Source organism: Neofelis nebulosa, chromosome 15, assembly GCF_028018385.1.
Source record: "Neofelis nebulosa isolate mNeoNeb1 chromosome 15, mNeoNeb1.pri, whole genome shotgun sequence".
Lineage (NCBI taxonomy): Eukaryota > Metazoa > Chordata > Mammalia > Carnivora > Felidae > Neofelis > Neofelis nebulosa.
Genome location: NC_080796.1, coordinates 2,702,398 through 2,846,576, shown reverse-complemented (window position 1 = coordinate 2,846,576; position 144,179 = coordinate 2,702,398). Strand labels below are relative to the sequence as shown.

General features: G+C 41.0%; 2 protein-coding genes and 2 long non-coding RNA genes across 4 annotated transcripts; 1 reads left to right on the top strand and 3 right to left on the bottom strand.

Annotated features, from left to right (window-relative positions):
* Positions 1 to 33,513: 33,513 nt before the first annotated feature.
* Positions 33,514 to 50,057, bottom strand: LOC131495894 (ankyrin repeat domain-containing protein 26-like). The gene is made up of 5 exons (XM_058701067.1): positions 49,598 to 50,057; positions 44,764 to 44,878; positions 44,429 to 44,602; positions 37,848 to 37,954; positions 33,514 to 33,892 (listed from the first exon to the last, which is right to left on the bottom strand). The coding sequence occupies exons 1-5, from the start codon at positions 49,846 to 49,848 to the stop codon at positions 33,781 to 33,783; spliced, it is 759 nt and encodes a 252-aa protein (XP_058557050.1). The 5' UTR covers positions 49,849 to 50,057; the 3' UTR covers positions 33,514 to 33,780.
* A 26,635-nt stretch (positions 50,058 to 76,692) lies between these two features.
* LOC131495951 (uncharacterized) lies at positions 76,693 to 84,482 on the bottom strand. Its single transcript, XR_009254197.1, has 3 exons — positions 84,263 to 84,482; positions 78,163 to 78,207; positions 76,693 to 76,785 (listed from the first exon to the last, which is right to left on the bottom strand). It is a non-coding gene; the product is annotated as an uncharacterized LOC131495951 (long non-coding RNA).
* A 1,219-nt stretch (positions 84,483 to 85,701) lies between these two features.
* LOC131496454 (coiled-coil domain-containing protein 144A-like) lies at positions 85,702 to 138,615 on the bottom strand. Its single transcript, XM_058702011.1, has 17 exons — positions 138,590 to 138,615; positions 137,281 to 137,451; positions 135,035 to 135,068; positions 134,320 to 134,455; positions 124,382 to 124,595; positions 122,366 to 122,564; positions 121,995 to 122,132; positions 119,711 to 119,833; positions 115,710 to 115,780; positions 115,286 to 115,379; positions 110,941 to 111,105; positions 110,740 to 110,795; positions 110,611 to 110,683; positions 106,453 to 106,505; positions 106,015 to 106,108; positions 86,486 to 86,776; positions 85,702 to 85,946 (listed from the first exon to the last, which is right to left on the bottom strand). Exons 1-17 carry the CDS (start codon positions 138,613 to 138,615, stop codon positions 85,725 to 85,727), a joined length of 2,160 nt encoding a protein of 719 aa, XP_058557994.1. The 3' UTR covers positions 85,702 to 85,724.
* Positions 97,838 to 98,070, top strand: LOC131495997 (uncharacterized). Its single transcript, XR_009254252.1, has 2 exons — positions 97,838 to 97,905; positions 98,004 to 98,070. It is a non-coding gene; the product is annotated as an uncharacterized LOC131495997 (long non-coding RNA).
* Positions 138,616 to 144,179: the final 5,564 nt, after the last annotated feature.

Here is a 144,179-nt window from a genome sequence, read left to right as displayed (position 1 = left end):
AGAAGGTTTTTTTGGAACAACTTATAGCTGAGAGCTTCCCTCATCTGGGGAAGGAAACGGGCATCCAAGTCCTGGCGGCACAGAGAATTCCTTTCCAAATCAACAAACCCAGGTCAACACCACGACATGCCATAGCGAAACTGGAAAACTACAAAGATAAGGAGAGGATTCTGAAAGCAGCTAGGGACAAACGGGTCTTAATCGACAAGGGAAGACACGTAAGGCTAGCAGCAGGCCTGTCCAAAGAAACTTGGCAGGGCAGAAGGGAGGGGTAGGAAACGGTCAATGTGCTGAATGGGAACATCTGCGGCGAAGAATCCCTTCCCAGGCAAGGCTGACATTTAGAATAGAAAGAGAGAGAAAGGCTTTCCCAGACAAACAACACCTCATGGAGTTCATGACCACTAAACCAGCCCTGCGGGAGATCCTAACGGGCGACTCTGTGAGTGGAAAGCAGCAGAGACTACAAAGGACCAGAGGCCTCACCAAAAGCATGAAACCTTCAGATAACACAATGACACTAAATCCATATCTTTAACTAATCACTCTGAATGTGAATGGACTCAATGCCCCAGTCAAAAGACAAAGGGAATCAGAATGGGTAAAACACAAAACAAAACCAAACAACAAGATCCATCTATATGTTGTCAACAAGAAACTGATTTTAGACCCCAGGACACCTCCAGGTTCAAAGTGAAGGTATGGGGAACCACCTATCATGCTACTAGAAGTCAAAAGAAAGCTGGAGTCGCCACACCTCCACCAGACAGACTAGATTTTAAACCAGAGACTGTAGTAACAGATTCAGAAGGGCATTGGGTCGTAATTAAGGGGTCTATCCATCAAGAGGAGCTAACAACTGCAAATGTTTATGGCCCCAAAGTGAAACGCCCACACGTATGAATCGATTACTCACAAACATGATTAAATGTATACATACAAATACCATGATTGTAGACGACTTTAAGACTCCACTCATGGCAAAAGGTGGATCGTCAAGGCAGAAAATCAGTAAGGAAACACTGATCCAATGTGTCACTGGACCAGATGTATTCAGATATACATAGATATATATTGGCCTCATATATATACATTTATATACACGGGTATCAACACCGATATATTAAGATCTTTTCACCCAACAGCAGTAGAACGCACATTCTTCTTAAGTGCATATAGAACATTCTCCAATGTCTCCAAGTGACATCCTGGGTCACAAAACAGCCCTCCACAAATATAAAAGGACTGAGATCATACCTTGCATATTGTCAGATCACAACAACGAGCACTTGCTCATTCTTTCTCTCTCTCCCTCCCTTTCCAAGAGAAATGCAAACATTTCAAAAACATTTAGCTCAGCCCCTTCCAAGAAAGAGAAAAACAAGAATAATAAACCTTGTGGGGCAACGAGTCCTGGATGGAAACCACACACAGACAGTAGAATTCCATAACCAATATGTTGACAATGGAGTTGACAGAAAGTGATGTACTAAAAGAACAGACACTAAAGAAATCGTTTCTGCAAGGACAAATTAGGGTAGGGGTAAACCATTAAAAACGAGCCTGGTGCGGGGAACACATATGTGGCACAGTGAGTTCAGCATCCACCTTCAGCTCATGAGTCATGATCTCACGGTTTGTGGTTATCAGCCCCACTTTGAGCTCTGTGTTGACAGCTCGGAGCCTGCAGCCTGCTTTGGATTCTGTGTCTCTCTCTGTCTCTGCCCCTACCCCGCTTGCACTCTGTGTCTCTCTCTGTCTCAAAAATAAATAAACTTTGAAAAAATTTTGAAAATACCGTAAAAAGCACGGGGTGAGAAGAGGGAAAAAGGAAACAAAAACAAAAACAAAAACAAATGACCAATCAATCAAGCATGAGCTTAAGACAAAAAAGAAAAGGAAAAATGTGAGCCAAAGAAGGCAAGTGGAAACAACATACATTTTTCAACAGGTACATAAGTAGGATTGGGAATATACTATGAAAAATAGTCCCTTTTAAACCTTTTAAAAATATATGTCTTTATATATGTGTGATATGTATATATACATATATATATATATATATATATATATATATATATATATATGTGTGTGTGTACGTTTAGGTGAACATAAATATGTATACATATAAGTGTGTATTTATATATGTGTAAATATATATGTGTATATATGTGTATATTATATATATCTCTACCTATAACTATCTATCTATATCTATCTATCTATCTATCTATATCCATATCCATCTACCTATGTATCTGTCTATATAATATTTATGTAAAAGAGAGGCTTTGACTCACAGTATATCCCTAATAATACTGACTCTTATCACTCTACAGTTATCTGGTTATAAATACTGTAATAAAGAATTTAATTTTTTTCACTATAAATACATTGTTCAATTCCTGGCATCTTTCGCTTCCGAAAAGCTAGAAATTATTACTAGACTAACAAAAGAACAGAAAAAGAGAGGTTCCTAACACGTCAACATTCACTATGGAGAAAGAATTGGGAATGAGAATTCTAGGAAGAAATGGGAACCTTCAAAGGATGTAGGTAATGGGACACAGATGGGGTTAAACAAACAAAGGCTGAGGACTTTTTCTCTGCAATTCTAAGCTCACAATGGGAGGATACTAAAAATAGACTGTAACCTTCTTTCTTATGTAACTCCTGATTTCCTCAATAGAATTCATTTGCGTGTATACATGTTAAACACTAAAACGGAATATAAACTGAAGCCTGACTTTTTAACTTCACATATTTAATTGTGATATATCATGCGTATTTGGTTACTTTTCAAACTCCATTCTACGGAATTCCATTTCCCTACTCATTTGTTCACATTCAAAAACCATGACATTGCTTCTTCCAAGCAAGACTTTATTTTAGGAGCTCCAGGAGTCAAACCAGTGCGTTCCCTAACCTCCAGGAGCTTATCATGATTTAGGGGCTTTGAAATGAATACTGAAACAAATATCAGATGTCTGAAACTTTAAATTTTAGAATCTGACACAAGGACTAGGAGGAGATAGTGTTCAAAGCTAGAATGGGCAAGATTTCTGAAATTAGAAATTTGACACCTTGGCTATGAAGAGCCTCTGCCCATAGAGCTACTCTTTTCAGCAAAATACGTATTCTTCGGGGAGATGCACAATTTTAACTTACCCCTCATGGAGTTATTTCAAAACTACAGGAGAACACCTTTGTAAGGTAAATGTTGAGAAATAATGTAAACATCTAAATTTCTACATTTTCTAATATGATTTTATTCTAAATGGAGAACAAAGGATAGAGCCAAAGGAAAATGCTGTATCTCACCAAAATAAAACGTGCCCGGGGCGGGGGGCAACCTACAATAGATACTTGGACCCAATCAGGTTTCATTTAGGCATGAGTATTATCAGTCATGTTATGATCACAGTAAGAATCCTTATCCTTAAGCAAACGTCATATTGCCTCCATTGTGGGAAAGCTTTTCCCAATATAATTTGACGGTCATTATATATTTTCCAGCCCATTCATTTATCAGCCTCCACCTGTAGGATTTACCAAAGTACAACAAAACAAAACAAAACATTCAACGCGTCATGTATCTGTAGAGTGGTTTGTCCTTGCTAACTTTCCATGACACACATAAAATGATGATACACAGGCTCCTCTTAAATTTTCAGAGTGAATAAGGGAGAAAACTCAATTCAGAGCAGGAAAGTGAGTTTCACGGGAGGGTACTTTACCTTGGTACCAAAATCTAAGTCTTCGCTAGATGAGGTAGACCATGAATCGTCAGGACCAGGTTTGTCAGAAAGCCTTTAGAGCAAAAAAATACAACAAAAACATGTTCATTCATTTAAAAACAAAATTTAAAAAAGTTAAGGGAAAGGTCACCTATCTGTTTATTCCACGAAGTTTCTTGGTATAATGAAAAGTTGGCCTCTGGTTTTGTCATTAAGTTTTATTTTAATTCCAGTAATAGAAACATCCAGAGTTATAGTAGTTTAAGTTGTACAATATAGTGATTCACCAACTCCATACTCACCCCGTGCTCATCATGACAAGGGCACTCCTTCATCCCCATCATCTCTTTCACCTTTCCCACCACTCACCTGCTCTCCACAACCATCCGTTTCTTCTCTGCAGTTAAGAGCCTATTTCTTGGTTTGTCTCCCCTTTTGTTTCCTCCCTTTGCTCGTTTGTTGTTTCTTAAGTGCTACATGAGTAAAATCATATGGTATTTGTCTTTCCCTGACTTTGCTTACCATACTACCCTCAGGCTCCATCCAGGTGATTGCAAATGGCAAGATTTCATTGTTTTATGATTGAGTAATATTACAGTGTGTGTGTGTGCATGTGTGTGTGCGTGTGTGCGTGTGTGTGTATGGATATACATATACACACACACATACATTCATGTAGGGCTTCTTCTTCGTTCACTCAGCTGTCAATGGACGCTTGCGCTGGCCGTTGGAAATAATGCCGCAATAAACACAGGAGTGCGTGTGTCCCGTGGAATTCATGTTTTTGTATTCTCTTGGGTAGTATCCAGTAGTGCAATTACTGGATCATAGGAGAGTTCTGTTTTTAATTTTTTGAGGAACCTGCATACTGTTTTCCACAGGGGCCGCACCCATTTGCATTTCCACCAACGGTGCAAGAGGTTTCCTTTGTCTCCACATCCTCGCGAACACTAGCTTCTTGTGTCTTGGAGTGTAGCCATTCTGACAGGTGTGACGTGGTATCTCGTTGTAGTTTGGGGGAGCATCTTTTCATGTGTCTGTTGACCATCTGTATGTTGTCGTTGGAAAAGGGTCTGGTTATGTGTACTGCTCATTTGTAAACTGGGCTTTTTTGGAGGGGGGTGATGTTGACATGTGTCAAGTTTTTAGACATTGTGGATACTAACCCTTTACTGGATTTGCCAAATATTTCCAAATTTGTTCTCCCATTCCAGAGGTTGCCTTTCAGGTTTGACTGTTTCCTTCACTGTGCAAAAGCTTCGTAGGTTGATATAGTCCCCAAACTTTATTCTTGCTATATTTCCCTTGGCTCAAGAGACATAACTAGTAAAATGTGGCTACAGCCAAAGTTTGAGAAATGACGGCCTGTGTTCTCGTCAAGGATTTTTTTTTTTTTTATGGTTTCAAGTCTCACACTTAGGTCTTTAATTCATTTTGAGTTTATTTGTGGATATGGTAGAGAAATTGGTCCAGGTTCATTCTTTGGCATGTGGCTTGTCCAGTTGTCCCCACACCATTTGGTGAAGAGACTGCCTTTTCCCCACTGGATAGTCTTTCCTGTTTGTGGAAGATGAACTGACCATACAGTGGTGGATTTATGTCTGGGTTTGCGGTCCTATTCCACTGAGCGATGAGGCTATTTTGTACGCCAGTACCCACCATACTGTTTGGAATACTACAGCTTTGGAATAGAACTTGAAAGCTGAGATTGCGATACCTCCAGGTTTCTTCGTTTTCAATGTTGCTTTGGCCATTCAACGTCTTTTGTGGTTCTATACAACGTTTAGGATTGTTTGTGTAGCTCTGTGACAAATGCTGTTGGTATGTTGACAGGGATTGCATGACATCTGTCGATGGCTTTGGGTAGTGTAGACACTTTAAAAATATGTATTCTTCCCATCTGTGAGCATCGGATGTCTTTCTCTTTCTTTCCGTCACCTTCAATTTCCTTCATCAGTGTTTTACGGTTTCCAGAGTACAGGTCTTTCACAATTTGGACCCTGTTTTAAAAAAAGCTTTCTGTTCTCTATTTGGCCTCGACCTCTCCTAACCTGTGAAATCTCCAGGAAAGACCCAGTCTCAGTTTCCATAACCAAATATGACAGGCAGGGAATGCTCTGAAATGGTTGAAAATTAAATGTGTAAACCTTACCACAATGACTTCTCACCTCACATCTGTCAGAATGGCTCAGTTTCCACACACAGGAAACAACAAGGGTAGCTCAGGGTGTGGAGAAAAAACAACCCTTGTGCACCGGTCATGGGATGTAAATTGGTATCGCCGCAGTGAAAGCCAGTATGGAGGGGCCTCAACAAATTAAAAACACAAATACCATAGGATCCAGTGATTCCACTACTGGGTATTTATTTACCCAAGGGAAATGGAAATACTAATTTGAAAAGATATACACACCCCTATCTTTATTATAGCATTATTTACAATAGACAAGATATGGAAGCAACCCAAGTGTCCACCAATACATGAAGAGACCACACACACACACACACACACACACACACACACACACAATGAAATATTATGCAGCTCTAAATGAGAATGAGATCCTGCCATCTGCAACATCATGGATGTACCTAGATGGCATGAGGGTAAGTGAAATAAGTCAGACAGAGAAACACAAATCCTGTATGATTTCACTTCTGTGCAGAATGTAAAAAGGGGAATAAATGAACAAACAGAGCAAAAGCAGAAACAGAACCATAAATGCAGAGATTTGACTCTTGCCAGAAGGGAGGGGGATGGACAAAATGGGGGAAGGGGAGAGGGAAGTTCAGGGTTCCAGTTATAGAATGAATAAATCACAAGGCTCAAAGGTACAGCATAGGGAATCTAGTCAGTGGTATCCTAATAGCCTCATACATTGACAGATGGGAGCTATGCTTATGGCGATCACGGTGAAACATCCAGAGTTGTTGCATCACATATTACATTGTGTGTCACGTAGACCTCCGTTTAAGTAAACGTATCAAAGTTTAGGTTTCTACGTTATGAGTGGTAGTACTAACTAGAGATTGACAGACTCAAAGTTCCCAAGGCCAACTTTGTTCCCACACTGGTCTTGCCTTATTTAGGTCCATAATAACTAGCAAGACACTCCAAGCCTTCAGGGGCATTCAGCTACCCAAGGAGGGAGATTGTGATCAAAATGGTCCCGGTAGTTGTGCCTCTATTTCTCTATACGCTGCCTGAATATTTTCTTCCCTATGAGCTCCCACTCCTACATCACTCTTTGGCACGGTTCTGTGGCATTCCCCAACCTTTCAATCTTTAGCCTATGAAGCCATACACTCCTACAACAAGGATGGGCTCCAATGACCGAGGGTAGGAACCATGTCCTGCTCCTGGAGAACAAGCGAATTGGGAGTCTCACTCATCCACACAGTCACCTCAACATAGGCATGTTATCACCGATCCAGATGAAGCTCCCTTACTGATTTGACAAGTCAGACCTACCCCTGCCCAGCCCTACAAGTACATGGGAAGGGCATCACAGATTGAGGAAAAGAGGTGGAGTGAGGAGACAGCTTGCCTTGGGCCATACATCTCTGATGTTCGGAATCTCCACCCCCACCCCCAATTCCTTGAGAGGATCTAAGCTATCCTCCCTCAGTTGGGGTGGAAGTAGGGGATATCATATTTCTATCTGCTGTAAACAGACTCTGCCCAGAAGCTCAAATGATTTTTAATCTCTCTCATCAGAAAATCTGAGGTATGCTCGCACCTTCAATGAAACCAACACACACAAAAGCAGAAACCTGGTCACGACCCTCTAGAACTCTCTATTTGAATATGTCTTTCTAAACAACTCCCCTAATCCTGGGTCCTTCATTCCTGTCATTCACCTTTATCTCACTTGGCCTAACCCCCCCATATTCTGACATCTTTTCTCAAACTCGTATTCCTAACCAACTCAGTGTTGTTCTCCTTGAAACCTGGTCTCCTCTGCTAATTCGATTCTTACCCTCCTTCATTGTATTCATTAGACCCACTCCCCAGGCTTCTATTATTAAAACAGTTGCCTGCAAGATCAAGACAAAAAAAGAAGGAAGAAAGGAAAGAAAGAAAGAAAGAAAGAAAGAAAGAAAGAAAGAAAGAAAACCAGAATTTAAGTCGCATTTCTGTCACTTATCATATCCCAATAGGTCACTTCAATCTCTTTTGAGTTTCAAATTCTCCAGGGAAACAACCATTGGGCAAGGAGGTTAAACATAGGTTGACACACCAGAGGGTGTTTTGAAGAATTAATCTCTGAGGATCCCTACATCTGGAGACTCTAAGTGCTTTTGATTTGGCCTCTGGAAAAATGGAGAGTCCTTAGCTGGAAGAAGTGGGGAAATTATTGGAAAAAAAAAAAGAAGAAGAAATACCAAGGAAAAAAGAGAAGAAAGTCAAAAGGCAAAAACACAGTACAAAAAGTCATTGGAAAAAAAAAACAACTCCAAAAAAACCAAAAAGCTTCTTAGAACTAGACAAGGATACTAGCCCAAAGGGAAACCAGCCTGGGAACTTAGGCAACAGAGAATCATATAGCAATATCCTCGAAATAGAGAGTGAGTTTAATTAATGTAACATGGTCTACAACTAGATATCCTTCCCTTACAGAAAACTCATTTGTCTCAAGAAGAGGGGATATCACTACATCTAAGGAGTTGCCTGACGACATCTTGCTTTTTATGTAAAAGCCTTGACACCATGGCCATAGCTGACATCCACCCTAAAATCTCGGATGGTAAAAACAAGGGACTAGTTACCACTGCACTAATGACTTTTGTTGGCACTGGTGGTCAAATATATGAGGCCAAATGCTTGGACTAACCTGGGTTCTTAAGCAAACCCTAAATTAGTGTTCCGACATCATTACCTTTGACATTCTGAGTTGATCTGCCCTAGGATCTGTATCTTCATCTCAGTGCTGCTGAGGAACCAGGGAATGGATGTGGAAGCTTCACGGGCTGATGGGCAAAGCCCCTCAGCAACCCGTGAACTATGGAATCATGGTCGAGTCATCAACCTCCCTGAACCACAGTTGACAAAGTAATAAAATGTAGGCTACAATAGCACAGCTACTTGGCAAAGCTATACAATGACTATATAACGGAACAGATGTTACCCATAGGATATAGTGTCTGGTCCAGTGTAGAACACGCAACAACTGCTTTTGTTCTCTGCGTTCCCTTAGGAGACACATAATTTTCAGTTCATTCATTCCCTTTCCTTTCCTTTCATTATCCGTTTCATTTCATTTCATTCCTTTATACTTTGAGAGTGAGTGCCCACAGAAATCGGGAAAGATATCCCAAGGAGGCTGTCAGCGCAAAACCCGACGTGGGGCTTGAACTCACAAACCTCAGTTGAAATCAAGAGTCACACCCTTAACCGACTGAGCCACCCGGGTGCCCCAGCAAATGTCATTTTTACAAATCCATAAAAATCCTACCTGGCTCTAGAATCTTCCTCAGCATTCTTATCTGCTCCTAAAGAAGAAAGCAAAATACATGTTAAATCGACAATCGATAAATAGAGGAAAATTACAAGTGTACGGCTTATGATTTGTCAAAAAGTATTGCTTTCGGACCACACCTGGAAACCACACTACACTGAATGGTAATTATACCATTCGTAGGCTTAAAGCACTAAGAAATCTTACTTTCTCCTCTATATTGACCAAAACCAAGAATGGGTTTTATAAGAATTTGACACCTGCAGGGGAACTGATGTTTACAATGGCCATCGCTGACCGACACTGTGACACTGGAGGAAACGGGTATCGTTCGGAGAATGATTATCATGAGCTGACAATGTCAGACTGAAGCTAGCATGATTTTTCTGGACTTCCACTACTAGAGGAATTGAAAGAGAATATCTTTATTTTGCTGTAACACGGCAGAACTTCCCCAGCTCTTCAGCAGACACTCTTCAGTTTTAGGAGGAAACACCCCCTCACAACGTGTGCTCTATAGCTATTGTACTTGGCAGCGTGGCCAAACAATAGCAAACAGACTCTCCCTGGCCTTATTTCCAATGGTAAGGTAAGAAGGAAAGATTTGGCATTCCACTTTGATATAGTTCTAACCTCTTGAGGCTGTCTCCTTCCATTGCTAGAGAGTCTATCTAGACCCACCGCACATCACAGAGGAGGATGATCCGATTGTGAGTGCTCTGTAGTGGTTCATGAGGTCATTTTTCTCAACCCTCCCCATTAGGTGACACACAGCTAGAGAAATCATACTTTTTGTCATGGAAGGCAGAGGTCATCAGATCCTCTACTGATGAGCAACTAAACAAAACAAAGGGCAAAGAATATCTTGAATGCCTACATTCAATTACCAGGATATTTTCACTTTCTAAACATTCAAAGACATCCACTCTATGATTCTAACTATATGACACCTGGAAAGAGCAAGGCTATGGAGCTAAGGGTTGGGGTGAATGTAGGGAGAAACGGGCACAGCACAGAGGACTTTTAAGGCAGTGGAACTCTTTCACACGATACCACAAAGGTGGATTCACATCATTACACATTTGTTAAGACTCATAGAACGTATGACACCAAGGCTGAACACTAATGCAAATTAGAGACTTGGCCTCCAAATGAAGAGTTCGTGTCCATAGAAAATGCACCACTGTTGTCAGGACGCCTGGGTGGCTCAGTCGGTTCAGCGTCCAACTCTGGATCTGAGCTCAGGTCATGATCTCACAGTTCATGGGATCAAGTCCTGCATCAGGCTCTGGGCTGACAGCACAGGATTCTTTCCCCCCTCTCCCTCTGCCCCTTGGCTGCTCACACGCATGCATGCTCTCTCACTCAAAACTAAACCAAGGAACTGAAAAAAAAATTCCTACTAAAAATGGACCAGTGTCGTGCAAGATGTTAACAACAGGGGAGGCTAGGCGTGTACGGGAGCATGGTATGGTATATGCAGACTCTCTGTACTTCCTATTATATTTTGCTGTGAACTTAAAACTGATGTAAAACATCAGGCTTATTAAATGTATGAAACAACAAAAACAACAAAATATGGTTTCCATTGAAGCTACTCTTAGCATATACCAACTCATGCTACAGTCACCTTGAACATTAAAATAGAGATCAAAGTAACACAATAGGGGTACTGTCTCCCATTTGGAAGTGTATGAAAATGCATACACAAAACACAAAAATACAACGGTTATTTGTATACTTAGGCAAGAAAACAATTGATGAATATGATCCAAAATCTTATACCTATAAACAGGGGTTCAGCACCATAGGAATCAAACCTGGGTTTTCCATATAATTACGAGATTTTCATTCTAATTTTAAATCAAAAATCATTATGTTGATCATACGTAAGAATCATAATGAAAGCTTAATCACATAAAAAAAAGATTATAATGACCTCATATTGCCCTAGTAATTTTTATACAAATACCTACTTCATATGGATGATGAAACTGAAACCAGTACCATGGTAGCCATCATGTTCCATGCTAGCAAAACAAAATTTGAAGACACCACCAAAAATGACGTCAGGGCTATAATTCCTATGCAGAACAGATTTCATCCAGCAGGCCAAAGATGGCTACCCTCAGAACATCCTACTTGAATGACTGGCCCTTGGTGGTTCCCTGGGATCTTGGATTTCAGGAGGGTTCCCACCATTCCCTAGCTGGTTAAGAGTGGTTCACTGTGCCTAAGTGCTGGTACAAGCAATGTCCTTAAGGCTGTACACTTGATTTCCTTGGTGGAAACCTGGAATTTGGGGACATGCTAAGGAGAAGATGCCTATGTGATTAGCATTTGATGAAAACCTCGGGCACTGAGTATCCATAAGCCTCGTACTGGCAGACAACATTTCACTTGTGCTGTCCTAATTTCATGCTGGAGGAATTTAGCACATCCTGCTAACTCCATAGAGAAAGGATTCCTGGAAGCCTGCGCTTGCTTTCCTCTGGCCTTCACCCCATACACCATTGCTCGGTGCTCATTGGCCTTTCTAGCCTGTCCCCATACCAAGCCACACGCATGACTACAACTATATGCTGAGTCCTGTGAGCTCTTCTAGTGAATAATCAAATCTGGGTGTCATTGGGATGCCTCTAACACAACTGCATTATATGAAATTTTATTATTTCGGTTGATGTCTTTCACGTGGTAACAGTCAGAAGGTTATGGCACAGAATACCTTTCCTGGAATCTCTTTTCTTGGTATTTGCCTTGAAAATTCCTACATCCCTATTTATCCATTTGAAGAAAGGTTTAAAAGGAATAGATGAAATCATGATGTCAGCAAGTGTGTAACAAGCAACAATCTTATTTTACTCTGAAAAAAAAAACACAGAGAGAGAGAAAATCCTGGTGATTGCCCCTATGTTCTACCATATAAAAGTTCTCTGAAATATGAAAAATCAGTTAATTTTCTCCAACTACCTAGGACTTAGTTCATTTTTCTGGCAGGTAGGAATCAAAGAAGTAACAGGGATCATTCTACAACAATCAGAACTGTCAGACAGAATATGAAAACATACTACTGATTATAGTGTTCTTTTGTTTCTTTCCCTTATGTTCCTAGAACATTAAAAATATAGTTCACCTATTAAAGGCAGTTATTGCCAAAATAATCAAAAGCCACAAATACGGCATCCAAAATGTCAGATGAGTTATCTTGATGTCTCCCTATCTGACCCTCCTTCCAATTCTCTTATTTTGCCCTAAATGATACTACCGTACGAAGTACCCCCATTTTATAAGGCATTAACGTATATACATTTATCATTGACTACAAATGCTTATGTTCACCCATGGTAGTTAGGACATAACTCTGCATCATCAGCTAGGTCAGTCCTTAATGTCTTGCCAACAGTGAGGATCACAGTAAGAGTGGGAACATTTGGGGATACTACTCTGGCAAATTCTGGTACGAGAAGCTCACCTGATAGTGTTGCTGCATTTTAAATAGTCTGCTCTTCCCTTTAAAGAACTAGTGTATTTTACCACCTTCCAGTAGAAACACAATACACACCGGCTTACTTTCCTTCATTTACTCCCTGTAGTCTCCGCCATTCACATCATTCCCTGTTTGGCTCGTCTCTTCTTTCCTGAGGTTCCTTAGGCCTTCCAGTGTCTTGAAAGGGAACTAGTCATTTAGCTCCTTTGGTGGCACTCTCAATTTAATCTGTTGCTGACACCACATACGATATGCAACTTATCTCCTTTTCACATCTCTTTCTCTTTCCTATGCACTTAACAGGCCGTTTTCTTTAGATATTAGAATATATCAGTATTCCTGTTTTCAATCAACATTCTGTCAAATGACCTTTGAATAAAATACAGTGCTTACCTTCTACTTGTCCATTTAATATACTTTGCCCTTTCTGATCCACAGCTCCAGAGACATGAGGAACATATTTGTTGGGCTTCTCAGACATACTCTGTTAAAAGTAGCATCAGTAATGAGTTGCGTGAAGACTTCCTAATCCTTTTCCAAGAAAATATCTGAATTTATGACTTTAATAACAATCAGACTTACAAATAAGAAAACCGTATTGAACACCAAAACATTTAAATACAAAACCTCATATATGCTCTCTTGATTCAGCGCCCCTTTGAATCTTCATTTGGCTATTGACTCTCTAAACGGATCATGGAAGGCCAGAATAAATACTTTCAAAGGCAGAAGCCTGGCTTGTATGCAGATTTCAAAAAGGAACTAACAAAAGCCTTTCCTTTGCATTCCTGACCAAAATGAAAGGACATTTGAAATAAGTTTTGAAACAGAATCTTTAAAAGTGTACTTGCTATAAAGGAAAACTGCTTCTAATAAAATGGCAGACATTTGTTTCAGTGTCAATTCATACCTCACATGATCAGAAACTTTGGAGTATATCATGTTGTGTATCAACAAAACACTGTCGAAGCTACTGCTTCGTTTAGGTAAACACAGGCTTGACCTTTTTCTTGACGAAAGAAGGGTTGGATCGAACGGCAAGGTTGGAAGAGAAACTTTTCTTAAAATTGTGATGAACTAGTAGCAGAAACAATGTAGATATAGGTATGGAACTCTTCAGAATGTGTAGTAAGCATTCAAACGGCAAGTATAAGAACATGTATGTCTCAGTCACCTAAAATGTGCCAAGCACTCATTTCACTATGCACATTTTCTTTTTTACACACAACAATAATAATAATGATTATGATGATGGAGTTAGCCTTCCTACAGCTTGGTCACTCTAAGGCGTTGGAGTAAAATGATGATCCGTGGTCCTCTCTGTCCAGAATGTCCCTCGCCACGGTCTACACGACTGGGCCTTCTCATCTTTCACTTGGCACCTTTTGCCACTCTCAGATCTTTTCTGACTACCAAAATTCCCACTCCCACTCTCATCCTCATCCTCACTACAAACGCCCCCAATATTCTCTCAACTAACATTGTCCATTTCCTATCGATGAAGCCTTTATTGTGACTTCTAACAGACTGCTGTTGACTTACTTTTCTGCTCCAACCACAACAACCTAAACCCTCCACTTGTACACTCAGCAGCTAACTGCTTGGTACGTACTCAGTATACAAGGACCAATTAATTAAGGTCAAAACATTTACACTAATCTCACTGAGAAGATCTCAAAAGTACCCAATCACTATACCGTTGGCCCTTGAACAAAGCAAGGGTTACGGGCTCTGATGGCCATGCCCTCGACAATCCACAAATATCTTTTGAAACCTCAAAACCAAATCAAAAAAACAAAAATTCCTACTGAATTTCCTACTTTAAAAGCAATCACACTTAAAAATCAAAACGTATATATGTATTGAAAACCAGAACGTTAAAGCAGAATCGCTTGTATATGCTCTCTAGGTCTAATCTACCTTTTCGGCCTAATTTGGCCATTGACTCTGTAAACTGAGCGTGGGAGGTCAGGGTTAGGATAACGGAATGCTGAGCTTACCAACAATATACACAGTCGATTAATGCATGTTTTCCCTGTTATATGTATTACATACTGTATTTTTACACTATAAACTGAAGGAAAGGTTACTAAGAAAATCGTAAGGAAGGGGTGCTGGGTGGCACTGTCGGTTCAGGGTCAGGCTCTTGACTTTGGCTCAAGTCATGATCTATACTCCCTGAGTTGATCGCTGACAGTGTGGAGCCTGATGAAAATTCGCTCTCTGTCCCCACTTCCCTACTCACGTGCTCTGTCCTCTCTCACTCTCCCAAAATGAATAATTAAAAAAAAAACAAGATGAAAAAGAAAATCATAAGGAAGAGAAAATATGTTTACAGGATGGTACTGTATTTATTGAAAAAAATCTGTATGTATGTGGACTCCCACATTCCAAACGCATCTTGTTCAAGGGTCAAATGTATACCTTTATGATGTCATCGCTAAGAGCTTACGGGAACTTATTATAGCCCCAAATGAGAACATCAAAAACCCATTCTAACTTTCCATTCTTTTCTGGACACAAGGGCCATTTTATTGGCCTTTGAACATCTTCCCATCGAAAACAAGTATTCTTTGGGGGGCCTGGGTGACTTAGTCGATTAGGCAGCCAACTTTGAAATTGCGAAAAGCAAAGCAAAAGGTGGAGGGGGGAGTTAAGATGGCAGGGGAGGGGATCAGAATTCCCCTTGTCCCTCAAACACAGCAGTATTGAGGTCACAACACTTGGAATACCAGGAATACAGGCTGCAGAGGGACAGAAAAATCTCCACAGGTGCAGAGTGACAGCTTGGCGGGACAGAAGGGTGTGTATGAGAATTGGGAGAAATAAAATGGGCAGCACAGGCATGGAGTGGGGGAAGGCCTTTGGTGGAGAAACGAAAGGAAGGCAGAGACAGAGAGAGGCTGTGGGACGTGCATTTGGATATGAGAAAGCCTGTCCGGACCACAGACCAAGGAGAGGTCCAGAGAGCCAGTTTCTACTTTGGAAAACAGCCTTAGAGGGTAAAAAACAGAATTTTCAAGGCGGCCACACTTTCTCTCGACCAGAGCTACCACCTCCCATGCCTGGTGGGGAGGGAGCCGCCCCTAGGCTTGGTAGCAATCTCAGGGCTACACTGGGAGAGAACACCTTGAGTATGGTGGAAAGGGGAGGTATTGCCCCGCCCAAGGGAAAAAGACCATGCAGGCACGAGCCAGAGGCCCTCTGTCCACTGGGCAGAGTGGCGCAACTCCACTACCAGGTCCGAGCAAAGCGGGATCCTACAGGATTTTGAATCCCAGCTCAGTGCTCGGGTGGCACATGGGACTGTGCAGCAAGGCAAGCCGGCTCCCCAGGCTATTCCGTGAGGATAGCCTAAACAGTGAGTTTTGAGACACCTCGTGTGGGCAGGATAGATGGGGTGTCGCCATGTCTCTCCCCATGACCAACATCGTGGGGCTTCAGGGAATGGACAGTGAGCCTCAGTGAAGGCAGGCCCATTACACCAAACCCTGACACTCTGTGCCTCGTAACTGCTTCTCTATAGGAGTGAGACTGACACTGATGGGACCAGACAGCCCCTGCTCTAGACCAGCACAGCCACCGGTCCCAGGCACCAATAGACAACTCTCCTCCGGTTTTCTATCTTAGTTTGTTTGTTTGTTTTCATTTGAGTTATTATTCTTTTGTCTTTCCTTTTCTTTTTTAATGTTTATTTCTTTATTTTGAGAGAGAGAGAGAGTGAGTGATCAAGCAGAAGAGATGCAGAGAGAGGGAGAGAGAGAGAATCCGAGCAGGATCCATGCTCTCACTGCAGAACCTGTTGGGGGTTCCGAACCCACCCACAGTGACAACATGACGTGAGCCAAATTCAAGAGTCAGACGCTTCACCTACTGAGCCACCCAGGCGCCCATCTTTTCTTTCCTTTGCTTTCCCTTTCTTCTCTTTTCCCTTTTTTCTCTTTCTACTCTCCTCTTTCCCCTTCTCCCTTTGGAAACAGCCTAGTAGTGTCGAGTTGACGTGGGTCAAGGCTAATTATATATCTACATTTACCTATATATCTTAATATATACCTATATATCTATACATAGATATATAGAGATATATCTATATATTTTTTTCCTTTGTTCCTCTGTTCTGGTTCTTTGTTTGTTTGATTGTACATTTTCTCTATACTTTTCTAGATCTCCTTCTTCATTTTCCTCCCTCTCTTTCTGGATTAAGCCCTATAGCTCCTTTGAGTCACTTCCTGGTCTTTTTTTCAACTCCAGTCATTTCTCTTTTTGTTTGGGCTAAGGATTCTTCCCCACCTTCTTCCCCTTTTTTCCAGGATTACTTCAACAAACAAATCAAAGCACACCTGGTGGAAGGCCCAAACCGCCACTCCAAGTAGCGAGGACAGCAGCCAAAGACGCACCCAAAGAGTGCACACAACACACTCAAAAAAAATTTGTTCAACTGCCAGGCCCTGGACAGTGTAGGGGCTCTTTTTATTACAGTAGTACTCGCAGGTGTGGGACACAGAACAAGCGATTAACACACATAAAGGGCAGGAATCTAGCCAAAACGACGAAATCGGAGAATTCCCCTCAAAAAAAATTCCGGGAAGAAAGGACAGCCAGAGAAGGGCGCAAAAGAGACAGAAACCATATAGGTGAGCACATTTTTGGAATGACACTCATAAGACGCATAGTTGCGCTTGAAACCACGCATAGAAGACAGCAGACAATCTCCTGCTTCAGAGATCAAGGACCTAAGGAATCGTCACGATGAACGCTGAACATGAAATGGTGTAAAGGAGATACAAAGTAAACTAGATGCAGTGACAGCAAGGACGGGAGAAGCAGCAGACAGAATCGGTGAAACAGAAGATACAATTGTGGACAAAGATGAAGCAGGGAAAGGAAAGGAAGGAAATGACTAGATCACGAGGCAGGTACTAGAGACCTACGTGATTCAGTGAGATGAAATATTAGCCACATCCTAGGAGTCCCAGAAGAAGAAGAGTGAGAGAAAGGGGCAGAAGGTTTTTTTGGAACAACTTATAGCTGAGAGCTTCCCTCATCTGGGGAAGGAAACGGGCATCCAAGTCCTGGCGGCACAGAGAATTCCTTTCCAAATCAACAAACCCAGGTCAACACCACGACATGCCATAGCGAAACTGGAAAACTACAAAGATAAGGAGAGGATTCTGAAAGCAGCTAGGGACAAACGGGTCTTAATCGACAAGGGAAGACACGTAAGGCTAGCAGCAGGCCTGTCCAAAGAAACTTGGCAGGGCAGAAGGGAGGGGTAGGAAACGGTCAATGTGCTGAATGGGAACATCTGCGGCGAAGAATCCCTTCCCAGGCAAGGCTGACATTTAGAATAGAAAGAGAGAGAAAGGCTTTCCCAGACAAACAACACCTCATGGAGTTCATGACCACTAAACCAGCCCTGCGGGAGATCCTAACGGGCGACTCTGTGAGTGGAAAGCAGCAGAGACTACAAAGGACCAGAGGCCTCACCAAAAGCATGAAACCTTCAGATAACACAATGACACTAAATCCATATCTTTAATCACTCTGAATGTGAATGGACTCAATGCCCCAATCAAAAGACACAGGGAATCAGAATGGGTAAAACACAAAACAAAACCAAACAACAAGATCCATCTATATGTTGTCAACAAGAAACTGATTTTAGGCCCCAGGACACCTCCAGGTTCAAGGTGAAGGCATGGGGAACCACCTATCATGCTACTAGAAGTCAAAAGAAAGCTGGAGTCGCCACACTTCCACCAGACAGACTAGATTTTAAACCAGAGACTGTAGTAACAGATTCAGAAGGGCATTGGGTCGTAATTAAGGGGTCTACCCATCAAGAGGAGCTAACAATTGCAAATGTTTATGGCCCCAAAGTGAAACGCCCACACATATGAATCGATTACTCACAAACATGATTAAATGTATACATACAAATACCATGATTGTAGACGACTTTAAGACTCCACTCATGGCAAAAGGCGGATCGTCAAGGCAGAAAATCAGTAAGGAAACACAGATCCAATGTGTCACTGGACCAGATGTATTCAGATATACATAGATCTATATTGGCCTCATATATATACATTTATATACATGGGTATCAACACCGATATATTAAGATCTTTTCACCCAACAGCAGTAGAACGCACATTCTTCTTAAGTGCACATAGAACATTCTCCAATGTCTCCAAGTGACATCCTGGGTCACAAAACAGCCCTCCACAAATATAAAAGGACTGAGATCATACCTTGCATATTGTCAGATCACAACAACGAGCACTTGCTCATTCTTTCTCTCTCTCCCTCCCTTTCCAAGAGAAATGCAAACATTTCAAAAACATTTAGCTCAGCCCCTTCCAAGAAAGAGAAAAACAAGAATAATAAACCTTGTGGGGCAACGAGTCCTGGATGGAAACCACACACAGACAGTAGAATTCCATAACCAATATGTTGACAATGGAGTTGACAGAAAGTGATGTACTAAAAGAACAGACACTAAAGAAATCGTTTCTGCAAGGACAAATTAGGGTAGGGGTAAACCATTAAAAACGAGCCTGGTGCGGGGAACACATATGTGGCACAGTGAGTTCAGCATCCACCTTCAGCTCATGAGTCATGATCCCACGGTTTGTGGTTATCAGCCCCACAGCTCTGTGTTGACAGCCCACAGCTCTGTGTTGAGCTCTGTGTTGACAGCTCGGAGCCAGCAGCCTGCTTTGGATTCTGTGTCTCTCTCTGTCTCTGCCCCTACCCCGCTTGCACTCTGTGTCTGTCTCTGTCTCAAAAATAAATAAACTTTGAAAAAATTTTGAAAATACCGTAAAAAGCACGGGGTGAGAAGAGGGAAAAAGGAAACAAAAACAAAAACAAAAACAAATGACCAATCAATCAAGCATGAGCTTAAGACAAAAAAGAAAAGGAAAAATGTGAGCCAAAGAAGGCAAGTGGAAACAACATACATTTTTCAACAGGTACATAAGTAGGATTGGGAATATACTATGAAAAATAGTCCCTTTTAAACCTTTTAAAAATATATGTCTTTATATATGTGTGATATATACATATATATATATATATATATATATATATATATATATATATGTGTGTGTGTGTGTGTGTACGTTTAGGTGTACATAAATATGTATACATATAAGTGTGTATTTATATATGTGTAAATATATATGTGTATATATGTGTATATTATATATATCTCTACCTATATCTATCTATCTATATCTATCTATCTATATATATATATATATCTATATCCATATGCATCTACCTATGTATCTGTGTATATAATATTTATGTAAAAGAGAGGCTTTGACTCACAGTATATCCCTAATAATACTGACTCTTATCACTCTACAGTTATCTGGTTATAAATACTGTAATAAAGAATTTAATTTTTTTCACTATAAATACATTGTTCAATTCCTGGCACCTTTGGCTTCCGAAAAGCTAGAAATTATTACTAGACTAACAAAAGAACAGAAAAAGAGAGGTTCCTAACACGTCAACATCCACTATGGAGAAAGAATTGGGAATGAGAATTCTAGGAAGAAATGGGAACCTTTAAAGGATGTAGGTAATGGGACACAGATGGGGTTAAACAAACAAAGGCTGAGGACTTTTTCTCTGCAATTCTAAGCTCACAATGGGAGGATACTAAAAATAGACTGTAACCTTCTTTCTTATGTAACTCCTGATTTCCTCAATAGAATTCATTTGCGTGTATACATGTTAAACACTAAAACGGAATATAAACTGAAGCCTGACTTTTTAAATTCACATATTTAATTGTGATACATCATGCGTATTTGGTTACTTTTCAAACTCCATTCTACGGAATTCCATTTCCCTACTCATTTGTTCACATTCAAAAACCATGACATTGCTTCTTCCAAGCAAGACTTTATTTTAGGAGCTCCAGGAGTCAAACCAGTGCGTTCCCTAACCTCCAGGAGCTTATCATGATTTAGGGGCTTTGAAATGAATACTGAAACAAATATCAGATGTCTGAAACTTTAAATTTTAGAATCTGACACAAGGACTAGGAGGAGATAGTGTTCAAAGCTAGAATGGGCAAGATTTCTGAAATTAGAAATTTGACACCTTGGCTATGAAGAGCCTCTGCCCATAGAGCTACTCTTTTCAGCAAAATACGTATTCTTCGGGGAGATGCACAATTTTAACTTACTCTTCATGGAGTTATTTCACAACTACAGGGGAACACCTTTGTAAGGTAAATGTTGAGAAATAATGTAAACATCTAAATTTCTACATTTTCTAATATGATTTTATTCTAAATGGAGAACAAAGGATAGAGCCAAAGGAAAATGCTGTATCTCACTAAAATTAAACGTGCCCGGGGCGGGGGGCAACCTACAATAGATACTTGGACCCAATCAGGTTTCATTTAGGCATGAGTATTATCAGTCATGTTATGATCACAGTAAGAATCCTTATCCTTAAGCAAACGTCATATTGCCTCCATTGTGGGAAAGCTTTTCCCAATATAATTTGACGGTCATTATATATTTTCCAGCCCATTCATTTATCAGCCTCCACCTGTAGGATTTACCAAAGTACAACACAACAAAACAAAACATTCAACGTGTCATGTATCTGTAAAATGGTTTGTCCTTGCTAACTTTCCATGACACACATAAAATGATGATAAACAGGCTCCTCTTAAATTTTCAGAGTGAATAAGGGAGAAAACTCAATTCAGAGCAGGAAAGTGAGTTTCACGGGAGGGTACTTTACCTTGGTACCAAAATCTAAGTCTTCGCTAGATGAGGTAGACCATGAATCGTCAGGACCAGGTTTGTCAGAAAGCCTTTAGAGCAAAAAAATACAACAAAAACATGTTCATTCATTTAAAAACAAAATTTAAAAAAGTTAAGGGAAAGGTCACCTATCTGTTTATTCCACGAAGTTTCTTGGTATAATGAAAAGTTGGCCTCTGGTTTTGTCATTAAGTTTTATTTTAATTCCAGTAATAGAAACATCCAGAGTTATAGTAGTTTAAGTTGTACAATATAGTGATTCACCAACTCCATACTCACCCCGTGCTCATCATGACAAGGGCACTCCTTCATCCCCATCATCTCTTTCACCTTTCCCACCACTCACCTGCTCTCCACAACCATCCGTTTCTTCTCTGCAGTTAAGAGCCTATTTCTTGGTTTGTCTCCCCTTTTGTTTCCTCCCTTTGCTCGTTTGTTGTTTCTTAAGTGCTACATGAGTAAAATCATATGGTATTTGTCTTTCCCTGACTTTGCTTACCATACTACCCTCAGGCTCCATCCAGGTGATTGCAAATGGCAAGATTTCATTGTTTTATGATTGAGTAATATTACAGTGTGTGTGTGTGCATGTGTGTGTGCGTGTGTGTGCGTGTGTGTGTGTGTATGGATATACATATACACACACACATACATTCATATAGGGCTTCTTCTTCGTTCACTCAGCTGTCAATGGACGCTTGCGCTGGCTGTTGGAAATAATGCCGCAATAAACACAGGAGTGCGTGTGTCCCGTGGAATTCATGTTTTTGTATTCTCTTGGGTAGTATCCAGTAGGCAATTACTGGATCATAGGAGAGTTCTGTTTTAATTTTTTGAGGAACCTGCATACTGTTTTCCACAGGGGCCGCACCCATTTGCATTTCCACCAACGGTGCAAGAGGTTTCCTTTGTCTCCACATCCTCGCGAACACTAGCTTCTTGTGTCTTGGAGTGTAGCCATTCTGACAGGTGTGACGTGGTATCTCGTTGTAGTTTGGGGGAGCATCTTTTCATGTGTCTGTTGACCATCTGTATGTTGTCGTTGGAAAAGGGTCTGGTTATGTGTACTGCTCATTGGTAAACTGGGCTTTTTTGGAGGGGGGTGATGTTGACATGTGTCAAGTTTTTAGACATTGTGGATACTAACCCTTTACTGGATTTGCCAAATATTTCCAAATTTCTTCTCCCATTCCAGAGGTTGCCTTTCAGGTTTGACTGTTTCCTTCACTGTGCAAAAGCTTCGTAGGTTGATATAGTCCCCAAACTTTATTCTTGCTTTATTTCCCTTGGCTCAAGAGACATAACTAGTAAAATGTGGCTACAGCCAAAGTTTGAGAAATGACGGCCTGTGTTCTCGTCAAGGATTTTTTTTTTTTTTTATGGTTTCAAGTCTCACACTTAGGTCTTTAATTCATTTTGAGTTTATTTGTGGATATGGTAGAGAAATTGGTCCAGGTTCATTCTTTGGCATGTGGCTTGTCCAGTTGTCCCCACACCATTTGGTGAAGAGACTGCCTTTTCCCCACTGGATAGTCTTTCCTGTTTGTGGAAGATGAACTGACCATACAGTGGTGGATTTATGTCTGGGTTTGCGGTCCTATTCCACTGAGCGATGAGGCTATTTTGTACGCCAGTACCCACCATACTGTTTGGAATACTACAGCTTTGGAATAGAACTTGAAAGCTGAGATTGCGATACCTCCAGGTTTCTTCGTTTTCAATGTTGCTTTGGCCATTCAACGTCTTTTGTGGTTCTATACAACGTTTAGGATTGTTTGTGTAGCTCTGTGACAAATGCTGTTGGTATGTTGACAGGGATTGCATGACATCTGTCGATGGCTTTGGGTAGTGTAGACACTTTAAAAATATGTATTCTTCCCATCTGTGAGCATCGGATGTCTTTCTCTTTCTTTCCGTCACCTTCAATTTCCTTCATCAGTGTTTTACGGTTTCCAGAGTACAGGTCTTTCACAATTTGGACCCTGTTTTAAAAAAAGCTTTCTGTTCTCTATTTGGCCTCGACCTCTCCTAACCTGTGAAATCTCCAGGAAAGACCCAGTCTCAGTTTCCATAACCAAATATGACAGGCAGGGAATGCTCTGAAATGGTTGAAAATTAAATGTGTAAACGTTACCACAATGACTTCTCACCTCACATCTGTCAGAATGGCTCAGTTTCCACACACAGGAAACAACAAGGGTGGCTCAGGGTGTGGAGAAAAAACAACCCTTGTGCACCGGTCATGGGATGTAAATTGGTATCGCCGCAGTGAAAGCCAGTATGGAGGGGCCTCAACAAATTAAAAACACAAATACCATAGGATCCAGTGATTCCACTACTGGCTATTTATTTACCCAAGGGAAATGGAAATACTAATTTGAAAAGATATACGCACCCCTATCTTTATTATAGCATTATTTACAATAGACAAGATATGGAAGCAACCCAAGTGTCCACCAATACATGAAGAGACCACACACACACACACACACACACACACACATACACACACACACAATGAAATATTATGCAGCTCTAAATGGGAATGAGATCCTGCCATCTGCAACATCATGGATGTACCTAGATGGCATGAGGGTAAGTGAAATAAGTCAGACAGAGAAACACAAATTCTATATGATTTCACTTCTGTGCAGAATGTAAAAAGGGGAATAAATGAACAAACAGAGCAAAAGCAGAAACAGACCCATAAATGCAGAGATTTGACTCTTGCCAGAAGGGAGGGGAGGTGGGGGGATGGACAAAATGGGGGAAGGGGAGAGGGAAGTTCAGGGTTCCAGTTATAGAATGAATAAATCACAAGGCTCAAAGGTACAGCATAGGGAATCTAGTCAGTGGTATCCTAATAGCCTCATACATTGACAGATGGGAGCTACGCTTATGGCGATCACGGTGAAACATCCAGAGTTGTTGCATCACATATTACATTGTGTGTCACGTAGACCTCCGTTTTAGTAAACGTATCAAAGTTTAGGTTTCTATGTTATGAGTGGTAGTACTAACTAGAGATTGACAGACTCAAAGTTCCCAAGGCCAACTTTGTTCCCACACTGGTCTTGCCTTATTTAGGTCCATAATAACTAGCAAGACACTCCAAGCCTTCAGGGGCATTCAGCTACCCAAGGAGGGAGATTGTGATCAAAATGGTCCTGGTAGTTGTGCCTCTATTTCTCTATACGCTGCCTGAATATTTTCTTCCCTATGAGCTCCCACTCCTACATCACTCTTCGGCACGGTTCTGTGGCATTCCCCAACCTTTCAATCTTTAGCCTATGAAGCCATACACTCCTACAACAAGGATGGGCTCCAATGACCGAGGGTAGGAACCATGTCCTGCTCCTGGAGAACAAGCGAATTGGGAGTCTCACTCATCCACACAGTCACCTCAACATAGGCATGTTATCACCGATCCAGATGAAGCTCCCTTACTGATTTGACAAGTCAGACCTACCCCTGCCCAGCCCTACAAGTACATGGGAAGGGCATCACAGATTGAGGAAAAGAGGTGGAGTGAGGAGACAGCTTGCCTTGGGCCATACATCTCTGATGTTCGGAATCTCCACCCCCACCCCCAATTCCTTGAGAGGATCTAAGCTATCCTCCCTCAGTTGGGGTGGAAGTAGGGGATATCATATTTCTATCTGCTATAAACAGACTCTGCCCAGAAGCTCAAATGATTTTTAATCTCTCTCATCAGAAAATCTGAGGTATGCTCGCACCTTCAATGAAACCAACACACACAAAAGCAGAAACCTGGTCACGACCCTCTTGAACTCTCTATTTGAATATGTCTTTCTAAACAACTCCCCTAATCCTGGGTCCTTCATTCCTGTCATTCACCTTTATCTCACTTGGCATAACCCCCCCATATTCTGACATCTTTTCTCAAACTCGTATTCCTAACCAACTCAGTGTTGTTCTCCTTGAAACCTGGTCTCCTCTGCTAATTCGATTCTTACCCTCCTTCATTGTATTCATTAGGCCCACTCCCCAGGCTTCTATTATTAAAACAGTTGCCTGCAAGATCAAGACAAAAAAAGAAGGAAGAAAGGAAAGAAAGAAAGAAAGAAAGAAAGAAAGAAAGAAAGAAAGAAAGAAAGAAAGAAAGAAAGAAAACCAGAATTTAAGTCGCATTTCTGTCACTTATCATATCCCAATAGGTCACTTCAATCTCTTTTGAGTTTCAAATTCTCCAGGGAAACAACCATTGGGCAAGGAGGTTAAACATAGGTTGACACACCAGAGGGTGTTTTGAAGAATTAATCTCTGAGGTTCCCTAAATCTGGAGACTCTAAGTGCTTTTGATTTGGCCTCTGGAAAAATGGAGAGTCTTTAGTTGGAAGAAGTGGGGAAATTATTGGAAAAAAAAAGAAGAAGAAATACCAAGGAAAAAAGAGAAGAAAGTCAAAAGGCAAAAACACAGTACAAAAAGTCATTGGAAAAAAAAAAAAAAACAACTCCAAAAAACCAAAAAGCTTCCTAGAACTAGACAAGGATACTAGCCCAAAGGGAAACCAGCCTGGGAACTTAGGCAACAGAGAATCATAATGCAATATCCTCGAAATAGAGAGTGAGTTTAATTAATGTAACATGGTCTACAACTAGATATCCTTCCCTTACAGAAAACTCATTTGTCTCAAGAAGAGGGGATATCACTGCATCTAAGGAGTTGCCTGACGACATCTTGCTTTTTATGTAAAAGCCTTGACACCATGGCCATAGCTGACATCCACCCTAAAATCTCGGATGGTAAAAACAAGGGACTAGTTACCACTGCACTAATGACTTTTGTTGGCACTAGTGGTCAAATATATGAGGCCAAATGCTTGGACTAACCTGGGTTCTTAAGCAAACCCTAAATTAGTGTTCCGACATCATTACCTTTGACATTCTGAGTTGATCTGCCCTAGGATCTGTATCTTCATCTCGGTGCTGCTGAGGAACCAGGGCATGGATGTGGAAGCTTCACGGGCTGATGGGCAAAGCCCCTCAGCAACCCGTGAACTATGGAATCATGGTCGAGTCATCAACCTCCATGAACCACAGTTGACAAAGTAATAAAACGTAGGCTACAATAGCACAGCTACTTGGCAAAGCTATGCAATGACTATATAACGGAACAGATGTTACCCATAGGATATAGTGTCTGGTCCAGTGTAGAACACGCAACAACTGCTTTTGTTCTCTGCGTTCCCTTAGGAGACACATAATTTTCAGTTCATTCATTCCCTTTCCTTTCCTTTCATTATCCGTTTCATTTCATTTCATTCCTTTATACTTTGAGAGTGAGTGCCCACAGAAATCGGGAAAGATATCCCAAGGAGGCTGTCAGCGCAAAACCCGACGTGGGGCTTGAACTCGCAAACCTCAGTTGAAATCAAGAGTTACACCCTTAACCGACTGAGCCACCCGGGTGCCCCAGCAAATGTCATTTTTACAAATCCATAAAAATCCTACCTGGTTATAGAGTCTTCCTCAGCATTCTTATCTGCTCCTAAAGAAGAAAGCAAAATACATGTTAAATCAACAATCGAAAAATAGAGGAAAATTACAAGTGTACGGCTTATGATTTGTCAAAAATATTGCTTTCGGACCACACCTGGAAACCACACTACACTGAATGGTAATTATACCATTCGTAGGCTTAAAGCACTAAGAAATCTTACTTTCTCCTCTATGTTGACCAAAAGCAAGAATGGGTTTTATCAAAATTTGACACCTACAGGTGAACTTATGTTTACAATGGCCATCGCTGACTGACTCTGTGACACTAGTGGAAAATGGTGTCGTTAGGAGAATGATTATCACAAGCTGACAATGTCAAACTGAAACTAGCATGATTTTTCTGGACTTCCACTGCTATAGAAGTTAAAGGAGAGTTTTGTTTTTTTGTTTTTTTTGTTTGTTTGTTTTTTGCTGTAACACAGCAGAACTTCCCCAGCCGTTTAGTAGAGACTGTTCAGTTTTAGGATGAAACAACACCTCACAAATGTGCTCCATAGCTATTGTACTTTGAATCATGGCCAAACCATAGCAAACAGACTCTCCCTGGCCTTATTTCCAATGACAAGGTAAGTAGGAAGGATGTGGCATTCCAATTTGATAAAGTTCTAACTTCTCGAGACTGTCTCCTTCCATTGCTAGAGATCTAGACCCAATGAACATCACAGAGGATGATCCCAATGTCAGTGCTATGTAGCGGCTCATGATGTCATTTTTCTCAACCCTCCCCATTAGGTGACACACATCTAGAAAAATCATGCTTTTTTTCATGGAAGGCATATGTCATCAGATCCTCTACTGATGAGCAACAAAACAAAACAAAGTGCAAAGAATATCTTGAATGCCTACATTCAATTAGTGGGGAATTTTAATGTTCTAAACATTCAACGATATCCACTGTATGGTTGTTACTATATGACACTCTTTAAAGAGCAAGACTATGGAGGTAAGGGTTGGGGTGAATGTAGGGAAAAAGGGGCACACCCCCGAGGACTATTTTTTTAAATTTTTTTAACGTTTATTTATTTTAGAGACAGAACATGAATGGGGGGAGGGTCAGAGAGAGAGGGAGACACATAATCGGAAGCAGGCTCCAGGTTCCGATCTGTCATTCCAGAGCCTGACACGGGGCTCGAACTCGGGAACCACGAGATCATGACTTGAGCCAAAGTCGGACACTTAACCAACTGAGCCACCCAGGCGCCCAAGCACAGAGGACTTTTAAGGCAGTGAAACTCTTTCACACGATACCACAAAGGTGGATTCACATCATTACACATTTGTTAAAACTCTTAGAATGTATAACACCAAGGCTGAACACTAATGCAAATTAGAGACTTTGCCTGAAAATTATGAGTTAGTGTCCATATAAAATGCACCACTCTTGTCAGGGTGCCTCGGTGGCCCAATTGTTTCAGCGTCCATGTCTGGATCTGAGATCAGGTCATGATCTCACAGTTCATGGGATCAAGTCCTGCATCAGGCTCTGTGCTGACAGCACAGGATTCTTTCTCCCTTCTCCCTCTGCCCCTTGGCTGCTCACACGCATGCATGCTCTCTCACTCAAAACTAAACAAAGGAACTGAAAAATAATTCCTACTAAAAATGGACCACTGTCGTGCAAGATGTTAACAACAGGGGAGGCTAGGCATGTACGGGTGCATGGTATGGTATATGGAGACTCTCTGTACTTTCTATTATATTTTTCTGTTTACTTAAAACTGCTGAAAAAATAAGGCTCATTAAATGTAAAAAACAATCAAACAAAGTACAACAACCAAACATGGTATCCATTGAAGCTACTCTTAGCATATATTAACCATGATACAGTCACCTTGAACTGTATACATAGAGATCAAAGTAACATAATAGGGGTACTGTCTCCCATATGGAAGTATATGAAAATACATAAAGCAAAATACAAAAATACAAGTTATTTGTATATTTAGGCAAGAAAACAATTGATGAATATGACCAAATATAACTATAAACAGGGATTCAGCACTATATGAATCAAACCTGGGTTTTCCATATAATTGAGATTTTATTCTAATTTTAAATCAAAAATCATTATGCTGATCGTATCTAAGAATCATAATGAAAGCTTAATCACATAAAAAAAGATTATAATGACCTCATATTGCCCTAGTCTTTTTTGTACAAATACCTACTACATATGGATAATGAAACTGAAACCAGTACCATGTTAACCATCATTTTACTTGCTATTAAAATAAAAATTTAAGACACCACCAAAAATGAATTGAGCGCTGTAATCTCTATGCAGAAAAGGTTTCATCCAGCAGGCCGAAGATGGCTACCCTCAGAATATCCTACTTGAATGACTGGCCCTTGGTTGTTCCCTGGGATCTTGGATTTAAGGAAGGTTTCCACCATTCCCTAGCTCGGTAATAGAAGCTCACTGTGCCTAAGTGTTTGTAAAATCAGTGTGATTAACGCCGTACACTTGATTTCTTTTTGGAAACCTGGAATTTTGGGACATGCTAAGGAGAAGATGCCTATGTGATTAGCATTTGATGAAAACCTCGGGCACTGAGTATCCATAAGCCTCGTACTGGCAGACTACATTTCACTTGTGCTGTCCTAATTTGATGCTGGAGGAGTTAAGCACATCCTGATAACTCCATAAAGATAGGATTCCTGGAAGCCTGTGCTTGGTCTACTCTGGACTTCACCCCATGCACCTTTTGTCTGTGCTGATTGGCCTTTCTAGCCTGTCCCCATAACAAACCATAGGCAACAACTATATGCTGAGTTCTGTGAGATCTTCCAGTGAATAATCAAATCTGGGTGTCGTTGGGGTGCCTCTATCACAACTGCATTATATGAAATTTTATTATTTGGGTTGATGTCATACACGTGGTTACAGTCAGAAAGTTATGTCACAGAATACCTTTCCTGGAATCTCTTTTTCTTGGTATTTGCCCGGAAAATTCCTACATTCCTATATATCCATTTGAAGAAAGGTTTAAAAGGAATAGATGAAATCATGATGTCACAAAGTGTGAAACAAGCAACAATCCTATTTTACTCGGAAAAAAAAAAAAGAGAGAGAATCCTGGTGGTTGCCACTATGTTCTACCATACACAAGTTCCTCTCAAATATGAAAAATCAGTTAATTTTTCCAACTAACTAGGACTTAGTTCATTTTTCTGGCAGATAGGAATGAAAAGAAGTAACAGGGATTGTTCTAGAAAAAACAGAACTATCAGACCCAGTATAAAAACATACTACTGATTATAGTTTTTTGTTTCTTTCCTTTCCTTAATTCTTAGAAAATTAAAAATATACTTCACCTATTAAAGGCAGTCATTGCCAAAATAATCAAAAAGTCATAATTACTGTGTCCTCATTCCTGCTGCTCTCCTCTGTTCATCTGATAAAGTCCTACACATTTTTCATGTCCAATTTACATGCTGGCACACAACCTGGAAACTTCTGAATCTTCTGAGAGTTCTCTCTCACCCCCTAACTTTTCATATTCAGGAATCACAGATTCGTATTAACTATACAGTTTCGGTCTCTGCTTTATCTTTTCCCTGCCATTGCCCTAGTCAAACATGAATTTTTAACTGATAATTTTCGCAGGGAAAAAAAAAGCCACAAAATATTATTGTTATTTCTTAAATGAATAAAAAAAATAAGCAAAACAAATGAGAAAGACACAAGGCCCTGAAAAAAAAATTAATGGAATAAATTGAACCCCCTGACGTTTTCAAACTACACAGCTGAAAGTTTCACAATGGACTAATACCAGGCTAAGAAAACAAGAGCTTCCTTTGCCTCCCAGTCTCTTTATGTGGTTTCCTATAACCTATCCTTCATATGAGGGTTCAGCAAGCTACGGCCACTGGTCAAATCCAACCTGCCATCTGGTTCTGTAAATAATATTTTATTGGGGCATAGCCCCATGTCTTCACTTACATATTGCTATGGCTGCTTTCACAAGGGCAGAGCTGAGAAACCACATCACCTAAATTATTCACTGGCTCTTTAGGAAAAAGGCTTGGTGATCTGTATTTTATGCCATAACCAGAGTGTCCTAACTCAAATCTAATCTTACTGGTCTTCTGCTTCAAATTCTCCAAAATCCCTGCATCAAATACTGCTGGTTCCCTCCCTAAGAGCCATTCCATATTCTTCATTCTTGCTAGAGAATCATAACTTTATTTGGATATTTATTGTCTCCATACACAGGGAAGGTGGCCTCACCCTGGCTTCAAAAAGAGAAAGGATTATTCTAAGCTAATCACAGTACCTGATTTACCAGGGACCAGTTTAGGAATGAGTATGTGACATAACCTAGTCTTTAAAATGTTAGAGGAAGTCTACTGCAAGCCTCTTCCTAGTGAAAAGAAACACCTAAAGAAAAGCAGTCCTTCCCACCCACTGGATGTTGCCATGTGAGAATATGATACCTGGAGCTGTTGCTAATTAGCCACCCCGGAAAGGAGAAATAAAAATACAAGCAACTCCAAAACTGGACAAGAGATGACTGGGATCCTGATGACATCACTGAACCATCAAAACATTTCTGGTTCCTACTGTTTTAGTCACTGTTAGAAGTCACCTATTATTTGCCGCTAAAAGCATTCTACAGAAGAAATTTCCCAAGGCCTATCGGGTAAGATCTACTCCTTTCTATAGCACTAACAAACTTCCATAAGCTTGTCTTACCTAGGTATTCACCTCATTTCCAACCATTCCCATAGCACACGTTTTCTACCAGCAAAACCCAACTGCTCCTAAATCCTGCTAAGTTCACTCGTACACCTTCGCCTCTGCACTGCTGTGTACTCCGCCAAACACGTAATCGTGATAGTTTACAAACATTGTCAAACATACAAATGTTGGTCCTTCTGCCTCTCTACCTGGCAAACTGAACTCTTCACTCTGCATGCTTACCATAGATTCTACCCAGTTCTTGAAAACTCGGATTCCTCACCGGGAACTTACGGTAACTGGAACAAATGCCAATACAAAATAACAATGATAATTATAAGCACTATGAGACTCTGGCACCCAGTAAGCACTAAATAGAGTAAATAATACAAATGGCAGTGGTAACAACAAAGTCCTGGGGTGCAGAGACTGGTTTTTGAATGTTTGTATTCTACAACAACAGGATAACACTTAGTAGCTAACAGGCACTTAAGAGTTACTTGTGAAGTGAACAAATGGACATGAATAAAAATGATTCCTTTGAAAATTATTTTTAAAAACCACAGAAACTTTTCTGTTTCAAAAACCGCAGGGACAGCTCTATTCTGTTATGAGCACCTTAATGATCCAAACACTGTCTGCTCGATCTCTGTCTTTCCTGTAACTTCCAAAACTAACCTACAGAAGTCCTTTGGTAACAGTCTACCAAGTTAAAGCTTTCTTCCTACTTTTCAGATTGTACAGTGCACTGGGTCCCACAACTAGGGAGCAACAGTAGCATTTTGTGTGTGTGTGTGTGTGATTGTGAAACATCTTTGTGCTGTTATTATAATTTCTGGAGCCCAAGTTGCCCTATTTGAATACTTGTGAAGATAAAATTTTGACTAATGGCAACAGAGTATCTTATTCTAACAAAATTACAGTGTCATGACAATTCTCCAACAAACAGAAGAAAACATTGTTCTAATGAAGTCAACATATCTCATTCTGGATTTGTTGTTGTTGTTGTTGTTTTTAAATGTTTATTTTTTTTGAGAGATACAGAGCATGCATGTACAGGGGAGGGGCAGAGAGAGAAGGAAAAGGGAAAATGCCACACAGGCTCTGAGCTGTCAGCAAAGAGCCCGACAGAGAAGTCTGACACAGGACTCCAACTCACCAACTGTGAGATGATGATGACCTGAGCTGAAATCAAGAGTTGGACACTTAACTGACGCAGCCACCCAAGCGCCCCTCTCATTCTGTCTTGATTTATGAGGAGTGAAGTTGATAATGATGAGACCTTGTTGAGACAATATGTGAAATAACCTATGCCTCTCAACAAGGCAGTGCTTTTCTTCGGTACTCCTGGAAGCTATCTATAAAAAAACAATCTCCTTGGGAGTGCTGCACACTAGCTAAGATTTTCAGTTCTTATTATTCGCCATTTGTTTATGGTACCAGGAAAGTACTGTAGAATTCCCAGTTTTAGGGCTGTTTTCATTTTTTAATGAGACAAATCGCTAGGTAACAATATTTTCTAAATATAATCCATTTGTAAACATTTTATAAAAGATCCATTTTTATAACAAGTGCAATTTGTTATAATATGTTTATGGAGGAAACATAAAACATGCTAACTTAAAAATCTTTTTTTCCTCTGGGCACCTGCATGGCTCAGTTGGTGAAGCATCTGACCTTGGCTCAGGTCGTGATCTCGCAGCTCACGAGTTCGAGCCCCACATTGGGCTCTCTGCTGTCAGCGGTGGAGCCTGCTTTGGATCCTCTGTCTACCTTCCTCTGTCCCTCTCCTGCTCGCTCTCTCTCTCTCTCTGTCTCTCTCTCAAAATTAAATAAACAGTTAACAAAGCATTTTCGTATTTATTACACAAAGATGTCACATGGTATTTTAGGGGTCATGACTAAAATAATGAATTTCTTTTCAGATAATACTGCCTCTTATTTTCAATTACCTACAGTTAACTTCTTAAATAATTCTGAACATTAGACTATAAAGAAAGAAATTAAGAAAGAAAAAATATACATGCAATTTACACATTGGTGTTCTTTTCTTCATTGTTCTTTCATTATCAAAACACCCTTACTCTGACTTTACTTATGTTAGGACGACCAAGAGCAATTCACTATGTAAAGTCTTACCAGGATTGCTGTTTTGCAAAGAATTTTTAAGCATGATTTCTTCTTTATGTCGACAAATTATTTCGTAACTGCAATGTATAAAAAAGGGTGATAAATAATATTACTATTTTAACGCTGATATGAAAAACATTTACCAAATACATCAAATTCTTAGAGTATTTCAAATAATAACAGAGCAAATATGAAAACTTGAATTACCCCATATACTTCAAGTTTGTACGTTCTAGAAGCTTTTCATTAAGTCTGTACTTAAAGAAGAAAAAAACAGGAAGATGAACCAGTCATGAATTGAGGGCATTGTAGCTTAGTAAATTAGAACTAGCTTGCCAGGGGCACCTGGGTAGTTAAGCGTCCAACTTTAGCTCAGGTCATGATCTCACGGTTTATGGCTTTGAGCTCCACGTCGGGCTCTGTGCTGATAGCACAGAGCCTGGAGCCTGCTTCGGATTCTGTGTCTCCCTCTCTCTCTGCAACCACCCCCCACCCCAGCTCGTACTCCGTCTCTCTCTATCAAAAGTAAATACACATCAAATAGAAATGAGAATAATTAGAATTCGCTTGCCAGAATGGAAAGTGTTTGGAACTCAGAAGTTCTAGCTCTATAACCTATAGCTATTTGTTCTTGGAGAAGCCACTTCTCTTTGGCTCAAAATCTCCCTATATAAAAGAAGGGAAATTACTGCCTTATTTTACAAGGTTGATAAGAGGATTTAATGAGATATTATACCCAAAAGATGGCCTCTCAGGCCGCCTCTTAGGTGATGCTCATTACTCTGGGAAGGGCAAGATGAGACCTTCCCTGACTTCAGAAAAGATGCTCCACAGGATTTAAAGCAGTGGTCCAGGGGCACCTGGGTGGCTCAGTCCATTGGGCATCCAACTCTTGATCTCAGCTTGGGTCTTGATCTCAGGCTCGTGAGTTCAAGCCCCATGATGGAATCCATGCTGGGCATGGAGCCTACTTAAAAAAAGGCAGGGGTACAGATATGCTAACAAAGGGGAAAGAGAAGTCCGATCTCTTCCTGCAGCATCATTTGAACCTCTCTGACAGCTTAGAATGGTCCCAACTAACATCTTCTGGCAAAAAAAAAAAAAAAAAGACCAACAAGATCCTCAAAGGGTAACTCATAAGGAAAGTCTAGGCTAAGATATGGGTTCCACATAAGGTCTTTGAGTGCGGAGGGACAGGGGTGTATGGCAAAAGCCAGGAGGCCCAGCTGCCCAAACAGGGTGCTGGTGCTTTGGGATAGCTGCTGAGCATATGTGCATGTGCAGTGAACAAAGAAACTTTGTAGCTTTGAAATCTAAGTGTGGAACACCATGAAGACTGTAAACTCTGGATCAGCAAGGGAATCCTGGGAGTAAAGGTCAATCACGACCTGACTGCAGCACCAGCTTCAACAGCAATGCCGCAACAACAGAATCAAAGGAAACTGTAGAATGATCAGGATGTCCTTTTTTCCCCCTCCAAATGACTTGTGAAAGAGGACTCTTTGGTCTTAGGGTGCTCCTTAGGTTCTTGGAAAATTCAAGGGACAGAGTACAGGAGATAGCCCTCAAAGGAAAGTAGAGGGTCTTCTACAAAACTGAACATTTCAAGACCCAAGTTACTAGTTAGAAAACACAGATGTAACATTATTTGTGTCCCATGCAGAGGGGTTATACTTGAAATGAAATGGATAAGGTTAGGCTCCTGGAGGATAAAGGTCTCAAAAGTCCTGAGATAAAGAATCCTGCACACATTCCTACTTCCAACTAGCCTAGTCCTTTGCTTGATTTCTGGCTAATGTTGTGGACTAACCGACTGCCATTCCAAAACTGCCTGACCAAACTACGAAATCCCATCTGTTACATACGAAGTTAACAGTTAAATTATTTTAAACCTCAGTTTAGTAATAACTAGCATTTTAGTACAAACACTTACAGATTAAAACCCCTAATATAAGCATATTCATCTGCAGCCCATCCATATACATCTTGAGGAAAGGGGTCAATACCTTGCTGAAGAACAAGCCTGACTACATTTGTTGAGTCATAATTTACAGCAAGCATGAAGGCTGTTCTAAAATAACAGAGATGACTTCATTCTTAGGAATTTAGAGTTATTTCAACAGCTAATTTGATATACTTTATCAGGTTAATATCTTGCCTATCTGTTCAGAATCGACCATTTACATGTTTCAGTGTTCATCTATGTAAATGATCTCCAAGACTAAAATGAAGGGACAAAAAGGAAGCTTCTTGTCCCACCTGGGTAATGTATTATAGAGTTGTTAATTTAAAGTCTTTTGATAAACAAAAAACTATGCTAGGTCACTTATCTGAATAGATAAAGATTTAAAAAAAATAATTCCCCACGTTTTCCTTAATCTGATACAGTGCACTTCAAAGCCATCTAGAGGTCGAGTAAGTATAAAAACTATCTGCAGGCTTGAAATGATAATATTTTAATGCAAATGCTAACAAAACAGGCATAATTATAGTTAACGATGCTGATAAGCATATGGTAGGCACTAAATTAAATGCTATATATATAAAATATGATTTACGCACAACCACCCTTGAAGGATATATTATTATCCTCCTTTTCATATCAGGAAACATATTTAGTGATGATACATAACACTCCCAAGGTCACAACACCTAGCCAGTAGGAAAGCTATGAATCAACCTAGTCTTGTGTGAATCTAAAGCACAGCTCTTCCTTCTTTATCACCCACCTATAACTTATCCTCATTAAAGGAAAAATCTATACGGTTAAAGTTATTTTTCATCTTTCTACTCCTACCAATTGAAAATAAAATCAAAAATACATATACTGTACATGAAAAAGGATAAAACCTGATGAGACTTGGTAATAGTAATCATCATTTAGAGATCACCTAACGACATCAGTATTACTCAAAAAAAAAAAGCAATTTAAAGAAAAGTGTCATCCAAAAGACACAACAACTCCTATTTATGTTTAATATGCATCTTTTTTTAACATTTATTTGCTTTTGAGAGACAGAGCTCAAACAAGGAGAGGGAGAGAGAGCGGGATACACAGAATCCAAAGCAACTCCAGGCTCTGAGCTGTCAGCACAGAGCCCGGCGTGGGGCTCGAACCCACGAACCATGACATCATGTCCACAGCCAAAGTCATAGACTTAACCAACTGAGACACCTAGGCACCCCAATAAACATCTTTGAAGGAAAAATGTATATGAAGTAGAAATTCTTTTTTTTTTAAGTTTATTTACGATTTATTTTGAGAAAGAGAGAGAGTGCACACCAGACTGTGGGCAAGGGGCAGAGACACCGAGAGAGAGAGAGAGAGAGAGAGAGAGAGAGAGAGAGAGGGAGAGAGAGAGAGAGAGATTGAGAATCCGAAGCAGGCTCTGCACTGTCAGCACAGAGCCTGATGTGGGGTTTAACCCATGAACCATGAGATGATCACCTGAGCCAAAGTTGGATGCTTAACCAACTGAGCCACCCAGGTCCCTCTATGAAGTAGAAGTTTAAAAAATACCATAAAAGGGTTAAGAAGGCCAATATTGTGCCATTAAGTAAATTAAGAGCTGAGAGTCCACCCTTTATAAAACTAAAATGAAATCCCTTTAGTTAACACAAAATCATGTGGCAGAAAACAAACAAACAAACAAACAAACAAACAAAAAACATTGCAGGAGCAACTGGGTGACTCAGTTGTTTAAGCATCAGACTCTTGACCTCAGCTCAGGTCTTGATCTCAGAGTCATGAGTTCAGGCCCAGCATTGGACTCTACGCCGAACATGGAACCTACTTAAAAATAAACACTGCAAATGACATGAGTCAACATCATCAAGGAATATGAATTCTGCTATACCCTGTTCTTCATGTTGCCCAGTCAGAATAATTGCTTTCTACCTAACTGGTGATGTGTTGACATTTTTCACTATATAATTATAAATTAATCTTCTTCTTCTGAAGTTAATCTTCCTGACTTGAATAATTATTACCGCTGTAGAACCATACTAAGGTTGAAAAGAAAACTACTGCACCTTTTTAATTTATCCTCTGCATGTATATTTGCTGCCTTTTCTACCAGAACTTCCACTATTTGCTGTTTGTTTTCATTTACGGCAACTAGAAGTGGTGTGATGTTATCCTGTAAAAGAGCAAAAACAATTTAGAATTTACAAAATTACACCTTTCCATACGGAATTTTAAAACATACAAAAGATCCTCTAAACTGAAACATATAATACAAAAAGTAAATAAAAAATGGCCTCTTCCTTCCCACCACTGTGCTTTCACCTGCTGCTGCTTCTCTTTAAAATAGCCCTCCTCCACTGGGGCACCTGGGTGGCTCAGTTGGTTAAGTGACCAACTGCAGCTCAGGTCATGAGCTCAGGGTTTGTGAGTTCGATCCCTGCATTGTGCTCTATGCTGGCAGCGCACAGCCTGGAGCCTGTTCCAGATTCTGTCTCTCTCTCTCTCTCTCTCTCTCTCTCAAAAAGAAATACACATTAGGGGCGCCTGGGTGGCGCAGTCAGTTAAGCGTCCGACTTCAGCCAGGTCACGATCTCGCGGTCCGTGAGTTCGAGCCCCGCGTCAGGCTCTGGGCTGATGGCTCGGAGCCTGGAGCCTGTTTCCGATTCTGTGTCTCCCTCTCTCTCTGCCCCTCCCCGTTCATGCTCTGTCTCTCTGTGTCCCAAAAATAAATAAAAAATGTTGAAAAAAAAAAAGAAATACACATTAAAAATTGTTTTTAATAAAATAGCCCTTCTCCACCTTCTTCAACAGATCATATGAAGTCATTCTCTTAAACTCACTTCAAACACTCACTGGTTCCAAGACTGTTGCTTCTATCACAGTACTTATCATGGTATACTGTATTATTCCCTATCTAAACCAAGAGCTTCTTGAGAGCAGGGGCTATTTCTTATCTCTGTATCTCCAAACTCCAAAACACAGCAGTATATGATTTAAGTACTTTTACTGAATTAATAACCTAAATGATCATCTCTGGAGTAGTGTTTCTTAAATTATCTTCCAAAGAATACCTACTTTGCCAGAAGGTAAGTACTATGTCCCAATGGAAATATTTCATGATCATCTATGTTTGAGAAATATTATAAAACTGCATTATATGTCTGGCATTACAGAAATCCATGTAAATCTGCTCAGTCCCCATTTGACAATCCTTTTTGTGGCAAACATTCACATTTGAGGAATCAGAGTTTCAGGGATATAGTTTGGAGAGATTTCCGATAAAGGTGAAGCTTTTCCCCAAGTTATACAAACTTGCTTGTCTTCTGTCAGTGGTATCAGGATCCACTGACATCCGAGATGTCAACATAAGGCATCACTGCTCCAAATGGGTCACTAAGGAGATGGGCTCAGAACTCCAAGAGTTAAGCCTCAAATGAACTTTGATTACTTAATATTAAATAGCCCATGGTCTTTCTCCTATTATAAAATGCTAAATTTTTATCTTAACTGTTAGGAAGCTCCATATGAAATTTTATTGTCAATTATAATAATCCTGGGACCCTAATATGTATCTACTTCTAAAAAAATTGTTTGTATTCTAGTTGTATTCCAGTTTCCACTGGAATAGCTACTTACTTTATATTTTAGGCAAAATATAAATTAGAAATAAAAATGTAATGGCTTATCAATAAAAATTCAAACACTGATTTATACAGATCATTTTTAGCATAATGAAAGTGACTACATTATTTGCATTTTTAGGGAACAATGCTGAGGAGAAAGAGAATATTGTCTGCAATAGGCATAACCTATTCAACTGTAACCATGATTAATCTAATACAGTTTGCAAATATTCCAATAGGAATATGATTATTCAAATTTTGTTTCTTTTAATGCTTATTTATTTTTGACAGAGAGAGACAGAGCATGAGCTGGCGAGGGGCAGAGAGAGAGGGAGACACAGAATCCGAAGCAGGCTACAGTCTCTGAGCTGTCAGCACAGAGCCCCACACGGGGCTCAAACTCGCAGACAGCGAGATCATGACCTGAGCCGAAGTCGGACGCTCAACCGACTGAGCCACCCAGGCGCCCCAGGAATACGATTATTTATAGTATACAGAAGGAAAAAGTGTCTTGTTTTCAAACTAACTTATGGGGCACCTGGGTGGCTCAGTCAGTTAAAAGGCCGACTTCGGTTCAGGTCATGATGTCATGGTTTGTGAGTTCAAGCCCTGCATTGGGCTCTATGCTGACAGCTCAGCCTGGAGCCTGCTTGGGATTCTGTGTCTCCCTTTCTCTCTGCCCCTCCCCCACTCATGCACGTGCTCTCTCTCTTTGAAAAATCAATAAACATTAAAAAAAATGAATAGAATACAAAAACAACTTAGAAAGTCTAACCTGGAAAATTCAATCCTATTCCGAAGACACTAACATAAAATACAAAATATATATTATAAATTAATATGGATTGCCTTGAAACCCTTGAAATCTTTATCAAAATAGACCATAAAACAGAGGCGACTGGGTAGCTCAGTCAGTTAAGCATCTGACTCCTGACTTTGGCTCAAGACATGGTCTCATGATTCATGAGTTCAAACCCAGTGCCTCCTAGGGATTGTCTCTCTCTTTCTCAAAATTAACTTTAAAAAAAATTACCAAGATTTCTTTGTGTCCAAAAGAGATCTGATTAGCACAGTCTAATATATATATATATATATATATATATATATATATATATATATAAATAAATATATGTGTGTATGTTTTTGTGTATATCACAGAAATATATGATATATATATGTGTATATATATGTATATATATATATATATATATATATATATATATATATATATATACATATATATAATAAAACAGTAATTGTAAACGCATTGCTTATGGAGGCAAAGTAGGTGACTTGAGTAAGTGAAGAACCTAAGTGGGGACAGTAGCAAACTGTAGACACACATACCTCATATAAAAAGGTCAGCCGCTGAAATGCATACCAAACAGTAGTATGGGCTCAAAGTACCAGGTATGATTCTATAAGAAGTGTCTGATCCAGATTTCTGCATGAGTGTCATAATTTTAAATGTTGACTCAATTTATGGAGGAAACGAAACACATCCAGGGGACAAATTTAGTCAATAGCCCACGGGTATTTTGGTTGTGCATAAAGCAAATATTTGTATGTAAATCTTTCCTGAAGTATCAGTATCACATTTTAGCAAAAACTTAGGCCCCGACATGTAATAAAAATTGCTATTAAGACTCATAAGAGGGTAGGGGAGCCTGGGTGGTTCAGTCGGTTGAGCGTCCGACTTCGGCTCAGGTCACGATCTCACAGTCCATGAGTTCGAGCCCCGCGTCAGGCTCTGGGATGATGGCTCAGAGCCTGGAGCCTGCTTCCAATTCTGTGTCTCCCTCTCTCTCTGCCCCTCCCCCATTCATGCTCTGTCCCTCTCTGTCTCAAAAATAAATAAATGTTAAAAAAATATTTTAAAAAACAAGAAAAAAAAAGACTCATAAGAGGGGAGCCTGGGTGGCTTAGTCACTTGAGCATCTGACGCTTGACTTCAGCTCAGGTCATGATCCCAGAGTTGTGGGACTGAGTTCTGCATCAAGCTTGGCACTGAGCTTGGAGCCTGCTTGAGGTTCTCCCTCTCTCCCTCTGCCCTTCTCCCCCACTCACACTCTCTCTGTCTAAAAGAATCACAACAAAAAGACTCGTAACACCCACTTTAAGAATTTTTCCAACGCTTCTTAAAACCGCAATCTATCTGTGTTTAATTCTCCCAGACTGTTAATCAAATAGACAAATTAGTTCACAACTATGCCAAAACTAAATTATGAAAACAATTCCCAACTGCATTGTCACTAACTACATTTCCATGTTTAAAACTACCATTTGGATTATACCAGGGCGATATGAATTTAACAGACATCATAAGACAGTCGGTCACATAGCTTCAACTAATAAAGAAGATTGAAGATTTTATCCTATTGCAATCAGGAAAACACTGCTTGTAATAACCAAATGGCTATGAATATGAGAGAGAGAGAGAGAGAGAGAGAGAGAGAGAGAGCAAGCATGAGCGAGTGGGGGAGGGGCAGGGAGAGAGATTCTCATGTGTCTCTGCACCATCAGTGCAGAGCCCAATGTGGGGCTCAAACTCACAAACCATGAGATCACAACCTGAGTGGAAGTCGGTCACTTAATCAACCGAAAAACCTGTGTACCCCTGCATTCAATAGTTAGCTTTTTTTAATTTTTTTTAAATGTGCACTTTTTGTGGAAGAGAGAGAAAGAGCACGAGCAGGGGAGGGGCAAAAAGAGAGGGAGACTACAGAATATGAAGCAGGCTCCACGCTTTGTCTAAGCTGTCAGCACAGAGCCCAACACGGGGCTAGAACTTGTGAACTGTGAGATGATGCCTGAGCCTGAAGTCAGACACTTAACCGACTGAGCCACCCACACACCCCAGTAGTTCTTAACCAAGAGTTGTAGCACAGTCTCAAAAAAAATATTTCTAAATATCCATGTCTATGTATACATGTTACTAGATTTACTCAAACTCTTCAGGGGAGAGTTTAGGCTTGTTAAAAAAAAAATTGAAACTTCCCCAGGGCACGGGGATTCACCACCACAATTCTAGCTGAGAGGTGGTGCAGCAGACAATCACATCAGTCTCATCTATGTGGCCAACTCCCTCTATCATTTAAATATTTAGCCAAAAAAATGACTTATCAAAACTGCATTTAATTTCCCTGAGCAGAGGTAGAACAGGGACTAAATGTAAAGTCCAAATGCAACTTGATTGCATTACTTTTAAACTTCTTACTTCCAATCAAGATATTCTAGATTTCAGAGCAGAGTTTAGACTCTTACCTAAGTGGCTGTTTCTGCCAGAATAGGATTATATGACAGTTAATTATTTGTTCTTTTTTCTCCTTGACCACTTAATCAACCACCTGTTCACTGCCAATCTGATTTCCTCTGAGTCCTCCTACACTTGGTCTCTAGGCAGGTTTGCAACTCACTCTTTCCCTAAGTAACAATTATTCCCCTCAAACATTGAAGACTCCTTGACTAAACGTATAAACTGAAGGGGAAAAAAAAACAATAAAACAAACAACCTCTTCTTGATATTTTCTCTCACTTGTCAAATTTCCAAATTGGCCCACTTAGTTCTGACTGCTCCCTCCTTTCCCCTTTTTTCTCTTAAGCCTTGGCCAATAAAAGATAAATCCCATTTTTATAAATCACTTTTTTATCAAATAGGAACTTGTCAACAGCAGCAATATTTTTTATTGTAAAATGCATTTCTTTTCTTTGAGTTTTAAGACAAAGCCTAGGGCAAATTTTGCTTTCCTGTGTTGTTTTTCACTAATAAAAAAAATTGGATGGGAAAAATATTTGAAAAAAAATAAGTTTTACCTTTAACAAATATATTGTTTTCATAAATATTTGCCATAAATACATAAAACAAAGCAGTATTCTCTGTTTCTTTAGAAGTATCCTTATTTAAAATGAAATCGTAGGGGTGCCTAGGTGGCTCAGTTGGTAGAGCATCCAACTTTGGCTCAGGTCTTAATCTCATGGCTCATGAGTTCATGCCCTGCATTGGGCTCTGTGCTGACAGCTGGGAGTCTGGAGCCTGCTTCAGATTCTGTGTCTCCCTCTCTCTCTCTGCCCCTCTCCCCCTCTTGTTCTGTCTCTGTCTCTCTCTCTCTCTCTCTCAAAAATAAATAAAAAATAATAGAAAGAAAGAAAGAAAGAAAGAAAGAAAGAAAGAAAGAAATCTTAGATAAATAAGTTACTGCCAAATATTTTCATTCAGGGAATCCTTGAACTTCCGAATACGTAAAATTGACCCTGCCCATGTCAACCAAGGGTGTTCCTCTAGGGGCTTCAGCAGTGAGAGGTAATGCATGTCAAAGAAAAGGAAGGTGGGCCAGCAAGTGTGGCCATCATCTACTCCCCATGTACAGCTACAACCCTGCTGAGGAGCTACACAAGGTTGAGCAGGAGCTACTCTCTGAAGTGGGACACCCCAACATGGTACATGGCTGGCCGAGTGGCTACCAACACAAGTAGATGCCTTTGCTGGATGTCCAGACATGACCTGACCCCAATGCCCTCATCTTCAGAGCACCGGGGCCTGCAGTGCCCAGCACCTACAACCTGTTGCTTTCTCCTCCCGCTTGCACACATCCAAGCTCTCCCTGCTGGGTCTGGGTCTCCATTCCTCCTCCCACCTATCCCCAGCAGCACCCCTTGCCTAAGCCTCTGCATAGCACCCAGCCTCCATCGTCGCCTCACTCCCCTCTAGACCTTTAGTCCTTTATGGGCTCTGAGACTACCATCCACTTGTAGGCACTAATGGAAACATTTTCTTTCTGGGGTGGAAGGGTGGCTGGGAGATACAACTTTGCCCTTTCTGTGGGCACTACTTTTTTCTAGCCCTCCCTGACTTGGCATTGGAGTTATTTCCATGATGAAAGGGCCTGATATATAGAATTCAGTGAGTGAGTATGTGTGTGCATGCGTGCATGCGTGTGTGTGTGTGTGTGAAATAAAACATTTTGTGGCTAAAATATTCACGTGTATATATAAATTTTCAAATAATGTATAAATTAGTTCTTTACCTTATTTCTTGCTTCAGTATTCGCATTGTATAGCAGCAGCTTCTCTATTATGGATATATTATCACCAAAGGCCGCATAGTGGAGAGCAGTGTTGCCACTCACATCCCTAATATTTGGATCGGCACCATTTTCCAATAGTATGTTTACACATTTCTCTTCCTGGCACTGTACGGCCTGTCAGTGATATGCCAAGAAACAGAGTGTAAATTCTGAGAATTTAAAGTAAGCATGCCACAGGTTTCACCAATTCGTTTTGTTTCAAGGCAATAATTTCATTTTCATTCTAAGTAATGACATCAAATCTATCTCAGGCAGACATAGCTGGTACTACATACCTTCATGAGAGCTGTCCTGTTTTCATGATCACAGAGGTTAAGATGACATTTCCTCTCTACTAGGAGGCTCACCACTTCTGGATGGCCATTGGCACAGGCCAAATGGAGAGCAGTCCTAAAAAAGTGAGAGGACTTTTTAGGAAATGATAGTGCACTCTCTCAAAACTTGCAGTTAATTCAGGAAATTGTAAACATTAAGTAGCATGTTATTCCTATGCCTCCAAAACAAAGATTCAGTTTTCCTCTGGAGAAAGTACAATATTTAGTAGTGATTACTCATCACACTAATAAAAGAGTGGCCTGTTTGAAGAGAAAGAGCATGACCTGGGGATTCAGCTCCACTTGGGTTTGAATCCTAGTTTAACTCTGTCACTCACTAGTTATTGCTTAGACTTATCCTCAATGTCCTCAACAAAAGGGGATAAAAATAGTAGTTGTCTCGTGTCATCTGGCTAGCTCAGTCTGAAAAGCATGTAACTCTTGATCTCAGGGTCGTGAGTTTGAAGCCCCACGTAGGTGCAGAGATTAGTAAAAAAAAAAAAAAAGATAAATGAATGAAATGAAATGAAATGAAATGAAATGAAATGAAATGAAATGAAATACTGAGTAGTTATCTCACAAGACCTCGTTGTGATGCTTAAATGAGGATCTATGCAAGTATTTAGAACATTTCCTAGCACAAATAACATCTCAATAGTTGTTGGATAATATAATTAAATAACATCTCAATAGTTGTTGGATAATATAATTTTTACCATTACTACTGCTTTACATAAACAACACTTCAATTAGGTACCTTGATACAATTACACCTACTTTGCAGATATGTTTTAAGGATTAGCAAGAATACTGCGTTTCAATGATTCTAAGATGCTCATTTTGTCACATTTTAATATCTCTGATATTGGAATGCAATTTCTAACTCAAAATGTCTTACAACTGTAAATGGCAGGACTTTAAAAAAATAATTGGCATATAAAATAGTGGGACACCATAGAATCTTGGTGCCTTCCATTATGTGAAATGATGGTATATACAATAGGTCTATTGCAGTTCTAGTCATATGATTGGCACTTAAATAAATTTTAGTTCTGAAAAGCATTATAGGAAAAGAGGACTAAATTAACAAAAGGAAAACATTTTTTAAGGACTCCTTACTTTGCTTCTCAAGAAAGTTTAAGCCACAGGAAACTCAGGATTCCAATGACTAGGAACAGCTCATTTTATTAAGTATTGAGGTCTACAGATTGTACGAAAATCAAGTATTTCCAGTGATCAATATTAGTACCTACTACTATCGTAAATTTCAGAAGGGCAGGTAAAGGTTATCTTTTACAATTTCCTATCTTCAGAAACTTTGACAGGAAAGAGGAAAACTTCCCATTGAGAGTAAATCCTAATACTTCAATGTAAAATTTCTCATCTTAGGGGTGCCTTGCCGGCTCAGTCAGTAGAGCATAGGACCTTGATCTCAGGGTTGTAAATTTGAGCCCCACGATGGGTATAGAGATTACTTAAAAATAAAATCTGGTGCAGAGCCTGCTTTAGATGCTCTGTCCCTCCTCTCCTTTTCCCCCTCCCCCTGCTCATGCTTTCACCCTCAACAATAAATAACACTTAAAACATAAAGTAAACAAGATAAAAGCTGGGGCACCTGGGTGGCTCAGTCTGTTAAGCGTGCAGCTCTTGATCGGGCTCAAGTCACGATCTCATGTTCACTGGCTCAAGCCCCATGCTGGGACTCTTGGAAAAGTGTATTGGAAAAGTTCCTGCTTTCAGCACGGGGCCTGCTTGGGATTCTCTCTCTGTCCTTCCATTGTCCCCATCCCCACCCCCACCCCATCCTTCTCAAAAAATAAATAAATAAACTTAAAAAAATAAAATCTTTAGAAAATAAATAAATAAAATTCCTCATCTTGCTCATACTGTGCAAAATGAAGTCTTTGTGAACAAAAGGATCTTGGGTAGAGTATGTCCGCTAAATAATATATGTGCAGGTTCTAGGTGATAAATAAATGGATGGAAAGAGTGGATAAATACATTTGGAGAGTTCAATATTTTTAAAGAAAAGGTATATAAAGGAAAGCATACTTCTGAAACAGTAAATAATCACTTATATCTGCTGTCTTATTTTTTTCATAAGCACACAACTAATATATTTTATTTTCATGATTAATATAAACCATTTACCTATTACTCGTAATAAAGCTACCTATAACAGAAAACATATGTATATGCTTAATATATGCATAATAAAATCTACAAGTGCAAATAAAAATACTCCCTTTACTTCTGAAGAGGCCAAAAGTTGTCCAAATATGCCAATCCTCAAAAATCATTTTAATTAACTCACTTTTCTTATTTTACATCCAAAAATATTTTTTAACACAAAGTGAGAAATTATTTTTATGTATATAAGATCAATATTCTTGCTCTTCTCCAGGATTACTTCAACGACAATAAACCCTTTCTGTTGATAATAAACTTTTAATAGGACCTTTATACACCTTTTCCTGTAGAAAGCACAGATTTTCTTTGAAGGCAAAGAAAAATGCATGTAAATACAAAGGCTCAGAAATAACAAATGTCATCCCATTTTGTGCATATTTGGGCTTAACATAAAACCGTAGTCTGCTTGTGTGTACCTATGATCACACTGATTTTTGTTCTCACTTAATGATCAACTAAAGCACAGCTCTGCATCTCTGTGTATATCTATTATCTATGCCACTTTCAATGATCACATATCCATCTTATGGATGTAATGACATTTACTTATAAAAGCCATTATACGAGTTCTTCTTAATACATTGCTATTTTAAATAGTGCTGAGAAAAGCAAAATGTATGTCATTTATCTCTAGTGATTTCCTAAAGATATTTTAGTAGAAATAAAATTGATGGGTAAAAGGAATACATATTTTTTAAATGTGGTACTTACACGAAATTGTCTATTGGAAAGTTGAAAACAACTTAAACTTTAGCGGCAGTATAAGCACCATCACTCTATTTTCACAAAGGTTGTAGATGGAAAACTGTATTTCAGTCGCTTTTTCACTTAAATTTCTTTTTTCCCAGGGACACTATATTTCCCTATGTCCACTGGTCCCTTGTAGATATGCAAAGAAATACTTTGCACGATTTCAAATTACAGGTTTTTGTTCATTTTGATTTCAAAGACTTCTCTGTAAAACGAAGATAGATTCTGTTGTCTGATACAAATATGTTGTAAATATTTGCAAGTGCATTGTCTTTTATTTTAATAATATTATTTTCTGATAGAGGCTTTTAGTTTTTTATGTTGCTAAATCAATCTCCAGAATTCTTGATATAAAAAAATATTTTTTAATATTTATGTATTTTTGGGAGACAGAGACACAGCGTGCAAGCAAGGGAGGGGCAGAGAGAGAGGGAGACACAGAATCTGAGCTGTCAGCACAGAGCCTGAAGCGGGGCTCGAACCCACAAAGCACGGGATCATGACTCCCAAAGTCAGACCACTTAACTGACTGAGCCACCCAGGGGCCCCATTTTTTTTTTTTTGAGAGAGAGAGAGAGAGAGAGAGAGAGAGAGAGAGAGAGAGAGGCAACACAGAATCCCAAGCATGCTCCACATTGACAGCAGGGAGCCCGTCGAAGGACTTGAACACACGAACACCTGAGATTATGACCTGAGCCGAAATCAAGAGTCAGAGGCTTAACTGACTGAGCCACCCAGGCACCCCCCAAAAGTCTTGCTTTTCAAGTCATTCTTAGGATGGGTAAATAGGCATTTGTAGGATTTTTTTCTGTTACTTTTCTTATTTTGCCAATTAAAATTTTTAAATTGACATCCCATCTGGAACTTAATTTAGGGAGATAAAATTCTAACAAGTTTTCTCCAAATCGGCTGTTTCTCCACTACTTACGAATAGTTCACCTTTTCCTACTAATATGAAATGTCACCAGTATGAAATTCTAAAGTCTTATGTATATTTGAGCGTTGGTCATGTTCTACACTGCACCACTCCTTTATCTGTCTTTTCAGCTGTGTGTAAATGAATAATTTGAGGAAATTTCAGGTATATTTTGATATCTGGAAGGGCAAATCTACCTCCTATATAAAAACATAAGTTCTTAGGTTAATTCCAGTTTGTTAACATACAGTGTTCTATAAATTTCAGATGTACAAGATAGTGAGTCCAAAACTTTCCTTAATGACATCACAAGAAGAGCATGTGTAGCTCAAAATTCTTAAAACCAGGATGCTTTCATTTGCTTTACCTAACACTGACAAATACAGGAAGGGCACACATTTTGAGAAAAAGGAGTCCTCCTATTCAGAGCCATCTTCCACTTCAAAATGTCCTTCCAAGGTCCCTCAGGAAATAGCACACATACCAAGTGTACACAGACATAAACTGGATACTGGATTTTGTCCCAAGAATTTCTAGCCCAGAAGTTGATTACAGGAATTATTTCTCCCATTATGCACTTTTCTGTGACGTTATGGTATGAAAATGAGTCCATTACAAACAACATGTTGTCGACACTTAATTTCGTGTGTATTACTATTGAAATTTGGGTAAATCATGTCAAATTTGAGAGTCAAGTGGTCTATTCAGGAATTACGGGGTACGTGCCAGGGCAGCTGAAGACTGTTTTTGCCGCTCACGCTGTTGGCCTGGTGCTAGACCACATAGGGTTCCCACGACCGAGGGGCAGCGGGACCTCAGGAGGGAAGAGAACCCAGCTCCCCGAGGGAGGGCTCGGATGCACAGGTAGAGCTAGGCCAGGTGTGCTCTTCTCCCAGGTCCGTCCCGCCTCCTCCCTGCCAGCCTCCAAGCCCCTATTACCTGTTCATTTTGTCTCTATCATCCACGCCATTTTCCGCGAAGAACAGAATCTGCTGCACTTGCGCTGCGTTGCCCACACAGGCAGCCTTGTGGATCTTTCTGAGATCTCTGTCTTGGACATGGTAACCCAGCAGCAAGTTGTCAATTCCATTGTTCTTCTGCCCAACGCCCCTGCCCTGCCTCTGCAAGCCAGAAGCGGAGCCCAAGGGCGACATGCCCTTCTCCCTCCCGAACCCCCAATTCCTCTTCATTGTGAAGCCTGCGGGCTCCACAGAGACTTCACCCCGCCCTCCCTTTCCACTACCTCCCGAGCCCAACACTAGCGCCGGAGACAGGCCAAACCCGCCTGGCCACAACACCCCAGCAGTGAGGATCCGCCTTTTGGTAGCTGCCACTTCTCAGTAACCGGCAACAAGCAATACCGCCAGACACAAGCGCGCTTGCGCACTTCAGAAGAGGCATCCACTGCGCATGCGCACAGAGGCCTAACTGTCAACGGTAACCAAAGCTCCGATGCCCCCCACCCCCCCCCAGGCCCAGCGCCGCGCAGCGAACAGAGAGGAGGGGGCTCCGGTGGGGGGTGGGGCGGGGTCCAAAGCCGCGGAACCCAGCGGGAGCCAGCACCTCTGCTCGCCACGCTCGGGTCTCGCCTCGGCACCCTTCTCGCCCCACGCGCGCCTCCCGAGGGGCCCCTTCCCCGCGCCGCAGCCCAGGGTGCAGCCAGGCGGCCGTGCCTGCACCGCGGGAAGGGGTGGAGGTGGGGCGTGAGGCGGGGATAGGGGCCGGGCCGGGGCCGCGACGCCCGCGAAGCCTGGAGCCCGCTGCAGCCGCCACCGGATCCCGGGATGGGACGAGAGACTGCGGCGGAAGCCAGCATCTCCCAGCCTGGGGCTCCGGGGGCCGCGGAGCCAACGCCGCCGCCACCGCCGCCGCCACCGCCGCTGTTGCCTCCGCTGCTGAGACCAGGCTGGAGATGGGTGAGTTGACACTGGCGTCACGGGGGACCCGCGCCACAGCCCCTCCATCCACGCACTCCTAGCCCTCCGCCTTGAACTCCGCGCTGACGGCACAATCCCCCCCCCCACGCTTTCAGGGCTCCCACAGCCCCCTCCCTCCCTGAGCATGACCCTAGGGGCGGGAGCGGGAACCCCGGGCCCGGGGGTTGGGGGCTTCGATACAGGGAGGTGGGGGTCGGATGCCAGGGAGACTATTGGGCTCCCACTCCCACGCCCAGGCCCAGCGTGGCACTGTGAACGGAGGGGGGGGGGGGCTCCGGTGGGTGGTGGGGCAGGGTCCGGAGCTGCCAAGCCAGGCGGGAGCTGGCACCTCTGCTCGCCGCGCTGAGGCCTGCCTTTGGCACCCCTCTCGCCACATACGCCCATCCCAGGTGGCCCCTTCCCCGCGCCGCGTCCCAGGGTGCAGCCTGTCCGACGTGCCTGGACTGCGGGAAGGGGTGGAGGTGGGGCCGGGACGCGGGGCTATGGGCCGGGCGCGGGGCCGCGATGCCCGCGATGCCGGGCGCATGCCTCAGCCTCCGCCCGAGCCCGGGATGGGGTCAGAGGCTGCAGCAGACGCCAGCATCTCCCCGCGGGGGCCTCGAGGTCCGCGCAGCCATCGCCGCCGCCGCCGCCGCCGCCGCTGTTGCCTGCGCTGCTGAGACCAGGCTGGAGATGGGTGAGTTGACCCTGGCATCCCAGGGAACCCGCTCCGCAGCCCCTCCATCCATGCCCTCCTCCTGGCCCTCAGCCTCCATCTCCGCGCTCCCGGCACAACCACCCTCCCACAGCGTCAGGGCTCCCACAGCCCACTCCCTCCCTGAGCGTGACCCTTGGGGCAGGAGTGGGAGCCCCGGGCCCGGGGGTTGCGGGCGTGGAGACAGAAAGGTGAGGGTCGGATGCCAGGGAGACTATTGGATGCCAGGGAGACTATAGGGCCCCGGGCCTACAGGGGAACTGCGAACAAAAGGCAGGGGGCTCCGGTGGGCTAATGGGGTGGGGTCCGGAGCCGGGGAGCCTGGCAGGAGCTGGCACCTCTTCTCGCCTAGCTCCGGCCTCCCTTTGGCACCCCTCTCGCCCCACACACCCTTCCCGGGGGGGGCCCCTCCCCCGCGCCGCGTCCCAGGGTGCAGCCTGGCGGCAGTGCCTGGAAGGCGGAAGTGGTGGAGGTGGGGGCGTGAGGCGGGGATGTGGGCCGGGCGCGGGGCCTCAAGGCCCACGATGCCCTGCGCTCGCCCCAGACTCTGCAGGAGCTCGAGATGGGGTGAGAGGCTGTAGCAGACGCCAGTATCTCCCCGCTGGGGCCTCGAGTGCCGCGCAGCCATCGCCGACGCTGCTGCTGTTGCCTCCGCTGCCGAGACCAGGCTGGAGATGGGTGAGTTGACCCTGGCGTCCAGGGTAACCCTAGCCGCAGTCCCTCCATCCCCGCACTCCTGGCCTTCCGCCTCCATCTCTGGGCTCCCGGCCCAACCCCCACCCCGCCAAGCCCTCAGGGCTCACACAGCCCACTCCCTCCCTGAGCGTCACCCTATGGGAGGGAATGGGATCCCCAGAAACAGGGATTGGGGGCATAGAGACAAAGATGTGGGGGCGGGATTCCAGGGAGACTACTGGGCTCTGATGCCCCCTCACCCAACCAGGCTGGCCCTAGGACCTTTCCCAGGCCCTGGAGGGCAAAGCCTCATGCCTTAGATCCCCTCCCTAGGCCTGGGCAGGGGCGTCCCCTAGGCGCTGGGCTCAAAAGGCTCTTTGTGAGCTGTGCCCCCCACTCCCCAAGCCTCCAGCTTGGGGGTCGTGGAACAGGGCGAGGCGGAGGCTGGGACTGTGGCTGCTCGTCTGTACCAGGCAGAGGGGCGTGGGGAGAGCACCCTTAGTCCTTTCGTTGGGGTTGGGGGGGCGTGGCGAGGCTCAGTTGCTTTTCACTGCACTGCAAAGGGTGGGGAAGGGAACCTGGCCGGAGGAGGGCTCTATCAATATCTGCAAATAGTGAGTTCTGGAAGCTGAGTTGGGGAGGGAAGCTTGGATGTAAGTCAGAATGATGACACCTGAGCTGGAGTGCCATGAGAAGCAGAGGTGAGTCTCAGCCAGCCCTAGTAGCTGGAGGTCACGTGACTCTCCTGGCTCTGGAAGACTCCCTAGAAGGCCTGTGGGCAGGAATACTACCCCAGAGAGACCCCTCCATGGCCCCCCAGAACTGGCACTGCCCCATCCCCATAGCACTCCTTGCCACTCCTGGGACACCAGTCCTGACCTGCCTTGATGAGGAGCTGTGGATACTGGCGGGTCACCTCCCCGGGCAGGGCAGGTACTGAAGATCCAGGCCTCCAGGTGCTGAGGAGATAGGCACAGGGTCTTGGGAAAGTTTGGAAGAGGTTCTGCCAGCCCAGGGAGGAGAGAGAAGTTGCTGGAAGAGTTGGCTTGCTCAGAACTAAAGGGAAGGGCACTCTAGGTAGAGGGAATGGCTGGAACAGAGGCTGTGAGATGTGAGCGCCTGGTCGGGGTGGAGTTGTGGAAGGGGGGGCTAGTCAGGTATGGGAGTGACCCATGTGAACGAAGGGAAGGAGGGCCAAGTGGAGGTGAGGTGTCAGGCCATCCCAGCGATCTGGCACAAGCAAGCTCCCAAGGACAGCGAGGAACTGATGGGGCGGCAGTGCTGCCATCTGGCTCAGCAGCCCCTCTGGAGTCTGCCCAGGGTCCCTGCTGTAGTCAGGGCTGCTTGGCCCACATCTGCTGGTGGCTGGACCACCCCAAGCAAGTCTGCTTTCTGAGTCTCAGTGTCCACATCTGCCAAACGGGGAGACTCCTCCACAGGGTTGTGGGGAGATCTGCATGAGGTGATGAGTGTAGGGAGCCCAGCCCCTGAGAAGGCCTCGGGAAATCCTTGGCCGCTGTGCCAGTATGTTTACCTGGAAAATGGGGGCATTGATGTCAGCTGGTGGGCCAGTCTCAATTTACCCTGTGGCGATGAGGATCCTGTGAGGGCTGGATGTGATCCAGGGAAGCCAGGGCTGGGGGCACTGTAAGTCCGTGTGCTCATGCTATTCTGGAAGAAGAGAGAAGCAGTGGGCGGCGACCGGGGTGGGGTGGCCCTCCTTGTGCCCCTATAGGCACCTTAGCCATGGCATTCAATGGACCCTGCTGTGTTCCCCAAGGCCAAAGCCTCTTTTTTCTCCATGCTGCACGATGCACCCCTTCCTCCTAGTCAGCCCTAGGCCTGCACATGGGGGACCAGAGCTCCCTTCCAGAAGGATCTTCAGACACTGAGACCAACAAACACAATATCTTCCTGCGAGGGGCACTGTCATGGGCAGCCGGGTGGAGAGGACACAGACCTTAGCCCCAGGAGAATGGAATCTATTTGGGCAGCAAAACCAGTCGGGCCTCCATGGTCTTGCGTGGCCCTGTGCTGGCTGCTTAGGGGTGTGTGTGGGGGGCCGGGATTGGGGGGATGGGGGACTGGGCGTTGCAATAATTGCACCATGGGACAGTCAAGGGCAGAAGTTAAAAGCAAGGACTCCAGATCCAGTGGCCCAGGTTCAAATCTCAACTCTGCTACTTCTTACTGTGTGAATGTGGACTGGTGACTCTGCCTCTCAGTGCCTCTATTTCCTTGCCTGTAAAATGGGAACAAGGCACACTAGTGCTATTTGAACAGCTTGGTTCTGTTTCTAGTGGGCATTTATGCCCCCTCTTCCAGAATGGGTCTCCCAGTTCACCCCTGCGTCCAGGAAGATTACACAGCCTGCTCCAGTAGGCTATCATCTCCCTCTTGTGTGTGAGTCCCTATAGGCGGGGGCCTGCCTTTCTGTGTCCGTTGCTTGGGCAGGGGGCAATGGTGTGCTGGCAACAGGCCCTCTGGGAGAAAAAGGTACCTGATAAACAGCGTTGGCAGGTTTCCATGGTGTAAATCTTCCAGCAAGGCCTATTTGAGGTTACCAACAGCTTAACCATCTCGCAGTGGGAGCTGGTCCATGCCAGCTTTAGCACCCAGGCATTCAGTAGGTGCTTAATAAATGATGGTTGAATAAGGAGAGAAGGCTCCAGAGACTTGGAGAGCTGCCAGGCCATACTGTAGCTGAGAGAGGGAGGCATCCGACAGGCTGAGGCCAGGAAAAGAGACCACTCTGAATAAGTAACCCATGGTGAGATGGAGGGCAGAGGGGAAGGAGGACTGGTGGCCTCCCTTCCTGGGAACCTCTGCACCTCTGACCCTGCGTCACTTCTGTGCTGGATCCTCTTGACCTTAGCCTGGTTTGGGCTGTCTGCACAGCATGACCTAACTGGATCCCAAACATTAACCTGACAGAGCTCTGAGAAAGGGTCCAGACGGGTCTCAAATGTCAGATTCTATTCCCTTGCTTATGCTGTTCCCTCTGCCTGAATGTCTGTTCCACCCACTTCTTCCTATGTGCCCTGAAACTCTGTCACCCTTCAAAAGCCTCCACCCCAAATCCCACAGACCCTCCTCCCCTTCTGCTGTTTCTCTGGCCTTACAGCCCCTCTCTTGTGCACCCTGCCTGCCCATAAAAATATTAGTAGCTAACATTGCATCTGGACAACAACCTGTGATAGAGGTACTGTGATAATCCCTTTTGCAGATGGGGCAATGGAGGCTCTGTCTTGTCTGAAAGTATGCATGGTATAATTTCAATTCTTGTAAACTTATGAAGGGCTGTTTTGTGACCCAGTATATGATCTATCTTGGAGAATGTTCCATGTGCACTCGAGAAGAAAGTATATTCTGTTGCTTTGGGATGCAGAGTTCTAAATATATCTGTCAAGTCCATCTGATCCAATGTATCATTCAGGGCCCTTGTTTCTTTATTGACTGTGTGTCTAGATGATCTATCCATTTCTGTAAGTGGTGTGTTAAAGTCCCCTGCAATGACCACATTCTTATCAATAAGGTTGCTTATGTTTATGAGTAACTGTTTTATATATCTGGGGGCTCCGGTATTTGGCGCATAGACATTTATAATTGTTAGCTCTTCCTGATGGATAGACCCTGTAATTATTATATAATGCCCTTCTTCATCTCTTGTTACAGCCTTTAATTTAAAGTCTAGTTTGTCTGATATAAGTATGGCTACTCCAGCTTTCTTTTGGCTTCCAGTAGCATGATAAATAGTTCTCCATCCCCTCACTCTCAATCTAAAGGTGTCCTCAGATCTCAAATGAGTCTCTTGTAGACAGCAAATAGATGGGTCTTGTTTTTTTATCCATTCTGATACCCTATGTCTTTTGGTTGGCGCATTTAATCCATTTACATTCAGTGTTATTATAGAAAGATACGGGTTTAGAGTCATTGTGATGTCTGTATGTTTTATGCTTGTAGTGATGTCTCTGGTACTTTGTCTCACAGGATCCCCCTTAGGATCTCTTGTAGGGCTGGTTTCGTGGTGACAAATTCCTTCAGTTTTTGTTTGTTTGGGAAGATCTTTATCTCTCCTTCTATTCTAAATGACAGACTTGCTGGATAAAGGATTCTCGGCTGCATATTTTTTCTGTTTAGCACACTGAAGATATCGTGCCAAGCCTTTCTGGCCTGCCAAGTTTCAAAGGAGAGATCAGTCACGAGTCTTATAGGTCTCCCTTTATATGTGAGGGCACGTTTATCCCTTGCTGCTTTCAGAATTTTCTCTTTATCCTTGTATTTTGCCAGTTTCACTATGATATGTCGTGCAGAAGATCGATTCAAGTTACGTCTGAAGGGAGTTCTCTGTGCCTCTTGGATTTCAATGCCTTTTTCCTTCCCCAGTTCAGGGAAGTTCTCAGCTATAATTTCTTCAAGTACCCCTTCAGCACCTTTCCCTCTGTCTTCCTCCTCTGGGATACCAATTATGCGTATATTATTTCTTTTTAGTGTATCACTTAGTTCTCTAATTTTCCCCTCATACTCCTGGATTTTTTTATCTCTCTTTCTTTCAGCTTCCTCTTTCTCCATAACTTTATCTTCTAGTTCACCTATTCTCTCCTCTGCCTCTTCAATCCGAGCCGTGGTGGTTTCCATTTTGTTTTGCATTTCGTTTAAAGCGTTTTTCAGCTCCTCATGACTGTTCCTTAGTCCCTTGATCTCTGTAGCAAGAGATTCTCTGCTGTCCTGTATACTGTTTTCAAGCCCAGCGATTAATTTTATGACTATTATTCTAAATTCACTTTCTGTTATATTATTTAAATCCTTTTTTGATCAGTTCATTAGCTGTTGTTATTTCCTGGAGATTCTTCTGAGGGGAATTCTTCCGTTTGGTCATTTTGGACAGTCCCTGGAGTGGTGAGGACCCGTAGGGCACTTCCCCCGTGCTGTGGTGTATAACTGGAGTTGGTGGGCGGGGCCGCAGTCCGACCTGATGTCTGCCCCCAGCCCACCGCTGGGGCCACAGTCAGACTGGTGTGTGCCTTCTCTTCCCCTCTCCTAGGGGCGGGATTCACTGTGGGGTGGTGTGGCCCGTCTGGTCTACTTGCACACTGCCAGGCTTGTGGTGCTGGGGAGCTGGCGTATTAGCTGGGGTGGGTAGGCAAGGTGCACGGGGGCGGGAGGGGCAGGCTTAGCTCGCTTCTCTTTAGGTGATCCACTTCAGGAGGGGCCCTGTGGCAGCGGGAGGGAGTCAGATCCGCTGCCGGAGGTTTGGCTCCGCAGAAGCACAGAGTTGGGTGTTTGCGCGGAGCGAGCAAGTTCCCTGGCAGGAACTGGTTCTCTTTGGGATTTTGGCTGGGGGATGGGCGGGGGAGATGGCGCTGGCGAGCGCCTTTGTTCCCCGCCAAGCTGAGCTCTGCCGTCCGGGGGCTCAGCAGCTCTCCCTCCCTTTGTCCTCCAGCCTTCCCGCTTTCTGAGCAGAGCTGTTAACTTCTGACCTCCCAGACGCTAAGTCGCGCTTGCTGTCGGAACACAGTCCGTCCGGCCCCTCCGCTTTTGCCAGCCCGACTCGGGGGCTCTGCTTGGCCGGCGAGCCGCCCCTCCGCCCCGGCTCCCTCCCGCCAGTCCGTGGAGCGCGCACCGCCTCGCCGCCCTTCCTACCCTCTTCCGTGGGCCTCTCGTCTGCGCTTGGCTCCGGAGACTCCGTTCTGCTAATCCTCTGGCGGTTTTCTGGGTTCTTTAGGCAGGTGTAGGTGGAATCTAAGTGATCAGCAGGACGCGCGGTGAGCCCAGCGTCCTCCTACGCCGCCATCTTCCGGAACTCTCCGAGGCTCTGTCTTGTTATCGACCACCCATCCTTTGCCTCTCGGCTTGAGCATCCATTCGTTGTGCAGAGAGGCTCCTTGCTGTGGGCTGGGCAGAGCACCACTTCTCTTTCTTCAGTGTGTTTGCTGTGGCGTGTTCCACTAGACCGTGAGTTCCCTATCCTATAGGAGCTTGAATGAATGAAAGAATGAATGAATGAGTGAATGACTTTCAGCCCCAGGGAGCATCCCTGTTCTTTTACCCATTCCTCCTCCCTTTCCATCCCTGTGGGAGGAGACTGACCCTCCAGAGGGCATCCTGACACCATGGAGGGATGGTCACAGGGACCCTGCTTAGCCACACCTGCCAGAAGGGAAGGGGAAGTGAGGCTTTGGGCGGGGCTGAAAGCAGGCATGGTAGAAGGGTAGTGGACCACCCTCCTGTGGTCTCGAGTGGGGCTGACATGGGCCCACAGCACTGCCTGTAACCCAGGAAGTTAACGGGGTCCCAAAATACTTTTTCTTGCACCGCCCCATGTGGAAATTCCCCTGTTGGCCCACTTATTTTTGTTTTATCTAGAAAAATAAAGTTGGAAACAATCATTCACACACCCTAATTACTCCATTGCTTTACGAATTTAGAGCCTGTTTGGCTCTAGACTTTGGCTCCTGCTGAAGGAGGAATCCCCTGGGAGGGGCAGGGTGAGGGCCAAGGCAGGAGACCAGAGCTTGCTCTGACGCTGGGGCCTCCTCGGGGTCTGCCCTCCAGTTGCCCTCTCCTAGCAGGCTGGGAACTTCCCAGAAGCAGCAGCCCAGATGGGGGTCTGAGCAAGGGAGGGTGGCCAGAGGCAGACTCCAGGATTCTGGTTGACTGGGGCCCATAAAGGATGACTTCCCAGGCTCAACCTCTGAGTCATAATAATTTGCTGCTATTTATCGAGCACTTACTATGTGCTCGGCGCTGGGCCAAGCACTTTGTCGGCATCATTTCAGCTATGCCTGCTAACTTCCCTTGAAGCAGGTACTATTATTCTCCCCTTTTGGCAGTTTGAGTGTGCCTGGGGCCCGGGGCACAGGGCCGGGAAGTGGTGGGGCTGGGATTGTATCCAGCCTAAAGGACCCCCATAGCCCGATGGGGCCCCTTGGATAGGCGCCTCAGTCACTCAAAAGGGAACGGTCTCTGAAGCCTGGACGCCCAAGACAACCACGTCACTGGTGTCCTGGCCTCCAGGCCACCCTCCTTGTGGCCCTGATTGCCACTCCTTTCTTCCCCATAGTCCTGGGCTCTGTCTATGGAAGCCCCATGTGGCCTCACCTGGGTGGCCTGGGGGAAAATACAGACTTCCTAGGCCCTGCCACACCCCGCTGAGTCAGAGTCCCACTACGGGAGAGGGGGCTGGAAACCCAGATTTTAAAATGTTGTCCTGGGGATACAGAGGCTTGCAGACTCCCAGAACCACTGCCCGGCCCAGTGGAGTTCAGGCTGCTTTAAGAGACTCCCTTGCCCTTAACCCAGATCCGTATGACCCTGCCCCCGCTTGTGTTCTCAGCCTCTGCCCCCTGCTACCCTAACCCAGCTCTGCACACACCACACCACACTGACCCCCCACGCCCCAATTTGCCTTTATCCAGGCACCTGCTGCTGTTCCCTTCTGGAAACAGGTCGCAGCTGGCCACAGACCCCACAGAGCTTGTTTAATACTCTGGGCAGGTCGGGGGCGCCTGGGTGGCGCAGTCGGTTAAGCGTCCGACTTCAGCCAGGTCACGATCTCACGGTCCGTGGGTTCGAGCCCCGCGTCAGGCTCTGGGCCGATGGCTCGGAGCCTGGAGCCTGTTTCCGATTCTGTGTCTCCCTCTCTCTCTGCCCCTCCCCCGTTCATGCTCTGTCTCTCTCTGTCCCAAAAATAAATAAAAAATGTTGAAAAAAAAAAAATTAAAAAAAAAAAAATACTCTGGGCAGGTCGATCGTGGCCCCACTCTTGCTAACCCGGGCCTGGCACACAGCATGGGGGAATCATGGTGGGTGAGCGATGGTGGCCGGGGAAGGCGGAACAAGGGAGGGCTGCCCATGACACGTGGGGCTTCTAGGCTGGGCACACAGGCACTCTCTGGGGGCCGGCACGTTGCCTAACATGCAAAAGGCATTTGATGACTGTTTCTTAACTGCTTAATGAATGGTGCTGGGTCGTGTGACAGGTGAGGGCCACTTCCAGAAGCAGTGCAGATTGGCCGGTTTAGGCAAAAGATGGAGAAGGTGCCTTCCGGGCCATCTCTGAGGACCGTGAATATTAATGGTCCGAACTCATTTATGGCTTGGATGGGAGTGAGGGGCTGGTGCTTTCTTGCTTGATTTCATTTCAGTATCTCAGGAGCCCTGGGAGGGGGTGCTGATGTAATCCTTATTTCGTTCAATGGAAACTGAGCCCTAGACAGGTGACTTAGTAGGGTCACACAGCTGGGAGGGGTCCTGCAGAACGGAGCCTTGCCCATTGTGTGAAAAAAAAAAATAAATGAGTCTGCACTCTACAGTTTCTGAAGCAGTAACACATTATCTCAGTTGGTTCTAGCTGTGGCTTGGAGGTGTGGCTCTACATTTTCACCTATGCCCACATCCCAGGGTCAGAAAACCTGCATCCAGGGGCCTTCTGTGTCTGTGGTGGTGGGAAGAGATCCTGCCTCCGGGCTGGCAGGAGAGAGAAACAAAGAGGCAGTGTTGAGGGCTCTGGCACATAGTAGGTGTTTGGGAACCCCTGTGGTCAGTTCAGGCAGAGCCAGCTCTGGTCCCATCTGGACCTTGGAACAGCCCAGATCAGTCTCCAGTCTTTGAGCCAAGGCCCACAGGGTGTGGATGACGGGTCCAAGGTTATACCTGCCATAAGGACTAGAGCAGAGGGTGTGAGGCTCCTCCACCAAGGCGGAGAGGTCCAGGGAATGGGGCAGGGGCATTCTGTGTGTGCGGGATGACCTCTGTCAGAGCCATTAAACCACAGAGCCTGGCCCCAAAGGGCCCCCAGGCAAACCCCCTCTCAGGGGTGTCCAGGACTGCTGTGGGGCCTGGCATATTATTGCTGTCACGGAAGTTCAGGGCCATACCTGAGTAGGGGCAGTGGTCCTACAGCCACCAGTGGGGGATGTAACAGACTCTGTGGTCTGCCTCCAGGCACTGGCATGTGGGGAGGGTGAAATGCACCAGCACCCCATCCAGACTAGAATCCAGGTGCTGGCTTCCCCCACACACACCTCCGCCACCCCCGCCCCGCCCCGCCCCGCCCTGCCGCTGGGCTTTTGCAGTTGCTATCCCTCTGTCTGCAGTGGCCTTCCCCTCCTCTCCTGGCAGGTGCTGGATCATCCTTTAAGACCCCACCAGGAAGCCCTGCCTGACTCCAACCCCAAGGGCCAGGCTGACCCACCCTGACAGGATTTCCATCTGGCTGCTCCACAAGATGCTGAGAACCTTGAGGGCCTGGTCTGAGATGCCAGTGGAGTGGACAGGGAAAACAGCTGTAAGGCGCAGCCCAGTTCAGGCAACTGTCCCTGCAGCCCAGAGAGGAGACCACGCTGGGGAGCTAGCCAAACACGTCCATTTCACAGAGGAAACATTGAAGGCCCGAGGTGCTTGGGACTGACCCAGAGCACCCTGGGGAGTGGTTGGTAGTCCCTTTGTGGCTTGTAAGAGGAGAGCCCAGGGCTATGTGGCCGTACCCCTCCCCCACTCCGGTCCCCGGCTGGAACATTTGTCTGCAGGATCCAGGTCAGGTCTGAGGGGGATGGGAAGAAGCCCAGGAGAGCAAAGTCCCCAGGGCTCAGGTCTGCACTAGGTCTTCCCATGTGGAGGACAAAGCTCCTTAGAGAAAAGGCTTGCTGTCCAAAAGCTGGCAGGAAATCCACATCGATAGCTCATTCTAGCAAGAAGGTGCACGGGAAAAAAAGCCTGTGAGAACTTAGGCCCAAATGTTAGGCCAGGGATGGTGGGTGATATTACCCTTCTTTCGCTGTGATTTTCACATTTCCTAGGTTGTAGGTGAAACCTTTATAGCCAGAAAAATGAAGTTACCATGTAAAGGAGAGAGGTCTAAGAAAAGGTGCCCTGAGAGCAGCCAGCTCCCCATTCATGAGACTCTGGGGTCACCAAGTGTCAGTGGCTTCCAGAGGGACCCTGGCCCCGGGCCCATCCCCCAGAACAGGCGTGCCTGGGGCAGACAGCTTAGCCTATGTGTCTCTCTTTCTCGGGATTGGGGTCAGAGAGAGTCCAGACCTGGGACTACTGGGATGTAGCACACCCAGAATTCCATTCAAACCTCTGCTGTCCTTTCTGTCGTGTGGGTTAGGCCTCAGGGCCCTCGCCTTCCCACCTCCACCTGGAAAGCCACCCCACCCCAGGCTGCCCTCTGCCCCTCCCAGCCAGAGGTGGCCCTAAGGCTATTTGCTTCACCTCCATCTGGGTGCCCAGGTGGGTGTGTAGCACTGTTGACTGCCTTCCTTACTGACTCCGGCCCCGAAGTGCCTTTCCAGGGGGTCTTCCTACAATGTAGTCAAGTTCGACCTCGTGGAAATGGTCTTTGGAATCACAGCTGAGCCTTGATCCTGGGTGAGGATTCGATCTCCATCTCCCCCATATACCTAGTACAGAGCACCCATTCATTCGATCAGCTATTATTCAGCCAAGTGCCAGGGCCCAGGCTAGGTGCCAGGGGCACAGATCTGCTAACTTGAGGATGTGACGTGTCTGTGTTTTTGAGCACGTGTTTTGTGCACATCACCTGCACGCACACACAGCGTGAGCATCTCTGTCATATGTGAACTCTTGTCTTTGAGGCTGTGACAGTGTGTAATCCTGCTGGGACTCTGGGCACACCTGGTTAATTCATTCTGCAAGTGTTTAACAGACACCCACTAAGGAAGTACCAGGCTCTGACCCCAAAGAAAAATGACCCAAGGTCTCTGTCCTCGGGAAGTGCCATCTTGGGGGCTGTCGCCGTGCGGACTCGTGGGGGCAGAAGCCAGCAGGGCTGGGGGTGGTCAGAAACGTGGTCCTGGAGACACAGGGAAGAGTGGGGAAGAGTGTTCCTGCCCAGCTGTGAGTATGATCTCCAGTATCCCCTTCAGCCCAGTGACCTGGGGCCTGGGACAGGCCTCCCCAGCTATTTTCATGCCCTAAAGCAGCCCTGAAGGCCGACGGAACTGGAGCTTCAGGTGGTGACCTGTGGGCCCCGACTGCTGGGGGCTGGGAGAGAATACAGGGAATGAAAATGAAGCATGTGGGCTGGAGAAACTGCCTGGGCTGCAGACCTTTCTGAGAGGCGAACTTGGGGACCAGGCACCAGAACACAGCACCTGGAAAGTAGAACCCCATGATCCAGACCAGAGAAGCGGGATCACGGAACTCAGAGGAGGAAGATGGAGCAGCAGACCTAGAATGTGGGCCTTCTAGAACCTGGAACACTCAAGTCAGCCAGAAGCTGGAAGATCCAGTCTGTGCCCCTGATGGTCAGTGGGGGAAACTGAGGTCTGGCAAGAACGGGGAGGTCTTGAGCATTGGTGAGCTGCAGTGGCATGCACGTGGTCTCTGCTGAGCCAGGACCTCTCCACAGCTCGCTGCTGCCTGACCTGGTGCGAGTCCTGTCCCCTCTGAAAACCTCAGTTTCCCCCTCTGTGAAATGGTCACGTGATGGTGAGACAAGATGGAGCACTTCACCTGGTGCTCAGGCTCTCCCGGCAAGCTTAGTGGCATTGCTAAGGCCTGGACCCTGGCCACTTGACTCCTGAATGACTCTGTCCCCTTGTGGTGATGGTCTGGTCACTGCTGTTCCTTTCTCTTCTTTCTCACACTCAGTGGGACATTTGGGCACTTGCGGCCCTTTTCTGGAATGCTCTCGGGATCTAGCAGAGGGAAAAGACTAATCAGAGGAGCAAGAACAGACTGACGGCTCCATATGAAGGAGCAGGGGCCCGGTGCCTACAGCCCTGCATGGTGCCCTGTGCCATTTGGTGAGGGCTTCTTGAGTGTCCCCCGGTGGAGACAGTCGGGTCCTGAGCCGAGGGCACCACGGACCCTCGAAGGCAGGGGTGGGCAGAGGTGCATTGGGAAGGGAAAAGAGAAAGGGCTCATTGTTCCAGCTACACGGAGGCTCCCCAGGCGCACCTGCTCCAGGCCACCTCTCCTGAAGGAGGTGGAATACCTTGATCGGGCTCCCAGAGAGCCGGAGCTGTAGGATCTGGGCCAGGAGCAGCCTGGTCACTTCCCCAGATCCCCGTGAGGCGGCATTACCAGCCCCCGCTTTTCTGCCTCCAAGAGAGTAGGATTCCAGAGTTGGGGGCGGGGGGCAGAGCAAGGGTCCCAGCCCATCCTTTGAGCCAGCAGCAGCCGGGCATGGTGCCAGGCACTGATGGGGTGAACCAGGGGTGAACTGAGCACCCAGAGGTGAACTGAGATCCCTTCCTGTTTCCCCTCCTTCCTTGCCGGTCTCCTCCGGACCATCAGCCGTCCTGCTCAGAGCGCTTTGAAGGCTGGAGCCCTTCCCCATGTCTCCGCTCTCCACCACTTCCCTCCCATTGTGGGGGACCTGTCGAGTTCCTGTACATGAGCCACCTCATCGGGGTGTGCCTTGCCCAGGCAGGACTAGACTTTTTACAACCCCCGACCAGTTGTGAGAGCCCAGCAGCACTGACTGCAGGTGCAGGTATGTGGATTTGGGGGCGGAGGGGGGGCTGTCGTCAGCACCTCCTTTGTATCAGGGTCTGTCCTGGGGCCCCAGGAGAGTTGGTCAGCACTGTACAGTTTAGGGTGAGGAGCCCTGATGTGCAGGCCAGGGGTGAGGGAGCTCAGTCCTTCGTCAGTCGGGGAATTGCAGTTCAGCTGAGCCTACCTGGGCAGGGAGTGAAAGATTACACAGAAACTTGGAGCCTCCTAGAGGATTTGGACTTTATCCTGGGAGCAGGTGTTCCAAGCTGAGAGGGACAACATCAGATGTGGCTTTTGCTTGGCTCCTGGGGCTGAAGCCAGGAGCCCCTTCCCTGGCAAGGCTCCTGCTGTTGTCCAGGTGAGCGGGGATGGTGGCGCAGGCAGCATGGGACAGTGGCACAGGGGGCCGGGTGGGATGACAAGTACCTGGGCATCGAAGAGATGTGCCTGGCGATGGGGAGCTCGAGGTCAACGAGAAGCCAGATTCAGGATGACTGCCGGGCTCCTGGCCTGGGAGACTGGGTGGATGGTCACATCTCGGGTTATCAGCTCAGGTTTTGGGAAACAGTATTTGAGCGAGTTCTTTGTGCCTGGTTTTGCGGCGGAGGGTCCCAGGCAGGATGGGAGCCGACTCTGAGCCCAGGCCTCTGCCCTCCAGCTTGGCCCAGACCCCGCCTGGTCTGCTCCTCTCTCTCCCTTCACCCTACAGGCACTTTAGCCTCTTGAGTGCATGGCTGCACTTCACAACTGTGCCCTGTACACATGGGCGAGCGCCACTCCACTCCTGCTGCCTGGGTACACAGGGACTGTCCTCTGCCCCAGCACGCTGACCCTGTGCATTGATGTGTCTCATCCACTCGCTGTGCAAGGGCATCTCCCCCAGGCCGCAAGGCTCAGCTCCTGGAACAAAGCCTCTCCGCACTACAGCTTGAATCTGTCACCCTCCTGGCCCTGTGCTGGAGCAGGCTCCAAGAGGACAGAAGAGGGCTGGGGCCCACCCTCCCCTCCCCTCTCCCACCTCAGGCCTGTGGGCTAGAGATGGAGTTGAAGCTCCGTGCTGAAGTGGCCCTTTGCACATTGTCCCCCTGGAGGATGGGGGAGCCTGGTGGGAGGGGCTGGCACTGCCAGACACCCTGTGCTGATCTCAGTGGCAGTGCGGATCCAGATGGGGAGTGCGGGGAGTGGGGGGTGCGGGTTCTCTGGGGCTGGGATCAGGGGAGAACACCCTGCCATGTATGGGCTCGCACTGGCCGGGCCTGCCACCCCACACTAGATGGTACTTGTCATCACTTCTCAGGCAAGGTGTGTCTTCAGACACCAGTTGTTTAGGGAGTGTCTGCTCGGGGCCAGGCTTTGTTCTAGGGGGTGGGGCTCCACTGTGACCGGTGACCGCTGACTGAGGCTGGCAGGCTTAAGATGACCCTGTTCTGTTGACACTCTGAGCGCCAGGGTGTGGGTGGAGGAGACAGACCACGAACAGGTAAACAAGGAGACTGCTAGCTTCCGCTGTGAGTGCTGGGGAGCAGAAGACCTGGGCAGGGGACAGCCGCTGTAGCTGGAGGGCCAGGAGGGCCCCTCTGAGCAGGCAGCCACATTCCAGGCCAAGGAGCAGCCAGTGGGAGGACACTGAGACGGAAAGGTGGAGACTGTGACTGGAGCCGAGTGGACGAGGGCGGCGAGGGCAGCAAAGATTTGAGGACCAGATTGGTGGGGTCTGTGGGCCCAGAGAGGAGGTTGGATTTCATTCTGAGGGAGACTAGTGTGCAGTGGGGTCGAGGGGAGGGTCTTGTGGGAGGAGGTTGGGTGGGGTGGGGGGAGGGGGGATGTGCCCTGGTGGGAACTTTGCAGTGATAAATTTGTGGGGCCCAGTGCCAAATGAAAATGTAGGCCCTGAGGGGTGCCTGGGTGTCTCAGTGGTTTAAGCATACGACTCTTGATTTCTGCTCAGGTCAGGAGTCCAGGGTTATGGGATTGAGCCCTGCGTCTGGCTCCGCATTGAGACTGGAGCTTGCTTAAGATTCTCTCTCTCTCTCCCTTTGCCCCCCTCCACTCTTGTGTGCGCTCTCTCTCTCTCTCTCTCTCTCTCTCTCTCTCTTTCTCCCAAATAAAATAAACTAGAGGCACCTGGGTGGCTCACTTGGTTGACCACTTCAGCTCAGGTCATGATATCGAAGTTCATGAGTTTGAGCTCTGCGTCAGGCTCTGTGCTGACAGCTCAGAGCCTGGAGCCTGCTTCAAATTCCGTGTTTCCCTCTCTCTCTGCCCCTCCCCTGCTCACACTCGGTCTCTCTCTCTCTCAAAAATAAACATAAAAATATAAAATCATGAAAAGAAAAAAAAATGAATGAAATCACAACTATATTCAGTTAATCTGAGAAATGCAAAGTTGGTTTAACATGAGCAAATAATGTAATTCCACACATTAAAAATACTTTCTTTTATTTTTTTATTTTTACTTTTTAAATTTATTTTTTTATTTTTCAGAATTTACATCCCAATTAGTTAGCATAGAGTGAAACAATGATTTCAGGAGTAGATTCCTTAGTGCCCTTGCCCATTTAGCCCATCCCCCCTCCCACTACCCCTCCAGCAACCCTCAGTTTGTTCTCCATATTTGTGAGTCTCTTCTGTTTTGTCCCCCTCCCTGTTTTTATATTATGTTTGTTTCCTTTCCCTTATGTTCATCTGTTTTGTCTCTTACAGTCCTCATACGAGTGAAGTCATATGATTTTTGTCATTCTATGACTGACTAATTTCACTTAGCATAATACCCTCCAGTTCCATCCATGTAGTTGCAAATGGCAAGATTTCATTCTTTTTGATTGCCGAGTAATATTCCATTGTATCTAGATACCACATCTTTATCCATTCATCGATCGATGGACATTTGGGCTCCTTAGCATACTTTGGCTATTGTTGATAGTGCTGCTATAGACATGGGGTGCATGTGTCCCGTCGAAACAGCACACCTGTATCTTGTGGATAAATGCTTAGTAGTGCAATTGCTGGGTCGTAGGGTAGTTCTATTTTTAGTTTTTTGAGGAAACTCCATACTGTTTTCCAGAGTGGCTGCACAAGCTTGCATTGCCTCCAACAGTGCAAAAGAGATCCTCCTCCACATCCTCTCCAACATCTGTTGTTGCCTGAGTTGTTCATGTGAGCCATTCTGACAGGCATAAGGGGGTAGCTCAGTGTGGTTTTGATCTTTATTTCCCTGATGATGAGTGATGTGGAGCATTTTTTCATGTGTCAGTTGGCCATCTGGATGTCTTCTTTGGAGAAGTGTCTATTCATGTCTTTTGCCCATTTCTTCACTGGATTATTTGTTGTTTGGGTGGTTGAGTTTGACAAGTTCTTTGCAGATTTTGGATACTAACCCTTTATCTGATATGTCATTTGCAAATACCTTCTCCCATTCTGTCAGTTGCCTTTTCGTTTTGCTGATTGTTTCCTTCTCTGTGCAGAAGCCTTTTTGTGTGATGAGGTCCCATTAGTTCATTTTTGCTTTTGTTTCCCTTGCCTCCAGGGACGTATTGAATAAGAATTTGCTGCGACCAAGATCAAAGAGGTTTTTGCCTGCTTTCTCCTTGAGGATTTTGATGGCTTCCTGTCTTGCATTGAGGTCTTCCATCCATTTTGAGTTTATTTTTGTGTAAGAAAGGTGTAAGAAAGTGGTCCAGGTTCATTCTTCTGTATGTCGCTGTCCAGTTTCCCAGCACCACTTGCTCAAGAGACTGTCTTTATGCCACTAGATATTCTTCCCTGCTCTGTGAAAGATTAGTTGGCCATACGTTTGTGGGTCCATGTCTGGGTTCTCTATTCTGTTCCATTGTTCTGACTGTCTGTTCAAGTGCCGGTACCATATTGTCTTGATGATTACAGCTTTGTAGTATAGGTTGAAGTCTGGGATTGTGATGCCTCCTGCTTTAGTTTTCTTTTTCAAGATTTCTTTGGCTCTTCGAGGCCTTTTCTGGTTCCATACACATTTTAGGATTATATGTTCTAGCACTGTGAAGAATGCTGGTGTTACTTTGATAGGGATTGCATTGAATATGTAGATGGCTTTGGGTGGTATCGACATTTTAACAATATTTGTTCTTCATATCCAGGAGCATGGAATCTTTTTTTTTCCATTTTTTTTTGTGTCTTCTTCAATTTCTTTCATAAGCTTTCTATGGTTTTCAGTATATACATTTTTCACCTATTTGGTTAGATGTATTCCTAGGTATTTTGTGGCTTTTTGTGCAACTGTAAGTGGGACCGATTCCTTGATTTCTCTTTCTGTTGCTTCATTGTTGGTGTATAGGAATGCAACCGATTTCTGCGCATTGATTTCATATCCTGCAACTTTGCCGAATTCAGGAATCCATTCTAGCAGTTTTTTGGTGGCATCTTTGGGGTTTTCCATATAGAGTATCGTATCATCTGCGAAGAGGGAAAGTTTGACCTCCTCCCGGCTGTTTTGGATACCTTTTATTTCTTTGTGTTGTCTGATTGCAGAGGCTAAGACTCCCAATACTATGTTGAGTAACAGTGGCGAGAGCGGACATCCCTCTCTTGTTCCGACCTTAGAGGGGAAACTCCCATTTTTCCCCACTGAGGATGATATTAGCATTGGGTTGTTAATATATGGCTTTTATGATCTCGAGGTAGGCTCCTTCTCTCCCTCCTTTCTTGAGGGTTTTTATCAAGAAAGGATGCTGTATTTTTTCAAATGCTTTCTCTGCATCTATTGAGAGGGTCATATGGTTCTTGCCCTTTCTTTTGTTGATGTGATGAATCACATTAATTGTTTTGCAGATATGGAACCAGCCCCGCATCCCAGGTATAAATCCCGCTTGGTCGTGGTGAGTAATACTTTTCATGTATTGTTGGATCCAGTTAGCTAATATCTTGTTGAGAATTTTTGCATCCATGTTCCTCAGGGAACGTTGTCTATAGTTCTCCTTTTTAGTGGGGTCTCTGACTGGTTTTGGAATCAAGGTAGTGCTGGCTTCATAGAAAGAGTTTGCAAGTTTTCCTTCCATTTCTATGTTTTGGAACAGTTTCAAGAGAATAGGTGCTAACTCTTCCTTAAATGTTTGGTAGAATATCCCCCTGGAAAGCCATCTGGCCCTGGACTCTTGTTTTTTGGCAGATTTGTGATTACTAATTCAATTTCCTTACTGGTTATTGGTCTGTTCAAATTTTCTATTTCTTCCTGTTTCAGTGTTGGTAGTGTATATGTTTCTAGGAATTTGTCCATTTCTTCCAGATTGCCCATTTCATTGGCATATAATTGCTCATACTATTCTCTTGTTATTGTTTTTATTTCTGCTGTGTTGGTTGTGATCTCTCCTCTTTCATTCTTGATTTTATTTATTTTGACCCTTTCCTTTTTTTCTTTTTTGACCAGACTTGCTAGTGGTTTATCAATTTTGTTAATTCTTTCAAGGCACCAGATTCTGGCTTGATTGATCTGTTCTACTGGTATTTTTCTGTTTTTTGTTTGTTTGTTTGTTTGTTTGTTTTGATAGCATTAATTTCTGCTGTAATCTTTAGTATTTCCTGTCTTCTGCTGGTTTGGGGTTTTATTTGCTGTTCTTTTTCCCGCTCCTTAAGGCGTAAGGTTAGGTTGTGTATCTAAGATCTTTCTTCCTTCTTTAGGAAGGCCTGGATTGCTATATATTTTCCTCTTATAACCACCTTTGTTGTGTCCCAATGGCTTTGGGTTGTGGTGTTATCCCTTTCATTGACTTCCATATACTTTTCAATTTCCTCTTTAACTGCTTGGTTGGCTCATTCATTCTTTAGTAGGATGTTCTTCAGTCTCCAAGTATGTGTTACCTTTCCCAATATTTTCTTGTGGTTGATTTCGAGTTTCATAATGTTGTGGTCTGAAAATATGCACGATATGATCTCAATCTTTTTGTACTTACTTAGGACTGATTTATGTCCCAGTATATGGTCTATTCTGGAGAATGTTCCATGTGCACTGGAGAAGAAAGTATATTCTGCTTGTTTAGGATGAAATGTTCTGAATATATCTGTTAAGTCCATCTGGTCCAGTGTGTCATTCAAAGCCATTGTTCCCTTGTTGATTTTTTTTTTTGATTAGATGACCTGTCCATTGCTGTGAGTGGGCTGTTGAAGTTTCCTACTATTATGGTATTACTATCGATGGGTTTTTTTATGTTTGTGATTAATGGATTTACACACTTGGGTGCTGTCACATTTGGCGCATAAATGTTTACAATTGTTAGGTCTTCTTGGTGGATAGACACCTTGATTATGACATAATGCCCTTCTGCATCTCTTGATACAGTCTTTATTTTAAAGTCTAGATTGTCTGATATAAGTATGGCTACTCTAGCTTTCTTTGGTTGACCATTAGCATGATAAATGGTTCTTCATCCCCTTATTTTCAATCTGAAGGTGTCTTTAGGTCTAAACTAGGTCTCCTGTAAAGAGCATATAGATGGACCTTGTTTTCTTATCCATTCTGTTACCCCATGCTTTTTGATTGGAGCATTGAGGCCACTGACATTTAGAGTGAGTACTGAAAGATATGAATTTATTGCCATTATGATGCTTGTACACTTGGAGTTTCTGTGGTGTTCTCTGCTCCTTTCTAATCTTTGTTGCTTTTGAGATATATATATATATATATATATATATATATATATATATATATATATATGCATATATATGTATGTATGTATGTATATATTTTTTCAACTTTTCTTCCCTCAGAAAGTCCCCCTTAAAATTTCTTGCAGGGCTGGTTTAGTGGTCACAAATTCCTTTAATTTTTGTTTGTCTGGGAAACTTTTTCTCTCTCCTATTTTGAGTGACAGCCTTGTTGGATAAAGAATTCTTGGCTGCATTTATTTTTTTATTTTATTTGTTTAATGTTTATTTTTGCAGAGAGAGAGAGAGAGAGACAGAGACAGAGCATGAGCAGAGGAGGGGCAGAGAGAGAGGGAGACACAGAATCCGAAGCAGGCTCCAGGCTCTGAGCTGTCAGCACAGATCCCTTCACGGGGCTCGGACTCACAGACCACGAGATCATGACCAGAGCTGAAATCGGATGCCTAACTGACTGAGCCACCCAGGTCCCCCTGCATATTTTTCTGATTCAGCACCCTGAATATATCCCGCCACTGCTTTATGGCCTGCCAAGTTTCTGTGGATAGGTCTGCTGCAAACCTGATATGTCTTCCCTTTCAGGTCAGGGAACATTTTTTTTTCCCTTGCTGCTTTCATGATTCTCACCTAGCCTGAGTATTTTGTGAATTTGACTATGATAAGCCTTGTTGATGGTCGGTTTTGTTGAATCTAATGGGGGTCCTCTATGCTTCCTGGATTTTGATGTCTGTGTCTTTCCCCAGGTTTCGTAAATGTTTTCCGCTATGATTTGCGCACATAAACCTAATACCCCTATATCTCTCTCTTCCACTTCTGGGACCCCTATGATTCTGATGTTGTTCCTTTTTAATGAGTCACTGGTTTCTCTGATTAAATTGTGCTCTTTTGCCTTAAGCTCCCTCTTTTTTTTCTGCTTCGTTATTCTTTATAATTTTGTCCTCTATATCGCGGATTCTCTGTTCTGCCTTGTCCATCCTTGCCACCACTGAATCCATCCGTGATTGCAGCTCAGTTATAGTATTTTTAATTTCATTCTAGCTATTTTTTACTTCTTTTATCTCTGCAGAAAGGGATTCTAATCTATTTTCGACCCCAGCTAATATTCTTATTATCGTGAATTTAAATTCTGGTTCAGACATCTTGCTTGTACCTGTGTTGGTTAAATCCCTGGCTGTCGTTTATTCATGCTCTTTCTTTTGGGGTAAATTCCTACTGAATTCTGTGGTTTGGGTTGTGCAGACTGTTGTGTTAGTCCTCCAATCAGTGTTCTAGGTGTGTAGGATGGTTTCGTGTTGGCCTGGTTGTATTTCATGGATGGGAGACACACACAAAACTTCCATGCTGTTCCGCCATCTTGGCCTCTCCCCCCATTCACAAATATTTTATTTTATTTTATTTATTTTTTTTTTTATTTATTTTTGGGACAGAGAGAGACAGAGCATGAACGAGGGAGGGGCAGAGAGAGAGAGAGACACAGATCAGAAACAGGCTCCAGGCTCCGAGCCGTCAGCCCGGAGCCTGACGTGGGGCTCGAACTCACGGACCGTGAGATCGTGACCTGGCTGAAGTCAGACGCTTAACTGACTGCGCCACCCAGGCGCCCCAACACAAATATTTTAAAAACTTATCTCAGGGTGCCTGAGTAGCTCAGTCGGTTAAGCATCCAACTTAGGCTCAGGTCATGATCTCACAGTATATGAGTTTAAGCCCCACGTGTTGTTCGCATTAGGTTCACCACTGTCAGTGCAGAGCTTGCTTCAGATCCTTTCTCCCTCTCTCTCTGCCCCTGCCCTGCTGGCTTCCTTGGTCTCTCTTAAAAATAAACAGTTAAAAATAATTATCTCAATAGATGTGAAATAAACATCTTTTAACATTCCATATTCATTCATGACAGAACTTAGAAAACTAGTATTATAAGGGAACTTGCTTAATATACTTGTAGCAGAAAGACCCTAAGTGACCCCATAATATCTGTCCTTTAGTGTTGTCACCTTTTCTTTATAATTCTTTTCTCTTAAGATCTGTGACTTGACTCTAGCTATTAGAATATGGCAAATGTAGGGGCGCCTGGGTGGCGCAGTCGGTTAAGCGTTCGACTTCAGCCAGGTCACGATCTCGCAGTCCGTGAGTTCGAGCCCCGCGTCAGGCTCTGGGCTGATGGCTTGGAGCCTGGAGCCTGTTTCCGATTCTGTGTCTCCCTCTCTCTCTGCCCCTCCCACGTTCATGCTCTGTCTCTCTCTGTCCCAAAAATAAATAAAAAACGTTGAAAAAAAATTTAGAATATGGCAAATGTAAAGGAAGGTTGCAGACATAATTCAGTTAATTCAGAGTCAGTCAAAAGAGGATTATGCTAGGCAAACCTGATCTAATCACGTGAACACCCTCCAAGGAGGACTGAGCCTTCTCTGAAGTGACATTCTCCTTGCTGGCCTCCTAAACTAAGTGGCTGTATTGAGGAAGTCTACGTGGCCAAGAACAAGGAACAGCCTTGCTCTAGGCTGAATATTTGTGTCCCCACTCACCCGAATACATGTGTTAACTCTTAATGTTCATCGTGATAGTATTTAGAAGTGGGGGATTTGGGAAATGATGAAGTCACGAAGGTGGAGCCCTCCTGAATGGGATTAGTGCCCTTATGAAGGAGGGCTGTGAGAGCTCCCTTGGCCCTGCGCCAAGCAGGAAGACCAGAGTCCATGAACCAGGAAGCAGGCCGTCACTGTACACTGAATCTGCCAGTGCCTTAATTTTGTACTTCCCAGCCTCCAGAAGGGTGGAAATAAAACTTTCTTTTTCATAATCCTATGGCATTTTGTTAGAGCAGCCAAAAGGACTAAGACAAGTGTCTGGGAACGCTTAGGACCTAAGCCTCCAACTAGCCTCCAACTAGCAAAGAGCTGTGGAAATGAGTCCAGTCATACAGTCACAAGGAAATTCTCTTAAAAACAAACTCAATGGGCTTGGAAGCAGATTCTTCCCCATTGAAGCACCCAAATGGGGAAGCGTAGTCTAGCAGACACCTTGGCTACAGCCTTGTGAGAACCTGAACAAAGGACCCAGCTAAGCCATTGCTTAGCTTCTGGCCCATAAAAATGTGAGATAAATGTGTGTGGCTTTAAGGCGCTGTGTTGATGGTGATCTGTTGTAAACGGCAAGAGCAAACTAAGAGACTAATAAGACATAAACTTTTAAAAACCCCACTATCTACATAGTTATAGGAAACTACTTTTACATGTTGCAATTTCAAGAAGACATGAACACTCACTATCCTCACATTTACTCAACATCATTCTTATAGTAGGAAACAAAAAAAAAATGAAAGCTCTAGGAATTGGAAACAAAAATGCCACTATTTATAGATTATATGTCGCTGCATGTACCAAATACAAAGGAATCTGCAGATAAAACACTCGAGTAAGAAACAATATATTGTGGGGAATAAGCTTAGACAATTAAAAGACTAAGTGTTTGGAAAAATCAGTATAAGAAATGTCTTTCCTTACAAACTGTTGACCGATTCGATGCAATTCCAATGAGAAACAGCTTTGGAGAGCTTGCCAAGTTGATTATAAAAGACCTGTGGAGCCCTTCCTTCCTTTCTTCTTTCTCATCCCCAACACTTTAGTTCCCAGTCCTAGAAACAGAGGCATGGAGTTGGGGTCCAGAGTGAGGTGTTGGAGCTTAGAATGGGAAGGCATTACGTGCGGTAAGGTCACCCTGCACCGTGTTGGAGCTCAAGTGACAGCATCCCTGAAAAGTGAATGGTATAGAATAATGAAGTATCACAGACTCAACAGGGTAGGGAGGCATCTGCACAGGGGAAGAATAGCCCAGTGTGGGTTTTCAGAACCTGCAGGGGGCAAATCATCTGCAGAAGACGTAGCCTGGCACAGGGTGTCTGAGAAAGGAGATATTTACGTATCTCAAAGTACTTCCCCATAAAATACTAAATAATTGGAAAGTGGAAAGTTAACATTCCAGGCGAGAAACCTGGCAGATACTACCTCCGGTGGCCAACATTAACATCACCAGTATGGGGACAATTCAAAATTGTAGGTCACATGATAGGATGCAAAGAGTAGGTTGTAGTGATACTCTTGCTAAACATGTATGGTCTGAATTTTACCATAAGGAAACCTAAGAAAAATCCACGTTGAAAGACATTCCACATTACTGGAATTTACTCGTCAAAAGGTTAAAAGTCATGAAAGTCAAGGAAAGACAAAGGAACTGTTCTAGAGTGAAAGAGACTAAGACATACAACTGAATTCAATACATGGCTCTGAACAGGACCTTCCTTGGTATAACGTATACTACAGATAAGTGACCAAACTTAAAAAGAATTATGAGGGGGCGCCTGGGTGGCTCAGTGGGTTAGACGTCCGACTTCAGCCCAGGTCACGATCTCACGGTCCGTGAGTTCGAGCCCCGCGTCGGGCTCTGGGCTGATGGCTCAGAGCCTGGAGCCTGCTTCTGATTCTGTGTCTCCCTCTCTCTCTGCCCCTCCCCCGTTCATGCTCTGTCTCACTCTGTCTCAAAAATAAATAAACGTTAAAAAAAAAAAAAGAATTATGAGGAATAAATGATAGAATTATACTTAACCCTTGGACAAAACAGTTTTAATGGGTGCACTGACTGCACACAGATATTTTTTTCAGTACTGGAAATGTATTTTCTTTTATAATTTTCTTCATGGTATTTTTTTCTGTAGGTTTATTTTAAGAATAGAGTATGATACATATACAAAAGATTATTGGTAGTAGTAGTGGTTAAGTCTTTGGGGGTCAAAAGTTGTTCATGGCTTTTTGACTGTGGAGGGTGGGGTCAGAGCCCTTAACCCCATTGTTCAAGCATCCAGTGTATTAGAGTTAATGTTCTGATTGTGAAGGTTGTATGGTAGTTATGTGGAATGTACTGACTTGTAGGATTTAAATGCTACAGGAATCAGGCATCCCATTAGCAATTTACTTGCAAATGGCTTTGGGGCGGGGGGGGGGGGGAGTTCTTTTTTTTTCTCTAATTTTTATTTTCTCTAACTTTGTTTCTAAAAAGCAAATCAAAAATAAATAAATAAATAACTAGAAAAGGTGAAAAGCCTTTGGCAAATCTTATTTCTCCATGTGGAAAGAGCTACGAATCAGTGTTTACAATTAAAATCATAGATAGGTTTTATGGCACTATAAAAAAAATGTAATATGTACAAACATTGTCAATAGCCACAGCAGGAATACATCAAAATAATGTCTAAATCTTTAGGCCCACATATAGTCATAAAAATTGGAAAATACAAAAAGCCATCCATGAACACTACTGAAGTATTAATGACAACTTGGTTGTTTGGGTGCTGTTCAAACCGCTGGTAGTGGAGCGGTCTGATGTATGTAAAACCCTCTAGTGCTGGTTTCCACGTACAAAATGTGCTTAAAAGTTAATGGGATGCCAAGAAACATAGTTTGAAATATTATAAAGATTTTCATTACACACATATGAAACAAAAACTTTTTCCTTTAATCAAGATTTTGCCGTATAGTGTGTTCAATTGGGAAGCAATGAAAATGTTTTGTAAGCATCCAGTAAATTTTTTCTATTTATTTTTCAAATTGTATAATTTTTGTTCAAAATCTGTACATATTCTCGTGGCGCTTTCCATACTGGATCTTGATTTAGAATTGAATCATCAGTAGATACTAAAGGATTTCTACAGGATCCTCATTCAAATTCGGTAGCAGCTGAAAAGGAAAAGAAAGAATTATTTTCTTTCTCCAAAATAATTTTCAACTACAAGTGATTAAAAAAAAAAAAAGAAGAAGAAAAGAAAAAAAAAAGAAAAAGACAAAAAGAAAGTTGGGGCCTTTATGATGTTAAGAAAAATGAAAAATACCTATGTACAACTGCAATATGAAACCCAAGATTAGTATTAAATATATTTTGCTCAGGGTTGCACACTGAATTAATTGCTATTGTGGATACATATCAGAGTTTCTGGTTTTTTCATTACAAGGTGAAATTACAAGATGAGGACACAGTCCACCCTGAACAATCATAAACTATAAACTGAAAAATCAAACAGGCATTTCCAAACAGAGCCAAGTAAACAGATGTAAGTGACAGGTATAAAACACAGCACTACTGGAACATACGGAAGGGACATCCCAGTTTTGTGTCAATATTGTCTGCTCTTTGGTGAAGGTGATATGTCAGCTGATACCTGAAGGACAAGGAAAAAGTATGCTAGGTAGAGGGAAGAAGCACATACAAAGAGCTAGAAGTGAGGAAGAACACTTGTGCAATTATGAGTAGTTTAGTTTGACAAGGTGCTAGAGCAAAGCAGCAGAGTAGGGCAAATAGTGAGAGACAAGGCTGAATCATCTGGCAAGAAGCAAACTGATTTGGGTGTTTTCATTCCATGCTAAGGAATTTGAAGTTTTACCCGAGGGCAAAAGCAATGACAAAGTCAATGAGTGAAGATTGAAACCCGTTACCTGTCAAGTGACAGCTATATGACCTCTAATTACTTAACCAAGCATTACTAAGACGACTTTGGATTTTTGGGTCTTCTATCACTAGCAGAAACAACAATTTGATAAAGCACACCTTTTCTGAGACTTGTGCAGGTTGACAGTTCCACAGGGATGGCACCAGTGAAGGAAGATTGTCGCCAGGAATAATAACAGATATATAGACTTAGGGAGATTGAAAAAACTTCTTTAACGTTTATTTTTGAGAGAGAGACAAACCACAAGCGGGCAGGGGCACAGAGAGAGGGAGACACAGAATCTGAAGCAGGCTCAAGGCTCCGAGCTTTCAGCACAGAGCCCTCTGTGGGGCCTGAACCCACCTGAGCTGACATCAGTCGCCCAACCGACTGAGCCACCTGGGTGCCCCTAGACTTGTGGGAGATTTTAAAAGAGCTATGAAACATGAGGACTAAATGAGGAGGAATTGTGTTCTTCATTATGCTCATGCTTTTACATTTTTTATTAGATATGTACAAAAAATGTGAATGTAGTATCTATTATCCAAACAATGGAAAGGGATGACATTTACTATTTATAGTTTAGTTCAGAAATCAATGATATATAACTTCATACATTTTGGCAACATACCTTCTTCTAGTGCTCTGGTTATTCTTTTTCCAACTCCCGCTGCATCTGAAATAAGCCAAATATTATTTAGAATGTGTAAGGTAAACAAGACATGGTAAGAATTATATATAGCTTACGACATGTGGTCTTGAAATAATACTTGTAGAGATTAAACCAAAGTTAGGGATTGCTTAAATAGAAAAACTATCACATGAATAAAATAAATTCCTACCTATTTTATTTTAGTTTTAGATAACGGAGAACAGATACATACACACACACACACACACACACACACACACACACACGTGTATATGTATACACGTGTATATGTATGTATAATACATATGTATTATATATATGTATACATATACACGTGTGTTTGTATACATATATATAATATGTGTATATTATATATATAATACATTATGTGTATTATACTAATACATATAATATGTGCATATTATATATATATGTATATATACATATATATATAATACTATTTAAGTGAATGTGATAAAAAGCACAATCAATATTGATCTATTGAATGTGTATAATCTCTGAAACGTGATGTTTGGTCTTACTGGTACAAAAAGTTTAAACAAGAATCATATTGTATACTGAATTATTACTTGGAAATGATTAGAAAAACTGCCATTTATGAAAGTTTAATCAGTTTTTTACCTTAATGAATAGTTCCTTAAAATGGGCTTTCCATTTTTTCACTTTTAGAAAAACAAAATTTGAAGGAATGCTTTTTGCTATTAATTTTTCAGGACTGACTCTTAAATACATATAAAATGAAAAAAGTGGGACTGTCTTACTGTCATGTGGAAATTCTACTGGCAAAAAATTGAGTAAAAATATTTTGCTATCTGTATTATGACTAAAACACTTATTTATTTTCATATGCACACAAAGATTTCAGAAAATCTCTTTGAAGAAAGGAAAAATAGAGGGTTACAACAGTTTTCAAAGTTAGCTTCTGATGTATAACTTTCTCCATTAGAGATAAGGAAAACAATATACAATTTTCAATTGTAACTTTGTTTCCTTTCTCCAAATTAGGACCAAGTTTTGAAACACTTGACTTATTAAAGTTATGGTTATCCACTTATGAAATGTGTACGAATATTTAAAACTATAGGTGACCCTTGAATAACACAGGGGTGGGGTACAGTCAAAAACCTGTATATAATTTTTCATCCCCCAAAACTTAATTACTAATAGCCTACTGTTGACTGGAAGCATTACCGGTAACATAAACAGCCGGTTCATACATGTTTCGTACAGTAGAATAAGCTAGGGCAAAAAATGACATTAAGAAAAATGGAAGGAAGAGGAAATACACTTACAGTACTGTACAGTATCCAAAAATAATCCATGTGTAAGTAAAGTAGACCCGCACAGTGCAAAACCATGTTGGTCAAGGGTCAACTGTATATTACAACTGTTCCTGTCTAGAATGTTCTTATTTAGATCTTTCTTAGACAAGGTAGCCTCTCCCTGAATGCCCCAAACAGGCTCCAAAATAGTGTACAGGACATAGTCAACACTGTGGTGATAAAGATTCCAATGTCTTTACAAATTTAGGTGTGAAGACAAATGTTTTGGCTGACATATTTCCCAATATTTTCAAAGACTGTTTTCCCTAATACCTTTTTTATAATTGAAGTATAGTTGACATACAATGTTACACTAGTTTTTCAGTATACAAATTCAGATTGGACAATTGTATACACTATGCTAAGCTTGCTACCATACGTGTAGTTACCCTCTGTCACCATACAACATTAATACAATATTATTGAGGATATTCCATATGCTGTATTCTTCATTCCTGTGACTTATTTACTTTATAACTGGAATTTGTACCTCTTACTCCCCTTCACCTATTTTGCCCATACCTCTCTACCCACCTCCCCTTTAGCAACCACCAATTTGTCCTCTGTAGTTATGATTCTGTTTGTTCACTTGTTTTGTTTTTTTTTTTTGTACTCCACATGTAAGTGAAATAAGATAGTATTTATTTGTCTCTCTCCGAATTATTTCACCTAGCATAATACCCTCTAGGTCTATCAATGTTGTCACAAATGGCAAGATCTCATTCTTTTTGATAGCTGAGCTATATTTCATTGTATGCATATTACACATTGTCTTTATCCATTCATCTGTCCATGGACACTTAGGTTGCTTCCCTATTTTGGTTATCGCAAACAATGTTTCCATAAACATAGGGATGCATACAACTTTTCAAATTAGTGTTTTCATTTTCTTTGGGTAAATACGCAGCAGTGGAATTAATGAATATCTATTTTTAAGTTTTTGAGGAACCATAACACTTTTTTGACAGTAGCATTATATTCAGGCCTTATAAAATGAATGGGACAACATGACTATACCAGACTTATAAAATTAATAACTCAATACCAGATGATGGGAGAAGGCTTTATTCAAACAATTTTATATTACCATTAATAAATACGATATAAAATATAAACCTCGTTTTCTATATGACATGACTTAAGGAGCTACCAAGGTAATGTTGCATCTTTTCCCCAAAAGCTTTTTTCCTAAATATTTACCTTTGTGACCTTTATATTTTTATCTAAGTAAAAACTGTGTTTCGATGGTGAAAATAGCTTTCAAGTCCATGAATAAGAACACATGTGTACTTTTATGTATACCTTTCCATTGATCAGAAATATAAGAGGGTGAGAAAATTATACACAGAAAAACTATATATCAGCAAATTTTAATTCAAAGAACATTTTTAAAGGATTTTTAATTAGAAGGATTTTCTCATTAACTGTTAACATTCAAATATGGCCCATAGAAATCTAAGGTTCGGTTGGGGACACTGCAGGATTGAGGGACAAGGAAGTCACAGCCGTAGTCTCCATCTCTCCTTTAGTTAGACAGCTCTACTTCTCTCTGTTTTACACAATACAGTTTAATGCAAAAAGCAAAAAACAACGTTCTATTCTTTGAAAAAAATTATTTTGAAGGTATAAAAGTCACTAATTTAGTCAAAATCCCGAATTTTGCGTAATAGACAAATAGGGCTCAGAGAGAGTGTACTTTGCCTGAGGTCATGAAACCAACTAGATGCAGACCAGGAATACACTTGTGGTCTTACCAAGCCTAGAGTTCTATGCCAGTTACTTCCTCATAGTCAGGAAAAATACGTGTATTTTAAGTATGACTCAGAGAAAATGAATACATAAAACTTTGTCATGTGGTTCAGTAATGCTTAGGTATGAGGTACACAATAGTAGCTCTCTAACTAAATTACAAATTTTAAAGTCATGAATGAAAATAAAGGAACAGAAATTATGTTAACTTCTTTTAGTAGCAGTCAATTTTTAAGCACAACTTTTCTTTAATTTTTTTTAATGTTTATTTACTTTTGAGACAGAGAGAGACAGAGCATGAATGGGGGAGGGTCAGAGAGAGGGAGACACAGAATCTGAAACAGGCTCCAGGCTCTGAGCTGTCAGCACAGAGCCCGATGCGGGGCTCGAACTCACAGACCGCGAGATCATGACCTGAGCCGAAGTTGGCCGCTTAACCGACTGAGCCACCCAGGCACGCCAAGCACAACTTTTTTAAACCACAGGACAGAGAACTTGAAAGAGAAAATCTTTAGGTGAAGCAAGCAAGCTGAAACTGAGGAAATTCTTCCTGAAAGCATTATTTATTCTTTCCAAAGAAAATTTGGTTTATCAACATCAATCAACCAATGAGTGAACCCATGGTGTGGTTATTTATAGCAAAATTTGAAACCCAACACAGATTTCTCTTTCCCATCTAGCATGCTTCTGCCTAACCTCTCATCATTCGTTGGTATGTACAAAAGACACAATTGACTTTATTAATAATTTAAATCCAGTCGGAAATTATAGGTGAATCTTCACTTCTCACATGTGGACTTATCTCTCTCTCCCTCCCGACGGGAAAGGAGACTTACCTAACAGGTGAATTTGGGAGAAGGAGCTAAGCAGTGCTGATGTGTTTCTGAATCTCCTCTTTGAAAAGATGTGCCTGCCCACAGTAACATGAATTTGGGTCTGCTCTCAGCTCTGTGGTAAGCACCCTGCCCCCGGGGTGGGTGTCAAGCATTTGTTTCCTCAATTTACAACTGTGTGGGGAAGTGCCCAATTTGGGAGGAAGCCCAATGTGGCTAACATAACCTAAATCATATCCTCCAATTTGTTAGTGTGTATTAGTAATAAAGCTACTAAGTTTATCTCCATCTCCCTGTCTCCTGTGTTCTGAATTTAGAAAGAAAAGACCAGGGTTACTTGCCACCTACCCAGTGTCACCTGTCACAGCTCCACCAAGAAAAATGACTAGACAACACTTACAGAAACATTCTCTTCTTCCTTGACTTCATAACTAACGTACATTGTTCAAAAGCAACGCCCACTCGAAAGAGAGAAAAAGTTGATAGGAACCATTTTAGGAACAAACATGGAAAGTCAGACAAACTGAGGACACAGAGGAGTACATTCCAAATGAAAGAACATGAGAAAACCTAAGAAAACAACTAAGTGAAACAGAGATAAGTAATGTACCTCATAAAGAGTTCAAGGTAACGGTCATAAAGATGCTCAGTGAACTTGGGAGAAGAATGAATGGATCCAGTGATAACATCAACAAAGAGACAGAAAATATAAAAAAGAACCAATCAGATCTGAAGGATACAATAACAGAAATGACAAATACACTAGAGGGAATCAACAGCAGATAAGAAGATGCAGAAGAACAGATCAACAATTTGCAAGACAGGGTAGTAGAAATCATCCAAGCCAAAAATAAAAAATAAAAAAAAAAATTAAAATGAGGCTAGGTTAAGGGACCTGTGTGACAACATCCAGTGTAATAATACTTGCATTCAAGGGCTTCCAGAAAAAGAAAAGAGAAAGGGGCAAAGAACTCATTTGAAGAAAAAAAGGTTTCATTTTAAAAATTCAAATATTTGCTTGATTTAGCTATTTATAAAATGCTCTACAATCACTCATCAAGATATTTTATAAAAATAGAAACAAAGGTGGTATAAGTCAAAAAAAAGGAAAAAGAAAAAAGAGTGCCATAAATAAGAAAGCAATTAAAGATGTATTCTCGTGTAAGAAAATAGCAAAATTTTAACTTAAAAGAGAAATTAATCTTTTTAGTGTTACAAGTTGATTTAATTCATAAAAAGGACTTACCATGGATTCTTTTTTTTTTTTTTTAAGTAGCCTCCATGCTTAGCGTAGAGCCCAATGCAGGACTTGGACTCATGACCCTGAGATCAAAACCTAAGCTGAGATCAAGAGTTAGACGCTGAACTGACTGAGCCACCCAGGCACCCCCATGGATTCTTTTAAATAGTAAACATTCATGTCGTTAAGTGTTTGGAGGACGAACATTCACTGACATACAGGGGTGCAAAAACTGGATTATAACAAAACGTTCAAATGTTTATGAACCACTGCCAACTGAAAATAAGTCCAAGCATCTAAGTGTACCTATGGTTAGCAGGCAATCACATTTACTTTCTAAAATCAAATTTAAATGAAAGCTTTTCAGGAAATTTTACATGGGTCAGTTTAGTTGTATTTACTGAATACAGTTAATACTAGGTGTCTCTTGTGGTGCATCTGTGTGGCTCAGTTGTTTTTAGTGTCCAAATCTTCATTTTGACTCAGGCCATGATCTCATGGTTTTGAGACCGAGCCCCACATTCGGCTCTGTGCTGAGCATGAAACCTGCTTGGGATTCTCTTTCTTCCTCTCCTTTTGCCCCTCCCCTGCATGCACTCACTCATTCTCTCAGTAAAATAAAATAAAAATAAGTATCTCTTAGAAATGAGAGATCAAGGGACTAATATTATATATATTATATATTATATTATAATATATATTATATACATTATATTAATATTATATATATAATATATTATATATATTATATTATATATATATATAATTTTACCTCAGTTCTTTCTTAGCACATATAATTATGACTTTTACTTCGTATGTATTAGTTACTTAAACAACTCAGAATTTCACCAAAATAAAAGTAACTATTATATCAGATATCTGAAACCCAAAGTAAAACAGATAATATAACTAACCTTCCACAAGGAAGTCTCTCAGTAGTCATATGACGGCCGTGGGTTCAAGGTAGGAATCACTAAGTTTCCTCCTGGAGTAAAGTTTCCATTGAGCACTAAATTATTTTCAAAATGTCCACAATAAGGTGGTTCCAGGCCTGGGCTCATAGTAAGGGTCCTGAGTAAAGTTTGGTGCTGCTGTCTCTCCACAAGAAGTTTTGTATTGCTCTCTGACAGTCTCTCATTACTCCTGTGAAGATTAAAAAACACAAATACATTTTCTTTTTCCCTAAATCATTCCTAAATGACATACATTTTTTTAAGTTTCCATAATAGTAAATAGCATTTGCCATTGAACAGTGTTTTAGCACTGAACATGTGACAGAGCACACCTACTATCTAAAATTGTACTTTTAAAACTGTTCTAAAGAAATACTTTTGTTTCCAGGGGGATTCCTAACAATTCAAATTAGGGAAGGGAAATAAGTGGCTATCAGTGATGTACATGGCTTAACAAATAATACTTGCTGTCTTCTGGGATGGCTGTACTGACAGGATGCTTCAGGATACCATTATATATACACACTTATATTTAGTAAACCTGTTTACAGATATAAAACTAAACCATCCCTCAAAGACATTTTCAAGCATTTTCTTTCACCACTCTTGTACATTTCACTTATTATCTCAAAGAAACTGAGCATTTGACACTGAGGAATCATGAGACCAACAATCTCTAGGGGAGATAGTAGATGACAGACGTGTGATCAGAAAGAACTAAAACAGCTACAGAGGCAATTAGCTTATAACAGTTACCAAGGCACTGGAGGCAGAATCTGCCCTTTCTGTCTTCAGTCTTCCACATATCTCCCTTCCACCATGGTGCTCTTTTTAGCCATTTTGGGAATTATACTACCCTTCAGCCCTGTGTGAGTCTTTCTGTATTTCACCTGTATGCCTTTATGTAATGTAGAAAAAGCATAAAGGATAGTTTTTCTCAAGGCCCACTCTAGTAATCATACCAAAGATCACAATCAAGAGAATAAATGTACCAAGCTGCCAGGATGAATAGTAGTAGTACTTGACCTTTTAGGTTAAAGATGTAATCTTCCAAAAAGAAACTCATCGACATTTCTATTTAGGGTAATTCTGACAATCAATTTTATACTAATATGCTTCTAAATGAGAAAGCTTCAAACAATGCACTTAAAGACTAGCAGATCCGATCAATGGAAAATATACAGGGCGGGGGGTGTGGGAGGGGGTGGGGGAAGAGGTCTGTAAAACCGAAAAAAAGAGGAGGGATTGAAACTGTCCTGGACTAACATTTCAAAGGTAAGTTCACTTAGAAACATCATTTCTCAAAATGACACGATCTAGTTGGCTTTCACTTCCTACTCATCTCATGATCTTGGCTCCACAGAAATTATGCTTTAGAAGCAAATTAATAAGCTAAATTTCTTGTCTATGATTCTGTTTTGACTTACCTGTTCAGCTTATTTCTCAAGGACTTTCTAACTTTTAATTCTTCTAGGTAGAGTTGCCTGTAGGTTTCCAACTCTGTTTTAGTCGAATCTTCTTGAGAAGTCTTCATTGTAGAGACCTGAGATTCCAGATCTCTAATTCTAAGTTCCATTTGACTTCTCGTTGAAGCATGAGCATTTTCTCTTAACTGGTCCAAGTCTTCTTGAGCTGCTGCTTGTGCCTAAAGCAAATTAACAGGATAGTTTTAAAATAGCTATAAACTGAATAACTAATTATACCTGTTTCCTTTAGTTCGGAGTCAATGATTCAGAGAGCAATTTTAAATGAAAAAAAGCTCAAATGTAAAATATTTATCATATCATAAATATCATATCATATTTATCATATGATTTATAAAATTAAAGTTGAATCATTCTTGTATTAGTATTCACACAATCTGATAATTCAAATAGTAGAATCAATGACAAAATTTTAAAAGTCAACAATAAACTTAAGAATAATCCAAGTACAGTGCAATTTTTAAATCATTTTTCTTTTCCTCTTCATAGTGAGACTAGTTGTTTAAATCATCATTTTTTCTTATCCTCTCGATTTAGTAGGAATAATGATGAAAACTGAAATCTTTAAAGGGGGGAACAAATGCCTCCAGAAATCTACAAATTACCATAAAGCAAGTAGAGGAAACCCCTACAATACATCTATCCAAAATGTAATTTGCAGTGAAATGAATTACAGCACATTACAGATCAATCAATTAACCTGTAAAAACAGGTTGACTTCGTGTAATTTTTCTTCTATGTCCAGTCGTGCTCTTTCTTCAATCTCCCGTTTATACTGTTCCACTTGACTGCGTTCTACCATATTCATTTCCATAAATTGTTTCAATTTTACTACTTCTTGCTGTAACTTCTTGTTATTGCTCTCTAGTTTTTCACGTTCTTCTTCGAAAGATTTCATTGATAATAACTCTTGTTGAAGAACTTGATTTTTTGCATCCAGGTGTAGACATTTTGAAGATGTAGTTTCCAGTTCTGTTGTAAGGACATCAGCCTGCATGAATAAAACACTATAGTTTGGAAGGGAGTGAAAAGAGTCTAACTCAAAACTACTATGAAAAAAAATTTTTTTTTCAGATTTTAAGTAATCTCTATGCCCAGTGTGATGCTTGAACTCACAATCTCAAGATCAAGAGTAACTGAGCCAGCCAGGCACTCAAATTATAAATAAACTCATTTGCAATAAAATGTTACCTGTCTTAGAATGTGGAACCTTAAACAACTCAGAAAATCAAGAGCCAAGTTAAAGCCATCAGGTGTTACTGAAATAGATCTTTGCTATCATTCTCTTTACTACACAACATTTGCACTCAATTCTATACTTTTATTTTCTATGATTTTTTCATATCTTTCTTTCATAAGTCCCCTCTTAGGAGAAAGTCTCTTGGCCCTTCCCCCATCTTAACACTCCATAACTTTTAAAGAAGTTTTAGCAATATCATATTGACTTATGTATGCCCACGTCAAAAAATACGTCCCAAGATAAGACTCTGGAAATAAGACTCTAATTCATGAATCTATAAGTAATGACTCTAACACCATGGTCTGTTTCTGAACTGCAAATGTTTTATGCTAATTTGAAGTGCATTCACAGGAGAAATGATTCTCCAGGATGTGTTAAGAAATCACATCTCCCAGTATAAAACATTAATTGGATGATCCACATATTTTTTGAAGCAAAAAAATATTTAATTCAATACTGTTATCTTGTAATCCGTTGTTACTTTCCAGAAAATAAGAGATCATACTAAACAAAAACAACCACAACAACAAAACTGGTGGAGTTTCAGTGATGCTGAGTTGGGAAGGACTTCCATCCATTCTATATGATTGGTAAGACAAGGTGAATGGATGTGGTGGTTTAATAAATTCGTTGATACTTCTGTGAAAATTCCTCCCCTTAAATATATGCTGGCTTCAGTAACTGGTTTCTAGTGAACAGAATATGCAGAACTGCTGGGATTTTTTTTAAATTTTTTTTTAACATTTATTTATTTTTGGGACAGAGAGAGACAGAGCATGAACGGGGGAGGGGCAGAGAGAGAGGGAGACACAGAATCGGAAGCAGGCTCCAGGCTCTGAGCCATCAGCCCAGAGCCCGATGCGGGGCTCGAACTCGTGGACCGCGAGATCGTGACCTGAGCTGATGTCGGACGCTTAACCGACTGAGCCACCCAGGCGCCCCAACTGCTGTGATTTTTAAGGCCAGTTTAGAAAATGTGATACAGCTTCCATCTGACTTTCTTTCTCTAGGGAAGCTCACCCTTAGAACCCAGCCACCACGTTGTGAGGAATCCCAGGCTACCTAGTGAGTCTTCGTGTAGATACTCCAGCTGAGACTAGCCAACGTCCTAGCCAAAGGCCAGCCTCAACAGCCAAACACGTGCGTGAACAAGCCTTTAGATGATTCTAGTCTCCAGCTTCCAGTTATGCCAGCTGATGCCAAATGAAGAAGAAATGAGTTGCCCTACTCTGCTTTGCCTAAAATAAGATTGGTGAACAAGAGAAATGCTGTTTTGAACTACTAGGTTTTGAGGTGGCTTATTATGCGGCAGTAAATTGCTACCACAGATACTGATACTAAAAATGGTGTGCTGCTATTCAAAAAACCCTAAAAGTAAACTTCCTTTGAACCAAGAGTAGGTGGAAGTGGAAAGATGTAGAAAAGCGTAAGGATGAGACCCAAAAATGGCCTCCACAAGACTCTTAGTGGAACCCTGAAGGCCTATGAAGAGGCTGACAGCAAGGGTCTCTAAGCAAGTGAAGAAAATGACACTGGAGGAAAGGAAAGTCATGCTACAAAATACCTGAAAGTGAAACGGATAGGAAAGAGAAACTAAAGAAAGACTATGCAACTGAAAGGAACCAGGACTTACAGGGTTCAAGTATCTGTTTCTCCTTTACAGCCTCTCTACATGTTGAACTGTCAAATAATGCTAAAATAAAGAAATGGCTTTTGGGTTAAGAAAAAATCCAGGGTGCTACCAGGAAAACAGGAAGATTTAAGGTATGCCTCCAATTTCTTTAAGGATCTTAAGAGTGTAAGATTTTTTTTTAAAGTAGGTTCCACACCCGACATGGGTGTGGAATTAGCATAAACTCAGCACCCAGAGATCAAGTGTCACATGCTCTACCAACTGAGCCAGCCAGGAGCCCCAAGAGTAGACGAATTTTAAAGGCATTTTCCTATAAGAGCTTCACAGGAAACTGAAGCGAAAAGCTTATCTCAAAAGGACTTGCGAGGGTCGCTTTGCTAAAACACGACATGAAATCCAGTAATATTTACAGAAAACTAAAAAAGGTAAGAGATTTATAGTAGCAAACATACTATTTGCTACCTTGGACTAAAAGGGGCCAAATAGTGTAAAATGAAAAGAGGCCTTTGGGTCTTAGAAGTCCCACAGGGAGGAAGCAGGATGAAAAAACAGCTGCAAATACAAGTCATTCCTTATGAAAAGGAAGGAACCAAGAGTTTAAAGAGTAAAGAAAGGGAAGAGACATGGAGGAAGTATTCCCGTGGTTAGGACTAAGTCCTAACTTAAGAACTGACAGCATGCATCAGGCTATATTTCAAAACTCTTATGGACTATGGTGCTTCCCATCTTCTTTTTCTGAATGGGAGAGTCTTCAGCAGTTGACTAGAATGTTCCATTTGTGAGTGGTAAATAACTGTCTCTTTCGTTCTCAAGTCCTCATATTGAGAACCCTTGCAATCAAGGGGCTATACTTGAGATACCATAACCCAGGCAGCTTATCCCCACTGCACCTGATTAAGATGGTAAGATCTTGGACTCAAGCCCTGAAGCTGATGCCATGATAACTGAGACTTGCAGGAGGTATTCGAGGGGGAGGGGAGTGAATGTATTTTTCAGGTGGGAAGAATACAAACATTTGTGGCCAGCGGGTAAATTATACTACTTTTTAAAGGTGTCCATAGGTTTTAAATATTAATTCCATTTAAAAAAAAGGCCATGGAACAACCTTAGTGACTTGCTCCTAATGAACAGAATATGTGACTATGATCCTGTGTGTATTCCAAGCCTAGATGACAAAAGGCGATACAGCTTCTGCCTTGCTCTGTATCTCAGGCTGCTTACTTGGAATCTAGCTCCCCATCTAGTGAGGAATCCTAGGCCACAAAGAGGGTCTAGGTGTGTCAGTTTGTTTCTGCTGCCTCCTGAAGTCCCAGGCAACAGCCAGCATCAACCACCAGACGTTAGTGAACAAATCTTCAAATGGATCCAGCCCCAAACCTTTCAGTTGCCCCACCTGAAGCTGAGCAGGGCAGAGACTACCTGTCCTGGCCACACTTTTCCTAACAGATTTGTGAACAAAATAAATCTAACCTTTGGGGAGTTTGTTAAGAAAAAAACAAAAATGATAAATTGAAAAGTGGATGAAAAAAAAGATATAAGACACATAAACTTGTATAGGAGAAATTGGTCTCCATTAAAGTAGGATATAATAAATGTTAAGATTAATTTATTAACAACCAATGGTGCTCATGAGAAGCAGATAACTAGAAGCAAGATCTAAGAAATTTTTCTCTCAGTTTTTCCCCAGCTAGGATCATATTAGCTGTTCATTTTCCATATATGGCCTTTATTATGTTGAGGTATGGTTCCTCTAAGCCTACTTTGTTGAGGTTTGTATCATGAATGGATGTTATAGTTTGTCAAATTCTTTTTCTGCATCTATTGCAATGATATGACTTTATGCTTTTTTGAAAATTAATATGAGATATCACATTCATTGATTTGCAAATATTGAACCACCCCTGCAAACCAGGGATAAATCCCATTTGGTTATAGTGAGTGATTGAATGATTTTTTTATTTTATTTTATTTTATTTTTTATTTTATTTTTTTATTTTATTTATTTTTTAATATATGAAATTTACTGTCAAATTGGTTTCCATACAACACCCAGTGCTCATCCCAAAAGGTGCCCTCCTCAATACCCATCACCCACCCTGCCCTCCCTCCCACCCCCCATCAACCCTCAGTTTGTTCTCAGTTTTTAACAGTCTATTATGCTTTGGCTCTCTCCCACTCTAACCTCTTTTTTTTTTTTCCCTTCCCCTCCCCCATGGGTTTCTGTTACGTTTCTCAGGATCCACATAAGAGTGAAACCATATGGTATCTGTCTTTCTCTGTATGGCTTATTTCACTTAGCATCACACTCTCCAGTTCCATCCATGTTGCTACAAAAGGCCATATTTCATTTTTTCTCATTGCCACGTAGTATTCCATTGTGTATATAAACCACAATTTCTTTATCCATTCATCAGTTGATGGACATTTAGGCTCTTTCCATAATTTGGCGATTGTTGAGAGTGCTGCTATAAACATTGGGGTACAAGTGCCCAACATGCAGAAGGTTGAAACTAGACCACTTTCTCACACCATTCACAAAAATAAACTCAAAATGGATAAAGGACCTGAATGTGAGACAGGAAACCATCAAAACCTTAGAGGAGAAAGCAGGAAAAGACCTCTCTGACCTCAGCCGTAGCAATCTCTTACTCGGCACATCCCCAAAGGCAAGGGAATTAAAAGCAAAAGTGAATTACTGGGACCTTATGAAGATAAAAAGCTTCTGCACAGCAAAGGAATGATTTTTTTAATGTTTATTTTTGAGAAGGATCACAAGCAGGGGAGGGACAGAGAGAGAGGGAAACACAGAATCTGAAATAGGTTCCGGGGTCCAAGCTGTCAACAGAGCCTGACACTGGGCTCAAACCGATGGACCATGAGATCATAACCTGAGCTGATGTTGGATGCTTACCTGACTAAGCCACCCAGCTGCTTCTGCCCCCGGTGAATGATTTTTTAATGTATTGTTGGATTCAGTTTGCTTATTTTGTTGAAGATTTTTGCGTGTTCATCAGAGATGCTGGCCTGTAATTCTCTCTGTGGCGTCTTTATCTGGTTTTGGTATCAGGGTAAAGCTGGCATAGAATGAATTTGGAAGTTTCCCTTCCTTTTATGTTTTTCTGGAACAATTTGAAAAGAACAGGTTAAATTTTTTTTTTTTTTTTTTTTTTTTGTATTAGCTCTTCTTTACATGTTAAAATTTACGTCTGAAGGCATCTGGTCCTAGACTTGTGTTTGTTGAGAGTTTTTTGATTCTTGATTCAGTTTCCTTGCTGGTTATTGATTTTTTTTTCAAATTTTCTATTTCTTCTTGTCTTACTTTGGTAAGTTATATATTTCCAGGAATTTATTCATTTCTTCTAAGTTGTCCAACTTGTTGGCATACATTTTTTCACAATATTCTCTCATAAATGTTTGTATTTCTGTGGTGTTGGTTCTTATTTCTACTCTCACATTTGTGGTTTTATTTTGGTCTTTTCTATTTTCTTGTTGATTACTCTGGCTAACACCTTATCAGTTTTAATTTTTACAAAGAACCAGCTCTAGGTTTCATTGATCTGTTCTAGTATTTTCTGTTTTCTGTTTGTCTATCATTCATTTCTGCTTTAATCTCTTTTTTTAAATTTTATTTTGAGAGACACCACACATGAGTGGGGGATGGGCAGAGAGAGAGAGAGAGAGAGAGAAAGCAAAAGAGACAATCCCAGACAGGTTCCATGCTGCCAGCAGAGAGCCTAACACGGGGCTCGATCTCACAACTGTGAGATCATGGCCTGAGCCAAAATCGAGAGTCAGACACTTAACCAGATAAGCCACCCAAGGGCCCCTGTTCTGATCATTATTACTTGCTTTCTTCTGCTGGCTTCAGGCTTCATTTGTTGTTCTTTTTCTAGCTCCTTTAGGTATAAGGTTAGGTTGGTTGAATTTTTTCTTGCTTCTTGAAGTAGGCTTATATTGCTATGTACTTCCCTCTTAGGACCACGTTTGCAGCATGTCAAAGGTTTCAGACCATTGTTTTTTTTTTGTTGTTTTTGTTTTTTTTTTTTAATTTCCATTTGTATACACGTAATTTTTTAAGTTTCTTCTTGTATCTCTTGCTTAACCCATTCCAGTGTAGTAGCATGTTATTTAACCTGCATGTATTGTTTTTAATAATTAAGGCCTGTTTTTTGTTTGTGATCCATTCTTGAGAATATTCCATGGACACTTGAAAACAACGTGTATTCTGTTTCAAGATGGAACGTTCTGAAAAAATCTCTTAAGTCCAATCTGGGCCACTCTGTCATTCAAAGCCATTGTTTCTTTTTCTTTTTTTTTTTTTTTTTATTAAATATATGAAATTTATTGTCAAATTGGTTTCCATACAACACCCAGTGCTCATCTCAACAGGTGCCCTCCTCAATACCCATCACCCGCCCTCCACTCCCTCCCACCCCCCATCAGCCCTCAATTTGTTCTCAGTTTTATTTAAGAGTGTCTTATCCTTTGGCTCTCTTCCACTCTAACCTCTTTTTTTTTCCTTCCCCTCCCCCATGGATTCCTGTTAAGTTTCTCAGGATCCACATAAGAGTGAACACATATGATATCTGTCTTTCTCTGTATGGCTCAAAGCCATTGTTTCTTTGGTTGTTAAGATCTGTTGATGTAAATGGGGTGTTAAAGTACCCTATTACTGTCTTATTATCAATTAGTTCCTTTATGTTGGTTATTGTTTTATGTACTTGAGTGCTCTTGTGGTGGGTGCATAAATGTTTACATTTGTTAGATCTTCTTATTGGATTGTACCCTTTATTATGATATAGTAGCATTCTTTGGCTCTTGCTGCGGTCTTTGTTTTTGGTTGTTTATTTATTTTGAGAGAGACAGAGTTGGGGAAGGACATAGAAAGGGGGAGAGAAAATTTCAAGCAGCCTCCATGCTGTCAGCCTGGAGCCCAACATGGGGCTCAAAGCCACCAGCCATAAGATCATTACCTGAGCCAAGACCTAGTCAGTTGCTCAAATGACTGAGGCACCCAGGTGCCCCACAGTCTTTGTTTTAAGGACTCTTTTGTCTAACAAAAGTATCGCTATTTTTTTTCTTTTAACGTGATAAATTTTTCTTCATCCCCTCGCTTTCATTTTTTTTTAATAGAATTTATTGTCAACTTGGCTAACATACACTGTGTATAGTGTGCTCTTGGTTTTGGGAGTAGATTCCCGTGGTTCATCACTTATAGACAACACCCAGGGCTCATCCCAACAAGTGCCCTCCTCAATGCCCACCACCCACTTTCCCTTCTTACCCACCGCCCCCATCAACCCTCTCTTTGTTCTCTGCATTCAAGAGTCTCCTATGGTTTGCCCCTCTCCTGCTCTGTTTGTAACTATTTTTCCCCTTCCCTTCCCCCACGGTCTTCTGTTAAGTTTCTCAAGTTCCACATAGGAGCAAAAACATATGATATCTGTCTTTCTGTGACTTATTTCATGTAGCATAATACCTTCTAGTTCCATCTATATTGCAAGAGATAGCACGATTTCACTCTTTCTCCTTGCCAGGGAGTATTTCAGTGTATATATAAACCACATCTCTTTATCCATTTATCAGTTGATGGGCATTTAGGCTCTTTCCAGAATTTGGCTATTGTTGACAGCACTGCTATAGACATTGGAGTACATGTGCCCCTATAAATCAGCATTCCTGTATCCTTTGCATAAACTCCCAGTAGTGCTATAGAGGGGTCGTCGGGTAGTTCGATTTTCAATTGTTTTGAGGAACCTACGCACTGTTTTCCAGAGCGGCTGCACCAGTTTGCATTACCACCAACAGTGCAAGCATCCCCTCACTTTCAATCTGCAGGTGTCTTTATGTCTAAAATGAGGTTTTTATAGGCAGCATACAGATGGGTCTTTTTAATCCATCCTGTCACCCTAGGTCTTTTGGTTGGGAGTGTTTATTCCATCTATGTCCAAAGTAATTATTGACAGGTATGTATTTATTGTCATTTTACTACTTGTTTTGTGGTTGTTTCTGGAGATTTTCTCAAATCCTTTATTGTTTTTCTCCCTTTGATGTCTTTCTAATTTGCTTTAATGATATATTTGGATTTCTTTCTCTTTATTCTTTGCATGGTTATTAGTGGGTTTTGGTATATGATAAGCATTAATTTGTATATCACCTCTTCTGCGTGTAGCAGTCTATATTAAGTTGATGGTCACTTAAGTTAGAGCTCATTTTTTTTCTCCTCCCCATGTTTTGATAAGCTATTATATTGTATATCCTTTTGGGGGGCATTCCTTGATATTTTTTTTTACAGAAATATACATTTTTACTGCTTTTACATTTCCTTCCTTTATACTGTCACTTTTGATCTCTCCTTTCCACTCAGAGTCCCCGATAATATTTCTTACAGGCTGATTTAGTGGTCACAAACTCCTTCCATTTTTGTTTGAGGAATTCTTTATCTCTCCTTCTATTATGAATGATAGCCTTACTGGATAGAGTATATTTGGCTGCAGATTTTTCTCATTCAGCACTTTGAATATATCATGCCATTTCCTTCTGCCTTGCAAAGTTTCTGTTGAAAAATCTCCTGCTAGCCTTGTGGGTTTTCCCTTGGAATTGAATGACTTGTTTTGCTGCTTTTAAGATTTGTAGCAGTGGGGCGCCTGCGTGGCTCAGTCGGTGAAGCATGACTTGATCTTAGCTCAAGTCGTGACCTCGCAGTTCGTGGGTTTAAGCCCTCCAGTGGGCTCTTCATTGACAGCACAGAGAGTGCTTGGGATTCTCTGTCTCTACCCCTCCCATGCTTGTGTCTGCGTTCTGTCACGGAAATTAAAAAAAAAAAAAGCAAAAAACAAAACACTAAAAAAAAAGATGTTAGCAGTATATTTTGCAAATTTAATTACAACATGTCTTGGGTGTTGATTTTGATGGAAGTTCTCTGTGCCTTCTGGATGTGTATGTCTGTTTTCTTCTCCACATTAGGGAATTATTCAGTTATTGTGTCTTCAAATCAATTATCTGTCCCCTTCTTTCTGTCTTCTTCTTCTGGGACTCCTATCATATGAATGTTTTTACATTTGACGGAGTCATCGAGTGTCTTAAGTCTATTCTTGCATTGGATAATTCGTCTTTGTCTTCTTCAGCTTCACTGCTTTCCATTACTTTGTCTTCTAGGTCATTAATTTGTTCCTCTGATTCTTCCAGCTTGCTGTTCATTTTTACTGCCCTCTTCATCTCTGATACTTGAACTCTTTTATGTCTGTGGTAAGGGTCTCTCGGATGTCTTCCATTCTTTCCTCAAGTCCAGTGAATATCCTTATGATCATGGTTTTAAATTCTCCATTAGGCGTGTTATTTACATCTGTCCCATTTAGGTCTCTGGCCATGGCCTTATCCTGTCCTTTCATTTGGGATAAATGCCTCTGTCTTTTCATTTTGTCTAAATATCTGCCAGCTTCTGTGTGTTAGAGAAGCCAGTTATGTCACCTGCTCCCGAAAGTAATGGACTTAGGAAAAAGACGTCATGTAATGCCCAGGGTCTAGCACTTCAGGGAGTGTCACCAGTGTGTGCTGCATGCGGTCTGCTGTTGTGTTCTGGCTATGCTATCCTTCAGGCCAGTCATCTGCAGAGGCTCTCTTTGCCTGGTCTGGTGAGTGTTTGGTCCCTGGCCTGAACATAGCGAGTTTTAACTAGGTGTGCTCTGGTCTGCTTAGGAAATGAGACCTGTCACCACCTCTCCTGGAACTGAGGCCAAGGGAAACTCTCTGGTTGGGAGATGTGGTGTGGGCAGGCATTTGTCCTTGTCTTCTGGGGGAGGGGTAGCTGTGCTGGAACCCAAGCAAGAGTGATTGAGAAAGGTAGTTCCACCAGAGTGCAAGGGGGTGGCGTTTGGTGTAAGCAAGTTAGGTACCCAGTGTTAGCAATGCACTGCTTCTTACAAGTGGCTTTATGTTTGTGGTGAGGGGCAGGAGAAGGAGATGGTGCCAGCCAGCGGCTTTGTTCCTACAGACAGGTCTCTCTGAACTTTGCCTCTGAGGGACGTGCTCTGAGAAGAGCAAATAATCTCCCCACTGTGTGCCCCAGGCACTCTTCAGACCACTCTACCCATGCTATATGCTCCCATGTTGTTTGCCTGCCCTCTGTCCATGAGCAGTGCAGTACCTCAGGGCTCTAAACCAGCTAAACCGGATTCCCTTTAAAACTCCAGACTTTACGCACTACTGGTTGCAAGAACTCACGAAATTTTTCCAAGCCAGTGGCTATGGGGAAATGTTCTCTTTGTGCATTCCCTTGTGCGTTCCTCTCTCTCACCCTTACCCACAACCTCAACTCCCTCCCCTCTGCAGAAGCCAGGATCTGTTTCTCTTCTAGACGACATTTCTGCATCAAGGACCTTCTTTGATGTGGCCTCTTCTCTCCCTTTTGTTGTGGAGTTTGTTCTGTCAGTCTTCAGGTCAATTTCTGGGGTATTTAGGGTGAGCTGATTGTTATCTAGTTGTATTCGTGGGATGAGGCAAGCCTAGAGTCCTCCTACTCCTCTGCCTTCTTCCTATCTCTAAGATCTTTTTCTAAGATTCCCTTCAATTCCAACAATTCTTACAAGTAGGAAGGAATGCCTCTTTAGAATGTCCCCTCAAGTTAAGGTAGAAACACAGAGACATACGATTTGAAGCACAATAGTTGAAAAACTAGAAAGAGTCAATTTGATAACCAAAATTGGGCCTTTGATCTGATTTAAATTAAAGGAAATAGGCAGTTTTGAGTATTTTTTAAACCATTGAATGCTCAATCTTCATTCTCCTTTCCTCAGTGAGGAAATAAAGAGAATATTATGGAATCATTTTTCATCTTTTCAGTAGCAAAACAAATGCACTGTCCTTTAGCACTACTTAAATTAACTGCATATTCTCCTTTACCTTACTCCAACCTTCTTTGTGTGGGGAGGTAAGATCACTTCATCTTTGTGTTGTCCCACAATGCTTCTCCATATCATACAAGTTGGCTTCAAAAGTTTGTTGTCATTCAAATTACCAATCTACTATTTGTCTCTGATAAATCAACTTAATACTACCTCACTTTGTACAGCTGTATTATTTGAATGATGTAATGTTTATTCCATTAATTATACACTGAGCTAAAACATATAGCTATGCATATCTTTCTACTTAAGTGAAAGAAGGGGAAACAGGCTACCGTGTTTTCCAAGAATGTAGGTTCTGTGCCAAGAACAGGATTAACACCAGTGTTACACACAAGAACTAGGTCAAAAGAGGATCTCATTGTGAATTGTAAGATGATGGGTTAGCAAGATTGCTTAACAGGAAAGAGGAATAGCCCAGAGTTAATCTTTTCCTTCCTAGATGGTGAAAACTATGGATGAGTCTATGCATTATAATGAGATAATAAAACATAATGAAGTAAACGGTAGACTGAGTCAAGAGATCCTATGGCCAAGATATGATGGAAATGAAAGTGGGCAGCACTGACTGAGACACTAAAAGTTTGCACAGGCGGGGAACCTGGGTGGCTCAGTCAGTTGAACCTCAACCTCTCAGGTCATGATCCCAGGGTCATGGGATCAAGACCCCTGTCAGCCTCCACACTAAGCGTGAAGCCTGCTAAAAATTCTCTCTCCTCTCTTCTCTCTCTGTCTCTCTCTCTCTTTCCCTACACAGCCCCTCGTCCTGCTTGTGCACGCTCTAAAAAATATATAAATATAAATAAATAAATAAATAAATAAAAGTCTGAACACACTAAAGAAAGAGCATTTTATGTTTTTGAGCCTGACTTCACATCGAGTCATGGGGTCAGCAAGGCATAGGCTGGCGAAAGGGTCCTTCAAGAAACAAAAATCTCTATAGGAGCAAAGTTAAGTTCTACTACATTGACTTTTTATTATTACATAAGTGACTGGTAATTTGCAAGATAACACGGAAAAAGTTTTCATAAAATTTGATATGGTACTGGCATAAGGACAGACATATAGATCAATGTATTAACATTGAGAATCTAAACATAAACTCTCACATTATAGTGAACTGATTTTCCACAAGGGTGCCAGACAATTAAATGGAATAAGACTAGTCTTTGTAACAAACGGTACTGGGACAAATGGATATCCACATGCAAAGCAATAAAATCAGACCTCTACCCCATAGCATATATAGAAAATTAACTTAAAATCTAAGAGCTAAAATGATAAAACTCTTGGAAAAAAGCTTACGTGTATGTGTTTGTGACTGGATTTGACAATGATTTCTTAGACATGACACCAAAAGACAAAAGCAGATTAAGTTTATTTCATCAAAATTAAAAACTACTATGTTTCAAATATCACCATCAAGAAAGTGAAAAGGCAAGTGACTAAATTGGAGAAAATACCTGAAAATCCCATATCTGCTAAGGGATTTGCATGTAGGATATTTAAATAACTCTTCCAATAATGAAAAGACAATCCAATATAATAACGGGCAAAAGAATGGATTAGTTCTTTAAAGACGATACAGAAATGGATAATAATCACGTTAAAAGGGAGATGTTCGGGGTGCCTGGGTGGCTCAGTCAGTTAAGCTTCTGACTTGGGCTCAGGTCACGATCTCACGGTTCATGGGTTTGAGCCCCGCATCGGGCTCTGTGCTGACAGCTGGGAGCCTGGAGCCTGTTTCAGATTCTGTGTCTCCCTCTCTCTGACCCTCCCCTGTTCACGCTCTGTCTCCCCGTCTCAAAAATGAGTAAAACGTTAAAAAAATTAAAAAAAAAAGATGTGATATATATATATATATATATATATATATATATATATATATATATATATATATTCATTCCATGGAGTATTACTCGGCAATCAAAAAGAAGGAAATCTTGCCATTTGCAACTACATGGATGGAACTGGAGCGTATTATGCTAAGTGAAATTAGTCGGAGAAAGACAAAACTCATAGGACTTCCCTAGTATGAGGACTTTAAGAGACAAAACAGATGAACAAAAGGGAAGGGAAACAAAAATAATATAAAAACAGGGAGGAGGATAAACACAGGAGACTCATAAATATGGAGAAAAAACTGAGGGTTGCTGGAGGGGTTGTGGGATGGGGGATGTGCTAAATGGGCAAGGGGCATTAAGGAATCTACTCCTGAAATCATTGCTTCACTAAATGCTTACTAATTGGGATGCGAATTAAAAAAAAATAAAACTAAAGATACAACAAAAGAGTAACGCCCCCCCACACACACACACACACAATTTTTCAACCCAGGAAGCCTCTGGTTGGGGATTCAGGAGATAAGGACCTTCTAGAGAAGTCAGAGCTATGGACTGAGTTGGCTGAAAGCTATCTAAGTTTTTGTTTCACAGGGAAGACCTTAAAGTGGCAGACAATTTCATGCCATAATCTAAATTCCTTTCTAAAGGGATACACAGAAAATCCCTCGTTATTCTTTAATAAGCTTCACCAGTTTCGGATATTCTTACAAATTTTAGTTTTTGAGACTTTAAAGATTTCTTTAGGACACAGTAGCAGGACAATGCCTAGCACTCTCATTCATAGAAGACTGATCAACAGAGAGTCATGTTACTCGCATGAAAAGTTCCCTATTACTATGTGACTCATTTATAAGACGTCTAGAAAAGAAAATAATTTTCAATGCCTCTTCAGCAACAAAAAGGACCAGTCAAGAGAATGTTCTAATTCCTCTGACGGGTATAGCTGTCTAATGAAACTTGCATGTATATTATATAGCTTTTGCGACTGACAGAAACGAGTTGGTCAGTGTATCTCCCTCATTGCTCCCACTTAGGATTTACAATGAGAATCCTACAAAGGAGGGTGTGTGTTCGAGGACATTAACTGTTCTGCTTGGAAAACAGTTGGGGTTTCACTACATATCAATAAATGAGAATCCTGAATGGCACATTAGTCTTTTCTGAGATTGAATTGTGAAATCTGTGAAAGGCTGATTAACTCAAGTGAGTGGAAAAAGATAATGAGTTTCTGAACTTGCAATGGTAGGAGCACTATGTTACTAGGTAAGGCCCTGACAGAGCAGCCATTTCTCCTTTTTCACTGGCATTTCTTTTCCTTTACAAAATCCAACAAAGAGAAAAGTCCATTCCTTTGAGAAGGACGTTTGCATAACGACCTGCTAGTCATTGTTGATGAAGAGAATAAGTTGCAAACTTGTAATTACAAATTACAACAAATCATCATTAAAATAACCCGTTCTCAAACTCTCACTGAAGGGTTGAGACTACAAGAGAAAGTCAGAATTCAAGATGACATGATCACTCAAAGCGTGCGGAAGTTTGAAACACGCTGAAAAATATTAGCAGGGACTCTCACACATCTGTATGCCAACGTTCACAGCAGCATTATTAACAGTAGCCAAAAGGTGGACTAAACCAAACGCTCACTGTGGTATATATAAAATGTTGCTTTTTTAGACTCACAATGTTTTTATGAAAATGTCACTATAAACATCATTACTTTATGAGTTCAATCAACTTCATCTCTATAGAAAAATTCCATCGCTAATAGCAAGTAGGAACAATATCAACCTAACATTTTGATCAGTGAGATTTTTCCATATGATCCAAAACATTCTTATGTACTACACCTATTGAAATAAGGATTCCTTTTCAGTAGGACAGACATCAAGAGACTGACTTACTAAACTTGTCCTTAACAAGTTGCTCGGAAGATTGTGAATTGGGGCCGCTTGCTGTTTGATGGTTCCTTCTGGCCTGGCATGTTGCACTTCTAGCCTAAAATGCAGATCTTAAGGTAATTATTCTCACAAATAAATTTACAAAAATACCATATAATTTCTGACAAATGAGGGGATTACAGAAATTCTTAAAATTGTGTCAAGAGGAAGATTTGGCAATTGAGCCATTTTTCTCATTGTCTTTTGTGGATAAGGTGCAAAATTGAGATATAATGTGCCACAATTCTGCATTTCAAAATAACTAAAAGCTGGAATTTGTATCCAGTTTAACAAGGATATACTGGCATAATGAATACATTTCTCATACTACATTGCTTATCTGTTTTATAAAAATCAAGCTATTTTCTTTGAGGATTAAATTATACTTTTCCATATGATCTTACATCTTCTCAGCATATCTTATGGCCTCTGCATGTTGATCCTTTGCTTCTTGCAACTAAAATAAAGAAAACAATATAATTTTAACTACTGACAATCTAGTAGAAACAATCACCTGTTTCTGTAACTAAATGTTTTTATTTTTTTACTTGAGAGAGAGAGAGAGAACACACACAAGTGGGGAATAGAGGCAGAGGTAGAGACAGAGAAAATTGTAGGCAGGCTCCAAGCTCAGGGTGAAGCCTGATGTGGGGCTCGGTTTCATGACCGCTTTCATGATGTGGGGTTTAGGATCATGACCTGAGTGGAAATTAAGGGTCAGGACACTCAACCACCTAGCCGCCCAAGTGCGCCTGTAATTAAATCTTATTGGACCCAGCCAGGCTCTCCGCTACATGCTGATTGATGGCTACTGTTAGATCGTAACAATAAAGTTGAGCTGCTGCAACAGAGACTATGGCCTACAAAGCTGAAAATGTTTCAATACTCTTCTAGAATAATGTACCAACCTTACTCTGCTACAAAATCAGAACGTTTTTAAATTTATTTAATTATATATGAGCAGATAAATGTACAAATGTATCTACTGGTGAAATGGAGGAAATATAGGAATTAACCTTATGGTAAACATTTCTGTTTTCATATTACAAACACTGCATCAACTATGATTTTACATATTCACATAGGTGAATGACATTTCTATTCTTGTGATGATAAAACTGAACATGCTGTATTCAGTGACAACAAGATATTTCATGGAAGAGTTTGAGAAGCAGCATCCTAGTAGGAGTCAGAAAGCCTGGGTATGAATTCCCAATTCTGCTCGTTATGAGCTGTATGACCTTGAGCACACTACCTAAAACTTCCGTGTCTCAATCTCTGCATCTGTAAAATGAAGTTAATGACAGCACCTACTGGGGCACATGGGTGGCTCAGTTGGTTGAGCGTCTGGCTCTTGATTTCGGCTCAGAACATGATCTCAGGGTCATGTGATTGAGCCCCACATCAGGCTCTGCGTGGACAGCGAGGAGACTGCTTGGGATTCTCTCTCTCTCTCTCTCTCTCTGTCCCTCTCTCTCTCTCTCTCTCCCTATCTGCCCTTCCCACAATCTCGCTCTCTCTCTCAAAATAAAGAACCTTTAAAAAGTTATTTCAAAATAAATAATAATAGTATCTACCCCACTGGGATGTTGGGAAGCTTAAATTAGGAAATAACAGGTGAAAAACTTAGAAGGGTACGTGGCACATAGTGAGCTCTAAGTGTATGCATTTAGCAAGATTACTTTTGCTGTATTTTGCATTCCAATACATTGAGATAGTTAAGGCAGGTGGCATGCCAATACAAGTGGTCCCCTATACAAATTATACTGAAGTCATTCTTCATACCACTGCAAGTGGCAGCAAATGGGGACCATGAGGCCCAGAATCTCTCCTCAGTACTTCACACAACTTTCGCCAATGCTACTAGCAAACAGTACTTTTTTTTCCCCCACTTATAATACTTTTAACTAACTCCCTCTCTATACTACTCAGTGGACAATACTCACGGACTACAGTACAAATAGCACCTCTTAGATTGAGTAATAGATGATTTACATGACCATCAGAGGCAGGGGAAAGCCACTGACATGAATATAATGGAGTCTTGCTAAACCAAAGTTCCTCAATCATTTCATGCCCATACTGTTTATGTTAGGCTGCTTTACTGGGTACTCTGATGAGGAGATTAAGGCTTTGTGGTAACAGCATAACAGAAAAGCTGGCCCCAGAGCTTTACAGTTGGTAAAGTGCTATAAATCTGTAAATCCTAGCACTGGGTGCATAAGGAAAAAAAGATTTCAATTTCTCCTTTTCTAGTAACCATTTGCTTAACTTTTGAAGCTCTGTCCATCTATCACGCTGCTTCTCCCCTTGCAGTGGACTCGAACATTCTTTAATGTATCGTCTCATCCACAGAATCAACTTTTCTTCACTTATTTCCTTCTTTTACACTAAAATCTAACTTTCACTCCTATCATTCCACTAAGACATTTTGAGGGTCATCAAGAACCACTTTTTAAAAAAATTTTATTGGGGCGCCTGGGTGGCGCAGTCGGTTGAGCGTCCGACTTCAGCCAGGTCACGTTCTCGCGGTCCGTGAGTTTGAGCCCCGCGTCAGGCTCTGGGCTGATGGCTCGGAGCCTGGAGCCTGTTTCCGATTCTGTGTCTCCCTCTCTCTCTGCCCCTCCCCCGTTCATGCTCTGTCTCTCTCTGTCCCAAAAATAAATAAAAAACGTTGAAAAAAAAATTTTAAAAATTTTATTAAGGTCTCTATCCTGCTTCACTTTTCAGCAGCAGCTGAGAAAAATGACCATGCCCTCCCTCTGCTCTTTTAACCACACCTTTACCTAGGCCCTTTTACCTAGGCCATGTGTCCTTTTCGCTCTTCCATGTAGGTGCTCATAGACAACATCCTCAACCGCACACTCAAAAATCATTACTTGACATGGAGTACCTTTGTAGACAGCTAATCGTGTACATTTTATTTGGACTCTTTTCTGTGTTACTTTGAGTGTGTTTTTCTTATTGAGTCTTAGGGAGCACCCTTACCCTTAGGATACTGACCAGCATACTTTGTCTCACTTTTCTTTGTAACACGACATTTATCACAAGGGCTGGATGATCACTGGCTTGCCTTTGTTTCCTTTTGAGTAACTTCTTCGTCCATAGAGATTTCAACTTATGGAAGTCTTCTGAAGTTCCTTTCAGATGCATACTTGACTATATTGTTAGGAAGGTTAAGTTGGCTAGAGCTACCTCTTCTTCCCAATCCAGATTCTTCACCTCAAAATTGTGTGCATCAAATGCCTTCACCCAGGTAGCCCCTGGTTTGGGGATTCAGGAGATAAGGACCTTCTGGAGAAGTCAGAGCTATGGACTGAGTTGCCTGAAAGATAACTAAGTTTTTGTTTCACAGGGAAGACCTTAAAGTGGCAGACAATTTCATGCCATAATCTAAATTCCTTTCTTTACGGATCTACACTAAATCCCTCGTTATTCTTTAATAAGCTTCATCAGTTTCAGATATCCTTACAAATTTTAGTTTTTGAGACCTTAATGATTTCTTCAGGACACAGTAGCAGGACAATGCCTTGCACTCTCATTCATAGAAGACTGAAAACAGAGTGTCATGTTACTCGCATGAAAAGTCCCCTATTACTATGTGACTCATTTATAAGACGTCTAGAAAAGAAAATAATTTTCAATGCCTCTTCAGCAACAAAAAGGACCAGTCAAGAGAATGTTCTAATTCCCCTGATGGGTATAGCTGTCTAATGAAACTTGCATGTATATTATATAGCTTTTGCGACTGACAGAAACGAGTTGGTCAGTGTATCTCCCTCATTGCTCCCACTTAGGATTTACAATGAGAATCCTACAAAGGAGGGTGTGTGTTCAAGGACATTAACTGTTCTGCTTGGAAAACAGTTGGGGTTTCACTACATATCAATAAATGAGAATCCTGAGTGGCACATTAGTTTTTTCTGAGATTGAATTGTGAAATCTGTGAAAGGCTGATTAACTCAAGTGAGTGGAAAAAGATAATGAGTTTCTGAACTTGCAATGGTAGGAGCACTATGTTACTAGGTAAGGCCCTGACAGAGCAGCCATTTCTCCTTTTTCACTGGCATTTCTTTTCCTTTACAAAATCCAACAAAGAGAAAAGTCCATTCCTTTGAGAAGGACGTTTGCATAACGACCTGCTAGTCATTGTTGATGAAGAGAATAAGTTGCAAACTTGTAATTACAAATTACAACAAATCATCATTAAAATAACCCGTTCTCAAACTCTCACTGAAGGGTTGAGACTACAAGAGAAAGTCAGAATTCAAGATGACATGATCACTCAAAGCGTGCGGAAGTTTGAAACACGCTGAAAAATATTAGCAGGGACTCTCACACATCTGTATGCCAGCGTTTACAGCCGCATTATTAACAGTAGCCAAAAGGTGGACTAAACCAAACGCTCACTGTGGTATATATAAAAATGTTGCTTTTTTAGACTCTCACAAAGTTTTTATGAAAATCTCACTATGAAAGTAATTACTTTATGAGTTCAATCAACTTCATCTCTATTGAAGAATTCCATCGCTAATAGCAAATAGCAACAATATCAACCAAATATTTGGATCAGTGAGCCTTTCCATGTGATCCAAAACATTCTTATGTACTACTACTAGTGAAATACGGATTCCTTTTCAGTAGGACAGACATTAAGAGACCGACTTACCAAACTTGTCTTTAACAAGTTGCTCTGAAGATCTTGAATTTGGGCCGCTTGATGTTTGATGGTTTCTTCCTGTCTGGCATTTTGCACTTCTAGCCTAAAATGCAGATCTTAGGATAATTATTCTTACACATAAATGTAAAACAATACCATATAATATCTGAACAAATGAGGGTCTTACAGAAATTCTTTAAATTGTATCAAGAGGAAGATTTGGGAATTGTGCCATTTTTCTCGTGTTTTGTGGATAAGGTGCAAAATTGAGATATAATATCCACAATTTTGCATTTCAAAATAGCTCAAAGCTGGAATTTGTATCCAGCTTAACAATAATATACTGGCATAACAAGTATATTTCTCGTACTACACTGCTTATCTGCTGTATAAATAATCAAGGTATTTTCTGTGAGGTTTAAATTATACTTTTGCATATGATCTTACGTCTTCTCCGCATATCTTATGGCCTCTGCCTCTCGATCCTTTGCTTCTTGCAACTAGAATAAAGAAAAAAATAATTTTAACTACTGACAATCTAGTAAAACACCATCACCTGTTATTGTAACCAAATGTAATTTTTTTTTGACTTAGTGAGGCAGAGAGAGAGAGAGAGAATGCCCAAATGGGGAAGGGAGTCAAGGGAAGAGACAGAGATACTAGTAAGCAGGCTCCAAGCTCAGGGTGAAGCCTGATGTGGGTCTCAGTCTCATGACCGCTCTCATGATGTGGCGTTTGGGATCATGACATGAGCAGAAATTAAGAGTCAGGACGCTCAACCAACAAAGCCACCCAAGTGCCCTTGTAACTGAAATCTTTTTGGACCCAGCCACACTCTCCCCTACATGCTGATTGATGGCTACTTTTAGGTCAAAACAGCAGGGTGGACCTGCTACAACACAGACTGTGGCCTACAAAGCTGAAAATGTTTCAATATTCTTCCAGAATAGTTTACCAAACTTACTCTCTTACAAAAACATAACGTTGTTAATATTTATAAATTATATATGATCAGATAAACATACAAATGTATCTACTGGTCAAATGGAGGAAATATAGAAAATTACCTTATGGTAAACATTTCTGTTTTCACATTACAAGCACTGCATCAACTATGATTTTAAATATTCACATAGGTGAATGACACTTCTATTCTCGTGATTGAAACTGAACATGCTATTTTCAGTGACAATGAGATATTTCATGGAAGAGTTTGACAAGCAGTATCCTAGTAGGAGCCAGAAAGCTTGGGTCTGAATTCCCAATTCTGCTGGTTATGAGCTGTATGACCTTGAGCACACTACCTAAAACTTCCATGTCTCAGTCTCTGCATCTGTAAAATGAAGGTAATGACAGCACCTACTGGGGCACCTGAGTGGCTCAGTCGGGTCAGCGTGTTGCTCTTGATTTCTGCTCAGGACATGATCTCAGGGTCACGTGATTAAGCCCCACATTGGGCTCTGCGTGGACAGCAAGGAGTCTGCTTGGAATTCTGTCTTTCTCTCTCTCTGCCTCTCTCCCTCTTTCTCACTCTCCCTACCTTCCCTTCCCCACAGTCTGTCTCTCTCTCACTCTATCTCTCTCTCTCTCCCTCTCAAATTAAGGAACCTTAAAAAAGTGATCTCAAAATAAATAATAATAGTATCTACATAACTGGGATCTTGGTAATATAAATTTAGGAAATAATACAGGAACAACTTAGAAGGGTACGTGGCACATAGTCAGCTCTAAGTGTATGCATTTACCATGATTACTGTTGATGTGTTTTGCATTCCAATACAATGATATAGTTTAGGCAGGTGGCATGCCAATACAAGTGGCCCTGTGTACAAATTATACTGAAGTTATTCTTCATATCACCGCAAGTGGCAGCAAATGGGGAGGATGAGGCCCAGAATCTCTCTTCAGTACTTCACACAACTTTCGCCAATGCCACTAGCCAACAGTACTTTTTTTTCCCCTCTTATAATACTTTTAACTTACATCCTCTCTATACTACTCAGAGGACAATGCTCACAGAGTACAGTACAAATAACACCGCCTAGACTGAGAAGTAGATGCTTTATATGACCATCAGAGGCAAGGGAAAGCCACTGATATGGAAATAATGAAGTCTTGCTAAACTAAAGTTCCTCAATCATTTCATGCCCATACTGTTTACGTTAGGCTGCTTTAGCAGGTACTCTGGTGAAGAGATTAGGGCTTTGTTCTAACAGTATATCAGAAAAGCTGTCCCCAGAGCTTTGCAGTTGGTAAAGTGCTACAAATCTGTAAATCCCAGCACTGGCTGCATAAGGAAGAGAGATTTCAATTTCTCCTTTTCTATTAACCATTTGCTTAAGTTTGAAACTTTGTCCATCTATCACGCTGCTTCTCCCCTTGCAGTGGACTCGAAAATTCTTTAATGTATCATCTCATCCACAGATTCAAGTTTTCTTCACTTATTTCCTTCTTTTACACTAAAATCTAACTTTCACTCCAATCATTCCACTAAGAAAATTTGAGGGTCATATAGGACCTTTTTAAAAAAAAAAATATTAAGGTATTTATCCTGCTTCCCTTCTCAGCAGCAGCTGAGAAAAATGCCATGCCCTCCCTCTGCGCTTCTAACCCCACCTTATTTATGAAGGAGGGCAACCCCTGACATTAAATCCTTGCCCCTTGCTCTCTGTGTTTTGAATTGCTCTTAAGGCTTCACAACCAGATTCTCTAATTACATTTCCAGCTTTGGCCCTTTTACCTAGGCCATGTGTCCTTTTCGCTCTTCCATGTAGGTGCTCATAGACAACATCCTCAACCGCACACTCAAAAATCATTACTTGACATGGAGTACCTTTGTAGACAGCTAATCGTGTACATTTTATTTGGACTCTTTTCGGTGTTACTTTGAGTGTGTTTTTCTTATTGAGTCTTAGGGGGCACCCTTACCCTTAGGATGCTGACCAGCATACTTTGTCTCGCTTTTCTTTATAACACGACATTTATCACAAGGGCTGGATGATCACTGGCTTGCCTTTGTTTCCTTTTGAGTAATTTCTTAGTCCATAGAGATTTCAACTTATGGAAGTCTTCTGAAGTTCCTTTCAGACGCATACTTGACTATATTGTTAGGAAGGTTAAGTTGGCTAGAGCTACCTCTTCTTCCCAATCCAGATTCTTCACCTCAAAATTGTGTGCATCAAATATCTTCACCCAGGTAGCCCCTGGTTTGGGGATTCAGGAGATAAGGACCTTCTAGAGAAGTCAGAGCTATGGACTGAGTTGGCCTAATGCAATCTTAAGTTTTTGATTCGCAGAGAAGACCTTAAAGTGGCAGGTAATTTCATGCCATAACCCTAATTCCTTTCTATAGTGATGTACAGAAAATCGCTCGTTATTCTTTAATAAGCTTCATCAATTTCGGATATCCTTACAAATTTTAGTTTTTGAGACCTTAATGATTTCTTTAGGACACAGTAGCAGGACAATGCCTAGCACTCTCATTCATAGAAGACTGATCAACAGAGTGTCATATTACTCGCATGAAAAGTTCCCTATTACAGTGTGACTCATTAATAAGACGTATAGAAAAGAAAGTAATTTTCAATGTCCCTTCAGTCATAAAAAGGACTAGTCAACAGAATGTTCTAGTTCCCCTGACGTATATAGCTGTCAAATGAAACTTGCATGTATATTATATAGCTTTTGTGACTGACAGAAACGAGTTGGTCAGTGTATCTCCCTCATTGCTCCCACTTAGGATTTACAATGAGAATCCTACAAAGGAGGGTGAGAGTGTGAGGACATTAACTGTTCTGGTTGGAAACAGTTGGGGTTTCACTACATATCTATAAATTATAATCTTGAATGGCACATTAGTCTTTTCTGAAATTGAATTGTGAAGTCTCTGAAAGGCTGATTAACTCAACTGAATGGAAAAAAAAATGAGTTTCTGAACTTGCAATGGTAGGAGCACTATGTTACTAGGTAAGGCCCTGCCCGAGCAGCCATTTCCACTTTTTTACTGGCATTTCTTTTCCTTTACAAAATCCAACAAAGAGAAAACTCTATTCTTTGGGAAGGACGTTTGCATAATGACCTGCTAGTCATTGTTGATGAAGAGAATATGTGGCAAATTTGTAATTTTAAATTACAACATATCATCATTAAAAGAACCTTTCTGAAACTCTCACTAAAGGGTTGGGTTTACAACAGAAAGATAGAATGCAAGATGAAATGATCACTCAAAGACTGGGGACATTTGAAATACACTGGAAAATATTAGCAGGGACTCACACATCTGTATGCCAATGTTCACAGCACCTTTATATACAATAGCCAAAAGGAGGACTAAACCAAATGCTCACTGTGGTATATATAAAATGTTGCTCTTCTTAGATTCTCACAATATTTTTATTTAAATCTCACTACAAACATCATTACTTTATGAATTCAATCAACTTCACCTATATAGAAGAATTACATCACTACTGGCAAGCAGGAACAATATCAACCAAATATTTTGATCAGTGAAATTTTCCATATGGTCCAAAACATTCTTATGTACTTCTACTAGTGACATAAGGATTCCTTTTCAGTAGGACAGTCATTAAGAGATCGACTTACCAAACTTGCCTTTAGCAAGTTGCTCTGAAGACCTTGAATTTGGGCCGCTTGATGTTTGATGGTTTCTTCTTGCCTGGCATTTTTAACCTTTATCCTAAAATGCAGATCTTAAGATAATTATTCTCACACATAATTTTAAAACTGTATCGTGTAATTTCTGAACAAGTGAGGGTATTACAGAAATTCTTAAAATTGTATCAAGAAGATGATTTGGCAATTGTGCCAAGTTTCTAGTTGTGTTTTGTGGTAATGGTGCAAAATTGAGAGATAAGATGCCAAAATTTTGCATTTCAAAATAGCTCAAAGCTGGAATTTGTATCCAGCTTAACAATGATATACTCGCATAACTAATACATTTCTCATAGTACACTGCTTATCTGCTTTATAAATAAACAAGTTATTTTCTGTGAGGTTTAAATTATACTTTAGCATATGATCTTTAATCTTCTCAGCATATCTTACGGCCTCTGCATGTCGTTTCTGTGCTTCTTGTAACTAAAATAAAGAAAAAATAATAATTTTAAATACTGACAATCTAGTTGAACACCATTACCTGTTTCTGTAACTAAATGTTTTTGTTTCTTGTTTTTTTGTACTTGAAAGAGAGACAGAGAGGGAGAGAGCACACACAAGTGGGAAGGGAGTCAGAGGGAGAGACAGAGAAAAAGGCAAGCAGGCTGCAAGCTCAGGGCGAAGTCTGATGTGGGGCTCGGTCTCATGACCGGTCTCATGATGTGGGGTTTGGGATCATGACCTGAGTGGAAATTAAGAGTCAGGACGCTCAACCAACTAAGCAGCCTAAGCACTCCTGTAACTAAAATCTTATTGGACCCAGCCACACTTTCCTCTACATGCTGATTGATGGCTACTTTTAGGTCATAACAAAAGAGCTCAGCATGTACAACAGAGACTATGGCCTACAAAGCCGAAAACATTTCAATACTGGTACAGAATAGTTTACCAATCTTACTCTCCTACAAAAACATAACGTTGTTAATATTTTTAAATTATATATGATTAGATAAACATACAAATGTATCTAATGGTCAAATGGAGGAAATATAGGAAATTACCTTATAGTAAACATTTCAGTTTTCATATTCCAAGCACCATATCAACTATGATTTTCAATATTCACATAGGTGAATGACATTGCTGTTCTCGTGATTATGAAACTGAACATGCTATTTTCAGTGACATCGAGATATTTCATGGAAGAGTTTGACAAGCAGAATCCTAGTAGGAGCCAGAAAGCCTGGGTCTGAATTCCCAATTCTGCTGGTTATGAGCTGTATGACCTTAAGTACACTACCTAAAACTTCTGTGTCTCAGTCTCTGCATCTGTAAAATGAAGGTAATGACAGCACCTACTGGGGTACCTAGGTGACTCAGTCGGGTCAGCGTCTGGCTCTTGATTTCGGCTCAGGACATGATCTCAGGGTCACGTGATTGAGACCCACATCCAGCTCTGGGTGGGTAGTGAGGAGCCTGCTTGGCATTCTCTCTCTCTCTCCCTCCCTCTCTCTCTCTCCCTACCTGCTCTTCCCACAATCTCTCTCTCTCTCCCTCCCTCTCTCTCTCTCCCTACCTGCTCTTCCCACAATCTCTCTCTCTCTCTCTCTCTCTCTCTCTCTCTCTCTCTCTCTCAAAATGAAGAATCTTATAAAAGTGATCTGAAACATAAATAATAATAGGATTTACTTCACTGGGATCTTGGGAATATAAAATTAGGAAATAATACATGAACATCTTAGAAGGGTACATGGTACATAGTCAGCTCTAAGTGTATGCATTTAGCATGATTACTGTTGCTGTATTTTGCGTTCCAATACAATGAGATAGTTAAGGCAGGTGGCATGCCAATACAAGTGGTCCCCTATACAAATTATACTGAAGTCATTCTTCATACCACCGCAAGTGGGAGCAAATGGGGAGCATGAGGCCCAGAATCTCTCCTCAGTACTTCACACAACTTTCGCCAATGCCACTAGCAAACAGTACTTTTTTTTCCCCCCACTTATAATACTTTTAACTAACTCCCTCTCTATACTACTCAGTGGACAATACTCACAGACCACGGTACAAAAAGCACATCTTAGACTGAGTAAGAGATGCTTTACATCACCATCAGAGGCAAGGGAAAACCACTGACATGGAAATAAACGAGTCTTGCTAAACCAAAGTTCCTCAATCATTTCATGTCCATACTGTTTACATTAGGCTGCTTTAGCAGGTACTCTGATGAAGAGATTAAGGCTTTGTGGTAACAACATATCAGAAAAGCTGGCCTCAGAGCTTTGCAGTTAGTAAAGTGCTACAAATCTGTAAATTCCAGCACTGGCTGCATAAGGAAGAAAGATTTCAATTTCTCCGTTTCTAGTAACCATTTGCTTAACTTTTGAAGATTTGTCCACCTATCACGCTGCTTCTCCCCTTGCAGTGGACTCGAGCATTCTTTAATGTATTGTCTCATCCACAGAATCAACTTTTCTTCACTTATTTCCTTCTTTTACACTAAAATCTAACTTTCACTCCTATCATTCCACTAAGACATTTTGAGGGTCATCAAGAACCTCTTTTTTTTTATTTTATTAAGGTCTCTATCCTGCTTCACTTTTCAGCAGCAGCTGAGAAAAATGACCATGCCCTCCCTCTTCTCTTTTAACCACACTGTAATTCTGAAGGACGGCAACCCCTGACATTAAGTCCTTGCCCCTTGCTATCTGTGTTTTGAATTGCTCTTAAGCCTTCACAACCAGATTCTCTAATTCACATTTCTAGCTTTGGCCCCTTTACCTAGGCCATGTGTACTTTTCACTCTTCCATGTAGGTGCTCATAGACAACATCCTCAACCGCACACTCAAAAATCATTACTTGACATGGAGTACCTTTGTAGACAGCTAATCGTGTACATTTTATTTGGACTCTTTTCTGTGGTACTTTGAGTGTGTTTTTCTTATTGAGTCTTAGGGGGCACCCTTACCCTTAGGATGCTGACCAGCATACTTTGTCTCGCTTTTCTTTATAACACGACATTTATCACAAGGGCTGGATGATCACTGGCTTGCCTTTGTTTCCTTTTGAGTAACTTCTTCGTCCATAGAGATTTCAACTTATGGAAGTCTTCTGAAGTTCCTTTCAGATGCATACTTGACTATATTGTTAGGAAGGTTAAGTTGGCTAGAGCTACCTCTTCTTCCCAATCCAGATTCTTCACCTCAAAATTGAAATTGTGTGCATCAAATATCTTCACCCAGGTAGCCCCTGGTTTGGGGATTCAGGAGATAAGGACCTTCTAGAGAAGTCAGAGCTATGGACTGAGTTGGCTGAAAGCTATCTAAGTTTTTTTTTTTTTTTTCCCACAGGGAACACCTTAAAGTGGCAGGTAATTTCATGCCATAACCCTAATTCCTTCCTATAGGTATCTACACTAAATCCCTCATTATTCTTTAATAAGCTTCACCAGTTTCGGATATTCTTACAAATTTTAGTTTTTGAGACCTTAAAGATTTCTTCAGGACACAGTAGCAAGACAATGCCTAGCACTCTCATTCATAGAAGACTGATCAACTGAGTATCATGTTACTCGCATGAAAAGTTCCCTAATACAATGTGACTCATTAATAAGACGTCTAGAAAAGGAAGTAATTTTCAATGTCTCTTCAGCCACAAAAAGGACCAGTCAACAGAATGTTCTAGTTCCCCTGACGGGTATAGCTGTCTAATGAAACTTGGATGTATATTATATAGCTTTTGTGACTGACAGAAACGAGTTGGTCAGCGTATCTACCTCATTGCTCCCACTTAGGATTTACAATGAGAATCCTACAAAGGAGGGTGAGAGTGTGAGGACATTAACTGTTCTGGTTGGAAAACAGTTGGGGTTTCACTACATATCAATAAATGAGAATCCTGAATGCACATTAGTCTTTTCTGAGATTGAATTGTGAAATCTCTGAAAGTCTGACTAACTGAAGTGAATGGAAAAAAAATTGAGTCTGAACTTGCAATGGTAGGAGCACTATGTTACTAGGTAAGGCCCTGACAGAGCAGCCATTTCTCCTTTTTCACTGGCATTTCTTTTCCTTTACAAAATCCAACAAGGAGAAAAGTCCATTCCTTTGAGAAGGACGTTTGCATAATGATCTGCCGGTCATTGTTAATGAAGATAATAAATTGCAAACTTATAATTACAAATTACAACAAATCATCATTAAAATAACCCGTTCTCAAACTCTCACTGAAGGGATGAGATTACAAGAGAATGTCAGTATTCAAGATCAAATGACCACTCAAAGATTGGGGATGTTTGAATCACGCTGAAAAATATTAGCAGGGACTCACACATCTGTATGCCAATGTTCACAGCATCATTATTAACAGTAGCCAAAGGTGGACTAAAACAGATGCTCAATGTGGTATATATAAAATGTTGCTTTTTTTAGATTCTCACAATGTTTTTTATGAAAATCTCACTATAAAGGTCATTACTTTATGAATTCAATCAACTTCATCTATATAGAAGAATTACATCACTAGTAGCAAGTAGGAACAATATCAACCAAACCTTTGCAGCAGTGAGATTTTCCATATGGTCCAAAACATTCTTATGTACTACTACTAGTGAAATACGGATTCCTTTTCAGTAGGACAGACATTAAGAGACCGACTTACCAAACGTGTCTTTATCACGTTGCTCTCAAGATCTTGAATCTGGGCCACTTGATGTTTGATGGTTGCTTCTTGCATGGCATTTTTAACCTGTAGCCTAAAATGCAGATCTTAAGGTAATTATTCTCACACATAAATTTAAAACAACAACACATACTTTCTGAACAAATGAGGGTATTACAGAAATCCTTAAAATTTTGTCAAGAGGAAGATTTCGGAATTGTGCCATTTTTCTCATCGTGTTTTGTGGATAAGGTGCAAAATTGAGAGATAATATGCCACAATTCTGCATTTAAAAATAGCTCAAAGCTGGAATTTGTATCCATCTTAACAATGATATACTGGCATAACTAATACATTTCCCATACTACACTGTTTATCTGCTTTATAAATAAACAAGTTATTTTCTGTGAGGCTTAAATTATACTTTTGCACATGATCTTTCATCTCCTCAGCATATCTTACGGCCTCTGCATGTCGTTCCTGTTCTTCTTGCAACTAAAATAGAGAAAAAATAATTTTAACCACTGAAAATCTAGTAGAACACTATCACCTGTTTCTTTAATTTTTTTGACTAGAGAGAGAGAGAGAGAGAGAGCATGCAGAAGTGGGGAAAAGAGACAGAGGGAGAGACAGAGAAAATGGTAAGCAGGCTGCAAGCTCAGGGCGAAGCCTGATGTGGGGCTCTGTCTCATGACTGGTCTCATGATGTGGGATTTGGGATCATGACCTGGGTGGAAATTAAGAGTCAGGACCTCAGCCAACTAACCCGCCCAAGCGCCGCTGTAAGTAAAATATTTTTGGAGCCAGCCACTCTCTCCTCTACATGCTGATTGATGGCTACTTTGAGGTCATAACAAAAGCGTTCAGCTTCTACAACAGAGACTATGGCTTACAAAGATGAAATGTTTCAATACTCTTACAGAATAGTTTACCAACCTTACTCTCCTACAAAAACATAACATTGTTAATGTTTTTAAATTATATATGATCACATAAATGTACAAATGTATCTATTGGTCAAATGGAGGAAATATAAGAATTTACCTCATGGTAAACATTTCTATTTTCATATTCCAAGCACCACATCAACTATGATTTTACATATTCACATAGGTGAATGACGTTGCTATTCTCATGATTATAAAACTGAACATGCTATTTTCAGTGACAACAAGATATTTAATGGAAGAATTTGAGAAATAATATCCTAGTAGGGGCCAGAATGCCTGGGTCTGATTTCCCAGTTCTGCTCATTATGAGCTGTATGACCTTGAGCACACTACCTAAAACTTCCATGTCTCAATCTCTGCATCTGTAAAATGAAGGTAATAATAGCACCTACTGGGGCACCTGACTGGCTCAGTTGGTTCAGTGTCTGGCTCTTGATTTCAGCTCAGGACATGATCACAGGGTCATGTAATTGAGCCCCACATCGAGCTCTGCATGGATAGTGAGGAGCCTGCTTGGGATTCTCTCTCTCTCTCTCTCTCTCTCTCTCTCTCTCTCTCTCTCTTTCTCTCTCTCTCTCCCTTTTTCTCTCTCTCCCTACATGCCCTTCCCCACATTCTCTCTGTCTCTCTCAAAACAAAGGACCTTAAAAAAGTGATCTCAAAATAAATAATAATAGTATCTACCCCACTGGGATGTTGTGAAGATTAAATTAGGAAATAATAGATGAACAACTTAGAAGGGTACGTGGCACATAGTCAGCTCTAAGTGTCTGCATGTAGCATGATTACTGTTGCTGTAGTTTGTGTTCCAATACAATGTGATAGTTTAGGCAGGTGGCTTGCCAATACAAGTTTTCCCCTATACAAATTATACTGAAGTTATTCTTCATTCCACCGCAAGTGGTAGCAAATGGGGAGCATGAGGCCCAGAATCTCTCCTCAGTACTTCAAAAAACTTTGCCAATGCCACTAGCCAACAGTACTTTTTTCCACTTATAATCCTTTTAACTTACTTCCTCTCTATACCACTGAGTGGACAATGCTCACAGACTACGGTACAAATAGCACCTCTTTGACTCAGTAGTAGATCCTTTACATGACCATCAGAGGCAAGGGAAAGCCACTGACATGGAAATAAACGAGACTTGTGAAACTAAAGTTCCTCCATCATTTCATGTCCATACTGTTTACGTTAGGCTGCTTTAGCATGTACTCTGATGAAGAGATTAAGGGTTTGTGGTAAAAGCATATCAGAAAAGCTGTCCCCAGATATTTGCATTGGTAAAGTGATACAAATCTGTAAATCACAGTTCTGGCTGTGTAAGAAAGAAAGACAAATTTAGCGTGCTTTTTCATAGTGAGAGGGAAAAAAAAAACTAAACATTTGATTGAACATTTCTCCTCTATTTGATTAAGTGCTTTCATTAATAGTTTTACTTATATAAGTGTGTGTGTGTGTGTGTGTGTGTGTGTGTATAGAGATATACACACATTTTTTAACGTTTATTTTTTGATACAGAGTACGAGTCTGAGTGGCTCAGAACGTGAGGGACACAACGAATCCAATGCAGGCTCTGCTGACAGCAGAAAGCCCAATTCAGGGCTCCATCTCAAGAACATGGAGATCATGACCTGAGCCAAAGGCAGACTCTAATCAGACTGGAGCCAGCCAGGCACCCCTCAATTTAGTATTTCATTTCTTAGCATACATTTAGAATAAAAGCTTTGCTATACCAATGTTTTCAAGAAGAATTTATTGATACGGTATAAAGTAATTAATTTTATTGGAAAAACTGTTAAGTTAAAGTATTTTCAATTTATACAAGGATAAGTATCACCCGTGTCAAATATTACTATCCCTTAAATTTATACTTAGGAAGATGAAATTACCTGTCATGAAAAAAATAAAAACAATGTCAAATAAAGGACTAAATTGTTCTGCACAGGCTAGATGACAAGTGTCAAGAGAGTTAAAGCTAATGGGAGTTAGAACAGTCAGAGAAAATTCATTGGAAAGGAGACTGTGAGCCAAGTCTGAATAACATAGGTTTACTCAAGAGGAACAGAACTAAAAAGACAGGACAGCATGAGTAACGGCTGAGAGATGGTAAAATCAACCCGATTAACTCAGAGGATAAAATCTGATGGCAGAGACATTAAAAACGGATATCCACACAAGAACTACGTAAATGTTCATAAGCAGCCATACTAATAGGCAAGAAGTGGACACAACCCAAAGGTCCATCAACTGATGAATGAACAAGGGCCTTAGCCCACAATGGAGTACTGTTTGACAATAAAAAGAAATGAAGCACTGATATAAGCTGTAACCAACACAGATGAACCCAGAAAACATTAAGTAAAGCTAGCTAGTCCCAAGGGACCACACGTTGTGTGACTCCATTTATATGAAATATTCACAAGAGGCAACTCCATTGAGAGACCAAGTAGTAGACTGGTGGTTGCCTGAGGCTGGGGGCAACGGGGAAGGGTTTCCTTTCAGGATGAGGAAAACATTCTACTTGATGGCAGTGATGGTTGCACGAGTGTACACAGAGACAGTGAACTGTGCGTGGCAAATGGGTGACTTTTATGGTATGTGTATTGTACCTCAAAATAGCTTTAAAAAAAACCCAATGGCAGGACACAGAGAATGTTCTTAATTCTCGCTTTTGGGCGTCCATACTACACATGATCAGAATATTTCCGTGCTTTGACAATATGTCTAAAAGGCAAAGAAAATGAAGGAAATGCCGAAGTTCAAGTGGTTTGTTAAGTGATCTTTCTGTACAAGTCATCCTGAAATCAATATACATTCTTCTCAAAAGTGAAGATGAGAACTAAGATAATTATCTGAATCATTCCATTAAACATTATCTTCTGATTTGATCCAGCTTGCCTCATCATGGTAATAGAGATATCATTAAAAAACATTGTTTAGTATGGGACAAAGTCTCTTGGGGCACCTGGGTGGCTACGTCAGTTAAGCGTCCAATTCTTGCTTTCAGCTCAGGTCATGATCTCACGGTTCATGAGACTGAGCCTCACATTGGCTCTAAACTGACAGCATGGAGCCTGCTTGGGATTCTCTCTCTCTCCTCTGTCTGCCCCTCCCCTGTTAACATGCATGCACACACTCTCTCTCACTTTCTCTCTCAAAATAAATAAATAAACTGTCAAAAAAATTTAAATTAAAGAAAGAACGAAAAAAGTCTCTCAATTTCTCTGAGGAAGGATACAAAAGCCTCAACTTTCCTAAAAGTAAGTATTATAAGAAAACAATGTATAACACAAATAGGAGAAGGAGAGGCAGAAGTTTATGAAATAAATGCATTGTAAAGATACTAAAATCATAATAAATTAATTATAATGAAAATACCAAAGAAAGCGGTCCATGGAAATTGGTATCCTAAAACACTTTATATTATTTAACTAGCTATAAGTTAGCTGTTGACAGGTTACATTTACTACATACCTGACTTCTGATTTGACCTAATTTCTTCTTGAGATTCCGTGTTTCATCTTCCAGATGAAGATGTGACATAGACTGTTTCTTCAGAGTATCAGCCAGTTCTTGTTGAAGTTGTCTCACAACTACCTAATAAGACATTTCTGTTACTGATTTTCTAAATCATCTTATTATTAAATTATGTTAATAATAGACAACTCTCACATACGTACTTTGAGAAATATCAACACATACATCAATTCACCGTCTTTTTGTAACACATACACATTCCTGTTCACTGAATTCAGTTAAAGACACTAAAGGTGTTATCTCCCTGTCTACTTCTGATTGTTTATGGTGTCTCTTTCCAGTCTCAGCACGACAATTTTATCCTGCAACATGTGGTTTTTATGCAACCGATCTTGTGTTTTCTCATGATTATCAGAAAGCTAAGTAAAACCAAGCACATTTTCAGATAGCACTCAATAAAATGGCATTATCATGATTTTCTTTTAAATGAAAGCATAATCTATGTTTAAACAATGAAAAGGTTTCAGGGGGTGCCAGGGTGGTTCAGTTGGTTGAGTGTCTGACTCTTGATTTTGGCTCAGGGAATGATCTCACATTCTGTGGGTTTAAGCCCTGCATCAGGCTCTGTGCTGACAGTCAGGAGCCTGCTGAGGATTATCGCTCTCCCTCTCCCTCTCCCTGCCCCTCCCCTGCTTGCATTCTCTCTCTCTCTCTCTCTCTCTCTCTCTCTCTCTCTCTCTCTCTGTCTCTCTCTCTCTCTAATGAATAAAGAAACATAGGAAGGAAGGAAGGAAGGAAGGAAGGAAGGAAGGAAGGAAGGAAGATTACAGTAAGTGAATATCCAACTGGAAAAAAAATAAAGTTGGCTCCAAATCTCAAATTTTATACAAGCGTAAGTTCCAAAAAGTTCAGAACTTTAACTGTAGAAAATGAAGGCATGAAAGTAAAAAAGAATTTGTGAGAAAAGTGTTCAGAATCTCAGAATTGGAAAAGCCTTTCTCTGATTTACAACAAACCAGAAGGCCTAAAATAAAAGATTAATAAACCCGACTACACTTAAAAATTGAATTTACAGTAGATATCGAACACAGAGACCCCACAGTAAAATCCTTAGCTCTGCATATACTCGGACAGATTAAATTTCCTAAAATTCTTCTTTCCTGAGAATATTTCATAGGTATCTACTTTGCTACCATTTCTATAGTCAGTTATAAGAATTATATCTATTGATAACTGAAAAATCTAGGCACTGTACTATAATAGAAACACTTCTACACACATCAATGAACTCATTTGGTTATCACAATTCTAGAATGGAGAGATTAAAATGGTGAGCTGTAGGACTCTCCCCAGGTCTTCTCACTCCACAACAAGTGCTCTTGCACCAACCACTGCCACTTCTCTAGTGTAAATACACAAGTACGAAAGAAGTCTTGTATTTCAAAATACTCATAGGAAATAAGGTGAAATTTATACATCTCTTAGAATACCATGAGATTATTTACTGCTACAATAACTTGTATTGCCTCTTGTTGAAAACAGTAATAAATATAAAAGAGGGGAAATACACTCAGCTATTTTATTAGGAATAAAATACCTATCAATAAATTATCATTAAGTATATACCACAGCATACCATTGTTATCAAAAGTTCCTTGTAATGAAATAGGATGCTTCTTGAAGCAAAACTGTTACTTTTCTCAAAAGTAGGAGACTTGATACCGAAAATATGATCAGTGAACTGGCTACACTTGCCCTCCTGTCCATTAGCGGAAGTGTTCAACTAACCTAGTAATATATCAAGGCAGTGAAGTAACTGTTCAAAACCAAAACACATGTTGCTAGTAGCAATAGTTTTGAGATTAGGGAGAGCTCATCAATTCCTACAGAAAGTAATAAAAGCCTCTCCCTTGGATGAGGACATTATGAATGTCACTATTTGTTGCAGACAAATGCATTTAATCAAGAATATTATTTTATCCAGTGAAGCAAAAATGCCACCATCCCCCATGACCCTCCTCAAAATATATGTGCTTTTAAAATCCTCTATAGTTTCCATGATGAACACAGTTCAGTTTCATATATACATACATATATATGTACACATATATATACATAACACACACACACACACACATATATATAGATATATATATATACATACATACATACATACATATATATATACATACACACACGGAGAAAAAAGTAATAATAACTAAAAAATAGAATATATACAAATACATACACACATGTACTTCAAAATAACTAAAGAAGATACCTTAGAACTAGTTTTCTTATGAGCCATTTCTAGCTCCTTTTGCTTGTAAAGGTGATTGTTTAGACTTCCATCTTGTAAGACTCTGGCCTTCTGATCTGGAGAAAGTTGCCACTGAGTGTCACTGCGCTCTTCTACAACCTGGAGACACATTTCATTGTGATTCTGGTCTCATACCGTTAAAAAAAAAAAAAGGTCAAAAGCTGAAGTGGAGAACTTTAAAAAAATGTTCAAAAGAACATAATCCCATGTTTTAATTTATTTTAAACCTAAATAATATATCTTGAGTCAAAGGGATACTATAAAATATATATGTATAATATTACACTATGTAATATGGCTGGAAATACAGTTTTTATCAAAAACTGATTTACCTGATTTTTGGTGGCCTTCAATTCCATGTTTAGCGTTCTAAGAGCGAGTTCAACTTGTTGTTTTGTTTCAACTTCTTTCTTATATTCGTCTTCTTTTCTTCTTAACTTTTCCCTAATATTTTCATATAACATATCAGCATTTCTTCTTTCTTCTTCTTCTTCTTCTTCTTCTTCTTCTTCTTCTTGTTTTAAGGTACATCTGCAATTACATGTGCTTCTTTTAAAATTTGCTTTGTTAGACATAAAAAGTTCATTTGATGATCTGGTTCCACAAATGTTGGCTTATTATCCAAATGAAAAATTTCTATGTTTTCCGATTGTTTTTCTTGTAGGGCTCATGTTTTTAATTTGTCACTTCAATCTCTTCCAAACCATATATACAGTTGAAAAAAAGCCAGGAGAAAGCATTATGCAACTTCGTTAGTTTCAGTCAGTAATAACTCTGGTAGATGTTGTAGGAAAGGAAGTTTGAAATTATTCAGGAAAGTTAGAGTTGAAAATTACCCCCTTTCCCACAGGTATAATTATTCCTCCATAGGACAGATAATTCAGTTTCTCATTAAAAAGAGAAGTTGCTGTTTATAAGCAAGTTTATCAACTCACTGGAAATGAAATCTCCACTTGATGAAACCTTACAGGTACCTCCAAAAATGATGTGCAGTGAAAGAGAGCATCTGTGGATGTTGTTTACACAACATACATGTGCAGATTACTGTCATCCAAGACTACGCTGACTAGTCTAATATCTGTTGCCTATGCTTTTTGTTTCTTCTTCCACAACACTTGCAACTTACCTTGTTGATGCATACCTACTTTAGGAATCACTTAAACATCCATTCTAGAACACGACAGGATACGTATTAATTAAGTAAACAATAAAGAGTAATATGACCTTTCAGCATACACTTTTGAATTAATTTTATCTACCTATGACAGAGATGTTGAAAAAACTTATCAGTAATCACTTTCTGTATTACTTTTTTTTAGTTTATTCATTTTTGAGAAAGGGAGAGCCCATGCAAACAAAGGAGGGGCATAGAGAGAGAGAGGGAGGCAGAAAATCCAAAGTGGGCTCTGCACTGACAACACACAGCTCGATGTGGGGCTCGAACTCACGAACCCTGAGATCATGACCTGAGCCAAAGTCGGATGCTTGACTGACTGAGCCACCCAGGCGCCCCCATTTTACTTTGTTTAAATTTTTTATTGAGAGAGAGATGACGCAAGTGAGCGAGGGCAGAGAGAGAGAAAGAGAGACAGAATCCCATGACGGGCAGACCGAGAGGGAGAGACAGTGAGAGAAGAGGAGCTCACCTGAAGCGGGGCTCGTGCTCACCCAAAGCCGGGCTCGAGCCCACCCAAAGCAAGGCTCAAACTCACGAGATCATCACCTGAGCCGAAGCCAGATGCTTAACCAACTGAGCCACCCAGGCACCCCCACTTTACCTTTTAACCCCTGCATGTTAAGAAGCAAACGGAATCAATTTTGGGGAATTTTACTGTCTTGAGAAAAATGACCATTTTATACTCTGTTGGTAGGTACAGAAAGTAATATAAACTTTCCTGAGAACAATTTAAAAATATGGATCAGAGACCTTTTTTAAAATTTTTATACCTTATCCAGATAACATTATATTGAAGAATTGATTCCAAGTAAGTAACCAGACATGTAGAAACAGATTTCTATAAAAGACATTCTTGACAGCATTAATTAAAATACAGAAAGATGAAAAACAGGCAGAATTCAATCTCTTAAATAATGATGTTTCTTGGACTATGGTGGACTTTTATATGGCCATTAAAATTGTGATTTGGAATATACATTAAAGTATTAGAAGTATTCACTGTTAAGAACTTGCTGTGTTTTTTCCAAGAATCGCACACCTCACAACACTAAACAAGTATTCTTTCCAGAAAAATCCCATAAGGTAAGTCAGCAATTACAAAACTGCCTCTACACATCTTTGGAAAAAAAGGAAACAGTTGAAATATTTCCTTAAAGCCAAGATGCTGTACCTCAAACTGCAGAATTCACGTTCCCATTCAACTTTTTGATGCTCTAACCGTGATATCATGTCTTTGGTTTCTTGTAGCTCGTTTTGTAGTGCACTAACCATTTTTTCCATTTTTGTCATTTTTCCCATAAGAAGTTTACAGTGATTTTTGTTAAGTTTCCTTAATTTCTCATAGGAAACACGTATATCTTGGATTTTCAAGAAGCCAGCATAATCTGCATCAGAGAAGAAACAGAAATAAAATAGATGAGTACTTTTTGCATATACAGGCCTGTGCATCTTCAATTCACTCATTCAAACATTGAATAAATATATACCTTCATTGGAAGATGTTATACTCAGCTCTACAGATACAATAGAGAAGACCCCTGGCTCTTGATTAGCTTAAAGTCTAGTGAAGGAGAAAGACAACTCAAACGGTAATTCTAAATTCAGATAGTTCCTATTAGAAGACAGAGTTCTGTGATCATAACTTGATCTAGATTGGGCCCAAGGAAGATAGATGTCCCTGAGGAAGAGATAACTATACTGAGGAATGAAGGAGGAGCAGGAGGCAATTAAGCAAAGGAGGAAGACAAGCACTCTCGACAGTCTAGAGCATGTGCTGAAGTTCCACTGTAATCTACTTCTGGACAAGATGGGGTAACCCATACTGATTGATCTTCCTATCTTCCTACCTGAAGCAAGCAAAAACAAAACAGACAAAATACAATTTTAACATGATTTTCAAGACACAGATCTTCAGAAAATGAAGGACAATGATCCCTGAAAACAAAACACGTTAGCCTAACACGTATGCCCAAACTCATTCCCTTGAGAGAGTTTTCAGGCTACGACACAGGAGACATAAATTATTTAAGTAGATTTCACCATACTCCTTGTGTCAAGGTGGCAAAACTGAGAGTGTGGTGAAGTCAAGACAGATAGAGACGACAGGTCAGCATCCAGGAGAGGAGAAAGCAGGACACAGAAAGAACCCTGGGCATCTGCACAGGGTCCCCTTTGGCTATTCAGCAGAGTAACAACCAGTGCATACATGGTTGTTACTTCCTAGTCATCAAGGGAAAAAAATCTGAAAAGAGTAGAGGAAACACTGCCTGGTGCTCCCACAGCACGAGGGACAGTGTCTATTCACATTAGCTAAGATAGAAAAACTCATAATTTGCCTTAGGCTGATCACCACTCTGGATTCAGCCAATAATTCGTAAGAGCAAGATTAAAGGATCCAATTGTTTGTAAGTAACTTAACTATATCTCCAAACAAAGCATGAAAAGATAACTAGAGGCATAGAAGCTATAGTTTTAAAAACCAAATAGCACTTACAGAGATGTAAATTATGTTAGCCATGAACAATACGATGGGTAGGAATAAACACATATTAGACATCACAAAACAAAAGACTGAAGTTTAACATTGGAAACCTGGGAGAAAACTTCAACTGGGAAATATACAATTGCCCAAAGAGGCAGGGGAAAGGGACAGGAAAAAAATATGGCCCAAATCTTCCTAAATTTCATGAAAACTATAATCCCGCTGACCCAGGAAGGATCTGTCTAGGAAAGAAGAAATGGAAGTCAACTCTTGTAATTTGCCTAAACTATATACGATGTGGTATAACATTACTGGAAGGGAGACTGTGATGCTGAAGCCATAGACTATAAACCCTAAACCAACAACTAAAGCAGCAAAACTGAAAAGTTCTAGCTAGGAAGCCTAAATAAATAAGTGAAAAAATGAATACATGAATAAATGAATACGTGAATAAATAAATAAATGGATAAAACTGAATCATAAAAATTACTCGATTAAAAGAAAGCAGAAAAAGAAGAGAACGGGAACAAGGAGCAGATAAGACAAATGCAAATCAAACAGCATGATGACAGATTCAAATCAACTATCTCAAAAATCACAGTAAATGGCCCTTTGTAGCAACGTGGATGGAAGTGGAGAGTGTGATGCTAAGTGAAATAAGCCATACAGAGAAAGACAGATACCATATGTTTTCACTCTTATGTGGATCCTGAGAAACTTAACAGAAACCCATGGGGGAGGGGAAGGAAAAAAGAAAAAAAGAGGTTAGAGTGGGAGAGAGCCAAAGCATAACAGACTCTTAAAAACTGAGAACAAACTGAGGGTTGATGGGGGGTGGGAGGGAGGGGAGGGTGGGTGATGGGTATTGAGGAGGGCACCTTTTGGGATGAGCACTGGGTGTTGTATGGAAACTAATTTGACAATAAATTTCATATATTGAAAAAAAATCACAGTAAATGAAAACGGTCTAAAAGCCTCAACTAAAACGCAGACTGTCAAAATGGATAAAAAAGGAAGACTCAACTATATGCCACCTATACAAAATGCACTTTAAATGTCAAGACAGAAATTTGTTCAAAAGATAGAAATATGATATGCCACACTAACACTTGACCAAAGAAGGCTGAGCTAGAGTGGCTATATGAATAGCAGACAAAACAGTTTCAAGCAAAAAAATCATTACCAGCAGTAAACAGGTCATTATATAATCATAAAAGGGTCAATTAAGAGCAATCTTAAATGTTCATGTATCTGTTAATAGCTTCAAAGTACATGAAGTAAAAATTGATAGAACTGAAAATAGAAATAGGCAAATTCACAATTATAGTCTGATATTTCAATAGGCTCAACATCAGCAAGGGCATAGTAGACTTGGCCACCACTATTCTTCTCAAGGATCTATGGAACACTTACCAAAAAAGACTATGTTCTGGGTCAAAAATAAGCCTTAATAAAAGGAAGAAGTCAATAGGCCTGAAGTCATAATAGTGTGTTCCCTGACCACAAAACAATCAAATCAAAAACAAGCACAAAAATATCTCTGGAAAATACTCAACTGTTTGTGAACTACAGAACACTTCGAAATATCCCCTGGGTCAAAGAAGTAATGAAAAAAGAAAAAAAAATAGAAAGGATTCTGAACTGAATGAAAATGAAAACATAGTAGAATTTGTAGTGCTACCCTAGTAGCACTCACATGAAGACTGATAGCACTGAATGTATACATTAAAAAAGAAGAGGGAAGTGCGGTGCTCCTTGCTGCCTTTGTGGCTCCTCCCCCAGCTTCCCAAGTGCCCCGCCCTGCCCCGCCCCACCCTGGCAGTGGCTGGAGAGCAGGTGTTTTGTTCACAGGCTCACAGCAGGCACTTGGCCTTGTGGGGGCGGGGTCCGCCACCTGCCGGGAATTGAAGGTGGGGGAGTAGCTGTAGGAGGCGACCCCCCTAGACTGAGGTGGGCATGGGCCGGGCCCCAGGCTCTGCTGGAGCGGGAGGCGGCGGCAGTGGCAGAGGCATGGCCTTCTGGAAGGGAAATCCCAATGCCTGTGCACCTGTCTCTCCTCCCTTCATCTCCGCCCCTGCTATGAGTTTTGTGTTCTAGCTCCCCACCTTTTTCTCACTACCTACATCATCAGCCTTCTTCTGACTTCGCTTCCCAGCTTCTTGCGACCCTTTCTCTCACTTAAGCTTCAGTTACTCAGGCTCTTTTCACCCTAGTCCTGCCAGAGACTTCATATGCCAGCATTCTCTTTCATGGGATGTCCCCATCCTTCCCCTCTCCCCACATCCTATTCTGGGCTGATGGCAGCCAGAAATCCTTCCTATTGCATTTACCGGCAGTTTCTACCTGGCCCTGAAGCTTGGCGCAGATCAAGTCCACCACACCCACGCTGAGAAGGACCCCTAGGAGAACCACTTGTCCCATGGTGGTATTGGACAATATGTTCTCGATTTTCCTCTGGTTGCTTATTTTAGTCTGAATATTTGTTACCTCCACCGCTATACTTTACAAACGTATGTTTTGGCTGCATGACAAGGAGTTAGAAATGAGCCAGAGACCATTCGCAGGTAAGGAGAAGATTTAGACATTTAGGATTAAAGGAAGAAAGGAGAAACAGAATGTTAAGAAGGTTAGATTCCTCAAAGTATTTTGATATCTTTTGTGATCTGAGGAAGTGGAGATTACTGAGCCTACACAGATTGACATTTTGGGAGAAAATTTCATGATGCTTGATTCGCTCTTGGAGTAACGTGAACACAAGTTCTCAAACCTGCATATCCTCTCAGTTGGAACCAGCTGTATATATGAATGTTCACTTTCATCAGAACTTGTATCAGAGAAAGAATGGGAGTCTGGTTCAATGAAAATGACTACGTCCGGGACCTGAAAAGGGTCATTCTGTTTCCTAATAGTGTATATGGCCATTTTAGTGGGCACAGATCTGGATGTTTACAGTTTACTTGGAGTATCCAGGACTGCAAGCAGTAGAGAGATAAGACAAGCTTTCACGAAGTTGGCATTGAAGCTACATTGTGAAAATGTCGATAATGACCCAAAGCAATCTACACATTCAGTGCAATCCCAATCAACGTTGCACCAGCATTCTTCTCAGAGCTAGAACAAACAATCCTACAATTTGTATGTAACCACAAGATCCCAGATAACCAAAATAATGTTGAAAAAGAAAACCAAAGCTGGAGGCATCACAATCCCAGACGTTAGCCTCTACTACAAAGCTGCGATCATCAAGGGAGTATACTATTGGCACAAAAAGAGACACAAAGGCGAATGGAATAGAATAGAGAATCCAGAAATGGACCCACAAATGTATGGCCAACTAAACCTTGGCAAAGCAGGAAAGAGTATCCAATGGAAAAAAGATAGGCTCTTTAGCAAATGGTGCTGGGAGGGCTGGACAGCAACATGCAGAAGAATGAAACAGGACCAGTTTCTTACACCGTGCATAAACTCAAAATGGATGAAAGACCTCAATGTGAGAGAGGAAACCATCAAAACCCTAGAGAAGAACACAGGCCACAACCTCTTTGACCTTGGCTACAGCAAATTCTACTCAACACATCTCTGAAGGCAAGGGAAATAAAAGCAAAATTGGACTATTGGGACCTCATCAATGTAGAAAGCTTCTGCACTTCAAAGGAAACGATCCACAAAATTAAAAGGTACCAACGGAATGGGAGAAGATATCTGCACATGACATATCGGATAAAGGATTAGTATCCATACTCTAGAAAGAATTGGCCAAACTCAACACCCAAAAAACAAATAATCCAGGGAAGAAATGGGCAGAAGACATGAATAGACACTTTTCCAAAGAAGACATCCAGAAGGCCAACAGGCACATGAAAGAATGTTCAACGTCACTCATCATCAGGGAAATACAAATCAAAACCACATTGAGATACCACCTCACACCGGTCAGGGTAGATAAAATTAACAACACAGGAAACAACAGACATTGGTGAGGATGTGCAGAAATGGGAATTCTCTTGCACTGTCGGTGGGAATGCATGGGTGGTGCCACTGCTCCGGAAAACAGAGTGGAGGTTCCTCAAAAAGTTAAAAATAAAATTATCCAACAACCCAGCAATTGCACTACTAGGCATATATCCAAGGGATACAGGAGTGCTGATTCATAGGGGCACATGTACCCCAACATTTATACTATCAACAATCACCAAATTATGGAAAGAACACAAATGTCCATCAACTGATTTATGGGAAAAGAAAATGTGGTTTATATATACAATGGATATTACTTGGTAATGAGAAAGAATGAAATCTTGCCATTTGCAACAACATGGATGGAACTGGAGGGTAGTATGTGAAGTGAAATAAGTCAGTCAGAGAAAAACAGATATCATATGTTTTCACTCATATGTGGATTTTGAGAAACTTAACAGAAGAACATGGGGGAATAGAAGGAGGAAAATAGTTTCAAACAGAGAGGGAAGCAAACCATAAGAAACTCTTAAATACAGAGAACAAACTGAAGGTTCATGGAGGGGTGGGGGAAGGGGAGAATAGGTGATGGGCATTGAGGAGGGCACTTGTTGTGATGAGCACTGGGTGTGGTATGTAAGTAATGAATCATGGGAATATACTCCCAAAGCCAAGAGCACGATGTATACACTGTACGTTAGCTAACTTGACAATAAATTATATTTAATTAATTAATTAATTAAACTACAGCCATGTGTGTTTGTGGGGGGGGGGAATCTAACAATACGCTAAGGGATAATTTGTTATTACCAAATGGGGTTTATCCCAGAAATGCAGAGTTGGTTTAAGATTCAAAAACCGTATCTATCTCTGTAGATAAAATAAGTTCCTTGTCAAAATTCAACATCCATTCCAGATAAAAACTTTTGGCAATCCTGGAATACAAGGGAACTTCAATATGATTTAAAACAAAACAAAACAAGTCATGATAACTCTATAGCTAACATTATAAACAATGGTGAAAAACTGAATGCATTTCCTATAAGATCAGGAAGAAGACAGGAATGACATTCACTGAATGACTTCTTCTGTTCAGCACTATACTAGCAGGTCTAGCCAATGCAATCAAACAAGATAAAGCAACAAAGGACATCCAGATAGAAAATGAAGTGAAACTGTCTCTACTAGCAAGGACATGGTCACAAAATAGAAGTTGGCAATCTCCAGCCTATGGTCCATGTTACTTGTTTTGGTAAATTAAATTTTATCAAAATACAGCCATGTCCATTAATTTATGCAGTATCTATTGGCTGCTCTTATAGTACAATGGAAAAGCTGATTAGTTGTGACAGAGAATGTATTGGCTACAAGTCTACAATATTTACCATTGTTAGTAAAATATTAGTTAAAAATGAATTTTATGACCTTTGCTTATGTAGAAAATCTGACAGGATTAAGAAAAACGCTACTAGAATTAATAAATGAATGTATTATGGCACATGGATGACTCAGTCGGTTGAATGTCTGTCTCTTGATTTCAGCTCAGGCTATGATCCCAGAGTCATGGGATGGAGCCCTATGTCAGGCTCGCACTGAGCATGGGGACTGCTTAAGATTCTCTCTCTCTCTCTCTCTCTCTCTCTCTCTCTCTCTGCCCCTCTCCCCTGCTCATGTATTCTCTCTAATATTAAATATATCCATACATATAAACTTATCAAGGTTGGAGGATACAGAATCATTACACACAAATCAACTGTATTTCTATATATTAGCTATAAAGAATCAAAAATTAAAATTTCAGGGCATCTGGGTGGCTCAGCTGGTTAAGCACTGGGCTCAGGCTCAGGTCATGATCTCACCGTTGGTGATTTCAAGCCCCACGTCGGGCTCTGTACTGATAGCTTGGAGCCTGGAGCCTGCTTCAGATTCTGTCTACCTCTCTCTCCGCCCCTCCCCAACTCATGCTCTGTCGCTCTCTCAAGAGTAAGCATTAAAAAAAATTAAATTTAAGATGTATTATTTACAATTGCACTTAAAATAAAAAAATAATCACAGTTAATATCATAAAAGACAGAAAGACCTATACATTAAACACTACAAAATATTACTGAGAAAATTTTAAAAGACCTATATCAAGGGAGAGATATATACTCTGTTCAGGGGTTAAAAGATTCAATAGAGTCAAGAAGCCAATTCTCCCCAAATAAATCTGTAGATTCAACATAATCTAAACTTAATTTCCAGAAGACCACCAGAGTTGTTGTTTGTTTGTTTGTTTGTTTGTTTGTTTTAAGAAACAGACAAACTGATTCTAAAATTCACGTGGAAATGCAAAGGATCCAGAGTAGCGGAAGAACACTGAAAAGAACAGAGCAGGACGACAAACACTACCTGATTTCAAAAATCCTTATAAACTGGCAGTGATTTAAACAGCATAATATTGGTACAAAGATGGACAAAGAGATCAATGAGACAGAATAGAGCCCATACATAAAGCCACACATATGTGGCCAACTTATTATGACAAAGGAACAATGGCATAAAGTGGAGAAAACACAGCCTTTTCAATAAATGGTGCTGGAACAACTAGATATCCATATGCAAAAGAATTAACTTGTATCCATACTCTGTTTCACAAATAAAAAAAGAATATAAAATAGGTCATAGATCTAAATGTAAGACCTAAAAACTATAAAACTTCTAAAAGAAAGCATGAGATAAAAGCTTTGTGACCTTGTGCTATGCAAATATTTCTTAGATATGAAAACCAAAAGCAAGAATCATACAAGAACAAATGAATGTGTAAACTGGACTTCACCAAAAAGAAAAACTGCTCTTTAAAAACACTGTTGAGGGGCGCCTGGGTGGCGCAGTCGGTTAAGCGTCCGACTTCAGCCAGGTCACGATCTCGCGGTCCGTGAGTTCGAGCCCCGCGTCAGGCTCTGGGCTGATGGCTCGGAGCCTGGAGCCTGTTTCCGATTCTGTGTTTCCCTCTCTCTCTGCCCCTCCCCCATTCATGCTCTGTCTCTCTCTGTCCCAAAAATAAATAAAAAACGTTGAAAAAAAATTTAAGAACACTGTTGAGACAAGGAAAAGTCACAGAGTGGGAGAAGAAAAACCTTGCAAAAAAAAGAGAGGTGAGAAAGGAACTGTACCTAGCTCTTTCCACCATCTTTCTGTGCCACCATCATGATGCAAGTGAATGTCGTGGCAGATGCTTCCCAAAGCATAACAATACTGAAAAGAGAAGCAAACGCCAGGTTCTTACTAGGCCATGCTCCAAAGACATTGTCCACTTTCTAACTGTGATGATGAAGCATGGTTACACTGGTGAATTTAAAATCATTGATGATCAAAAGAGTTGGGTAAATTGTTGTGAAACTCACAGGCAGGTTAAGCAAGCATGGAGTGACTGGCCCCAGAATTGATGGAAAATGCAAAGATCTAGAAAAATGGCAGAATAATCTGCTCAGTTTGGTTTCATTATACTGACCACCTCAGCTACAGTCATGGACCATGAAGAAGGAAGATGAAAACACACAGAAGGGGAAATCCTGGGATTCTTTTTCTAGGGATGTAATACATATGTGAAAATAAAATGCCTCAGTGGAAACAACAACAACAACAACAACCACAAAAAAAAGAAAACAAAATAAGGAACTGTGTCTAGAATATACAAAGAATTCTGAAAACTCAACAAGTAAGAAAACAAACAAACAAATTTTTAAAACAACCAAAGATTTGGACAATTCAAAGAAGATACACAGATGGCAAACAAGCACATGAAAATATGCTCATCAGTTATTAGGGAAATGTATATTGAAACCATAATGAGATATATACTAAATATCCATCCGAATGGCTAGGATTCAAAAAGCTGACAATACTAAGTGTTCATGAATATGTATGTAGGAATTGGTGCTCTCACAGACTGCTGTTGGGAATGGAAAACCGTACAACTCCTTTAGAAAACAATTTGGCAGCTTCATAATAAGGGAATATGAAGGGACATGAGATTTTTAAGGGTGATGAATATGTTAACTGTCTGGATTATGGTTATCGTTTCATACGTGTAAACATATGTCAAAACTATCAAATGACACACTTCATATATGAACTAAACTTCATATATGAACTAAAAATGTTGGAAACGAAAAGCTCTTTCACAGGAAGAAATGTCTAAAACAGTGGATAAGACACAGACGGAAAGAAGGATGTAAAACAATACAAGATGAAGCCAGAGGACTGTGGCCTTTAACCTAATAGCAATGAGAAGTACTAGCTAAGCTTTAAGCAAGGGGGTACCATGATGAAAGACACATTGTTTTAAAACATATACTAATTATGGTTGCAGTGTAGACCAAGGTCCTGGGAGGTAGAACAGCAGGGAAAACAGTCCTGAAGTTATTTCAGTCATCTAGGAGAAAAATAATGACCTGAACTGGGTGAAGGCACAGAAGAGAAGCAGAGTTAACAAACACATTAGATGTGCCATTCCCTCTAAGAAAGGTACAGTAGAAATGATGACTCTTTGGCTGAGAGGATACAATAGTTCTGCTTTTATTTTAATATAAAACATATTTCTGAGATGAGCAGCTCTATAATACAGCAGTGTTCTATGGTGCAGTAGTAGGCAAGGTGTGCACATATTACTACAGCAATATACGTACCTTTACAATCCATGCCAAGTTGTTCAATCAGCAACATGAAATTCTTAGAGTAAGGCAACTCACAATGCTCTGAAGCTGCTTCAGATGACTGAATGAAGTCGACAAGATCATCCATAGAAGTAATTTGCTTTTTGACCTACCAATGAATAATACCATTTCAAAATGTCCCCCAAATATTTATAAAATATACTAGTTGTAGAGAAGTGATAAATAGCCATCTTTTTATAAAAGCAAAAACAGGGGCACCTGACTGGCTCAATCGGTTGAGCATCCGACTCCATTTTGGCTCAGGTCATGACCTCAGGGTTCCTGAGTTTGAGTCCCACGTTGACCTCCACAATGACAGCATGGAGCCTGCTGGGGATTCTCTCTCCCCCTCTCCCTCAGCCCCTCCCCTACTTGTGCGTGCTCTCTCTCAAAATACATTTTAAAAATAAGTGAATGAACATTTAAAAGCAAAACCATAGAGACTTTTTAAAAGAACGGATTTTTATCAAAAAGACACTGTTATCCATAGCTAGTATTTCTAAATAACTTTTTCACAGCAAATGTCTCTACAACAAAGGAAGATTTTCTATTTTTTCACTACATCTTTCATAAAGTAATTTTTTGCCACTGAACAATATTCCTAACAAATATGTATCAAAATAATATAATAAAATAAAAATAAAACAAATAATAAATAAAATAAAATTACATTGTCTCTTTTGCTTACCTTGTTCTTTTTCTTAGAAATTTTCTTTGCAGGTCTGAAAAAAAAAACAATTCTTTTCAGGCAAATATTAAATACTTAAAATACAAAGCGTATCTAAACCTATTGTTTCTGATATAAAATCTCTGCATTTGAATCTAATTTTCTACAAAGGGGATTAAACAACAGAGTAACATTAAACAACATAGAAAACATACTACTGCTAATATTAACAAGGGATTAGGTGTATCCAGTTGTAGTATATGTGCTGCTGAAGCGAGCACAACAAAGTACTAAAGTTAGGTACTAACTAACAAAAGCAAAGGAAAATCCTAATGCTACTTGCATTATTTGATAGGAATGATACCATTGTTTGTGTTGTTGTCATTTTACTAAAAATAAACTTTTACTGGCACTAAAACCTACTTGGAAAGTGCAAGTTAAGTCCCTATATGAAAGAACCCCTTTTTAACAATCATGATATTAACGTGTTGAAGATTCACTATGCAACTACTCTCTAGGCATTACTATGAGCACTTTACATGTCTTCAAGGTATTTGAAGCCCCACAACAATCCTATGAAGTAGGTTATTATATTAGGTATTTTACACAGGAAGAAAATGAGGCACAGAAAGTCGAAGTGACTTTCCCAAGAAGACCTCGTCGCTGGCCAAGAACAGACCCTGAATTCAAACCCAGGAATGTGCCTTCAAAGCATGTGTTTTATACTATGTGGTTAAAGTAATACTCCAGTGTTTCTAACTAATATGACAGCAAATGAATCTATATTATGATTCGATTTCTAGCTATAGTGATACATAACAATTTCTGAATCTTACACATTTTTAAAGAGACTTTATACTTGGCAAGATGAGAAATCTACTTTCAGTAAACTAAAGATTTGCTTCTTCTAGAGAAGTTCCTCAACAGGCATTCATTCATTCATTCATTCATTCCACTGTTTAATTCCACATTTAACACATACTTATTGAGCATACAATCTGTGTCAATGGCACTGTTGGTACAGGAAGCATGGTTTTGGTAATTTAGAGCTCTCTAGTCCAAAAGGAATAATCTGTTATGGATTACTAGTTTCTTTTCCAATTGTAAATAAACAAAATCTTCCCCTTTCCCCAGAACGTAAATAATATTAATTTAATAGAACCAGATACTTTAAAGTCCCTAACACAATCATAGCTATTTGTGATACTATCAAAGGCACTGGATATGTAAAATCATCAAGGAAGGATTAGTTTTATTCAGAATGGCCTCAGTGTTTGCATACATTTATGATAAGTGTGTGTGTGTATACAAATATATACATATAGAACTTATACACATATACTTATATATACATATATAAGAAATTATACATATAATTTGTATATTATGCATATGCATATACATAAAAATATAATATGTATATTATACATATAATATACATATAATAAATATACATATACATACATATAAGAAATTATACAGCCATATATATAAATATATATTTAATTAATTAATTAATTAAATTATTAAATTAAATTGATTTACTTATTTTAAATTATTTAATTATTTAATTAAATTAATTAATTTAATAAATTAATTAATTTAATTTAATATATTTTATATATATACATATATACAAATATATATATATATATATATATATATATATATATATATATACTTGGATACATACATATATATTTTTAAATCTGCACATTCAATTGTATGAGAATACCCCATTGTGGAACCAATTCAGAATAAATCAACTTCTTGCACAAAATCACATGAATAAGAGTAATAAAGACAATTACTATAATTTTTAAAAGATAATGTAATACAATCAACAAACTTCCTAATGTTTGCAAATGCAAACAAAATTAAATTAACTAACCATGTCTATCTCTATTGATCATTTCCAACAGAATACATTCTCTAAAAGCTCCCATCTTAAAATAAAAAGAGAAAGAAAATGCCTTTGCAATTCACATTCTTTTTCAGTTATCATCCATTTCTCTATTACCTTTCCCTATTAAAATGCTGTAAGGAGTTGTTTACACTTACTCATCTTCCATGCTTCATGGTGACTACTCAAACTGCTCCTTGACAAAGTCATTTACCCTCATCACAACTTTTCAAGCAGTGTGTTTGATATGTTGAGTATTTCTTGCTTTAGCTTGGACCTACCTGCACTACAGCATTTTATTTCCACAAAAGGTAATCACTGCTAAAATTCCTTCACAGGCACATAAAGAATCTATAGATTTTACCTGCTTTCATGCTGATCCTTTTCACTGAAATGGCTGCCATCATTCTTTTGTAGTGGACCACCAGTTAGGGAATCTGCCTTCTGCAACACTGGTGTGATCACAGATCCTTTTGATGTCCCTTTTTCATTTTCACCTTTCTTTAACTTCTTCACATGTAAACCAGGTTCCCTCCTTAAAAAAAAAAAACAAAGCCATTAAAAAGCCATAAAAAAGCCAATGTTTTCTAATAATTTTACTGATAAAGAATAAAAAGACAATTTTCATCAAGTTCTGAATTTTACCCATCTGACTTAATTTGATTAATTCAGAGAACAGTGCTGAAGTACCAACCGTACAAAAGGAAATACTCATCTGTTGCTTCAAACACAGGTAAATATACAATTAGAATACAATGTGATTTGTAAGAATTGACATGTGAAAAGCTGTAAGTGAGGACGAGAAAGGCTTTACTGAAGAGGGAAAATAAACAGCAGAGGTCGCCAGGGAAAGAAACGGGAGAAAACCATTTTCTTAGAGATTAGAATGTGAGCACAAAAATTACACAGATGGCATCTAGGTGCCTTGAAAGGAAAAAGTATAAGCTTATAGGAACTTGGAAAAAAAACCATAAAATACATGGAAGCAAGTAGTAAGAGATCAGTCAGGAAAGAAATTCTGAAGAACCTTGAAGGTTACACTAAAAAGTTAGAGTTCATTTCCTAAAGGCAGTGACTCTTAGACATGGGAGTAATAACTAGATGTGTGCTCTATTTTGGGCTTTGCTTTTAAATATAAGAATGCTTAATTTCAACAAAGTTTTAAAGTAGCAGGAGGTCCATATAACATGAAAGAAGAAATCAGGGAAATATCTTAGGGGGAAAACTACTTTTAAAATACCCATATGGGGGCGCCTGGGTGGCGCAGTCGGTTAAGCGTCCGACTTCAGCCAGGTCACGATCTCGCGGTCTGTGAGTTCGAGCCCCGCGTCAGGCTCTGGGCTGATGGCTCGGAGCCTGGAGCCTGGAGCCTGTTTCCAATTCTGTGTGTCTCCCTCTCTCTCTGCCCCTTCCCCGTTCATGCTCTGTCTCTCTCTGTCCCAAAAATAAATAAAAAACGTTGAAAAAAAATTTAAAAAAAAAAAAAAAAGAAAAAAATAAAATACCCATATGTCAGAGCGATATCAGTATCATAGCTGAACAAGATGTACGTTGTTGCGTCTCCCCACCTACAACAAACTGGCATCTCATCCACCCACGGGCAAAACTGCCTTTGCAGGAGCTGTGGGGATCTAGCACCGTATTCCAAGGGACCGAGGACAAGTCTTGCCTACCCGTGCATCAGGTAACAGGCAGACATACTACAGTCTAATCTGTGGACCTAGCAATAGCCCATAAAGCGCCTCCAGCCCCTCCCTCTCAGCCACATCGGTGAGCCCCTCCCTGGAAAACACTCTCTAAGATAATCACCCGTGGATGAGAGAGCCTTTTTGGAAAACCAGGTGTCCTGCAGAGAATTTCCAGCATCCCACCGGAGCAAAAAAATCAGGTTTGGACACACTGAAGAGGTAGTCATTAAAGATTGGAGGAGGTGACTGCTACTTCAAATGCAAAGACAGCAATGCAAAACTGCAAAGAATATAAAATATCAAGGAAATGTTATACCATCAAAGGATCACAATAATATTCCAGTAATCAATCGGAAACACAGGGAGATCTGTAATTTAATCAAAAGAGAATTCAAAAATAGCAGTTTTAAGGAAACTCAGTGAGTTACAAGAAAAACACAAAAAGCCAATTCAATAAAATCAGAAAAACACTCTATGAATAAAATGAGAAGCTTAACAAAGAGCTGGAAATAGTAAAAGCTAACTAAACAAAAATCCTGGAGCTGAAGAGTATAATGAAGGAGATGAAAAAAGCAAGAGTGATCACTGACAGGAAATGGGTCAAGCAAAAAAAAAAAATGTGAATTGAAAGACAGGAACTCTCAGATTATCCAGTCAGCAGAGAACAAAGTCAAAAGAATGAAAAAGAGTGAGGAAAGACTATGTGACTACAAGTGAACCCTCATAAGGCTATTAGTTTCTCAGCAGAAACCTTACATTCCAGGAGGCAGTGGGATTACATATTCAAAGTGCTAAGAGAAAAAAGACTACCAATCAAGAATACTTTACTCAGCAAAATTATCCTTCAGAAATCAAATCGAATAAATACATTTGATACACCGCATTAACAGGATAAAAAAATCATATCATCATCCCAGCATGGGAGAAAAAAGCATTTGACAAAATTCAACATCTTTTCAAGATAAAAACTCTCAACAATGTGGGTACTGAATTATCACACCTGGACATAATGAAGCCCAATATGATAAGCCCATAGCCAACATCATATGCAGTGGTAAAAAACGGAAAGCTTTTACTCTAAGTTCAAGAACAAGGCAAAGTTGCCCACTTGACCACTCCTATTCAACAGGATAGAGGAAGTCCTAGCCAAAGCAGTCAGGCAAGAAAAGGAAATAAAAGGCATCCAAATCAGAAAAGAAGAAGTAAAACTGTCTTTGTTTACAGATGATATGTTCTTATATATAGAAAATCCTGATGATACCACCAAAAAGCTGTTCCATGGATGAAGGATACCAAATCAACATAAAGATGCAGGGGTGCCTGGGTGGCTCAGTCAGTTAAGCTTCTGACTTCAGCTAAGTTCATGATCCCATGGTTTATGGTTCAAGCCCTCTATTGGGCTCTGTGCTGACAGTTCGAAGCCTGGAGCCTGCTTTGTATTCTCTCTCTCTCTCTCTCTCTCTCTCTCTCTCTCTCTCTCTCTTTCTCTCTCCCCCTCCCCTGTTCACACTCTGTCTCTTTAGCCTCTACTACAAAGCTGTGATCATCAAGACAGTATGGTATTGGCACAAAAACAGACACACAGACCAATGGAATAGAATAGAAACCCCAGAGGTGAACCCACAAATGTATGGCCAACTAAACATTGACAAAGCAGGAAAGAGTATCCCATGGGAAAAAAAGACAGTCTCTTTCTTCTGGGAGAACTGGACAGCAACATGCAGAAGAATGAAACTAGATGACTTTTCTTATACCATACACACAAATAAACTCAAAATGGATGAAGGACCTGAATGTGAGACAGGAAACCATCAAAACCCTAGAGGAGAAAGCAGGAAAAAAAACCTCTTTGACCTCCGCCGCAGCAATTTCTTATTTGACACATCTCCCAAGGCAAGGGAATGGAAAGCAAAAATGAACTATTGGGACCTCGTCAAGATAAAAAGCTTCTGCACTGCAAAGGAATCAATCAACAAAACCGAAAGGCAACCGACAGAATGGGAGAAGATAGTTGCAAATGACATATCGCATAAAGGAAGGGCTAATATCCAGAACCTGTAAAGAACTCACCAAACTCCACATCCACAAAACAAATAATCCAGGGAAGAAATGGGCAGAAGACATGAATAGACACTTTTCACAAAGAAGACATCCAGATGGACAACAGACACATGGAAAGATGCTCAACGTCACTCCTCATCAGGGAAATACAAATCTAAACCACACTGAGATACCACCTCAAGCTGGTCAGAGTGGCTAAAATGAACAAATCAGGAGACTACAGATGCTGGCAAGGATGTGGAGAAACAGGAACCCTCTTGCACTGTTGGTGGGAATGCAAACTGGTGCAGCCACTCTGGAAAACAGTGTGGAGCTTCCTAAAATAATTAAAAACAGAACAACCCTAGGACCCAGCAATAGCACTGCTGGGAATTTACCCAAGGGATACAGGAGTGCTGATGCATAGGGGCACATGTACCCCAATGTATACAGTAGCACTTTCAACAATCGCCAAATTATGGAAAGAGCCTAAATGTCCATCACCCGAGGAATGGAGAAAGAAGATGTGGTTTATATATACAGTGGAATACTACTTGGCAATGAGAAAGAGTGAAATCTGGCCATTTGCAACAACGTGGATGGAATAGGAGGGAATTATGCAAAGTGAAATAAGTCAGGCAGAGAAAGACAGATACCATATGATTTCACCTATAGGTGGATCCTGAGAAACTTGACAGGAGACCATGGGTGGGGGGGATGGGGAAAAAAAGTTACAGAGAGGGAGGGAGGCAAACAATAAGAGACTCGTAAACACTGAGAATAAACTAAGGGTTGATAGGAGGTGGGGGAGAGGGGAAAGTGGGTGATAGGCATTGAGAAGGGCACCTGTTGGGATGAGCACTGGGTGTTGTATGGAAACCAATTTGACAATAGATTATATTTAGTAAAAAAAAATTACAAAATCAGCATCAAGAGATCCGTTACATTTCTAAACAATAACAATGAAATAGCTGAAAAAGAAATATAAGGAAAAAATCCCCTTCCCCAAAGCATCAAAAAGAACAAAATATTTTGGAATAATTTTAATCAAGGATTTCTGAAAGATAGGTACAGTAAAAACTACAAGACATTGGTAAAAGAAATAGCAGAGACACAAACAAATGGGAAGATACCCCGTTGTTATGGATTCGAAAAATTAGTATCATTAAATATCCACATTACCTGAAACCACCCACAGAGTTAATGCAATCCTTGTCAAAATTCCAATGACCTTTTTCACAGAAATAGGAAAAGCATTCCTCAAATGTGTAAGGAACAAGAAAGATCCCAAATAGCCAAAACAATCCTAAGAAAGAAGAACAAAGCTGGAAGCATCACACTTGCTGGTGTCAAACTATTACAAAGTTATGGTAATAAAAACCGTATGAAGTTGCACACACACACACACAAAAAAACAAAACACAAAGATGAATGAAACAGAATCAAGAACCCAGAAATAAACCCATGCATAAAGTCAACTAAAAACCCATGCATAAAGTCTCTTTGTTAAGAGACCCAAGAATACTCAAAAGAGAAAAGGTAATCTCTTCAATACATGATGGTGAGAAAACTGGATATTAACATGCAAAAGAATAAAACTGTGCCTCTACCTTACACCACTCACAAAAGTCAACCCAAACGCAAATAAAGACTTCTATATAAAATCTTAAATCATAAAACTCCTAGAAGAAAACAGAGGATAAAAGCTCCTTGACATAGATCTTACGAATGATTTAGGATAGGACATCCAAAGTACAAGTAATAAAAGCAAAAACAACCAATGCAATCAACAATGTTTCTGCACAGCAAAAGAAACAAGCAACATGACGGAAAGGCAACCTATGGAAAGGATGAAAACATTTGCAAGCTACAAATATGAAAAACGTCAATATCTAAAATGTGTGAGGAATTCGTACAATTCAACAGCTAAAAACAAATATAATTAAAAACTGGGCAAGGCACCTTAAAAGACGTCTCTCCTCAAAACATATTCAAATGGCCAGGGGTACACAAGAAGGTGCTCGATATCACTATTCATCAGGGAAATGCAAATCAAAACTGCAGTATATAGATATCACTTTGACCTATTAAAATGGCTATTGTCAAAAAGACAAGAGATATCGTTGGCAAGGATGTACAGGAAAGGGATTCCTTGTACTCCTGTAGGACTGTAAATTGGGACAGCCACTATGTAAAACAGTATGGTGGCTCCTCAACAAACTAAAAATAGAACCTCCATATGAGCCAATAATCCCATTTCTGGGTATATATCTTAAAGCCATGACATCCTTATCTTGGAGAGATATCTGCAGCCCTATCTTTATTGCAGCATTATTTACAATAGTCAAGAAACTTGGGGCGCCTGGGTGGCTCAGTCGGTTAAGTGGCCAACTTCGGCCCAGGTCATGATCTCACGGTCCATGAGTTCAAGCCCCACGTCGGGCTCTGTGCTGACAGCTCAGAGCCTGGAGCCTGTTTCAGATTCTGTGTCTCCCTCTCTCTGACTCTCTCCCGTTCATGCTTTGTCTCTCTCTGTCTCAAAAATAAATAAATGCTAAAAAAAATTAAAAAAAATAGTCAAGAAACAACCTAAGCATCCATCAGTGGATCCATGGATTAAAAAAATATGGTATACAGTTACAATGGAATATTTTCAGCCACAAACAAGAAGGAAATCCTGCCATTTGTGACAACATGAGTGAAACTTGAGGGCTTTATGCTTAGTGAAAAGAAGTCAGACACAGAAGACAAACACTGCATGATCTGACTTATATGTGGAATTAAAAAAAAACTGCACAAGAAACAGAACAGACTGGTGGTTGCCAGGGTTAGGAGGCTGTGAGAAATGGGTAGATATTGGTCAAAGGGTACAAACTACCTGTTACAAGATTAATAAATTCTGGGGATTTAATGTGCAGGATGGTGATTACAGTGAACAATACTGTATCATATCATTTGAAAGTTGCTACAAGACTAGATCATCACAAACAAAAAATGATATTTATGTGAGATGATGGAAGTATTAACACTATTGTGGTAATCATTTGACAATATAAAAGTGTATCAAATTAATACAGGTACACCTTACAGTTAGTTACACAGATGTATGTTACTTATATCTCATAAATCTGGAAAAACTTAAAAAATTCAAAAGTACTCATATGTTATTATCTATCACTCAAAAATAACAATCATCTGATTAGTTGTGCTTTTGTTTAAAAAAAAATGGTTTGCGGCGCCTGGATGGCTCAGTACGTTAAGTGTATGACTTTGGCTCGGTTTGTGATCTAAGGGTTTGTGGCTTCAATCCCCACATCGGACTGTGTGCTGACAGCCCAGAGTCTGGATCCTGCTTTGGAATCTTTGTCTCCCCCTCTCTCTGCCCCTCCCCAACTCTCACTTTGTCTCTCTCCAAATGAAGAAACATTTTAAACAATTAAAAAAAATGATTTGGTAAATTTTGTATACTTTTAGCCTAATATCTAATCCTGATAGAAAAAAATGGGGGATTCACCAAAAAGAAAATTATAATTCT

Coding starts and splice junctions, on each gene's coding strand:
- LOC131495894 (XM_058701067.1), bottom strand. CDS start 49,848: ATGAAGAGGAATTGGGGGTTCGGGAGGGAGAAGGGCATGTCGCCCTTG. Junction 44,879..49,597: donor GATAGAGACAAAATGAACAG/GTAATAGGGGCT, acceptor TCACTTTTTTAG/GACTGCTCTCCATTTGGCCT. Junction 37,955..44,428: donor ATACTGAAGCAAGAAATAAG/GTAAAGAACTAA, acceptor GCTCTTTTACAG/GATAACATCACACCACTTCT.
- LOC131496454 (XM_058702011.1), bottom strand. CDS start 138,615: ATGTCTGCCTGTTACCTGATGCACGG. Junction 115,380..115,709: donor ATGAAAGATCATGTGCAAAA/GTATAATTTAAG, acceptor TCTGCATTTTAG/GCTACAGGTTAAAAATGCCA. Junction 106,506..110,610: donor ACTTGCTAAAGGCAAGTTTG/GTAAGTCGATCT, acceptor TCTTTATTCTAG/TTGCAAGAAGCAAAGGATCG.